This window comes from Manis pentadactyla, chromosome 2, assembly GCF_030020395.1.
Source record: "Manis pentadactyla isolate mManPen7 chromosome 2, mManPen7.hap1, whole genome shotgun sequence".
NCBI classification, from domain to species: Eukaryota; Metazoa; Chordata; class Mammalia; order Pholidota; family Manidae; genus Manis; species Manis pentadactyla.
This window is the reverse complement of record NC_080020.1, coordinates 227,217,241-227,361,419: the sequence shown is the minus strand read 5'-3', so window position 1 is coordinate 227,361,419 and position 144,179 is coordinate 227,217,241.

The following is a 144,179-nucleotide window of genomic DNA, read 5'->3' as shown; positions in this document are numbered from 1 at the left end:
AGGAATAACTAAATTTATTAAAATTTAAAATCAGAATACATTTTAATAACACTCCTTAGAAAATGGACAAATTACTTTAAAACAGATTTATAAAATCAATGTGGAGTGCTAAGAAATTATCAACATTTAAAGTTGTGGTGTTTAGCATCTTCTTTTGAAACATTTTGATTTAGAGGAAAATTAGAAATGTCTTATGGTTTTTAGAAAAATGGAAGTTGGCATAGTCGTCTGAAGATGAATTAGAAGTAAAAATGTCAAAGTATGAAAAATAAGAATAAATTCTATAATAATATAAAAGATACATGGAATTATTATAAAAGTAAAATACATTCTGAGGAATGAATTAAAATACCCAAAGATGTAAAAGAAGTTTGAACAGTAGTCCATTTTATTAAAAATATATCACCATTATGTGAAGATTTTGACTGAGGAAACTCATCATTTTGGTCAGCTTATTTTTGACAAACTTACTCTTTTAATTGTCATCAACTGTTAGAAAAAATGTGTGTCTCACTGCAGAATTCAGTACAGTAATAATAGCAAATAGCACCGTCTCCTTCCAATCAGGTTTAGGCTGGAATCACCTTCCAATGGTGTCCGAAAGAGCTCGGGAGACCACAGGACTAGTTCCCAGAGAAAGTTCCAGAACTTCTCAGAGCTCAGTTCCCTTCCAGTGAAATGAGGACATTACAAAAGATGACATATTTGAGAATTATTTTTAAATGTGAAGCTTTGGACAAATGTACAGGAGTATTACAGCACATTATTATTATTATGCCATTATTATAATGATTAAATCATATTTCAATCTTACTTTAACATGCCATTTTTTTTAAGTGCAAGAAGCACATCATAGCAGCTGCTCATGGAAGCCTAGAGTCTTGCATATAGTACTGAATGTAGCCTCAATAGGATTTCTGAACTCTCTGTAGCTTAAAACCTTGTTCTAGTTATCTGTTCATTGGCACTAGTTCAATAAATGCCTTCTGGGTATCTTTCACTAAAATGCTTGATCACATGGACTCTTCAGCTCTTCGACTCATTTGATTGATTTGTTGACTCATCCATTTATTGGTTGGTTTAACAAACATTTAGTGAATGTCTATGTGGGCCAGGCACCGGGTTAGGTGCTCTGGGTCTAGGCATAAAACAAATGGTCCCTATCCTTAAGGAGCTGACAGTTACTGAAAGGAAAGGAGCGACACACAGCAGCAATTCACGGGAGAATTCCGCTTTATTAGGGAAAGGTGCTGGGTTATATAGGAAGGGGCATGGGGTGATTGTGGTGTTACTTCTACGGGGCTGGTGGCTATTGGCTAGGTGCTGGGATTAGGGGGGTGAGGGGTGATTGGGCTTCAGGTGGCGCTGGCGGGAACCGAGGACCTGGAAGAGAAGTAGGAGGTTCGCCATCTTATGGGTGGGGGCCCTTCATTCCCCCCTTTCTCCTCTATGGGGTTGTGGACGTTGCTTTCTCTCTGACTGCTTCCTGCTGAACGGGGGCGGAGAAGGGAGTGAGGGCTTGAGGACTGGGAGGAAAGGGTTGATAGGCTCCCCACAGTAAGGACGAGTAGATGTGGACTTCTTCAGGTTGGAAATCAGTGAAGGTTCCCTGTAACCATAGGTCGAGGACTTGTTGATTCTAATGGTGCCAGGAGGTTACGGGTGCCAGAAGCCAGGCGTCTGCGGCCATTGTTTCCAGGAACAGTTTCCAGCGGAGAGAGGGGCCCATCTCAGCGTGTGGTGAGGAGGTTACATGAGGATGAGGGATCTTCTGTGGCTAAAAGCTGGTAGTTCCTGAGTAAAAGCTGGTTGAAAGTTTGATTAGAGATTTTAACAATTTGGGATTTGATAAACTTTACAAGGCAAGAAGAGACAGGCGAGGAGAATGATTATTATAGGGCCTGCAATGGGCCAAAGCCAGGTAAGGGAGGGGTTTGTTAGTATTGAAGAGAATGGGTTGTAGGAGTAATACTGTGGGTACCGGGAGTTACCCATGCAGTGAATGGCGCAAGACCAGTAGGGACATCCCCGTAGGTGTCTGGCCGTCGCCTGCAACAGGCTTGTCTTTGGTCATAGAGGAAGCAGAGGTAGGAGAATAAAGGTAGCTGCTAGTGAACACTTCGGGGGAGGGAGGACAGTGGAGGTATGAAGGCTCGGAGCAGCCTTTCAGAGGGCAGTCTGCTGTGGCAATGAGGGCAGTAATTTTTGTTTGATGCTGTGTGTAAGTCTGTCTGACTTTGAATCGCCATACAAAGGAGGCTGGGGTGGCGGGGAAGACAATAGGAATGAGGAAAAAAAGTGAGAGAGAGCGAGGGAGCAGTAAAGGAGGAAAAAGTCATGCTTCGGGTATGGATGGCAAAGGGGGTGAACGGGATTTTGGAGGAAAGAGGACAGTAAGGTCAGGAGTCTGGAGGGAGGGAGAGTCTGTAAACTTTTGTAGGTTAAGAGATCCTTTAGGTGATGTGGGGACAGAATGGTAAGGGGCGCCCCGAATGTCAGTTTATGAGCTTCCTTCTGCAAGAGCTGTCCAGCGGCTAATGCCCGTAGGCAGGGGGCCCATCCCCGAAATGTGGGGTCTAATTGCTTGGAAAGATAAGCTACTGGGGCAAAGGATGGGCCATAATGTTGGCCTAGGACTCCTAGAGCTTGACCGGACCTCTCATGAATGTATAATGAGAAGGGCTTCAACAAATCAGGAAGATGGAGAGCTGGGGCTTCCTCAAGGGCTCCACGGAGCTTAATGAAGGAGTGTCGGGGTGAGGAGGATAATGGTTCTTCAGGGGGGCCCTTGCTGAGGTCGTATAGGGGTCTTGCCAACAGGGAGAAGTTAAGGATCCACGCTCTAAAATACCCAGCCAGGCCTAGAAAGGAAAGGATTTCTGTCTTGGTTTTGGGAAGGAGCAGGTCCGTTTTCTGTCTACGTTAATGGACTTTTTTGTTGAGATAGAAGAAATCCGAGGTAAGTGACAGAAGGGGAAGAGATTTGAGCTTTGACAGGGGATACCCGGTAACCTCTGGAAGCTAGAAGGTTAAGTAGGGAGGCAGTGTCAAGTTGAGACTGTTCCCACGAGGGACTGCAGAGTAGAAGATCGTCCACGTATTGTAATAAGGTGGACTCGGAGTGATGATGATGAAACTGTTTGAGGTCCTGAGCTAGGACCTGTCCAAAAATATGGGGACTATCTCAGAAGCCTTGTGGCAAAACTGTCCAAGTGAGTTGTTCAGAATGTCTTGTGTATGGGTCCATCCAGGTGAAGGCGAAAAAATCTTGGGAGGAGGGGTCCAGAGGGATAGAAAAAAAAATGCGTCATTGAGATCTAGGACTGAGAAGTGGGAGGCCGAGGCAGGGATCTGTGATGAAAGGGTGTATGGATTTGGGACTAAGGGATGGATAGGGACGATGGCCATGTTGATGAGGCGAAGGTCTTGGATGAGGCGGAAAGATCCGTTGGTTTTTTTAACAGCTAATATGGGGGTATTAAACGGGGAGTGAGTGGGTCTGAGGTAATTTTTGTTTAAAAGATCTTGAATGATGGGTTGGAGGCCTATGAGGGCTGAAGTGGTTAGGGGGTATTGGGCCTGACAGATATACTGAGAGGGGTCACGTAATTTGATAGAGGCAGGAGGACATAGAGCCATGGAGGGGCTTGTAATGTCCCAAACTTTGGGATTTACAGGGTGTATGAGGGCGGAACTGGAGCTTTCATTGGGTAGAGGGGGGTCGTCGGCTATGAGGGCCATCAGAAAGGGGGTACTGGGGGCTGTGGGAGTGGATATAGTTATGGAAACATGGAGGAGAGAAAGGCTGTCCCGTCCTAGTAAGGGGATGGGACACTGGGGCATAACCAGGAAGGAGTGGGAGAAAGGTATGGGATTGTCCTGGATTGTGCATAAAAGGGGGGTGGTTAATGGGAAAATCTGTTTACCTCCTACCCCAACTATAGGAGTAATGGCAGGCGTGGTAGGGCCCCGGTATTCTCGCAAGACTGAGAAGGTGGCTCCTGTATCCAGGAGGAAGGAGATGGGGTGACCATCTACTATTAAAGTAACCCTAGGCTCCTGTTTGGTGATGGAAATGGTCGGGCGAGAAGCCCCCGGGCCCCGTCAATCTTATTCTGCCAGCCCCACTATGGTGGGCTTAGGATGGGGGTTGTTCGTCCAGCCTCCCCTTTGGGTGGCTGGGCAATCAGACCCCCAGTGGCCCTTTTTGTGGCATCTGGGGCATGGGGTGGTAGGAGATCTGGAGGAGGGGCATGCCCTTGACCAATGTCCTTCTTGTCCGCACTTGAAACAAGCTCCTGGGGGGGGCTTGTTTGTAGAAGGGCGGCCAGGTTGTGGTTTTATCAGCTGGGCCAACATTTGGAAATTGGCCTGATCAGCCTTTTGTTTACGGCGTTCTTTCTCCTCCCCCTGGTTATGGAAGACTTTAAAGGCCACTGTTAGGATCTCAGTCTGTGGGGTAGCGGGGCCCTGTTCTAACTTTTTGAGTTTAGCTTTAATGTCGGGGTAGCTTTGAGCCAGGAAGTGTGTCATAAGGACATGTCTCCCGTCAGGCGTTTCCGGGTCCAGGCTGGTAACTGTAACAGGGCTTGAGGGAGTCTGTCTAAGAACTCGGAGGGAGCTTCTGAAAATTGACTACTTTACAAGCTGCCTTTTTCAGACCTGCTATTAAGCAGCAGGTGAAGATATCTCGAGAGCAGAGACCCAGGGCGGTGGGGGACTGAAGGGTTCTGGCTCAGTCTGTGGGGGAGAAACAGGTGATGGGGGCAAAGACGGAGGAGGCTCCTGGGACTTAGAGGGGGGCTGAAAGGCTCAGGCTTGATCTGCAGGGGGGTGAGGTGGGGGAGGGGATGGTGGGGGAGGAAGGGGGAGGGGCTGTTGTAGGAGAGGAGGGGGAAGGGAGTGGGCAGGAGGCTTCTGCGGGGGAGACGGCTTGCAGGCTGGGAGAACTTGGGGGGAGGCGGGGGGAGGAGGAGGCGGAAAGCCTCAGTATAGGGAAACTCCTTCCATTTTTTCAGGCGCTGGCAGTAGTTAAAGAGATCGCGAGTGACGTCAGGATCAAGAGCTCCCCCTGCGGGCCGTTGGTTGTGATTGTCTAGGGGGCATGTCGGCCAATCTTGGGAGCAGTATTTGCGGAGAAGTTTTGGTTTTATATCAGGCGTCAGGGAGAGGGTGGCTAGATGCTTGAGCAGGCATCCAAGAGGTGAGCTTCCAGGGAGGGATGAGGGGGCTCCCATGGCTAAAGGGCCGAGAAGGAGACAAACAGGGGAAGACGAACGGAGACCCTCGGACTGGGAGCAGACGGCAGGGAGACAAAGGGCGTCCCCGGTGATCCCTGGGGGTCTGCGGAAACTCGCATACGAGTCGCTTTCTTAGGAAGTGTGGGTCGTCACCCCGACTTCTCTAAGAAGGCAGAGTGCCGGGGTCTTGAGGAACCTAGTACTAGGCATTTTCGGCGGAAGGAATTTTCGGCGGAAGGAATGGAAGGGGTGGGGGGAAGGGAGCGTTCTCATCCGCAAAGGAGTCACCTCGTTCATGGCTGTTGGAGGGGGGCCTGGGGGTCCACGGCAGCCGTGAAGGCCTAAGGCGGGGAGAGCTCCCTCCTCGTCCCCGAGCGTCAGGGCCTTGCCGGACGATCACGGTCAATGGTGCTGCAATAGCTTGGGGAAGAGTGGCCCGCTCCGGGGGAAAACTTACCCAAAGGCCAGAGAGGAGTGGTGAGTGTGAGGAGCCAGCGCCGGAAAAAGAGGACGAGGGCAAGCTGCTGCTGGTGTCGGGGGAAGACGGGGCCCAGTTGGGGTGTCCCGTCTCCCGGGTTTTGGCACCAATGAAAGGAAGGGAGCGACACACAGCAGCAATTCACCGGAGAATTCCGCTTTATTGGGGAAAGGTGCTGGGTTATATAGGAAGGGGCATGGGGTGATCGTGGTGTCACTTCTACGGGGCTGGTGGCTATTGGCTAGGTGCTGGGATTAGGGGGGCGAGGGGTGATTGGGGTTCAGATGGCACCGGCGGGAACCAAGGACCCAGAAGAGAAGCAGGAAGTTCGCCATCTTATGGGTGGGGGCCCTTCAGGTACTGAGGGTACTAATGCAGAAAGCGAGAACTCCGAAGCCATGCAGCAGCGCTGTGATGGGAGCTGGCACAGCCTCCCAGAGGAGAGAGCGGCAGTGCGTAACCCAGCTGCAAAGAGCAGAGAAAGACTCTTGGAGGGGCTGACGACCAGAGAGGAGCTAGTTCTTGAAGAATAGTAAACGTCAGCCTGGGGAAGCCGCACCCAAAGTTTAGTCTCAATGGCAGTTGGACTCAGCTGAGCCACTTTTAATGCAAAAGTATTTTTTTTAAGGGTTTACAATGTGGTATGTGGCATCTGAAGCATAGAAAAGAGTAGTTCAATTAATAAATCCTCTGTCATGCTGCCCAGTTAATAATTGCATTCATTCTCAAAGCAGCTCATAAATATATTACCACTTCAGACCCACTGTTTCCAAATGCATAAATGAGAAATGATCAGTGCTTCCTTCCTTACTGTGAATATTTTAAGTTCTAACATTAATATACTCATTTCTCTCTTATGATCACCAAGATGAGCATGGAAAACAATGGGTTTTGCTTTATTGATGTCAGAGAAACAACAGAAATGTAGAAACATTGAGTTAAAAAAAAATCCCAACCAAATAAAATAAACAAACTCTTGCCTCCTATAAAATGCTGTATTTTAGCCTGAAATCATCTGTGGAATATTGACATTTTATTTGCTTATATTAAAAAGAGAGGTTCACATGACATGTCTAACAGGACTGTAGTCATGTTGGAACTGGACCTTGGAGTGAGTTCCGAGGATGTCCTTGGCGGGAAGCAGGCTGTGGTGGCCTCCGGAAGGACACTGGGGCTGGGGACAGTGGTTCTTAAGACTCTCGGGGTTGTGCAAACGAAGGGAAATGAGAGGGAATGGGAGAAGGGGTCCATGCAGCAGTCCCTGCGCTCCTGAAGCTCCCGGGGGATGCCGTTACCACATTTCATGGATGAGAACCCCAAGGCTGAAAAATGTGGGACCCTCACCCTGGGTCATGGAGTCTGTAACTGTCAGTCTCAGATCCATCAGCCTTCTTATCCTAGGCTGCTTGCATTAAAAGAAGACAGAACAGAATAGAAACAAGTATTTTGAGGAGGAGAGAAGAGGCATTTATACTGAGGAGCCATAATTATTTCCATTGATGGGAGGCAAGTCTTGCCAAGGGTGAGGGGAGGAAGCATCCAGTGTTCCTCTGGGCCTCAGGTGAGCTAAGCTATGACGATCACTCAGATTTATCAAACATATTTATTTTACTAAAGAAAAGCAGCAAAAGGGAAAGTTTTTAGAACATGACTTTCGATTTTGGTTTGAAAATCATACTCTCCAGTAATATTGGATAATGACTGCATGAATTTGTCTCTCAAAGAAAATTGTATTTTACTTGCAAACTTTTAGGAGATGTAACATAGAGCTGTGATTCGTGAGTGGGCTAAGCCAGGAGGAAGAACTGAGCTAATGGGCAGAAAAGGGGCTGCTCGGAAAGCCCCATGTTGTGCCACAGAGGTGGAGGTGAGTGCAAGCAGGAAGAGCAGTGCTGGACCCAGGCTCCCCAGGTGACCCCGATCTCCCCAGTATCTCCAAAGCTCCAGAATTTTCACCACCAGAGATGAAGTCTCTTGGACCTGAGTATTCAGGCGCTGTTCATGACAGTACACCTTGGAGTGAGATTACATTTTAAGCTGCTATCAATCAGAATGTTATCATTCAGACAGCAAAGAGAGAGATGAGAAGGCCAAAGGGCTCATTTTCTCTGATTTTGCCACAGGCCAGCCTTACCCACAGGAGACTGTTGAGATTGAGCCTGATCAATATAATTCTGCCTGATTACGTTAAGCATCCCACTCAGCTTTGATATCCAGTGGGGGCCTCATCATCCTTCAGTGTTGTCTTGTTGGTTTCTTTGTGCTTATTAGAGATGGTTTTTAAAGCCTGTATTATAAAGACAGTGTGGCATGGCGTGCAGAGCTGGGCATTTGAAGACACAGGATCTGGTCAGTGAACGGCTTCCTGGCAGCTAGACCTTCATCCCCTCTGTGCCTACATCCTGGGTTCAAGTCTTTGTCACTCCTTCCCTGAACGTGTGCCTGGTTCCCTGGATTCTTACTCTCTGATTCAGTCAGTCCTTGTTGTTGAACAACTATCCAGCCCCCACATTTTGTCATTTGACTGCTTTGTTTGAATTTTTTTAATGATTCCTCATCAGCTAAAAAAATGAAATTTTGCTGCCCCCTTGCTCTCTGCTATCAGGCTGTACGCAGTTCCCTGATCAGTTAGGGTGCCTTATGCCTCTGTACTGTATCTGCTTAAGGTGTTCGGGATTCAGATTGAAAACTTTCTTAACCTTCCAGTACCCTTGCTTTTGCTCCCTGTTTCAGTTGTGATTCGTTCCTCTTTAGTTTTATACTGCAGCCTGCACAGACTTCCACATAGTCAGTCTCTTCTCTCACTACATTGCAACGATCTGGGCACCTGAGTGGCTTGCTCCTGCAGAGACCATGATCTCGTGGGTGGACAGACTATAACGTGTACCCTGTAGATGAAAGAACTGGGTGCAGAGGGTTTATTAAATGAATGGCACTCCTTAAGGCTTCTCACCCGAAAAAGCCTAATTTATAAAATAGGAATTCCAGCACCCATCTCACAGAGTGGATGTGAGGATAAAATTTTAAAAATGTGAAAAAGCCAAACTTACCAATCTTCCTGAAAGAGATTTCAAAATAAAAATCATCAACATGCCCACTGAGCTACAGAAAAATATTCAAGACCTCAGAGAGGAAAAAAAAATGTGAAAAAGAACTTTTCAACTATAGAGATCATTACCATCCTAGTTATTCATTATTATGATAATGTGGGTCCTGAGAATAAAGCTTTGTCCTTATCTAAAGGGCATTTAAGACCACAGATTAAAAGTCAGGAATTGGACTTGGTCTAAGGATTCCAGTAATATACAAAGTTTAATGTAATTATTGAAATTTCTACCTGCTGATCAATCCCACACTGCTTTTTAATTATCTCTAGGAAAATAAAGAGATACATTAAGAAATGAAAGCCTCCTAACAGCTTGTTAGAGCATTATTTGTTCACAACTGCTAGCAAATGTATTTTGCCGAATGCTTCAAATCCAGTTTTTAAAGACTAGGCTGCAGCTAGTAATCATTTCATAAATATTAATGGAGAACATGCAAGTGGAAAGTTAAATTAAAATGCTACCAAATGGCTAGCAGGCAGCAGAAAATGAGCAGGAATTTCTAATCAGTAGAATTCATGGTTGTATAACTTTTATCCTCCCATTGGAGTACAAAACAGAAGTTGATTTTTCTCCCACTTAAAATCAGTTCATGTTGAAGAGAAAATGCAAATCAGCTTAATTACTGAAAGATTTAGAAACAGCTACTCTTTATGGTAAGTCTACTTACCCCGGTCTTGGTTGAAGGCAAATGGCTGGGCATAGAGACTTCATGGCTACCCGTGGTCTTTCTCTTTGGGTTGCTTGGCAAGACTTCCCAAGACTTGGGAAAAGAGATAACAAGAAAGATTTTGCTTCATTCACCATCAGTTTATCACTTTTAATTTCTGGAGTCTTTATGAATCTATTTTTTTAGGATGTTAAAAATATGATTGACTTAGAGATTTCAACCTGGGAGAGGGAAAGAGTACAGAGTTCTGATTAGCTGGGCCCAGTGTTGCTGTAGCATCTACTTGTAGATAATTTTTACTATCAGCATTTGACATCTGTATCCCATATTATGTTCATCCATTCAGCCTAACAGATGTCCGCTGAGCACCCACTCTGGACCAGGTCCCATGCTGGCGTTGGGAATGAGTAGTTGAATAAGATGTGGTTGTGCAGTCTCTTCTCCCACAGATTTCATAGTCCCCTATGACATCTTCAGCTTTGTTATGAGACTGAAGGAGCTATTAGATATAAAGCACTTAGAATGGTCCTTGAAACATGGTACTGACATATAGTAAGCACCGTGTGATGGTGGGGGTAGGGCAATGGTAGGGGGTGAGAGCAGACAAACTGGGAGGAATCAGACCATGATGGGTTTTGTGTGCCATGCATATGTTTCTTATGAGAAAAGAGGACTGACTGAACAATAGAAGCAGGAGGGTGAGGCAATGCGCTCCGAGAGACCACTGTCACTGCTGTCCGGAGGGTGGATTTAGGATGACAGAGGCTAGAGGGCTCATGCTAGTTATAAGGCAATTCAGTTAGAGGAAAAAGAAGACAATGGGCTGAACAAAGAGAGTAGCATTCAGGGTGAGGGATGGGGGAAATATCTGAGATTTTTAGGAGGGGGAAACAGTAAATATTGGTAATTCATTGGGAATAAAAGGCAGTGGGGGAAAACATGGAGTCTTAGTTGATGCGTAGTTTTCTAGAATAGGTGACTGGTAAACAGTCAAACCTTAAATGAGAAAAGTGAGAGTAAAGAGGGACATATTTGGATTAAAAGGCTTTGAGTTCACAGCTTTCCTAAGAGCTGCATCGCTAAACAGAGAATGCACTTAGCTGGATACAAACTCTGAGAAACCAGCAGTGTAATTCTTATATAAGACACTTCTCCTTTCTGGACTTCCATTTGCAACCTCTTAAAATGGGGCAAATGCCATCCTAATCCAATGGTTTGAGAACATGTACAAAGAGAATGTATATGGAACCCCTTGGGATGATAGGACATAGTATGTGCTGGTTGATCTGACTCTGAAGAGTGGTGAAGATTTCACACTGAATGGTTTGTTCAGTTTGGGAAACTTGCCCAAAATGAAGAGTTTTTCATGCACTTGTTCATTCATGCACTCTCTTACTCATTTATTTATTAATTCATCGATTTTGCAAGAATTTATCGACGACTTTCTGTGGGTGGGTAATGTGTCAGGTACATTGACAAGGACAGTTCACTTTGGTAAAGAAGGATTCCTCTGGGTGCCAACTGTGTCTCTGTGCTAAAACCACTGTCAGGTTTACTTTGATCGCATCTGAAATCCTGCTCAGTAGCATGAGAATGCAATGGAGATAACCTCTGGATTTTGAAGGACCCCACATTGATCCTTCACATAGGTGTCATGACAACAGAAGATGGTGCTCTGGGTGGTTGACAGAGAGTCAGTATTTCTTTTCATTTTGAATGAAGTTAATTGGTGGGCAAAGTATAATTAATAACAACAACAAAATAATAGCTAAAAATCTGTTGAATATTTTCCAATGAATTATACTTCACATTCAGTACCTCAATTATTTCTGTGAGGTAGATTCATTTTCTTTTTCCTAGTTTACAGATGAGGAAATTGGGGTTCAGAGAAGGTAAATATCTTGGTTAAAATCAGACAGGTAGTAAGTATAGAGCTGGGTTTGGAACTTAGGTCTTTGTGAATACAACTCCTATTATCCTATCTTACAGTATATTGCATTTCAGTAAATACTAAAGGGGAATATTGTTCACATTTCCATGTGTTTAGAAAGTAATGTTATCTTGATCTCCATAGTCTGAGCTAACTTCCTCCTCTGCACATACATTTTGCACATACCTCTTTCTCAGCATATATCATACTGCTCTTGTTCAACTGACTTCTCTGTCTCTCTTCCTAGATATGAGCTTCTTAGAGGCAGGGACCATATTTTGTGGTCTTGTACTTTGCAAATAGTGAACATTTAGGACGTATTTGAGGAATCAATGTGTGTATATATAAAGTACAAATCAAAACTATTTCATAGCACTCATCAAATGTTTCTGCCTTTGGTTCAGCTAAGGACTTATTTAGGTGCTTATATTTTAATTGATATAAAATTGCCTACTCAAGTTTCAAAAGTATTCTCAAAAGCTATCTGGTCTGAAAAGCCTCTGATGTACAATTATTGGCTCTCTCCTTTATGTTTCCACATCACTGCCTATGTTATATATATTATTTTATTTATCTATCTCATTGCGATTATTTATCCATCTCATTCTATGAATTGAGCTGCACTGACATTGACCTCAGCTGGTGGAGCTGCTTGGAAACTATGTTACTGTGCTTTCCCAGGAATCAAAGATGTGACATCCTTTCCAGCCAATGCCTTCACATCCACCTTCAGGTGAAAGTCTTTCCCCACTGAAACCAGTCAGAAAAATGCTATAAAAGGTGACTGTACCCTCAAGTGACTCATTATAAAGTAAGGAAACATGATACCAGCAAAAGTACATGAGAATTTTCCATTAATTGACCACAAAGATTTTGAGATCTGTGAGTTACCTGAAAATAAATTCAAAATGACTATTTTAGGGAAGCTCAGCAAGATTCAAGAGAACACAGATGGACACCTCAGTGAACTCAGGAAAACGGCACATGAAGAAAAGGAGAGGTTCAACAGAGAGAGGTAAATCATAACACAGAACCAAACAAATTCTGGAGCTCTAGAATACAGTGAATGAAATGAAAGGTAAAGTAAGAGAGTTTCAACGTCAGCCTCAATTAGGCAGAAGAAAGAGTCCACAAACTTGGAGACAGATCTCTGGATATCATTCAGTCAGAGGAGAAAAAAGAAATTGGTTGAGAGTGAAGAAGGCCTATGTGTATGATGGAATGCTCAAAATCAAAACAATATCTACACTGTGGAAATCCCAGAGAAGAGAGGAACAGAAGACGATTTAAAGAAATAATGGCTAAAAACTTCCCAAATCTGGGGAGAGATATGGTCATCCACCTACATGAAGTTCAAAGATCAGAGCTCTTCATGGACATACATTATAATCAAACTCTCAAAAATCAAAGGCAAATAGAGAATTTTGAAAGCAGTAAGAGAAAAAGACTCATCACATGCCAGGGAATCCTGATAAGGACACCAGCAATGTCTCCACACACACTGTGTAGGCAAGAGAGAGTGGTGTGATATTTTCAAAGTGCTCAAGGAAAAAAAAAAACTGTCAACCAAGATTACTTTACTCAGAGCCCTTTAACATTTTTTATTTTATTTGTGCTATTTGTTTTCTGGCACAGCACCTTTCACTAAGCATGTTGGACTCTGTTCCAGTTTCCTCATCATTTTTTACAAACAGAGTGATAAGAACTCTATTGGGTCATGATGTTCAATGACCAAAACAATTTCTAACCCTCCTTTGAAGGACAGAGGTGTCGAGAGCACCATCTGTGTGTGTCCTGTAAAGGGGATCAGGAGGGCAAAGCCCTGGACTTCAGCTGCCAAAGTCAGTTGATAGTCCTGTTTCCCCTCCGGATTCTGTGAGGTCTATCTGTGACCCTGATAATAAACCCAGAATTTTGCTTACATTAGTGTGATTAGTTTTCTGTCTCCTGCAATGGAAACAATTTCTGTTGAAAGTGCACTCTTAGTCATTTTTCTTTCACACATAAAAGGTGTTCTCATTTCTATAGAGTGCTTTTGAAGGGTACTGATGAGATAATGTGTATGGATACTCACTACAGGATTTGACACAACTATTGGTTTCCATCCTTCCTGAGAGAGGATAGAACTGGAAGGTATTTAAAATATCCACAAGTCCAAACCTCCACTGTATAAAAGGGAAAAGTAAGGTCCAAGGAGGTCCAAATTCTTGAAGATCTGGAACTCCTGCCTGCAGGTCTATAAACCTTATGTTACATTCTCCACATCTTTTTGGATGTCATTTTTCTTAGATAGTGTAGAAAGTGAATGCTGTGGTGGTAGAAATAAAAATTGTAAAATGATGTAATCGAGATTCATACATCCAGCCCTTATGTAAGTGTCCCTACAATACAACTATTTGTCAAATATTCACCAAGACTTTTTAGTGTTCAAACACATCCAACAGTGTGAAGCATGGATTCTGTTCTCAATCTACCATGGGAACACATAAGTAAATAATAGCAATGTTTGCTAGGCACTTACCTTATTTTCACACACTTTTTAGTGTTTTTGACAGTCGGGGAAGTGTTTCTTTGTATTATCATCATGACAAGACCGTAGGGTAAATTTTGCAAGCCCATTTTAAAGATGAGAAAACTATGGTTTTAATGAATTCAGCAACATACATCCCGTAAGTGTCATATCTGGGGTCGAGGTCGTGGGAGAGTGGGCAGTCATGTCCAATTTTGCCTTCTGTGCTTGTGTCCACTATATGCCTGTTTGGAAAGGAATCAGTAGAACTGCAATAGAAGAACATTGTCTCAGATGACTTGCCACCACGGAGGCAGCCCAAAAAGCCCACCTAAACTTTCTTCTCCTGATCTCCTCAACTGACAACAGCTACAGAATCGGTCCTTCCTGCCTCCCATCTCTGTGAGTCATTGTCATTACCGTCAAAGAATCCCCAAGTGGCTCTGCCCCTGCGCACTGTTTTAACGCTCAGATGAGCAGTGGCGGACGCCACCTTCTGTGCCAGATACAAGCCCTTGGTGTGTGAGGAGTGCCCAAAAGCTACAATTTGATATGGAAATCCAACCCTGGACTGCTTCCGCCACATCGGGAATGGTAGGATCGAAACTGTATTTGGGGCTGATGAATGAAATGCATTATTAAAGATAATTCTACCGAAAGCAGTGGTAATTATCTCAGCATTAACATTTCTAATTTAATTCAGCTCTGATTAAACTTTTTCTTTCAGAAGGAGGAAATTGAAAGTGTGAAACACAGGTTGGGCGGAAAAGGTTCTAGCAAATGTGTTGTCAATTGGAAAGAATCTCTCCAGTGCTTATGCATAGGGCTGAGTTATGCACATGTCATAATGCACACCAGGTATCACCGGCTACCTAGTCAGTTTCAACTCCAGCATTCTTTCAAGAGGGGATTTAAAGGATGTTAATACTGATTTTAAGTGTCACATGGCTTTTCCCTTGGCCCTCCAGGCTGGGCTTATTGTTGCCAGGCACCTTGCTTCTTCCCTCTGTCCTTTGAAATTGAAATCGTCTGGTTATCTGAATCTCTCCCTCACTCATCAGAGCCCCTCAAGGACAGGGATGATGATATAAGTACCTTCGTGTCCTCTGCTCTGGGCATAATGCTTGGCACGGAGTAGAAACCCAATACATGTTTGACAAATGAAATGGCTAAAGGCCCGATCAACCCGGATAGCTTTTGTTTTCATTTACCAGCATCTCTATATCAATCCTTATGTTCCAAAATAATTTATGCATTTCTTGTCCTGAGAGCAAAATGTCTTAGCAAAGCACTTGGGGTGGAATGGATTGGAGGTTAAGAAAAAGAAAGACCAACTGAGAATAATAAAATGCAGACATATATCTCCTGAGTTTCAGAATGAAAGGTGGCATTTCAGATCCCATTTCCCATGTGAAATTCTTGGCTTGCTTTCTCTAACAGTTAAAAAAAAAAAAAAAAGGAACTTTTCACAAAAGAGGCATTTTGCTTCTTGGCCTGGAAAATCGATTTTGATGTTAATCTTGCTCCTTGGAATGTCCTCCTCCACCCTTTTCCACCTAGCAAAATACTCTTCATCTTTCAAAGCTCAGCTCAAATGTCAGCTCTTCAAATAATAATAATCACAGCTCATATCTGCAGAGTATTAACTCTGGAATGAGGCTGTGCTGTTTTCCAGAAATTTTGTCACTTGCTGTTCACAAATCTCCATCAAATGCAGACTCTCATTTATCATGAATTTACAGATGAGGAAGCTAAAGCCTACAGAGGCAGTGTAATGGCCTGAGCTCGAGCGTTAAGGGTTTCATGGATTTGAATGCAGGAGGCTTGACTTCAGCTGAGCCTTAACTGCAACGCATACTTCCTCTGAGGCCTTCTGTGACTCTCTCCAGACAGAGCCCGCCCTTTTCTTTAGTAAGACCTACCCTGGGCAGCTCTTAATCTGCACAGCTTTGGGTGACTACCACGACCTCTTAGCCCTTCCCCACGACTCCGAGCTCAGCACGTGCAGTGACATCCTAAACCCCAATGCCAGGCTGGTCTTGTGCAAATCTCTGCCCCTGTCACTCCTTTGCACTTTGAATTCCCCAGGCTTCGGTCCCCGTTCCTTCTGTCCCAGTCTGCCTTGTCCTTGCCAGTCCAACATATTCATCCTCTCAGCCCTTACTTCGCTGGACCTGGCTCAGCCTCAAGAAGGGAATACCATCTTGCCTTCTCTCTGCCTAACAGAGCATGAAGCAGTGACCATAGACACATTTAACTCCGTGTTAAACACAGTGGTGAGTGTGCTTGATTTTTTGTTAATTCTTTGGAAATCATTGTTCCAATGTAATATATTCATTGATATGATACTGCAACCCTGATCTCATCCAGTTGAGAATTAGGGCTCATAAGAGTATCTAAGGTGTGACCTCCCACCCGACCCTAACTTTCCTGACAAATGATGCTTATCAATCCAGAAAGGAGTTGCAGACTAGTCTTCCTTTTCTTAAGTCACATTTCCTTCTTAGAAGAATCCCTTTATAGATGGTCTTACGAGAGATATATCTGAGGTACTCTAAGATAAATGCATCCGCATGTAAGTCACATCGACCAAAATGCTCCTCAGGACACCTTATCTATGGGACTTGGGAAGCGAAAGCAAGAGAGGAACCGTTTGGGGCTCTGTTGTGCTGTTTCCACTTAAGACAAATGTTAGCATCCCTAAATGAGTATGAATTCTCACCATATTGAGAATTAATAGATAAAATAAGCCTCTTCTTCTCAATAAAGGTGAACTTCCATCTCGCACAATTGCCTACACATATATGTCCCCCATCTCAGATATATCATGTAAAGTGACCCTTTTCTGGATGTACTAATGCCATGGAAAACAAGACAGAGGGACCAGGAAATGGTTATGAAATCTGATAATCACTTGCCGGCTGTGTGACTTTGAGAACGCTTAAATGCCCCATGCTTCAGTGTTTTCACTTGAAAACTGGCGTTAGTAATAGTAATAGCTATTTTATGGGGTTGTAAAGATTAAATGATTTAGTGTCTGTAATGTCTTATCCTAACTACTGATATATCTTAGCCATTATTATTACTTAACGGAGGTAGCACTGAATTGGGAGAAAGAAAACTTAAGTCTCATCCCTGTTAACCAAACAAGGGGTTTTGGGTAAATCATTTAATCTCACTGCACCTAAAAAGCACTGTATAGTCTGGGCCTTGCTGGTAGGCCCAGTTTCATGTCATGTTCCTTTTCACATCATACTGGGTTTGCCAGCCTCCAGCTGCTTATAACCTATCACTGCCACCCTGGGCAACAAGTCCCTCTTGCTCCACCAAGCGCATACCGTGTGGGTGCGTGCACACACGTACAGTGTTCCTGCTTACCTTGGCCCTTGCTTGCGCTGTCCTCTTTGCCTCACCCTTGCTCAGCTGACTTCTCTGCTTCCAAGGCGCTTAGCAGGGCCTGCTGTATTAGAGGCCTTGGCGTTCCCTTCACACACGGCCCAGCGTTATCGTGGCCCATTTTAATGTCAAACCCATCACAAGATGGGCAGTTACACAGGAGAAAGATTGTGCCTTATTAGAGCATCTGAGGTCTGGCACATCCTGAGCACACCCGATGGGCTTCCTAAGTATTTGCCAAAATATTGGCTGAATGGAAGAGCCTTGGTTTTCTTACTTAGCAAAAAAGATTCAAAAAGCCAAGAAATTGTTTTTGAGCTGAGGTCTGGGAGTGGTGACAGCAGCTTATGAAAATAACCTGTTGGGCTTTTAATTCTCCACATGTCTGCCAACAGCCCTTGAGAAACACAGGCCTCGATTCTGAGTTCCATGTCGGTGTCAAGGAAGGTCATACGGGGCAGTGGGGAGGCAGACGGAGATTCGTGGAGAACTTCCGTCGTTTCTGAAAGCCTGACGGATCTGACACTTCTCCAGAAAGAATCTATCTAAACTAAGTCAATTCCTGTTTCTTTTCTTTTAGCTGGACCAGTGCTTTTTCAAGGCAGTCACACTTGCTCTTTGTGTTGGCCAGAGGTTCTGAGGACAATGAGTTTTGTCTTTGGGTATTATAGAATAATAATATAAATTAGTTATTATCTTATACATGCACACTTACACGCACGTAGGCCAAATTATTGGAAACATGGCATTCAGTCAAGAATTCAGTCAAGAATCCATTTGGGAGGTAAAAGCAGGTTCGGGAACAAAACATCACCAACAGAGTGGCTTAAACAGCAGGAGTTTATTGTCTCACGGTTTGGGAGGCTGGAAGTCAGCTGATCACTGCATCAGCAGGTGTGGGGGGGATTCCTTCTGAGGCTGGGCGGGAGCATCTGCTCCAGGTCTCTCCTCGCCTTGAAGAGGGCCATCTTCTCCCTACGTTTCCTCACATCAGCTTCTCTCTGTGAGGCCTATGTGTAAATTTGGCCTCTTTATAAGACCACCAGACACGTAGGATCAGACCCACCTGAATGACCTCACTTTAACTTGAATACCACCATCAAGACCCTATCTCCAAATAAGGTCATATTCTGGGGTGCTGGGGGTTAGGATTTCAGCATATGCATTTTGGGACGGGCGCAATTCAACCTATGACACCTGGGGACTACCCAGATCTGGGGTCTGGTGGTCTTTCATTATTTACATTCCCCACCCTAACTTCATTCTTCATGAATTTAGAGAGAAGCACATAGATAACGTTTCCTGAATTCTGATTTCTTTTTTGCTGCTGCAAAGCTGTTATTCTCTTTGGTTTCTCCTTTCATCAACCTGGCTGCCAACCAATCTCTGAAAAAAACAAAAAATCCCCCCACTGCAAGCTGAGTTCCTGCCTCAGGTCTATGTGGGTTTATTGATATTCCAGCATGGTTTGCTCCACAATTTATGCTCTGCAGTTTGTGAACCACAGACCCGAGGGGGAAAGAGACAATGAAAGGGGGATTTTTCGATCGCTTTATATGCAGTAAGTGATTCTCAATTTCCTGCCATGTTATTTCAGAGTCCTTAAATATCCTTTTCTCTGCCTGGGCATTAGAAATGATGAAAGCTCTATTCTTCAGGTTGGATACGAGTTCTGTAAGATCTGTAATCAGAGCGACCTCTTGATAATGCGAATGTACCTACGGACATGTTCACCCCCTCTGATTTGGGGTGAGGGAAGGATTCCTGTGTTGGGATCTGAAGTGGTGAGAAGAGCCGCAGGTCTATGAGAGACTTATTATTCCTGTATCTCAAGGGCAGGAGCCATGCCATGACATACGTCCCCACTTCCCATACTGTTGGTGCGAACTGGAAAACTGGGGAAGAATTAGGTATGGTTGTTTAGAACATTGATCTCTGCTCAGGACAGGACTTTTCAAACAAGGCAAACCCTGGCAGGGGTAATGAACTCTGTGGACCAAGATTTAGAGTTGGGGAAAATGCACAGTGGCAGAGCCAGGAGAACTTAGAAATTACCTTATATGAGAAAATCCTGGCCCACGCCACTGTTTTTATAAATGAAGCATTGGTTTCATAAGACAAAAACCAGGCCATTATTTGTGATGAATAAAATAACTTCTAGTATTCTATTATTATAAATGTAATTCATCATGGGGGGTTTGCACAGAGAGAAAGATAGCAAAGGGACAGGGTGCGGGAGACACAGAGGGCAGGGGACAGGATGGTGAGGTTTCCCTCCTGGGCACACGGAACACCCACCTTTTTTGCTGTGCAAGCTTCCGAAGGGTTTGCTTTAGCAAAGAGAACCCTGGGGAAGGAAATGTGAAGTCGGTGATGGGTTCTGCCCCAGAAGCTGCAAGCAGTTTATTTCTGAGGCTTGAGGCTTGCACAGCAGTCATTGTGAACCATGCTAACTGTAGATGAGTAGCTCTTTAGGGCAGCATTTTGGCTGACTTGTGCAGCCCTCCAGCACGGGACTGGGGAGACTCATTGGCAGGCTGATTTATTCCTGCTGAAAAGAGCCCAAGGTGGGAATCCGAGGTCCAGGTTCAGTTCGCTTTGTCCATCCTTGGCCGCCGGACCCTAAGCAGGTGACTACAGGGCTGAGGTAGGACTATGGCTCAGGTTTCCTTGGCACTGGCTGAGGGCTGGGTTTGCTTCACACCTTCCATTTCCCCCAGCAGGACCTCAGATTTTCTTAGGACAGCTCTGCCTGTGAATTACATGATATTGGGGAGTCTCTCTTTTTCACCTCTTATTCTGTCCGATGACTTGCTGAAGAGATGGCAGAGAAATAGCACAGCCTGAAGAACACTTTCAAATCATTATTTTTCAATCTTCTACCCTTAGGATGCTCTTATATTTGTAGCCAAAATATAAAGACCACGTACTTCAACTAACCCCTTGTCATCATCAGTTCAGCTGGTTTATTTCCTCCTACTCTTGGCTTTACCCCTTCCACAGCTGCTTATTGAGAACCCACTGGGATGAACACTCTGCACTCCTAACGGCGGTCTGCAGGGTTCCAACCAAACCCACCCAAATCTCATCATGCTATGCATGCCCTTAAATAAAACTCTTCACTGGCCCTTCTACCTAAAAATTAAAGCCCAAGATCCCTGATGGGGCAAGGTCTATAGGCCCTTGACCCTGTGGCTGCTGAGGGGGATATGGGTGGGGACAGAGGTGTAGGATGAGGCTGGAATGGGGCAAAGGCAGGTTGTGGAGGACCATGTGTGTCTGGCTAAGGAACATGAACTTTGGAGCAAATGCAAGTGTGTAGAGAGAGGACCTGGGCTAATCTCTAAATAACCCATTTGCTTTACATTCTGCAATCTGATTGATATCATAAGCCTACTGTCACTATACTCAGCACCACTGCCATGCTTGTCATTATTATTAAATTCCTGCTTTTTGCAAGCTTAATTCAGTTGCTTTATCCCCAGCACTGTAATAGGTGTTGAGAAATACCAGAGGAATATATGACATGGTTCCTCTCTTCTAGAAATGTACAGTCATGGAGATTATGAGATCTGCCATTGGTGCTTAGAGAACGTGCTTATCGAAGGTTATAGCTCTGGGTTATAATCATGTGACCATGGATTCTGAAACCAGGCAGTGTAGATACAAATCCTGACTAGGTCACTTACTGTGTGACCTTAGGCAAGTCATTGAAGCTCCTGTTTCCCCATTTATAAACTGGCAGTAGTAATTATCCCCTAGCTCTGTGGCAAGAATTAAAAGAGGAAATGCTGCTGACGTGGACAGAACAGTGCCTGACCCCAGGGTGAGCACTTAGGAGATGGCATCTCACATTGTTCTGTTACCGTGTTGGAGACACCACAGCAGACCAGATAGGCGTACTTCACACCATCAAGGATGGCAAATAATAAACCAGTGACTGAGCAAATTCATTGCTATTGAAATTAGCCCAAGGGAAATAGGCACAAGGCTATGAGAGAGATCGGGCAGATTCTACTTTGGCAAGAGTGTGCAGGAAAGGCTCTCTGGAAAGATGACATTAAAGTCCCATTTGGCATTGAGAAGAGTGAGCCACTGGAAATGCCAGGGAGAGTGAGTCCCAGCTGAGGGATGGGTGAGCACAGAGCCTTTGCAGCAGGACAGCGCTTGGCACATTCCTGGAACTAACAGAGGGCCAAGACTGCCTGGAGGGTAGTGAGCGGAGGGTGGAGTGGCAGTTGATGAAGCTGGAGAGGGTGTGGGGACAGATCACGCTGGGTCTCACACGCCCGAGGCAGGAGTTTGGACGTTACTCCAAATGGAAGGAGCAAAGCAGCAAAGTGACATGATGTGATTTTCACGGCTTGGCTTAATATGTGCAAATGGTTGAGCTAATGTCTTCCAGGCGAATCAAGCAGTGGGTGTGCAGGCTCAAAAAAGCAGAGGACAAAACTGCAAACCCTGGCAGAAAATTGGGATGCACTTAATGAGAAGTAAAATGTTCTTCATTTGTAGAAATATTGCAGTGAAATAGGAACCCTCCCTCAGAGGCATCTTACAATACCATCCCTCTTCTGAAGGGCAGATGCATCCATGGTGGTTTGCTTTTGGCAGGGCAGGAATTAATTCTGAGTGCGTGCACCGGGAGATTCAGCTTGCTACTTAGTATGCCAGGCCCCGTGCTGGGCTAAGGACATAAAGATAAATCAGATACCCAGAGTTACCCGCGACTAAAGAGCTCACTCCTCTGCTGCTGGGGCAGAAGGACGCAGCTGAAAGCTTCTATGCTGGCACAGAGGAGGGAGAATTCTGCTCTCTGGGGAGCACAGGAAAGGTGTGACAAGGGAGGTAATGATGAAAGGTCACCTCTGGACGTCTCTCACCTCCACCTCTCAGCCAAATGGACTTTGTCTCTATTCCAGTCCCTTAGAGTCTAGTTTTTTTCCCCAGGTGAGAAAGTGCTAATAACCCATGTTCTAAAGGAAAATGGGCCCTGAGAGTACTTTGTGTTCTTCCACTCAAAGGGGACATTTTGGTCTGAATTGGAGTTACTAAGGAAAGGTCTTTATTTAAGACATCAAATTCTTCTTTTTGACCTACAATTAAGAGTCATGAGAAGAGAGGATTTATGAGAACTTATGGCAACTATAAGTATTGTTATTATATTCACCTAGTGTAATTGACCAGGTATACGTTTATGAATCTCATCCTTTCTACATCCATTAATTCAGCCAACCTTTGCTGAACACTTGTCTATCAGGCACTGAGCTAGATTCTGGGAATTCCACATGAATCAGGCACCATTCCCATCCACAAGGACTTCACAGTTCCAGGCAGAGTCAGATAAACACATATATCCTGTTGAACAGGAAGCCGGCATGTTCTGTGTGACCCCAGAGGGAAGAACTAAGACTAACGGACGCAAGTTAGCAGCAGATGGATTTTAGCTTGATATAAAGAACAACTTTCTCATGGTTGGGCTGGTCAAGAACAGAGTTTCCTGTCCCCATGCAGGCATCCTTCCCAAGATGGCAGGCACAAGAAGAATGCTAGTTATGGTGCAGCTGGACTTTGTGGAGGGCACTGTAGGAGGAACCAAGCAGCAGCATATGAGAAGCGCTCGTGGTGCAAGCCTGGGAGTCCGCAGTTCCTGCCGACTGCTACGCTAGAGGGGGCGCATCTTCAAGCCCAGCCATGTTTAGACCAAGCCTTGGTTTGAGTAAGAAAGACACGCCTTCAAGTTCAGAACTGAGGTTGGGTGACACTTAACTGACGGATGGGCAGGGACCTGCAGCTCTGTGGAGGGACTTGCTGGAAACCTCTGCCCCAGGAGACCTTCGCTCATGGTCCGGTGAACCCAGCTAGAAGCCATAGGAGTCATAAATGTCACTCATATGTATGTGAGGATAGAACACAGATATACCCAATTGTTTGCATGAAACCCTTCAGCAGCTCCTTAAGGTGACTTTGTGATAAAGTCTGGGCCCTTGTTTTCCATCAGAAGGTTTCTCATGCGCAGTTCCCACTTTCTGCCTCCTTTCTTCCTGCACCCACACCACCCCCTCACGCCCCTGTAGGGAAGCGCTGCCTGGTCCCCAGCTCCATTTGTCCCAATAGCAGAGAGCTCCGCCAGGCCGGGGAGCAAGTTTATACCTCTTTCCCCAAAAAAGTGCCCAGAGCGGCAACTAGAAATGTTTTCCTCCTGAAGCTTAGGAAGGGGCAGAGATGGATCTCACCCTGCCGGTCACTCCGGGGAGGGCTGCGGCTGGGAATGCATTTCTCTGGAGTGGCCAGCATTGCTTTCCCACTGCGAGGACCCACTGTCTGTTCAATCAGAGATGACCTAGATTTGTCCTTAATGGGCTCAGGGCTGTATAGGAGAGCTTGGCCTGTTCTCTAATGGGGAAAATGACAGCTGCCATTCATGGCAGTCGTGGTACTGAGAGCCCAAGCGTTGTAGGCCATCTGCACAATGGCCGGCTGGCTCACAAGCTCACTGGGCAAAGGGTTTCCAGGACCCAAGACTCAGGAGGGGCAGTAGGACTGGATTTCAGGGGGACTGTACCCTGGGGGGGACAGGACAACAGTTTTCTATTTTTTTTTTTTTTTTGCTGTAAATTGGTGCTGAGGTCACATCCTAATTGATGTACTGACTGTGCATCTGGACATATTAAGATTTTGTTCTCAAAAGAATAAGATAATATTCTCTTCTCTTACCCAGAGAAGCTAATACCGTACAAAATCTTGTACTGAATGGATGTAGAGGATGCTTCCAAAGGGCTTCAGAGACCCCATCACATAATGACAAGCTTCATCCAGAATTTGGGGTAGGCCTCTTAGTAGCTATGCAATTTGGGGCAGCACCTCTGCTTTGATCTGCTGGGCACAGACAGGGGTGCCTGGTGCCCAGGTGGGGCTGAGGCCCCCTGAGCTGCCCATCTGGAGCCACCACCCTCCTCCACCGTGCCACCTCCACTTTGCCAGGCAGGTCTGCAGAAGCACTGATTGTAACTCTGGTTGAGCGGGATGCTCAGGTACTGAGGGTTCAGTGAAGCCTTTTTATAATTCAAGTTCCATTTCAACATCTGAGACGTCATTACCCTATCAATAACTGTTCATTGTTTCAGCTGAGTGTGCACAGTTTAAAAGGTGCTTTCCTAGTTCTCAATTCATTTACCCTTTATGGCAACCCTGAGAAAAGCAGATTGCGGGGTGGGGACTGTGGTGGGAGGCTCACTAGGGTGAGGTGACCTTCTGAAAGTGATGAAAGGAGGTGGCCTCGGCCTTGGGAAGTCCTGGGCCAGAGGCTGGTTTTGAAATCAGGAGTCCCTTGATCGCATTCCCAGCCCTTCTGTGCCTTCCTGGGCATTGCTGGGAACACACAGATTCTCCCCAATCTCTTTTCCTCATCTGTGAAATTGCTGTATTGTGAGAATGGGAAAACGATGTGCCAATTCATTTCTAGCCCCGTTGGGTTCCAGAGAAATGTAGGCCCTTGATTAGCCCATTCATGCATGTGAAGCACTGGTGCACAGCGGCACTCCGTAATGATGGCTGTTTTTACGGGAGCTTTATGAAGCCCCTAGACATTTCAGACACTCTGTTTTACAGGTGAGCTCTGCTCTGTAAACATTTATGTCCCCATTTTACAGAAAATAAAGAGGTTGTGACTTAAGCGTTACACAGCTGGTAAGTAACAGCTGTGATTTGAACCAGGCAGAGGACTTTTCCTTCATATTCAAAAGTTGCTCACTGGTAAACATGTAATTTAGAATTGGGAAAGATTTTTGACAGTATCTAACTCATCTATCTCCCTTTGTGCCAATAGAGAAACTGAGTTCCAGGAAAGGGACTTGAGCAAGGTCACATGGTGCAAGAACACAGGGCAGAGGCTAACTGTAGGTCCTGTGGCTCTTTGCCACTCGTCTCATCAGAGACGTGTGCTTCCGCCTCACTGCAATGCCTGTAGTCTGGTGCTTTTCTGGGTCATTGTTGAAGTTCATCCCCAAAGTCACATTTATTAGATATGTAAGCAACATGTTCCATGGATATACATATCCTATATTAATAGCAATGACTTATTTATTGTATTTAATGAGTGTGTCTCAGAGGTTTTATAGGTTATATCTGAGGCAGGGAAAGCAATAACTCCTGTGCACATAAGATATGTGTTCATCTGGTTGCAGTTTTAAGTAGTATCCTAAGTGAAAGGATCAGAAAAGTTTTATCCTCTTAAACATTTCATGTGTAGGTCGCCAACTGACAGATGCAGGCCAAGGTTCCAGCTGGCCTCCCTCAGGGGAGGTGGTTCGTGTGAGTTTTCTGGGTGGGCACAGGGTTGCAGGTATATAACTGGGGGCCTCTGTTCACATGGGGAGGCCCAAGGGGTTCCGCTGCTGAGATTTGCTTTCTACAAACAACAGCTAATGGGAGTGAATTTAGCTGAAGCTCTTGGGTTGCTGAAGATGAGGAACCTAGTAAAGTCAAGTTCTTTAGGTTTATCCTAACAACCTTTGCAAATCTGATAGAGACAATCTCACAGAAGGAGGGGGACTAGCTGGGGGCCATTTTCCCTGGTGACATACGAAGGTTTGAATCTAAAGTACTACTTGTCAACCCTGGCAACATCTGAGAATCACCTGGGAAGCTTAAAAAACAACCAACATGGGTGCCTAGGCCCTACAGAACATATCTGGATATACTTGGTTTGGGGTGGGACTTAGCCATCATTTTTTTTTTTCTGAACCATGCAAGTGTTTATAATGTGTGTTCAGCATTGAGAGCTCTGCTGTATGACAAGATAAGAATAAGCCAGATGTAAGGTGAAGGGGTGCCCTGCAGGAGAGGCTATTTATAAGAAGAATGTCCTCTCAGCCCTTGGCAACAATTAGGAAATGGAATAATTGTCCAACCAGGGTTGTGACATATTGCTCTCTGTTAGCTGGATAAAACCCAGGCCCTTTATCTGTCATCCAAAGCCCCCCACAGCTGGTTATCAGCTGTACTTTAGCATCAGCTGCCACCAGTCACCCCTACATCTTGGGATTCAATTATATAGAACCATTTGAGGCACCCCATTTTCTCACCTCAATACTATGCCTCTTGCCTCTCCAGCTTTGCGTGTTGAGCAAATTATTCACCCTTTGAGGCCTATGTCAACAATCACCTGCTCCTGGAAACCTTCTGAACAACCTCAGGCCAGTAGCCACCCCTTTCTGAGGGTTTCCAGTAATGGGCTTATGCCCCATTAGAGCACTTCATTGATATCAAGTCTACGAACCCTTGTAGACTGTATACTATGTGACTCAGCATCTCAGGCACATCAGTTCTGTGCTTCTGGCAGAGCAGGTGCTTAATAAACGTATATCAAGCAAATGAATGCAAACAACATAGCTCTAATTTAGTACTGGAAACTGAGATTGAATTAGTTGTTGCTAATATATTTTTCTGCACCCCAATCGCCTATGTTGTGAGCCACCCAGTCCCTAGGGGGGCTGTTTGTCTCCTTTCTCAGAGGAAGAGTCCGAGTTTTTGCCAGGGGATGTTGTTCTTCAAGGACACCTCCATGATGCTAGGAAAAGAAATGGTGGAGCTTTTACTAGTGCTCAGTCTAGTTTTCATTCATGATGTGAAGCGTCCTCATGACCTAACTGTCACCTGTCTACAGAGCTTGGTGGGTGCAGTGTCCGTGGCATGAGGCTGCTGCCGGTGAACCAAGGAGTTAATGAACCCAGTTCACTTTTATCCACCCCAGAATTTAACTTCCACCCACCTACTCACAGGTCCTGCCTCTTGGGGTCTAGCCCAGCCTTTGCTCCCATGGTCAGCTGCCTGTGGACACCTTCCCTTGCAACACCAGGGCCTCAGCTGCCAAATGGAACCCCTGTTCTCCCCAAATCTTCTCATTCCCTATCAGAAAATGAGACAGAAACACAGGGGTCATGCCCTTGTCTTCCCTTTCTCTTACCAGCCCCGTGTAATTCCCACAAGGTCTTGGGGGTGTCACTTCAGAAATATCTTTTCCTAATTATGGACCTGGTTTCTTCCGCGGATCTTTTAGAACCTAGGCCAGTCCCTCCATTTGGGCTGCTTGTTATTTTTCTAAAACAGAGACTCAAAATTTTGAAAAAAAAGGTGCCTCTTTCCTGGATTCACAGGTGATTTAAAAAATGATAATTACCTCTTCCATCCTCAGTGATGATTCTATTTTGGAATCCTCTTCCTCCAATTAAAAGAGAATCACCAACTTTGGGCAATATTTGAGTCTGAGTCATTTGTGCAGTAAAATCAGCAAAACTGTACAAATAAGTGTGGGACGCAGGAATGGGTCTCCCAGGCCTCCACGTTGAATCAGGCACCTCCATGAAATGCACACATCAGCATCCCTGACGTGCTTTTCAGATCGCCCATGGCAGACAAAGACATTACCTTTGGGACTAATTTCCCTCCAAGTTTCTCTATTAAATACTTAGGAGACTCCCTGGCCTGCATATGAATTCAACCAATATTATCTATTATTAGCTTTCCCTCCCTGCACGTATTCTTTAGGGATTTAAAAATGTGCATAACTCCTGCTCATGATCTGATAATCCCCCGAGGTGATGACCGATGACCAATTTGCAGTCGAGTGTCACCTCATCTTCCTTAGTCCCATTAGTCATCAGAGACTCATAAAAGTCAGAGCAAGAAAACCCATAGGGATTGCCAAGCATGACCCCTCATTTTCACATAGGTAACTGAGGTCACACAAGTCATCAACATCAGTTAAAATGGACACTGAGTTTTAGAAATGCACAACACCCTGGAAACTAGACCTCTTGCCGGGAGGAAGTTAGTGAGTCTCACCAGGGATTGTGCATCTGTGAAGCATTGAGGGTTAGGCTGACTTTGAGAGAACTGAAATTGCTTCATATTGTGATCCTAAATTTTATATTCATGATACTCCCTAAAGTGGACCTTAATAAATATTTTGCAGCCAGAAAAATAACCTAACAGCACATGCTGTTGTATGTGGGGTCTGTGAAGTGGACTGAAGCCATGGTGGCCCGCCTCCCCCGCCCCAGCCTTCCCCTCTGGGTTATCGTCTAATTGCTCAGCGAGAATGCTGGGGATCCCCTTGGTTCTTGCTTCCTGGCCTTATATCCACAACATCCCAAGTCCACCCATCACACCTCCCTGGGCTACCCCCATCACATCAACCAGCCACCCTTCTTAAAACATGTTAGAGGCCTCTCGCTGTGTTCCACCATCTGCCTGCAGCCTGTGGGGATGGGCCTGGTCTTCCCCTTGCTCCAGACTCTCTGCGTCCCCTTCCTGGTCCTTGAGGGCGAGGCTGCTGTCCCTCTCACCTGGAACATTCACACCTGCTCTTCTCCCTGCCACTCACGCTCTCCCCACATTCTTTGTCTGGTGGCTCCTCTCACCTCCCAGACCTCAGACAGTGTCGTCCACCCAGAGGGGCCTTCCTGACTCTACCCCATGCTCCCCATCTGTTCTGCAAGGTCCATTCTTTTCCTGATAGCGATGAACACATTGTGCAGGAGCAGGGTTGTTTTTTTTTTCTTTAACAGTTTAGTCCCAATCCCTAGTATAATGCTAACCACGCAGGTGGTGCTCAATAAATATTTGTGGAGTGAGGGACTTGCTCATACACCTTGCTAAGGACCAGATTTTGGCGACACGTGGCTTTGCCCTCAGAATTAGGAATGGTCACTGGGCCAAGCCAAGCTGAGTCACTGGAAGATCATCTGCCAGTGAGATTGGCTCTCGAGGACTGGAACTGAGAGGTGGAGATCCACCCAGCTGGGGGCGAGGGCTGGAATTCTTGTGCCTCCCAGTCTCGAGGTGGGAGCCATTTGGGAATATTGCAGGCAGAGGAAGTTAGTCAAGAGAGAGTAGAGAGGAGGAGGGGGAAAAAGCAGTAATGAGAGTGATGGTCCAGACTCTGAAATCAGAGGAAGTGGCATAGAGTCCTCATCCTTCCCTGCTCCCGTTCCCTAAAGGCCTGTGGCCCTTCTGCTCTTGTGTTCCATTGAATCTTTTAAAAGACTCCTTTTTTTCCTAACTGAGAAGGAAGTAGTCATCCAAACATGGTCAGAGGCTGCTTATGTTTCTTAAAACAGAAGACGTTGACTGACACCCTTAGGAAGATCACTGTGCTAACAGCGTGCAGGGCAGTCTGGGGCAGAGAGCTGCAGACCAGGAATGAGGCCAGTGGCTTTTGCAGTGGACTCAGTGAGAGACGGCAAGGCCTGAGCTTAGAGAGGGAGAGGTGCTCGGAAGCGAGGGATTCCAAAGACATCCCATTGGTAGAACCGACCCGGTGCCATGGGACCTGGGCAGGCGAAGAGAAGGGGGTCTAGGCGATGCCCAGCTTTCCAGCTTGAGCCGCTGTGATGCTCCTTCTATGAGCTGGGTTCTTGACGGTGGGGGCAGGGGACTCTGAAGTGAAGAGACCTGCCCTGCCCTTTCCACGCCCCCCACACGACGACTCCCGTTAGCTGGGCAGCCTGCTGGGCCAGCTCCTGCCCCCCACCCCCGACAAACCCAGCACTGCCCGTCTCTAGAGCCGAAGCTCTGTTCGTCATTTCCTTCAGTCCAGCTCATTCTCACACATTTACTTATTGTCATCCTCCTCATCTTTCCAGGTGTATTTCAAATCCCATCTTTTCTGCCTACGAGAGTTTCCTGGTACCCCAGTCCTCTGACATGGTGTTGCCCAGGGCTCCTGTGGCAGTTAGGATCAGGGGCCATGGAGAGGGGCAGACACCTTCTGTGCACCACACATGGTGTAGAGAATTTCAGGACTATGTCTGTCATCCAGAGATTTGTGCTCCTTAATGGAGACAAACCCTTTCTTGAGAAAACCCCTGCATTGGCCTTTGGATATACCCTGGGCCCAACTTTGCACAAAATGTATGATTCTTTATTCACCCAAAGTCTTCACTCGAATTAGGATCTTTCATAAATGGATGATCTTTCATAAATGGATTCTCCTGGCTTGTTTGGGCTTTCCCTGCAGTCCATGACATGGAGCAATGGCACGTCAGGCCAGCCAATGCAATTCAATCTTCTCTTGCCTTATCAAAAGGTAATGGAAGTGATATTTATGAGGACTTCTTTGAAGGGCATGCTATTTATCCCTTCCTCTAGTGTGCTAATTTTTTATTCCTGTATCAAGCTGTGCACTTGGACCATATGTTCTTAGTCCTGAGCAGAATTTGCAGGCATGTTAATGTTGCTTCCTTGGCTTATATCCAGGGGTATTATACATAATGGCTTTATGAAAACTATTACTGTTGGGGTGTCTTTCAAGTACTATGCATTAGCTCATTCAGTTCCCTCTGTTTGGAGCCTGGAGCAAGAAACTCTTTTGTAAAGATAAGGGTCAGGAAAAGCTCGACTTCCTTTGACAAGTTGGGACAATTATTTCTTTTTTGTTGATAAGATTGACTGGATCTTCTTTTTCGGATTGACCCTCGGGAAGCTCAGATCCAGATATGCAGGTCGTATCGCCTGACACATGAAGGCCTGTGTGGCTGCATGTAGGAGGCAGGGCATGGAATGCGCACAGGTAACAGAGAAGAGGAGTCTGTGGATTTTGCTGAGCCCCAAGGAAGGGGCCCGGGGATGAGAACAGCACAGAGTGGGCAGTCTGGGAGGCCAGTACCCCGACCTGAACTGCCGTCTAGTTTGCATCTCATCTAGGAAGTGGCAGGTCACCAACCCGTTCTGGGACTTGGCTTATTGTGAAGTGAGGGCATCACGGTAGGAGCTGGGCACTTAGGGGCTACTTAGAGGCCTCCTCCGACCATGTCTGGCTGACTGCTCCCTCCTCAGTTCCTCTGCTCTTGCTGGCCTTTCCTCTCCCTTCTACCCTGCTCATTCTGGAACGATCGCCGCCCCCTCTCCTAGATGCTGCTGGCTTTCAGGCTGATGGAGTAGCTGAGGAGTTCTTCAACTCAGCTATATGCCAGAATTATCTGGGGGGGGCTTTTAAAAATGATGATTCCCCAGATGCAAATTTAATTTACCAAATAAATCAGTTTCAGAGGTGAGACCCAGGCACCTTTATTTTTTACCACTAAGATGGTGATTAAAATGTGCAGCCAGATTTGAGAACCAGTGTTCCTTACACTCTACTCCTAGTTTGAATCACTTGGGGGTCTTTAAATGCAGTTTCTGATTCTAGAGGTTTGGGGTGAGGTCTGAGGATCTGCATTTCTGTAAAGCTACCTGGTGATGGGAGGCTGTTGCTTCCTGAATCACACTGTGAGTGGCAAGGGGACGACACACATCTGAAGACTGTAAAGCAGTTCGTGCAGCTGATTCACTTCAACTGGAGCCTGGGGAGGGGGCATCCAGCACGCAGAAAAGAGCAGAGCTGTTCTTTATGCCCTGCTTCCCTGAGCTGTTGGCAAAGTCAGGTCTAGTCTGAGACCCAGAGTTACAGGGCAGCCTGACGCCCATACACGTGCTGGCTTCTCACCATCCCTTGGGTGTTGATCTCTTTCTCCAAAGTCTGTCCGTGGTTAGGTAGCTAAGTTATTGCCCATGAACGAACTTACTTGCAAACCAGGCTGTGAGCAGCTGGCAGGCATAATTCACCTCAGTACCTCAGACACCAATGGGTGTCTGCTGAGCGAGTGAGCACCTGGAAGGCAGCCACACAGCCCTCGGAGGGAAAGACGGCTGAAGACTCACGATGTTGCTGCAGCGGGCCACGGAATGGTTCTGCCTCAGAGGGTGTTTTGCACGCAAAAGTCAGTCTCTGGAATGCCGCAATGGCACCACAGTCTCACATTTTCCGAATGCTGCCTGTGCATCTGCCTCCGTGCTTCTGCTCGTGCCTGGAAGGCCTGCTCAGCCCTCCCCTAGGGTAACAGGTTTTCATCTCTAAAGGCTCAACTCAGAAATCTCTTCTTGTGTTAAGCTTTGCTTACCCTCTCCCTGCCTAGTACACCATCCACCATAGTTGGTTCTACTCGATTACTTATCTGTGTGTCTGCTTATCTGTGTGTTGGCAGAACTCAGCACACTGCCTGGCATGGAATAGGAACTGAGTGAGAAAAAGTTAAATAAAATGAATGACTTGCCACAAACTTCCCATCTTGGTATTTCTCAATTTTCATCCATAAAGTAATTATTCATCAAGAAAGCATGAAACAGATTATTGTTGGATTCCACTGTGATAACCAGAGTGCTAAGTCCTAGATTCTTCTGTAAACCAAGGCTCTTAGCAGAAATAGTGGTGTTTTCTGTCCTTTGTCAGCATCCACCGGAGCCAGCCAGACAGCAGGCTGCCTCCCAGTCTCGGCAAAGCTGCGCATGAATCCCAGCTCGGAGGTTTGGGTTTTAGAAATCTCTTTGCCCCAGAAGCAGAGGCCCAGGGCTGCAGGTGTCCACAGACACTTTAAGGGGCTGTTTGCCAGAGGAGAATGTGATGGACTTGCCAGGTCGGAGGTGATCTGTTGACTCTTGTTGGGCTTGACTGGTTTTTGATGACTCAGAGTTTAGGATTAACACTCCTATCTGCAGGAAAAGGACTTTTGCTGCTATGGGATTCAAAGTCTACTTGTTAATTATCATATTTTTAGTTGATACATAGCATCCATTTTTAGAACATTCAGAAAAAATGTCATGTCTCTGAAGACATGTCTGTGTAAAGGAACTCAGGGTAGTCACCTAGAAGAGTTTTCTTCTCTTTTTTATTCCTTTCTCTTCCCTCCCTCCTTCCTTTGAATGTAAATTATGAGCCAGAATGAAACGACACAGTTCATTTTTAAAATGGTGATGACTTACTCCAGCAGGGGGAGTTGCCTTCTAACACCCGTTTCCGATGTGCGCGCGGGTCATGAAGACTGGGGACACTGTCCCTGCACAGCTGCGTGACCCCATGTCAAAGAAAGAAACTCGTGTATGAAAACAGGTGGATGTAACCAATGGTTTGTTTCAGATAAGAGAACTTGTAAGTTTGATCTAAGAGAAATTGAAGACTTAATCCATGCATTGAGGTTTGATTTACATTTTTGTAAATCATAACTTATTTCCTGCTCTAAATGGGGTCAATAATGGTAATGAATAAATCAAACTTTGCTTGAATTTTCACAGAAAGGATTGGGTGTTTTCTTTTTTTGAGGCTTAGAAGTCAGCACTTCCTGTGCTGTCATCTAGAATTGGAGCAGAGAGCAGAACCCACCCTTGATGAGGTACCAGAGGAGGAGGGAGACCCAGCTGCCAGCAACAGCTTCCCCTGTGCTGCCTGGGTCCCCTCAAATGTTCATCTGCTGCTGCTCTTTTTTTTTTTTTATTTGTTTTTTTGCTTTTTAGAAAACATTTCTCATTTTCCTTTTCTCATTTCCCTCATTCTCTGAGGGCCTGTGAAACACAGATGTCCAGAACTGGCTAGTGCAATGAACAATGTGGCTTCATTTTTTTCTTACAAATGTGCATTTCCTGTTCATATTTTGCAGGTCACAGGAAGGACTATGTGGCTTGAATTTGCCCATGGCTCCTCCCTGGAGGGTCAGCCGCACTTGGCATGAGTGTGGGCCAAAGGTGTGCTGTTGACCTTTGCTCAAAATTCTTTCTGTCATGCTTTTGGGTCCCTTTCCTGCCAACAGCCCCTACTGGATCAACACAGAACCCTCAAGCATGAAGGCGGGCTTTGGGGCACCTCCACCACTGTGCTCTGTTTGCACTGAGGGTCCTGTCCCTCAGACCCTTGATGCACTTCCTTACTCATTTCAAACGTTCATATGCTGGCTAGTGCTTTATACATACCTGGCATACGGGTAATTTCTTGTTGGGGGACGGAGCCCTGTTTAAGAACTTAATCTGGGGCATGCTAAAAAACAAACATAATAATTTTAAAAGGGTGGGTCAGTCCTTTATTTTAGAAGAGTAAGCCACAAAGTTTGGACTAGAATCTAGTCTTGAGTTGGAGTTGAGAGTAGAAATTGATAATAAAGTAGCAGGAATTTGTAGGAATGTGGAGTCTTCCTGGTGCACGGGACGGGTGTGCGTGCAGGGGTGTGTGGGGTGTGCAGGAATTAGTGGAGTAGATGTCAGGCCTCAGTCTTCATCCTACCTGACCTCCCAGGAACCTTCGACACTGTGGCTCGCTTCCCTTCCCTTTGGAATAATTTCTGCCCTGAGATTCATTCATTTCCTGTCTTTATGGCCTCTTCACCTCCTGTTTCCCATTCTAGTTTCTCTCCATCTCCCTGCTCTTTTCAGGATGAGACCCCAGCGCTTGGACCACTTCTCTTTACACACCCATTCCCAAGGTGATCTTTCTGGGTCATGGGATTAAACACCACGCATGCACTGACACTTCCCAAATTCGTCTCCAGCCCAGACGGCTCTCCTGGACTCAGGCTCCCTATCCACTTACCTCCTCATCCTGTGCACCGTACTAGTCATCTCAACCCAAGTGTGCATAGAACTGGGCTCCAATCTCCTCCCCCAAAGGAGCTCTTCTCGCTCCTTCCTGTCTCAGGAAACAGCAGTTCCATCCTTTGAGGTTCTGGGTTAACACACGTGTAGCCAATGTCCCCTCCAGTGTGTAGTCATATCCCTCCTGCCTCCCATCAGCATATCTTGCTGTCCCTGCCTTCAAAAGGTTCCCAGCCTCTGAGCACTTCCCAACATCCCCAGGGCGATGACCAAGCTGAGCTGCCCTTATCTCCCACCTTGATTATTGATTATTGCACTTCTCTGATGGCCCAGCTTCCGCCTTTTCAGCCATTCTCAACACAGTTGCCATGGCAATCAAAAACTCGTCAGATCGTGGCGCTGCCCTCCACCCTCCCTGGGATGGCCTCCTTCGTCAGGCCAGCCGGCAGCCCTGGTGGCCTCCATGCCTGCGGGGGGCACTGGCCGCTCTTCCTCAGTCCTTCTGGCTGCACGGGCCTTCCTGCGAGGCAGCCCCTGAGTGTCGCAGGCACGCCCTGCCTCGGGGCTTCAGCATCGGCCCTCCAGCTTGCTCCCACGCCCCTTTCCCAGGGGGGCCTTGCTCAGGTCACCCTGGTTGGCTGGGACCCCAGGTCCAAGACTTCCCATGCTTCCCTTCGCTATTTTCTCCCACCGCACTTGTCACCTTCTGTTGTAGCAAATATCTTGCCAATGAATTACATTCACTGCCTGTCTCTCCCAAGTAAAATAGAAGCTCAAAGAGGTAGAGATTTTTGCCTGTTCATTCACTGCATGTCCTAGGCACCTAAATGGGTGCCTGGCACAGAGTGGACATCCAACACCTACGTGTACAGTATTGTGTGAAGGATAATCTCATGTGTGTATGTAAACGGCAAGAGACCCCGCAGGGCAAGGTGACCAATCAGGCAGAGAAGGAAAGTCAGGGCTACCTGGTGAGGCCTGGCTCTGGGAGGCTGTCAGGGGCTGCACGGATGCACCTTGTCATGCTGCACTGCTGTCTCCCATGGCCGGACCACATCCTCCCTGCTCTATGGCTTCCTGCTCTCTGCAAATCTCATGGGCTCTGGCATCCTCTGGCTGCTTTGCACCATGCAAACGAGGAAGTAAATTGGTCCCAGTGGGGCTACGGGCTCACAGTGCGGGAGGCTGGCCTCTGTCCCTCTCCATATCCCTCTTCATCCCTCTGCACTGGGCTGGCTTCCCTGATTCCTAAAGAGGGGTGCATTCGCATCCTCAGCATAGTCTGAACGTCATGTCCTGTCCGTTCTCCCCTGCCACCTCCTTTGTATTTCTCATGTCTGGATGTTACAGGCAAAGCTTAGGATATGCAGACTTCTGGGGAGGATGTTCTCAGAGCAGTGACAGCACGCTCATTCTCGTATACAGGCTGACTGCATGCTAAGTGTGGGTGACGTGCAGAATACAGTTTCTGTTCCGGAGAAGACAGAAAAATAAAGTTACTGCTCTTCAGAGAAGAGGTACACACACTTTGAGAAGGGTGTGTGCTCACACATGGAGTGAGGGAACCCCATCTAAGTCTCCTGGACATCTGTCCACCATGGGGCTCCGCTTGGCATGTCTGGCATACTGATGTGACCATAGCCGTCTGGAGACGACACAGCCTGTGGGAAGAGGGAGTTAGGGACGGAAAGCCTGATGGGAGAGACATTCAGAGCACAGTGTGGTGCATCACTCAGACTGTCCCCAGATAGAAAGGGCTGATTTTATTCCTACTTCGAGAGATACTGGGTGCAAAGAGCCGTACTTTAGGTCCCCTATTGCAAAATGTGACGCTAATGGGATGAGGAAGGCCTTCTCCCCACTTTGACTCAGAACACACCTGAACGGTGTGGTTGCCCAGCAGGTACCCCGCTCTTTGGTCCTCTGTGGGATGCAGCATGTGGCCCAGCCCAGCGGTGATGCCTGGGAACGGTGGGGCTGGGAAGCAGGAAGGAAATGAGAGAGAACCTGAGACAGGGATGGAGCACAGGACACTGGCCCTGGAAGTTGGCCCCGCAGGTGCTCATCTGAGAGGTGGGGACCCTGGCCTGAAATGCGGACGTGGCTGTTTAGACCTAGAGAACTGGCCAGTGAGAGGTCCACCAGCTTAGGAGAGGACTGGATGGGTCTCCCTGCTGCCACTGGACACTGTGTCATGATGAGTTTCATACGTCCCTGAGCTTTCATTTTTTCAGTAGTAAAACAGAGGCAATCAGTACTTTCTTTGCTGCATTGTTCTGAGATGAATAAATTTGTTGTTTAGACAGAATGAATTTGAGGAGCCTAGGACAGCATAGTACCTTAATGAACGGGGCTATTTTTATTGTTTTTCATACTGCATTAACCCCAAAGAACTAGAGTGGTATGTAATTTATATCTGAATTCCTGGTACATGGTAAATAAACTCCCCTTTATGTATGCACGTAGGAATGACTACCTGTATATGGGGGCTTGGCAGTAGGAAGCCCCTGGTCCCCTCATGGATGGACTGTCCTTGGAGCCAGCTGGCCATGCAGCGAGCTCCTCCCCTTTCCCTGGGGTGATCTGGGTTTGGACCCCTCCGCTCGCTGCCCAGGGCTCTCCCGGTGCTCTGCTGGGCAAAGCAAAGGCAAAACAGGCAGATGTTCTGGCTTTGGTGTTTTTACCTTTTGCCACTTGTTCCCAGGAGCCTCACCTGTCTTCTGAGGTATTCTCTGAATCCCTGAACTCATGACTTCATTTTATCTTTCTGGATCCAATTAGTTTCATTTGAAAGAAACTTCTGGGAATTGTTTTTGCCCAGCCACATTGGTTGTGCAGATAAAGTCAAATCAGACTGACGTCTGCCAAGCACTCTCATAGCCTATGGACAAAGCTGGGTTTGTGTGCATGCATGCATGTGTGTATGTGTGTGCATGTGGGGGCGTGTGTGCCAGTAGGAGAGGGTGTTGAAAGACCATTACCTACAGGAGAACAACCATGGCCGTTGGCCTTCTCACCTCTGCGGCAAGCCCGCAGGGGCCTGCAGTTCTCCCAGCTCTCAGAATCAAACCAGATGGAGAACGATGATCCAGAATTTGAGATTGCTGCCAGATTTTTGCCCTTTGAAAAGCATCCCCCCATAAAACGCAACCCCCATAAAGATGCTTTCAGGCAATGCTGTGTCCTTAGGCAGCACCCCCCACCACGCATGTGCATCCCCCGTATATCGCTGTAGGTCCTGGAAATGCTGCTTATATCTTTTGAGAAATAAACTAAAATATTAATAATGTGCTCACATTTTATCTGATCAGCAATACTTAATATGCACATTTTAAGCTTAAAATATTATATAATGGAAAAGAAAATTAGGGTTAGATATAGTGATTTCATCTAATCTCTTTTCAGAGTATGGAAAACGTGATGAGGCCGGCGGGACCCTGCCTCTTGACGTAGATTTGGTTTCTAGAGTTGCTGTCTCTCAACTGGCCCCAGTTGTTCTGAGGTCTTTATGTCTGCATCATGGTATAAGAGGTGCTGTTGTTTGAGAGACTGGCTTGTAATCTGATGCTACATGTACTAGCACTTTTATGTACTGGAGAGAAAAACTGTATTAGAAAGTATACATTTTTATGAATGGCAAGAATCGTCTTTGAGGCACTGTGCTCTGTGATTACCGAATGAGATCTGAGGACACAGCCTGTCAGTCAGTGTCTTTACTCAGTAAAGGGCAAACAATAATATTTTTTCTGATGTAAATACGGTAAAAAATGAGGCATTACCAACTGGCTGATGAACCAGTGAATGTAGTATTCCTGGGAGACCCTCTTCCTGCGTAATTCCCAGGGAGGCGGGTATGTGACAGTAGGTGTGTGAGTCCCCAAGGGGCACTTTCTTCAGGATCAAGACTGTGCACAGCATCATTCCCTTACCAACCCCATGTGCCAGGCCCAGGCCTGGGTGCCAGGGACACACAGTTCCTGCCCCAAAAGGGAACTGTCCAGAGAGGGAGCCGAAGTAAGTGCTCACCAGGTCCTTGTAATAAATGCAAAGGAAAGGTTGGAAACCCGCTTAGAGGACATGCGGTCAGCTCAGCGCTGCTCGGGGAAGGGCGCCCAGCAGAGGCTTTCTCTCTGGAAATCCGTGTAGCCATGAAAGAAAATAAACATTCGAATCCAGACAGTTACGGAACCAAGAGGAAATCAAAGTTTCCTAAGGCTCAAGATTTCCTTTCAGCCCTCAGCACTCCAATGCCTCCTAAAAACAAGAATTACAATCTAAGAGTGTAGCCTAGGGTAACAGATTCTCTAACAGGAGATTCGCCATCTTGGAGGGTCTGCGTATCTAAAAGCAAGGTAACTTCAGGGGAGGGACTGGTGGTCAGTGCTGGGAGGGATGTCCGGCTGGAGTCAGGGGACTCGGCGGTGACCTCACCTTGCTGTTCCCTCAGGTTTGACAAGTCAGTGCTCCTTGCAGGGCTCCTGTACCCACCTGTGTGTGCAGGGAGAGACTAAGTGACCTGTAAGGTCCCCGCAGGCCCTGGATCTCCAAAATGTCAGTGTGTCTCATCCCTGGTGAGGGTGTTCACAGCGGGTCCCAGGATGGGCCTCCACCCCTTGGGACAGCTTCCTTCTCAGGCTCTAAGGGACCAGCACTTCTTTCAGCAACGTCCTGTCTGTGAACCAGTGCCAAATATCTAAACCATTCAGTAGGATAAAATATTTTTACATTACTTACCTGGGTTAGTGGCAATTAAACTTTTTTGGGGGGCTTAGAGACCTTTTTGTGAATATCAGTATCAAAAAATATGGCTTCCCCAGGAAAACTGTTCTTATGGCTGCACAGGATGCATTTTACATGTAATTCACGAGGATTTATGGGCTCTTGGGAATGCACTTAGGACCAGAGACCATATTTTAAATATCCATGGTCAGATATGGGTATTGTAAATTATCATGAGGTGTGAGTGACCTAGACAAGTGATATCTAAATTTGGGGGCCTTTACTCCAGGGAGTGCATAGGACCCACCTGCCAGGGTATGAGAAGAGCAAGTCAGGACTCCGAATATGATTTATTCTATGTTTGAAAAGTAAGAGAAATTAAGCTTTACATGTATGTAGGAATTGAGGTGATACTGAGGTTACACTTCCAACTAGCCTATGTCGTCCAGCCCAAGATGGGTTCCTAGGGGCACATGAGGTGTCCGAGGGAAGAGGGGACTGGCACCGTCGCCACTTCATTTACGTGTCAGAGGCTCACAGTGTATTGCACTTCACTTATGACAGAGAATTATAATCAGTGTGGTAGATGTCATGAAGACAATGCCTTTAAATGATATTTACAATGCTTTGCACTGCGATGTGAGTGGTCATTTTCATCTTTTGTGTCATACAGAAGATTTATGGTTTTCTTCTAGAAAATAAAAGTCTTTTAGCATCTAAGCATGCAATTTTTTCTTTAGCAACAACAGAAATAGATGCTCTGATCCTTTCCACTGGCTGTGCAAAGACTGCGCTGACCTCATGAGATGAGAAGGGACAGTAGTGTGACCCAGCTCATGCGCATATTTAATTTGTCTCTTCAAGGTAATAGGATGTTTAAAAAGCAAGTTTAATGGCTGATTTAAAAAAAAGTTCTTGATGCGAAGAAAACACTTTGGACATGAGTGGGTTGAGTATGTTTCGGTTGTTTTGTGGTTTGTTGCAAAAACGAATGAATTGCTCAAAAAAGGCTTGTGCCCATACACTTAAAAATTAAAACTTGGCAACAGGATTTACTGACAAGTGAAAACTTTCCCAGACAAAGGGTTTGGAAGCCGGGTTTGAACTCATACTTTGTTTGACATTATATACATATATGGCATTTATATCAGTTTGTGATAGTTATCAATTGATACCAGTTATTTCGATGAAGTCTTTGCGTAGTTAGTGGAAAAGAATGGAAAACAAGCCACACAATTTATTAGGCACAAATAACAATGCCCTCCTTTGCTTGGTCTATGTTTTTCTTTAGAATGTATCTTTTTCATCTATGGCAACCACTAAAGCCAAAGATTGAAGTGAATCTTAATTACAACCAGTTCTTTAAATTTTAGTATGAAAACCTTACACCAGGGTTTTCAAAAAATAATAAAACAATAGTAACAATATAGTAGTAGGATACCATGTACTTCTCTCTAAAATGTTTATATGTTAAGTCTTTTTGTTCTATCAGTAAATGAAATAAGGAAAATATAAATTCAATATTTATCTCATCTTTCATTTTAAAAATGTTCTAGGTGTTGAGTGTTTCATCACATTCATATGCCACGTATTTGCATAGGCATTGGTTTACAAATATGCAGGCAACATTTATAAGTAAGTACATTTTCATAGATCAAGAAATCTGTGATCAAAATATTTTTTCCTGATGGGGTGGATCAAAGTTTGGAATCTATTGATTTTGGCCATTGTCTGGGGGGCAGTGGGAACATTCCGTTTGTCCAATCTTTACCTGCAAAAGTGGTGGTGCCTGGAGAGTTTCCTTCTCCCTGGGCCAAGAGAAGAGACGACTTTGAGAAGGAAATAGAGAAGATGAAGAAAATGTTCCCTTGTTCTGCTCTGGACACCCAGATCTGGGGAATATCTTTAAAGCACTAAATGCATCATTTCAGGCACATTATTAATCAACAACTATTCAAAAATCAAGTATCTAAAATGTGAACAGACACATTGACAGGTCAGCAAACACAAAAGTGAATTGCCCGTGGTCTTGATCTGGAAGATTATGTGGGAAGAAATGATTATAAAGTATAATCGTTTTGTATGAGGTACCCATGGACTGCAAGGCGAATACAAAGGAAGGAAAATGATTTCTTTCTGGGGAGTCTCAAAAAATTTCATTGCAGAAGAAAGTTGTAATTGACAATATTGTTCTACAGGGATTGACAGAGCAGGGACAGGAGAAGGTCATAGCTAAAGAGGCTGGAACGCAGTGTCTGTTTTCAAGCTTGAGAACCAGGAAACGGTGGGTGGTGAAGAGTTGGCAGGACTTGTGGGGACACAGGGTGGAAGAGTTGGGGGCAGGGGCACAGGTATCAGAAGAGGCTGAAGGACAGGCAGGGGCACTGGTGCAAAGGACACCGAAAACCAAAGCAGAGAGCTGGGGCTTCATCAGGAAGGTTTTGGGGAGCCACCACGGTAACAAAGAGAAAGCAAGAAATTCCTTTCACCACTGTGGGTGATCACTTGGATAGTTTGCGATCTGGAGGGCCCCGCGGGAGCCAGCCCTTGGCCCCCAGGGAGGACGTGCTCTGCTGGTGGCTGCTCAGACCTTCCCAGCTTTGCTTCCTGCACCTCAGGACTCTGGGAGACCCGGCTGATGAATATCTGCACCCCGAGAGCAGCAATAGCAGAGGACAAATGTTCGCTTTGGGAAGAAATGTCAGGGGCTTGTGTAAGTTACCTCACCAAGCATCACACCCCACAGCATGTCAGGCAAGTTTTCTGGACCAGTTTCTCAGTCTTTATTCATTCTATAATTTCAGGGAATGGGGTATATTTTACAACTCATGGATTAAAATGAAGGCTTTTAAAACATAATAAAAATAATGAGGCCATTTCTGGCCTTTCCTAGTGAATTTTGTTCAGCAGAACTCTTCAGTATTGGGTTCAGGATGGCAAAGTGAACCCATTATGAAGTGCCTTATTCAAAATGTACTTCCAATTCTGCCTGTGGCTGTTAGAGGCATATAAGGCTTTCTGTTGAAATATGTGCTACTGAAAATACAAAGGCACATCTGTCTCCATTTGTTCTCACACATCCGATCGTGTGCACGGCCGTGAGCATCACCCCCCCTCACACAGGCTCTTCTGTCGACAAGGCCTGAGGAACCTGCCCATCCGTTGCGCTGAGTTTCAGGACAACTTGGCAAATGAAGAAAAAGAGATTCCGGGTAGTAATGAAGCTACAGAAGGGACCTGGGAGAAACAGTTCTCCCACTTCCTAGCCAGTGGAGTGACCCTGAGCCAGGCAGTTCATCTCTCTGAGCCGCAGCCCCTCCCAGGCAAACTGGGACTGTCACACCAGCCTTGCCCGGTATGGGGGGAACTGTGGAGAGGGAGGATGTCTGGGGTACCAGACTCATAATTCAGTTCATTATGAAATGCTGTTCCCATCGCCCCTGACCCTGCCATCTCGGGCCCTGTCTCTTTCCTAACACTTCTTTCAGCATGGAAACTGGTCGTTTTTTTTTTTTTCTCTAAGTTTGTCAGCAGAGGGGGTACAGGGATGCGTTTGAGCAATACTGTATCAGCTTTCCTTCAGAAGAGGCTCTTATACTGGGCTGATTGGACTCTCAGACTCCACTGGTATCTTGGCTTTAGGAAGTACTCAACCATTACAGCGGGCCTTGACTGTCCTCCCTGAGGCAATGCCTTCTGGATTTGATTGAAGACATTGGCCAGTGAAGCTAAGAGATGCAATATGGATAGCAGCCTGGTAAAGCCAAGTGAGGAAAGGGCACAGGTGAACTGTGGCGTGAGAATTTAACTGGGAGTGAGCCCCACGATGAGAATTTAACAGGAGTGAGTCCCTGCCTACGGTGACTTCAGCTATGCTTTGGCACACAGTGGCTGATCAATCAATGGGGTGCTTCAAAAGGGACTTGTTTCTCATTGGGCCTTCTCACTACACCCTGGAGAGATGAATGCCTCTTATCTGGCCTTCCTACCTCCGGTCTCTTCCTTCTGTCCACCAACTTTCCATCAGGAAAACAGAGCTATTTTATGCTTTCCAAGTAGGAAAGGCCTTTATACAGGAAACCAGAGCCTGCAGGACCACTGGAAGGCTGGGAGAGTGAGCAGGGCGGTCCCACCGAAGCCCACTGTCTGCAGGAAAGAGGAGTGAGCTTCCCGGGAAGCTCATGGCCTTCAGCTTCACCCTGCCTCCTGCACTTACCGGTGGTGTGGCCCCTGCAGAACTTTCTCTCCCAACTTCATCGTTTCTCTCAAGTCCCTTCCCTGGCACCTGGAACTTGGAATCACAAGGAAAAAGGGAATCTGAGAAATGCAGTTCCTGGCTCCTCCTGTGTAATGTAGAGGCCTGAAAGGGGGTCACAGAGATGCCAAGGTCACAACAAACAGTCCAGTTCCCCACTGCGCATGAGCGGGGGACTCCAGTGACATCCTAAAGGACACTAGTCACCAATGCAGCCTTCTGTTCAGTCTCCCATTGCTTGTCTTGGAAAGCCCAACCACAGAGCTTCTGCAGTGAAGATACAGGCTCACACCTGGACGTGTTTCCCGCCACCTGCCTCCTGCCTTCTGCCGGAGCGTGCGCACGCCTGCTGGCCTGGCTCACCCACCGCATTGTAGCTCTGCCTGTGTGGCTCCTCTGGACCCAAGTCTCTCCCGTTCCCCAAATTGTTTTTTAAAATGTTGTCTAGTTTTCAAGGAGAACTCAAATGGCCTCTCAACCTTCAATCATTATGTTGTGAAATAATAAGCAACTCTTTGGCTATCCCAGTGTTCTTAAGAAGCTGAACAGTACTTAGTGTACAAATATGTATGTGAACCTCGACCTTCTCTAACCTTAGTGACTTACGATTTTCTCAGTGTAAACTTTTTATACTGTCTTTCTAAACTTTGAGACCATGGGTTAAATGGTTCACAATAAAATCACTCAGTGTTTGAGTTTGGGAAATGTTCTTAGAAAATCTGGTGAGATAAAAACCTCTATTTATTCCAAAAAGCACTAAATGTTCAAATCAAACTCCGGACACCAAAAGAAAATCAAACAAATTAGTTAAATGGCATATACAAATATGAATATAGATGTAGATATAAATATAGTTATATTGAATTAACTTTTACTTAACTAAGAAGTATAGATGCTATTCATATTATCTTTTATGTCTACACTGTTTCATTTCAATGATCACACAGTATTTCTGAAGGCTTTTGTAGATTCACTTCTAACTACTATTCCCTATTTTACTCATAGATCTTCAGGTTCTTAATTTGAAGACTTCTTTATTATAGATTCTCAAGATTAGGATTCCTCTGATTTTGTAAGGGAGTATATACATCCCCAAACTTGGAAGGGAACATGCACATATATGTCACAAATGCCCCATGACACTGCATTGGAGGCACGCTTGCTCCCCAAGTTCCCAGAATCTTCTGGAACATGATTTGATGCCTCTGCTCATGGACCCAGAGCCAGCTGGGTAAGCCTGCATATTACAGGCACCGAGCATCGCTGAAACATACCATCAAATGGGCATTTCTATGGGTTTGATTCACAACAATAACTTGGCTGTGGAACCTAAATGGAACTTTCTAGTCAGTCCCCCAGCCACCTTTTGTATAAATCAAGCTAGAGTAAAATAACATTTTTAAAACATACATAAATAAAAAGAAGGAAAGTGTTGAGCAAAATGTCTTCAGGAACTGTTTGAAGAGCTAGTTTACTCAAGCTATGTATCCATTTCACAGGCCGGCCAAGAGGATTTAATCCAGTTGTTGTGAACATTCTCTGAAATAACAGATGAGACTTCAAGATTTATACAATTATATATGCACACATTCTATAATGTTTTTCAACACAGAATCAATTAATTTTAGATAAAATCATCCATCTGAGTCTGCTTATTCTCCTATACTAAGATCCAAGAGGGAAATATCAAATTAGTAGGATATCTGTAATAAGACCCCAGTGTCTTGCCTCCCAAGTGAAGACCGCCCATATGAGTTCAAATTTTTTTTTTCTTCTTGGATATGGAAGAGGACAGCCTGGTAGTTTAGTGTATCCATGTGATGTGCATCACCTGGTAGAATCTCGTACTAGGTGAAGAATACAGGCCACTTTCACGTGGGTCCTCTGAGGCCACCTTGGATCTCTGAGACTCAGTTTCCCCATTGGAGCAAGTCCAGGCCCCTCGAGTCATAGTGAGAATGGATGGGATAAGCTCAACGAAGGTGAGGGGCAGCACTGTGCGAAATGCCCCTGACTGGGAAGCCGGTGAATATCAAAAAGTAACAACTAAGATAATTGAAATAACAGTAAATCTGCATTTCTGGCGCACCAGAGCTTTGTGTGCGTTCCTGATTCAGGAGACCACCTTTACTAGGACGGCTCTGTATTCTGAGTTCTCAGCTTCTCTCTCGTCGCTGGGATGATTCAAGTTCTGTAATTGAAGTTCCATGAAAATTGAAGTCATTCATTTCTTTTTAGCTTTAATGTAAAAAACATAGAAATACGGTAACTTTTGCAGCAGAAGCCCCACAACTGCACAGAATTATAATAATTGACTCTGTCTTCATTTAACCAGCTGGGAGGATAGTCTGGTGGAACACAGCAATTTTCTAAATTCGGAGATAGTTAATGCATGAGAACAGCTATTGCCAGTCAAGTCGTAGCACTTGTTCATCTTACAGGAGAAACGGAACTAAGAACCGGTTGCCACAACAGCCTAGAAGTACAGCACGGCTCTGCTCTTCTGAACAATAGCCCAGTTTTTCCCAAGGTGACCCACCTTCTCGGTGCTCCCTGAGAAGTTACAGGGGGAAAGGAAGTCGGGTTCCCGGGGAAAGGAGGTACGAGAGAGCTGTGGACGCCGGGGCTGCCGCTTTTGGGGTAACATCAAGAGCTTATCTATGAAGAAACTCTCAAGCGGAGTCACCTTGTTCTACCATGTTTCAAAAACGTTTTCATTTTCCTTAAAACAATGTTCTTAAACTTTAGTGCCTGTGTGTGGAGGATCCTGGAAAAGCTGTTTAAAACGTGGAGTCTGGGGCCCTTGCCTCTTAAGATTCTGAATCAACTGGTCTGGAGTGGAACCGGGGCGTCTGCATTTTCACAAAAGGGCGCTGCGATTCTGATGCGGGCGTGTGAGGAGCGAGGGGCAGGCGCATCCCTCGTGCCCTGAGCTTCAGGGGCAGGGCTGCGGTGTCTGGGCGTGGATGCCCGGCTGCGTCCTGCCCCAGGGGAAGTCTGCGCGCTCCGCTCTTCGCCTGGGCTGCTCGCTCCCTCCATACCCCCCCGCCCCCCTCCTCCACATGCAGTTTAGGGGCAAATGACACCTCCTCATAGAGGCTTTCCCACATCTTTTTGTAAACAACCCTCCTCCTCCCTCAGCTCACTCTCTCCTCAGCCTCTTCATTCCTTCTCAGGGGTGGGACCTGTGTGTCTTCGCATTCCACCAGACAGACGCTCCTTGACAACAGGAATCTCGTCAGTCTCACTGACCGTAGCAGCTTCAAAGCACATGAACAGATCAGTGCTTGGCAGATCTCAGGAGCCAGGTAAGCACCTGGTCCTGGCAACATGGAAAACATTGTCTCAAAGGCAGGAGAAAACAGGTGCCTGCAGGTCAAAGAGCCAGGCATCCAGTGCTTTGGAAATTTTTCTTTGAAATTATTCCTTTCATCTTTAAAAACACTGCAATGAATTTTGCCTACCACAACCCTATTTGTTCTAGTATAAGAATAAATCTTAAAATTTACTTAACGTGAAATAAAATCGACACTCCAGGAATATGGGCCACATTAATTTTATAAGTCCCAGGATGTTGGCATACCTCCAAATGTGTTAGGGAATATGAATAACTCAGTGTTCCAACCACTGTGTAAAAATTGGGATACTCTTATTGAAGCAAAACATAAGATCTCCAGAAACATAAAACAAAATTCTAGAGGAACACTGGTTGCAGATGGGCTAGTGGTCCCACAGCCTGACTGCCCTCCTCGTCTCCATCTAGAGTCTTCTGGGTCTCTCCATGTGACCGTTGCTGTCACTGCCGTGCAGGGACCCTGTGCCTTCTGCTTTGCAAGCCCTCTATATTCTGTTCCCTGTCAAAACTGCTGAGACACATCAAATTTTAAAAACATAAGGTTCAGAGGGAAAGAAAACTGAAATAGAGAAAGACAAAATTTTGGCAAGTGTCATCTGGTGTGCTGGTTAGAGGTTTCTGACAACTGCATGGCATATATGCCTTCTACCTGCTGCCTCTGAATGGAAGTGCATCATCATGCATAAGGGCTCACACTTCCACTTAAACAGCCAGATTAAGAACCACTGTCCAGGGTCCTCAGCTAAGACTGACAAATGATGAAGTTCACTTTCCAAAATGCTGTGCACACAAGGCCTTCCCAGTCAGTGACACCGAGGGATCTTCTGGGTGGCCAGAATGAGGCCACTGGACCCAACAGCACCCTGCCCTTTTGGTTAGGCCTGGCCTTGGGAATGGTCTTATCTCTTATGGATGGAATGTGCCACCAACTCCAACCTGGAGAGCAGCCATAAAATAAAAATGGCACCCCTACCGTACAAGGAGTTCACCTTCTCTATGTGCCAATTTATAACCCGATGCTTTAGCTGAGAAAATATATGGGTTTCAGGTATCTTTTCTGACACACATTACCAGTGCCATCTTAGAACAATTATTTATCCCTTCTTCCCTCATCTGTAAGAGGGGTTAATAATTATCTAATAGAATTGTTTTAAGTATTTAATAAGATGGTGCATGGAAATCACCCACATCAGTGCCTGGCAAACAGAAATTGTTCAAAAGTTGTCACTACTCTTTCTAGCAATAGAAACTGTCTTTTTTTAGGATCTGAATATCGATTGATCTGTTTTTGGGGGATGTGACAACAGTATCTTTGTTTGGCAGCAATCAGCCAATACTGATCAATGAGTAAGGTGCTTGCCTGGAAATAACTAGTCTAGATGGTATGCCTGTCTCTACCTGAGGGGTTTCTAGAGTCATCTCAGAATTAAGATTTCTGTGATTTTAAGAAAAAACTCAGTCTTTGAAACAGGGCCAGCTGGCCTTGTGAAAAGCTGAAGAAAAAACTGGATTCCCCTTAACGGCGGCATTTTGAATAAAGACATTTACCTTGACTCTCCCCCGTTAAAATGGCATTAATCACAAGGAACAGAATGGAAAAGGAGCATATAGCAAAAGGCTTTTGGAATCTAGAAAGCTGATAGACAAGTGATAATTGGATTTAACAGATTGGATAAACCTTAATCCTGTGGCATAAGTGGAGAAAGCGAAAATGGAAAAATAGTTTGCATTTCAGAAGCGTGGGAAGGCTCATGAATTGAGTATCTCTGAGTATTGGGAGTATGCAGTATTTCTGAGCCTGGGGGTGTAATGGAACTGTAAATGGGCAGATAGGATGAAAGGCTGTTGGAAAAGCAGACTTGCAGATGGCTGAACATCACAGGTGACAGGACCCTGCAGGAGTGTGAATCAGAGGAGAACTTTCTCCTCTATCACTTTCAGAAGTACCACTCCGAATTATCCTTCTTGGTTCTTCCTTGAATTCTTCTACTCTTTAATATCTCTGTCTACTCTTTAAATCTTTGATCACTCAGGGTTTTTAAGTTCTCTATAAAGCCTGCTCTCCCCAGGCTTTCAAACTATGAGCTTATCAACATCCACGGCGTCAGATTCCTCCAAAAGCCTTCACCTTCAAACCTGGCTTTTCTCTCCCACTTCAGACTCAAATACACAACTGTGCACTTGACAACTTCACCTGGCTGCTGCCCAGGCCCTCTGGGCACCCTCTGGGCACCACGTGTCACAAATAAATGTGTTCCTTCCTTCCCCAGAGCCTTCTCTGCATCTCGCTCTTCATCTCAGTTTCTCGTCTCACCCCTTACTGTTTCCTCCAGGCTATGAGGCTGAGAGTAATCATAACTCTTCCTACTCCCTCATCCTTCATGACTTCTTATTAATTCCTTCCTTTTCTTCCTGTTCTGTTAATTAAATGGCACCAAATAAACATGAGATAATGCCAGGTCTGGAGAAGTGTGTGGTCTTTCTGCGGTACCGAAGGGTGAACAATCATATTGCATTGGAACAGAAATGTGTTGGCTGATGTACCTGTGAAGTTCCACAGGGCAAAGTGGAGGAAAGGACAACTTTCTGGTTGAGGAGCAATTTGGACAGTTTTCAGGGAGGAGATTACATTGCAGCTGAGGCTTGAAAAAAGAGCAAACAGTTTTAGAAGCAGCAGCAGACGTAGGATGCCACTGGGTGCCTGGCACTGCCCCATGGGCAGGAGAGGCTTGTTTGGGAGTAGATTAGCCATTTTACCCATGAGCATCAGCTGCATGAAGAGCCCTGGACCTAATAGGCTTTGGTCAAAATATGGAGATAGGGTGTGTGCCAAGTCCCAGAGGCAGGGAGTGATCACACTGAGTAATGGTCAGAGAAGAGGTTATATTTTTGAATGATCATTCTGGCAGTAATGAGTAGGATGGACTGGATGAGAACGACTAGATGTGGATTCACTAGAAATAATGGAAAGTGCACTGAGGCCAGGTGGGTTCTTCTGAAGATTTACATCTTTGATGGAATAATGAGGATGGGAAAAGATGGGACACACTGATTATCACTTAAATGGAGTCAATTTTATTTTAGGCTCTATATTCTTTGATGGATTGGAGTGCAGGATCTGTTCTTGGCCACCATACAGGCTGCGAACATGCATTTGAAGAAAGACAATGCCCTTTTCATGTTTGAAAGGCTTTCAAATTGGCATGGAGATCTCTAAAAAGCTACACTGTGGCACCTTCCTGCAGCTTTTTGCCATTGGTTTCATCAGAATCTCAGAGTATATGGCAGTTTCAGGCTTTGTAGTTAAAACCCCCATGTGTCTTAAGGACAGAATCCATCCCCAGAGGAGCTCATGCTCCAGAAAGTAGAGCTGTTGAAGCAGAATGGGGACTGGACGGAGGGCTGTGTTCCTCCACAAAGCTGAGGAATCTTATAGAATCTGTGTTTAAGGAGCCATGGTCACCCCCAAATCAAACCTGATTCTACATTAGCTCTTTTGCTAACATGTTCCCTGGCCTAGAGGGATTTGGGAAATGGAGAAAGAGGCTCTGCTATTGCCATGAAAAAGAAAAGCCATATCTGAAAATACCAGAGCATTTTTTTTTGTCTTTTACATTGTGCCAAAGGTACTCAATTTAATTGGTTAATTTTATAACAGAAAATGGTAACTCTTATGCAAGCAGGGCTTCCTGCTTAAAAAATGTAGCTAAAAGTATTATTGAACTATAAGAGTTACTGTGGAGGTCAATCTGAAGATGGTACCTGGGAGCAGAAAAGAGGTGCCTGGGGAAGAGATGAAATGTGGACCTAAAGAGGTGAGTGTTGCTTAGCAAATGGAACCAAAAATTCATGGACGGTTAAGCATGGGATTTTCTGATAACTGGAAAGTCTCAAACCTCAGGCAAAGGGCTGGGATGCAGAGTCTCGGCCACATGAGACATTAAAGACTCAAATCAAGGAAAGCTTGGGGGAATTCAAGGGCTTTTGTTTTTGTTTTTTTCTTTACAGCTTCCTATATGCTTTTTAAAAAGCTTTATTTAAATGAACTCTTCATAAAATTCACCTTCTGTAAGTGTACAATTCAATGTTTTAGAAAATGTAGAGTGTTACAACCATCACCAACAACCAGTTTTAGGTCATTTCTACCACCCACTAAAACTCTCTCCACTTGTTTGCAGTCAATCCCGTATGGACTTAGGTCAGTGTCTTGTCTGTTTCTTTTGATCCAGCGACTACAATATTGATAGAGATTGCATTAAATCTGTAGATCAGTTTAGAGAGAAGTGTCACCTTTCTAATATTACTCTCATAATCCATGAACATGGGATGCCTTTCTGTTTATTTAGACCTTCTTTACTTTCTTGTAGCAATATTTTGTAGTTGTTAGAGTACAAATCACACACTTCTTTTATTAGAATGTTTCCTAAATATTTTATTCCCCTTGATGCCATTGTGAATTATATTATTTTCTTTTCATTTTCAGATTGTTCATTACTAGTATATACTGAAGTCTTGCTAAATTCTTTTATTAGTTCCAATGGTTTTGTTGTGGATTCCTTAGGATTTTTTACGTATTGAATTGTGCCGTATGTGAACAAACAGTTTTGTTCTTTTCTGATCTCTTTCTCTCTTCCCAGGTTTTCTTTCATTCCTTCCTTCCTCCATTTTCCTTTTTAGTTTTCTGTGTCAGTCTAGCTAAGACGTTGTCAATCTTGTTCATCTGGTCAAAAATACAATTTTTGTTTTTGTTAGATTTCTGTTTCTACTTCACTGATTTCACCTTTGATCTTCCTTCGATTTATTTTGAGTTTAATTTGATCTCCTTCATCTTTCTTAAAATGGAGGCTCATGCTATTGATATATGTAAGTGTTTTTCTGACATGAGTTTAAAATATATAAATTTACCTCTAAGGATATGATATAAATTCACCTCTAGGTAATGCTTTAGCTAAATCCTGTACACTCGGATATGTTGCTTAAAAATTTTTAGGCATTTAAAAAGTATTTTTCAATTGCCCGTATTTCTTTTTGACCCGTGGACTTTATAATACTATCTTCATTTCCAAATTTCAGAGATTTTCCCACCTACCTCTCTTTGATCAGTGTCTAATGAGCTGAGACCTGCTTTCTGGCTCTGCACATGTGGAGGGTTTTGTGGGCGCCGTAGGTCAGGTGGAGCGGGCATTTTCAAGTCTGCTCTGGCTTTTCATTCTGCCAGCCTCCCTCACCCCTCTTCTCTGCTCTGCACAAGCAAGGCCGCAGGTTCTGAAGGGCAGGAATGTGTGGTGCCTTGGGTCTGCTCCAGTCTCTGCTGCACATGTGCATGACCTGTGGGCAGCCCAGAATATGGGGGAGCTTGTCAAGGACTATCATGGTCCGTTCACCTCCTATGACTTCCTGTAAAACTCCTTGTTCTTGGCTAGTTTATTTCTGGCTGATTCCTTTGGTCTAGCGCTTGCCCCAAAAGCACCTGGGCCACACGCCCTTCTGTTTCCTTGCCTCTTGAACTGGCAATGCCCCACATCAAGTGAGGCCCTTCAGGAGTGGTAGCAAAGCTTATTATTTTCACAGCCTGCACTGACCTGGTTGAATTTGACAAAGTTGAGGGTGGAGATGACGGCAGCTTTGGCAAAGAACACCGTCAATTCCTGCTGATGTTACAAGAAATTCAGTCATGTTCTGAAGAAATGCTCTTCTGTTTGTTGTCTGACTTCGGTTGATTTCCAGAGGACTGAGATGGTATTTTGGGCAGGTTTGTCCAGCCTCATTGACACCTTTGGGAAAAGTGATTCTGTCATGATGGAAGTTGTCACGTTCATTTGTTTTGTTAGCTCTGGATGGCATCTTTCCTTACCTTTAACTCTCCTCTTAGAGGCGAGAGCCCAGCACACGAGGTGGATGGACCTAGAGTCCCTTATGCTGAAGACAGGAGTGGTCCCAGGGCTGCCCTCCCTGCCTCCTCCCTTCCAGCACACATCTGCCCTCTGGGGTGCTCCTGCAGCATGGTTTGAGAACCACTCCCTCCAACCCAGAGGCCCCCTTTAATTTGGGAACCTGAGACCCAGAAAGGGAAGGGATGCCCTGGCACCCTTGATCACTGCATATCCACATAGAGCCATTCAACCATAGTCTTATCCAACTCTTGATAGAAAGCCCTGAGGTCCTCCCTGGAACATGGCAAGACAGGCCATCTTGGGAGCTGTCACAAGGCTATTTCTTATTTGCCTCCCTGTCTTGCAAAAGTCCCCAGAAAGGGAAGGGATGACTTCAAGTTCAATTGCAGAGTGGCTGACAGGAGGATGCCAGGACATGGGCACCTCCTCTCGCCATGAGGGGCCATGTCTTCAATCATTTTTGGGAGAGGCTGGGACTGCCAGCTTCACTGTCCTGTCCTGTTAGGGCAGGAGTCCTCAACAGAAACTACCATGGGCATCCTTAACCTTGAGAGACAGTAAACACAATGTAAGAATCCCTGGCCTTTTTCCTTCCTTCTGCTTTCAGCCCAGCCACCCTCCCCTCACTGCCACAGTCACCAGCAGAGGGTGACATGGTGTGCATGTTGTTGCCTCCATGCGTGGTTGTATAAGGAAAGGAGCTCATGGTGTGTGCAGATGACAAGACAGTCTCCAGCCTAGTCTGTGAAGTACCTAGTAGGGGTCAGATATTGAAATTTGTGTTTTATGCACAGTTTCTCATCTAACCCTTGCAACACTCTTCTAAGAGTCATCCCCCTAGTCTGTAGATGTGATACATGAGGGTCAGAGAGGTGAATAAAATGTCTGATCTCACAAAGCTAAGCATGAAGCTGGAATTGACTTCAAGTCTGCATGTTTCAAAGCCTGTGGTTTATTCCACCAGACCACATGCATCTTCAAAAATGTGAACACCTCATCAGGACAGCGGGGCCTCTGACCTGAGCCAAAATTTAGTAGCATTACTAGATCCATCATTACACTGTGACCTATGCAAAGGAAAGGTACTCCTCACACGCCCCACACATATACACACACTCACCCCCCCCACCCTACACACCACACACACACATCTCATCTCCCACTTTCTGTACAACTGCAGTTATTGCAGCAATTTGGGGTCAGCATTTGCACTCAGGTAAAATTGTACAAAGTCCCCAAAGACATAGTTTTCTACCAAGGTGCATTTCAAATGTGCCCCAGGGAGTAGTACAATTTTTTTTAAGACAGAACAACCATCCTTCACAGCTTCTCCACTGTGGGAAGAGCGAGCAGGTTGGTGGAGGAGTTTAGCAGATTTATTGACATGAACATAGTTTTGAGACAGAAGGCAAGCTGTCATAGCCTGACACGCAGGAAACACGGGATAAATATTTCTACCGACACCCCATGCATCCGCTATCCTCACATGCCCTTGTAAGGGCCTCTGATGTCAGAATGAACTTATAAAAGGGTTTGTTCTTGTCCCAAAAGAAAGTAACAGGGGTGGTGGGATGAGGGCTGGAAAAAGTAGAGGGCATTCATGAAAATTATTGAAAGGTAAATCAGAGGTGGAATAAAACCAATACATCATGTCTTCATATTTACCTGTTCTTCCTAAAACATACCAAGCATACTTTCTAAGAGCAGAATAATAGGTTACATTTGAAAAAATAGCTAGTAATAGCTTACATTTAAACACTGGGGACACTGCTAAGCATTACATACATTATTTCAGCAAATTTTATTGAACACGTACTATGTGCTGGGGGGATTTGTCAGTGAATAAAATTTTTACGGAACTTACATTCCTGGGAAGAAATACAACAATAGACATGATGAGAAAGTCAAGTGCATGCTGTGTTAGGACAAGCGCTGGATGTTCACGTGACAAAGCCCCATCTCTGCCGAGTGCTCGAGAGCCATGTCACCAGGCTTGGGGCCTTTTTAGCCTGGAGTCTGCCTCTCCCATCACAGCTCCCCTCGTCCGAGGCTTGCTCATCCCACCTGCCACGCCTGCGTTTCCTTACCCTGACGTGACAACAAGCCTCCATCGAAGGCTCTCCTTCCCTTCCTCGGGGGGCAAACCTACCTGCATTCCTCCCGCCGCATCCCAGAGTCCACTGCTCTGCCCCTGGCTGATTCCCGCTGGGGCGTCATGAGCCCTGCTTGCTGTCCCCTGGCACACTGCGTACTCCTCTTATCATCTCCCCCATTTTATCCTGCTGCTGGCTCCCAGCTTCGGTGAACCGCTCAGTTCCAAAACCACCTCACCCTGTGGGATCTCACAGATGCAATAAGTTCTTAGGTTTTTCCATTTACGCCTCTTTGCTCCACACCAGCCTGTCGCTGTCACGTCGTCATGGCCCTGCTGGCCAGGACAGGGACCTGGCGGCAGAAGACATGTTTGTGTGTTTCTACTCCCCTTTCTCTGAGTGCCCCCAGTCCTTGCCACATGGAAGCGTAAATGCTTGCTCCCCCCAGCCCAGCCCAGCCCCTCCCGGGCACCTGATGATGGGCCTTCTCTTGCTGCAGGATCTCGGCTTAATTCCTGACGTGGCTGTGTTGACATATCTGACCGTGCGCCTGTAACATCGCCGTCTTCCCCCGGAGGCCAGGTTTGCTCCCTCTTTTCCAGGTCTCCTTTCAGTCCCAGCGTGAGACTCATATGCTGGAATGTTCAGTCATGCTCCTGTTCTTGTGTAGATTGATGGCAGCTTTAGAAAATAAATGAAATGTGTCCTATAAGGATGACTGAAGGCTTTGGGTCAACTTGGGTTCTCCTGTTAGTCAGGAAGCTAGAGTACTTGGAGGGGCTGAGGCTCTGTAATAAATACAATTATTGGTTTATTTGTCTGGCCCTTCCACTAGACCAGAAATCTCTTTCAAGGGTGCAGGAGGAATTTTAGTTCCAGAACTTGAACACATTGTTAGCCTGGGGGAAGGTGCTCAGTGCAGGTGAGCGCCACAAAATCGGAGCCCGTTTTCTCACTCATCTCTGAATCCCTAGTCTATTTGCTAATCATTCACCGAGTGCCTAAAATGTGCCAGGCCCTGTGGTGGCACTGAGGGTACTGAGGTCTATGACAACACACCCTGCCAAGGAGGGAGACCTTGAATGGGGCAGAAAGGCCCACAGGCAGGTGTCGGAAGAGAACCTGATACCAACACAGGTGTGCGCCCATGGAGGAGGAAGAAGAGGCTGTTTCCATGGGGGGTGGTCAGGAAAGGATTCCCACTAGAGAAGACCCGTGAGCTTGCTTTCAAGAGGGGCAGGAGGAAGGGCCCCAGCTCAAACCGGGGTGCTGATCCTGGGGTCCCAGCATTATCCTCATGGAATTCACTGGGTCCTTGCGGAGTGCCAGCTACCCAGCTAAGCTTTCTCTAAGGCTCTCTTGTTTTCTACTCATGCTGCCCTATAAGGCAGCCTCTTATTATCCGCATTTTGATGGTGAAAAGCAAGGTTAAGTTTTTTAGTGCATATCAAAGGCAGCGAGTGGCAGAAACTGGTGACTTTCATTACGCCATTTCCATGCCCCTGAATCCCATGGCCTCTACACAGCTTTCCCTAACTCTTGTTGAGGTTTCTCATTTGTATCTTTGGGGTCTCTCATTTTCCTGATTTATTACTGTACCCCTGAACCGTGTGACATGTCAGCCCTTCAATAATTACACATTTGTCATGTGTCTCTAATTGCTTACTAGTGACTAGTCCTGCTACTCAATCTGTTAATTTTTTTTGGTATGGGAGAAGCAAATGCACCCACAGATAACACTGTCACGGGACCCAGTAGGGTTCTAGACCCTTGTCACTGCCCCTCTTGCCGTGTCCAGCAGAGTAGCTGTGATAAATGGCATCGCAGTCAGACATCCTGATGAATGTGTGTTCCCCCACTGTGATCCTGGATAAGTCAGACCATTTCTCTAAGACTTGATTTACTTGTCTATTTAAGAGGGCACTGTACCCCTTTGGAACGATTTTGGAATAACTGGATATGGTGCACAAGAAAGCACAGTGTTTTGGTTCCCCGACTTCCTTCCCTTGGGGGGATTCGTCAGTGTGAGGGCTGCGTCTAATAATAGAGAGACGTGGTCCTGCAGTCGGTTTATAAAGCAAAAGGTGGCCTGGGTATGGAATTAGGCTTGTATCAAGAAACCAGGGCTCCGTTCCTAGCTTTTGCATCCATTCGCTGTGTCATCCAGGACAAGTACTTTTTCTCTCTGGATCTTTCATTCCTTTCATCATAAAATATTTATTGACTGACTCCTATTTTCAGGAGGCATTCTGGGGTCTGGACAGAGAGCAGTGGAGATGGAGGACCTGCCCCTGGGGCATCCACCCTCCCCTGGAGCTTACTCATGGGGACAGGAAGGATGCTATTGCCCAAGGTTGTTTGGAGAGCTAGGAAAAACACTCTGTAAACAAAGAAGCATTTTGAAATAGAGTAGACGGAAAGCACGTGGTATTTGCAAAGAACTGGGTTCGAATCCTGTTCTGCTCTTCTGGAGGGAGTGGCTTTGGAGGGACTGACTGAGCGACCACATGATCCCGCCCTTCAGTTTGATCTGTTAGGCAGAAGTGACATTCCCCTCCGTGCAGGAGGTCACAACAGTTCATTGCAGTGATGTCCACGAAGGCATTCTGCACATAGGAAAACACTATATGAATATTAGTTATTTAAAATGAAACAGAGAAATCTTGTGTCTGGGGAAGGAAAATGCCTCCGAAATAAACAGCACTCAGAGGACGCCAGTGCTGGTGGGTGATGAGACGTGCTAGAAAGTAGCCCCTTTGGCCACAGGCTCCGGACACCCGTCCACCAGGGCAGGTGCCTGTGGGGCTGACAGAAGCCGTCTTTCCTCTTAGCGATGTTCTGTCTCTGGATGACACTGAGCCATGGGGTCCCCCAGAGCCCTTTGCTGCTACTCTGGGCTCACCGGATGCCCCTGGTGCATGGTGTGCTTCCCCAGGATGCTCCTGTCAGGAGACCAGGCTGCCAGTCTGCACAGAGATCCCAGCGAGGAGCTCTGTCCTCAGCAGAAAGTGAGAAATGTGCACTGGGTGCCACTAGTGCCTTGTCTCACATGCCCACAGGTTTTAATAGTGTGCCCCAGTCCCCTAGCACGTCTTGTTCAGGAGAAAGCCCAAAGTGAGGGCTGCCCACTCCCACCTGGAGACGCTGCTGCCTAGGCCCCTCACCCGGCTGCTCGGGGGCCACAGAGACCACCTGGCCAGGTGCAGGCAGGGCTCTTGTCTGAGGAGACGAGGCCTCCTGGCGTGTCCTGGAGGGAGGGCTGTGATTCCACGGCCTACAGTACTCCAGCCTCCAGGACTGCTCACAAGCAAGTGGCCATCGTACTATGTTCATGCATGCAAGTGACAGAAGGGCCTTCAGCTCCTGGGGTTCAGGGAGGGACCCGCAAAGGCTGAGCAACTGAGGCAGCGTGGGTCCTTCTGGATACACAGCCCTTGTTTTCACGTCAGCTCAGGCAGGATCTGCCAGGAACTGTGTGGGACACGGGAAAGCAAGAGATGGGGGAGCTTGCAGCTCCCAGGGACCCACTAAGGACTCAGGCTGTGTGGTGAGTGCTGTGGAGGAGCAGGGGTCAAAGGTCAAAGGAGCAGAGGTCACAACCTGCTGAGGGTACAGGTGGGACTTCAGGGAGGAAGGAGCATTGAGCTGAGCCTTCAGGAGCGGGTCTGTTTGGAGGAGGAAAGACAGACAGGAGTACACGGTGGGAAACAGCCCCACAGTGAGATTTTATACAGAATATGTGATGCTTTTTGTCTCTTCCCTTTGAGGAACATATTCCAAAAACACGAGGTGGGTGGGAAAATACAGCCAGCGGAATATTAACACATTAATCATAGCATATTTCATCTAAGAAAAACGAAAGCGTGGTTATTTTCTGAAGAACTGGATGAGGCCAAGTAGACTTGTGGATGCCCAAGGCATTTCCGATTCTGAAAATCCCTCGTGCTGGTTAGGATGTGCCAGCCTGGCTCCCGAGGGCTGTGCCACCCGGTACGGCTGTGGGCACACGGCCCGGGCCCTGCTCCCGGCTCTGGCCAAGCACCCATGCGCATCCCAGGGCAAGTCAGGTCCACGGGAGGAAGCCCACGCAGGAGGCCCCGAGGGGAGCAGGTGGGGTTTCAGCCTGAGCTGCAGACTCTTGCCGACTGGTACCCAAGACTGGTGACAGGCTGTGGGGTTGGGTTGAACAGACCCAATATTAGAACCGGGCTTGGGCTCTGCCACTTGCATAGATTTAGTCAAGTCATCTTAAGCTCTTGGAACCGCAGCCTCCTCGTCACTAAGGGGATAATGACTCTGTACTCCAGCCTTGATGTCAGGGTCATAGGAAGTAATCTAAGAAAAGCAGCCAGCGTGGTACCTAGCCAATGGGAAGGGCTGGACAAACATTAGTTTCCTTTGCCATCTCCTGAATAGTTAGAATGCAACAATCACGTAAAAAATGATTAGAATTTTCCCTACTCTCAAAATACTCATGTTCTCTTAAAATGGAATGGGATTAATTTTAATCAGCAGATTAGGATCCAGGGTGACTTCACAGTATCGTGGACCTAACTGAAACACATCCATCCCTCGTTGCTGTGAACTGGGGAACTGCAGGCTGAGCTGCCTTCTCCGTGACCCTGGCACAAGTCACCGTTCCCTCAACGCTGCCTGGGGAGGAGAACCAGGAGCATGAAAGGCAGCCTTGGCCAAGGACGTCCAAGGAGCTTGTTTCCTTCTGGGGTTGGCGATTTAGTAAGGAGCTCCTAGAACCCCAGAGGTGAAGTGGGCCTCTCACTCCCTATAGAGATATTTCTCTGTCATGTGCATGATCTCTTTATTTTACAGTCTGACCTTCTCAAGTTTATCTTTGTATGATTTCCAACTCCTAACATTCCCTGGGATGACCTGTCCACTCTCCCTGGACTTTCACAACATAGGTTACTGCACTTTCCAGTTCTCAGGTGCCCATGTGTGGCATCCATTTCCTGGGTGCAAGAGACACCCTTCCATATTGATCCCCTCAGTAGCAGAGTCCCATCCAGAGTTGGAGCCAGGAGCCAGTCTGGGATTTGAAATCCTTTTGCGGTGTCACTCCTCTCCTGCCTGAGATGAAAATCTGGGGTTCCTATTTTCTACAAAACAAGGTTGAAATGGTGTCAAGAGTGTGGGGAGCTTCCCAGGTAGCAGAGCTGTTGAGGGTCTTACGGATACAGTGAGGCGCAGAGAAGCTTGGATGACACATCTAATGGATAGAAAACGGCTGTGGAAGCAAGACTCAGGTCGGCATGACCCCACGTCCAGTGCCCCTTTGCCCATCCTACACCTGCTGGCAGGACCTACCCCGGGCAGGGCCAGCAGGAAGGGAAAGGAGATCGCAGTTTAGAGGGTATTTGAGGTTCCGAAATTCACTGTGGCATGAGAAACATGAAGTGATACAAAACATGTTCCGCAAAGCCAGATGACTAAGCACGCCTATAACACCATGTTTTAAACCCAGAAAATGGCAGGCAACCTGATGACTTGGATTCTCTACAGAGAGAAAACCTGGGCTCTGAGACAAAGGCGTTAAATACCCCTGTATTTAACATGGGCCCCAGATCTGCATTTTTAGCTCTGTTTCTTTAGTTCTTTTGTGATTTAACATTGGAATGAAAATACCACTTCCTCAGGGGATTTTTCTAATCTGGTTGCAAATAGCAGATGACCAACTCCGCTAGCTTCTGTGTGTTCAGAGCTGGTAATCCCAGCCTATAAATCCCTCCAAGCCCCATGGTAGGGACTCAGGCAAGAATAGCAAGCGAGGTCAGTGCCCAAAGGGAAGAAAGGAGCCCTGGTCATCTAAATAAAGGAATCAAATCATCTTTTAAATGTAAGGTTAAGAGATGTCTTATTCTTGCTCATATCTGTGTTTGTGGCCGTGCCACTTAAGCTTTCATTCATTCACTAAGAGGCTCCTGGATGTCCACTGTGAGCCAGATACCAGGGAGGAATTAGATGCCAGCAGTGGATTTGCTGTGAAGCTAAGAAGGCTCAAGTTTCAGGGCCCCTCCTGAACTCCTGGATTCTTTCAGGGCCCATGTAGGGGCCCCAGCAATGTGGTCATGGGGTCATGTGTTTTGTAAAGAGGCCCCTCTTTGTATTGTACAGGCTTCAGTCTGCTGGGAACCCGAATCTGCCCCCTTGGTCCCTCTCCAAAGTTGCTTTAGAATTGTGTGGGCTTTACCTTCAGGTAAACAAATGGGCCCAAGTATGTTAGAGAAACTAGGGCAGAAGTCATGCAGGGTACATGGGACAGAGGAGGAACCCCGTACCTGCAGAGAAGCCTTCGCTGGAGCTGGAGCTGGGGATGGGCTTCCATTCTGTTTCCCCACCTGGGTGTGCTGCAATTTAGTTTTTAAGCTAACCATGGAATTAGCATCAGACTCCGTGAAGTAAAGGCTTAGACCCCCACAGATCTGCCCCTGTTTCAGAAGACGGCTGTGTTTTGGGGGACCTTAGGTCACCTGCATTTCTGACTGACTGGCTCTAAATTTCAGGGTTTCCATGAACCTCTCATGTTTGACAATTCACTGTAACAGCTCACAGATCTCAGGAAGGCACCATATTCATGATGACAGTTTGGTGTAGAGGATGCATTGGAGTGAGGTCTAAGAGGGAGGGCAGAGTTTCTGCGCCTTCCTCTCTGGAAGCAGAAGACCCTTTCTCTTACCCCTTCCCAGCTCCTCCTTACCGAGGGGTGTCTGTGTCGGCAGAAGGGAAGAGCTGGGGGTCTTGAGTTGGGGTCTGGGTGACATCTTTACCTTCTTGGTAGCTACTTGCCTGCTGGCATTGTTTGCTCAAGTCTGCAGTTGATGTAACTCAATAAGGAGAGGAGGCTCAGAAAAAGATGTGTGGTTCCTGAGCACATTTGCTCAGGTTGCTGAAACCTTCTAGAACTCTCCAAGGAGAGTGAGGGCAAGGGGCCCCTCCTGTTGTGATGCTCATTGTCCCTCTCCAACAAGAAGTATGGAGAGGGGGAGGTGCAGACCGTTTCAGCCGGGCATGCCCTCTCTCTCCTTGGCTCCCTCCACCATACCCTGGGGCTGCAGAAGGTTCAGCTTGAGTTCTCAGCCCCACCCTCCTTCCCCAAGGATCAGCAAGCCCAGTGCCCTTAACCCCTCCTCAGAAGGGTAGCTCCTTCATTTTGCAGCAGATCCTAAGAGGTGGGGCTCCCTGGGCAGACCTCTCCTTACTCACCAAATGTCCCCAGTTTGATGTTCCATCCTAGCTTGTGTATCAGAGACACCCCTTCTTTGTTCTTAGCTTTTTAATTAATTTTTAAATTTTTGAGATGATTGTAGATTCACATGCAATTGTCAGAAATCATACAGAGAGAGACTGTGGTTCTGTACCCATTTCCCCCACAGTGGTATTATCTTGGAAGGCTATAGTGCAATATCACAACCAGAATCTTGACATTGATAGATGCTCAAAATATAGAGCATTCTCATCTCAACCAAGGTCCCTCACGCTGCCCATCTGTAGCCACACCCAGTTCCCTTCCACTCCTGTTCCTCTTCAACCTCCAGCAACCATGAATCTGTTCTCCATTTCTATTAAGGAAGTTGCTATAAACATTGCGTATCAACGTCTTCATTCCTGTGAGACAAACATAGGCATTCCTTCTGTAAGAGGCTCTGCTCTCCCCTTTGGAAGCTGGGCATCTTGAGCAGACATCCTGGAGGTTAGCTGCTCAGAAAAGCCATAATGTCTGAATAATTACAGTTTGCCCTGTAAGAAGCAGATGGAGGCTGATCACCGCACACCTTTACTTGCCCATGTTAGGAAAGGGGACTTTTGCCTTTGCTCTCTTACGGAGCATTGCACTTCTTTACTCCCCAGCAAACCCTGAGAGGGGTCCTTGAAACCATAGGAAATACTTTGTATGCATAACTACAAAATCATTTCCTGTTCAGTGCTACTTACCAAGTTCATGTAGGCCAAGGTCCCTGGGGAGAGCAAGGTTGGTAAGAAAGGTTAATGCTTCACATAACACAAGAGGTACTCAGTGCTGTGCCCAGACCGGCACCATCACACCGAAGTTTCAGGGACAGGAGAGGAGACAAAAGACTTTGGAGTTTTTCTCCTTTCTGATCCCTGATCACTGGTACATATACTCCCCCCCACCTAGTTCCAGGGACTGCAGGTGCAGAGAGGGATGGCACTGGTGGCCGAGTGCCTAGTAATTGCTGGGGTGAGGAATACACATCACAAGAAGACAGGCCCAAATTTCAGGGGAATCTCGTCTCCATGGAAACTCCTTCTATGGGGAACCAGGTGTCTTTCCATGTTCCTAATAACCTTCTCTTATTACACTCCCCTTCCTTTCCCGGAGACCTAATCTCACCAGCATTTCTAGATAGTGGGGTATGTCAGACCCAACAGAACCAGCCCCTTCTCAGTTCATTTAGACATTCTCCTCTCCTTACACTTTCCAGAGATCATGAGCGGGTTGAAAGAGTACTGGGAGACTTACCTCTGTGTCTTCTCCTCCAACGCTCCCTTCCTGGATCGCAGGTAGTGCAAAATTCACATCTCAAAATGGTACAAAATCAACTTCTCAAGAAACACTGATAGATCAGCATTTCCACAGAGTGACAGTCACCAAATGTAGTATATTTTGATGATATTTATTCTTTCGTCTTTGTCTGGGGAACAACTTACACACAGTAAAGTGCTCACATCTCCCAGGCGTACAGCTGGCTGGATTGTTGACATGAGCACGTGCCTGTAGCCACCTCCCGGTGAGGACGGTGCAGAGCAGCCATCATCCTGGGTGCTGGTCCGCGCCCCCACCTTGCCCATTGTCCCCCATCAATGTGAGCACTCTTCTGATCTCTATATACTGACAGGGTTTTAAACTTAGGTTTAAATTAAAGGTAAGACATCACAGCAAAGTAAATGTACAGTAACAAAAAGAAGGAACACTTAAAATACTATATGAAAATGTTTTGCATGTAGTGTTTGGTTTGGTGAGTTGAAAGAAAAAAAAATCTCCAAATGATGAGAAATGCCCACTAAAACCTCATGAGGCACACAATGTCCCATTTGTTCCACCTTTGTCATCACATGTTTATCGAGAAGCTGCTATGTGCCAGTCACTCTGGCAAATCTGTTCTAAGGGTTTTGAAGACATCAACTCCTTTAGTCCTGAGCACAGCCCTTTGGGGTAGGGACTGCTCTGCCCATTTTTATAGATGAGGAGAGTGAGGCAGAGAAGTGAGTAGTCAGGATCACGCGGCCAGAGTACAGTAGAGTCACAGACATGTAAACATGTGCAACGTGATTTGAGAGAATCTGTGCTGGGAGACAGAACTCTGAAGGGATGGAAAAGAGAGGCATTCTCCCAGAAGAGGAGCAGGGATCTGAGGCTTTGCAAGGGAGCAAGTGAGAAAGGCTGAAGCGCGGTTGGGGGTGTTCCAGCTCCAAAAAAAGCAAAGAGGGTGAACCACCACGGCAACTGGGGGAATTTTAAGTAGTTCAACATGGACCTTAAGGGGAAGGTGCCTTGGGGAGTGACACGGGGACCAGGTTGCTAAGGCCTTGTGTGATGGACGGCACTGTTTGGAAACGATTTCCCAGTCCCCTGGAAGGCCCTGAGGAGTGGTAGGACCTAATGTGATCAGACTTGCATTTTACAGAAGTGATACAGGAAGTGGGGGGAGAGAGGTGAGAGGCAGAGAGCCCTTAATCAGCATCACAGTACTTGAAGCCGGTGAAGGGGAGAGTAGGTCTAGAATCGTTCCCAGTGTTTCAGATTCCTTGACTTAGTGGGTGGTGGGAATGCAAGGTCACAGCAGGATGAGAGGTGCAGGGAGGGGAGGTGGAGGGCTGTCCAGAAGAGGGGCACACAGGCTGCTGGCCCTCTGGGCCTCGAGCTTGGAGAAGGATGGGCCCGGAGAGTTCTCAGGGTACACCTGGAGCCTGAAGCCACGGGAATGAATAAGATCCCCCAAACTGCAGAGAGTCTGTGCAGAAATCCAGGTGGTCACCAGCTTATCAGGGGTGCAAAAAGAGAGGAGCCTGCAAGAAAAGTCTAGAAGGATTGGTCACAGATGCAGGGGGAAAACAGAGCCTGCATGGTGCCACCCAAGCCAAGGGAGAAGGAGCTGGTCAGGAAGGGGACTCCTGTGTCACCTGCCGTGAGCAGGCCCCACAGGGGCGCAGTGCGCGGGCTGAGCAGGAGAGCAGCCGCGGAAGAGGGGCCGCACGTGCCACTTTCATCCTCAGAGGAGAGTTTTGCCTTTTTTTATTAACATGATTCTTTCACTTATGCTCCTAATCCAAAGACTATATTTTTCTTTACAAATTCACATAGGGCATTCTGTGTTACCAAGGTGGACGGTGACACACACAGTTAGAGTGTGTGGCCTCGTGTGTTGCTGCTCCGGTCCCCTCCAACGCCCATGAGCGTTATAGAGGAGTGTGGGACACAAGAGCCAGCACTTCGGAACAGAAAAAATGAATGAAATGAAACAACTCTGTCAACTTAATACCCAGAATTTTTAATTCCCTAAATCATATAGGAAATCAATACAACTGTTCCCAGTTAGCTGCAATAAAGCTTTTCTTTTGAGCGTATAAATGCCGGTCTTGTAGAATCAGTTTCTACTTGTTTAAAGAGAGTTATTGAAATGCAAGAAGGGTGTTAGACATCTGTGCCTCTCTTCTGGAAGGAGCCTCCCAGTCCCTGCGTGACCCTGAGCTAATGAGTCTCGGGCTGGTGAGTCATCTCCCAGCCTGGCCTCAGAGATGCTATCAGATTCATTAGGTCCCGGCAGCCACCTCCAGCGCCTGCAGCAGCCACAGAAAGGCCATTAGCTCTGCCACGTGTGCTCCCTCGTCTCCCTGTCCCCACCTGTTCCACCTCTAATTTAATATTTGCAGACATGCCGGGCATTTGTTACTAACATGTACTATTTTACATGCAAACAAGCTTTGATCAGCTTGACAGGAAACCAAATGCATCACGTACTTGTTTGGTTTAGCAAAGCTGTAACTGGAACAGATGTCTGTGCAAAGACAATTTTAGACTGACCCTGAATGTGTCTTTTTTTTCTGCACAGGAATTATGGCCACATTTGTAATAATTCTTTCCAACTTGGATCTCTGCTGAGAGGCATCCCCTTCATTCTGAGATTTGTGGTTCCTGGGCTGGGGCGCCTGTGCAGGCTCTAGGGTGCTTGTTTGGGGCATTTGCCCTGACTGGTACTGCTTCTCTTTTGTTGCGCAGATGGCAGGAAAAGTGGCTGTGGACACATGGGGTGGGGGGCGGGGAGGTGAATTGCACCCTTTCCCCCCATCACTTAGATGAGTGGCGGGCAAGTGTTTCTCTTTCTTTGGCCAGCCAAAGAAACCTTCTGCTAGACCACACAGGCCTTCGTCGTACCGCTGCTGGGGCCCCAAGAGAATTTTTCAGCTGTTGAACGGAAGAGCATTTTCCTTACTTTGGCTCTGGGGGGTCTGGAGCCATATGGGAGTCTGAGCAGTTGTCCAAACTGGACTACTGTCCACTATTTCCTGGCTTCAACACTGCAGTTGGCTCCGAGGGGTCGCAGACTGGACTGTGACTGAGAAAAGTCGGGCTGCAGTTGAGTTATCTGGGAAGTTGGACTGAACTGGTTTAAAGGTCTGTCCTGTATCTTGCTATTCTATCCAGTCCACATTTCTGGCCTTGACGTGCCTTAGATTTAATGATACGATGGCAATAACAGACCACGTGCTTTTCGGTCGTTGTTTATATGCTGTGGCCGGCCCGTCTGTGGTCAACCTCCTCTCTTGTCCTGTTCCCCTCCTCCTGAGTAAAGAAATGATCCCATATGTCCTCAAACTCTCTTGGCGTGGATTTCCCAGGTTATGTGAAGTTGGTGGAAAGAATCTGCAATTGGAAATTATGTTGACATGGCCTCCCGATGTGGCCCCCCACTTGACCACCTGTGTGGACTCAGGCAGGTCTGAGACTCACTGGGCATCACTTCCTCCTCTGTGAAATGGGGGTAAGTGATATCTACCTTATGAGATAAAATATGTCAAGGGCCTGGCACAGGGTCTGACGCTCGGTAGATAATTCTGCCCTATGAGGACCCCCTCAGAGCCCTGGAGCGGCATGCAAGGATGGGCACCCTCTCACCTCCCTGAAGGTGTCCCTCCGGGTCTGGAAGAGCTGCTGTCCTGTCCTCCAGGGGAAGGCAGCACAATGGGACTGCCTCTCCATTCAATTCCATCTACAGCAGGAGCTAGATTTAATCAAATGGTAGCAATGAACATGGTACCTACCATTTGCTCTTCTCAGACCTTATGTCTAGTAACTCATTTCATATTTACAGCAGCCTTATGAAGTAGGTCCTATTATCCTTCTTTTATGTGTAAGGAAACTGAATTTCAGATTGCTGAAAAAATTAGCTGAAGTTCACATAATTAGCAAGTGGTGGATGGAGTTAAGCACTGAACTCAGGCAGGCTGGATACCACACTAAACTCTCTCTCCTCATATAATCTTCAAGTAATCTCAGAGTTGTATTTCCCTGCAGAACACATTACATTCCAGGTGAGAACCTGCTGCTCATATCAGATCATGACCCTTCAGCCAACTATCCAGGATGTACAAAAGGCCTCCCTCTTACTTTTCTTTGTAGACTGTGCCCTGGGCCTGCAGGCCTTGGTCCTAAAGCCACAGGATGGAGGTTGTCCCATATCCTGTCTATACTTTGATTTGACTATGATTTTGAAGCCTGTGTCCTAAAATATGAGAGAATGGCATAGCCTGGGACTGACAAATGACTTTACTTTTTTTTTTTAATGCTATGCAGAGTTCTCATCTCCAAATCTTACACAGAGCTGCAATGACAGGATCATCTTAAAAAACAAAAACAAAAACAAGAAACAAAGGTAAAAGAAAATGCTATACCTGCAAACATCTAATTGTGCATGTCAATGAGGAGGCGGGGAATGACTATTCTTCTGCCCAGCGCTCATGTTCCTAAGGGCAGTAAACATTTTCATCGGATTTTATGAGCTGAAGGGGGAACTGAGTGTGTTTTTCTGAGAAGTTATCTGGCTTCTTGCCCTTGTCTTCCACCAGACGACAACTTCTGAAGTTAGCCCCAGGTCCTGGTGACTTTAGAAGGAGTGGGAGTGGGAGCACTTGTTGTTGTGTGTGTTGGGGTGTGTGTGAGTGAGTGTGTTGTGTGTGGCTTAAAAGGTGCTGGCAGGATTCAGTATGGAGGTATTCTATGAGCTGGTGTGGCTTTGACCTTGAATCCTACGCCCTTATTGATGGGCTTCCCCCTTGACGTAGTATCTCAGACCCCAGGTCTGGTGCTGCTCTAGGTCTGCTCCCGGTCTCGGAGGCTACAATGCGTAGGGAAGGCGTGTGCTGTGCTCTTTCAACAGAACGATTAATGCACTCTCAGGCCAAGCTGAGGCCCACAGTCCTTCATCCATAGATTGTAAATCAACGAGCTCTGGAAACTGAAAGCAAGCCTGACCTGAACACATGGGGCCGCAAAACCTGATGGGGACTTCAGCTATTTATAGTCCTTGCTCCTCCTGTGTGGTATGACATTCACACAGTAACATATTCGATTATGGCCTGCTGCCCCAGACGATAATATGTAATATACTGTCACACAGTATATTTCATAGGTACCATATTAATATACTTTTTTTCAGTCTAAACACATTTGGAATTTTGTAATACTCTGGTCCTAGTATTTTTCATTCTTTTACTTTTTTTAATTGAAGTATAGCTGACACATAATATATCAGTTTCAGGTGTACAACATAGTGATTAGACAATTATATACGCTATGAAATGTTCACCATGATATAAGTGTAGTTACCAAGTGTCACCGTACAAAGCAATGACAATATTATTGACTATATTCTCTGTGCTGTACTTTTTGTCCTCATGACCTATTTATTCTATAACTAGAAGTCTGTACCTTCACCTGGTTTCCCCATTGCCCCACCCCCCTCCAATTCTGGTAACCTCCAGTGTATCTTCTGTATTTATGAGTCTGTTTCTGTTATTGTATTTTGGATAAGAGATTGAGGACCCATGACCTTCTTTAATCCTTCCCAACCCTCTTTTGAAATAATGATTATATCCATCGTAAGATGAGAAAACTAGTATCAGAAAACCGTTATGAGGAAGATCCAGGATTAAGTATGTGCTTCTCAGATTTCAAAACACATCTATTTTCCACTACTCTACTTGGTCTTCTCTGCTTCTGTAGGGAGGTAAGCCATGTGTCTAAGTAACACAGGCAGCATTGCAAAAGGGCCATGAGGAGGAGGGTGAGCCGTGGCCTAGGAACTCACTGCTCAAAGTGTGGTCCTTGGACCGGCAGCAGTGATATCATTCAAGGGCTTGTTGGAAACGCTGAGTCTTGAGACACATCCAGGATCTATCGAATCATAATCTGCATTTAGTATTAAGACTCCTTCCCTGTCCAACTGGGCTTCATCTGCACATTAAAGTTGAAGAGACCTGGGCTAGATGTTTGGAAGAGGAAGAGAACACCTGTCACTCTTCAAAGGTCTCAGAATGTCAGGATATGACCTTTGCCAGAATCTGTGGGGAGGCAGATGAGGAGAGGAATGCAATGGCTTCCAGTCCAACAATGATTGCCAAAGAGAGGTGTACCCACAAAGGTAAAATGATTGCACATTTTGTCTAGAAATCCATTGCCTCAACCATTTATTTCCCAATGCGGTGCACACTTACCTCTGGAAAAACTCAGGAAGCTGGACTACTAAATAAAAGTATCAAACCAATCTGAATCAAAATGAATTCCTTGCTCATCCGTGGTATGGCCCCCAGGGCCAGTCTCTCAAATCTGATGCCATTGACCTTATGTACCAGATAATACTTTGTGTTGGGGGAGAACTTGCACCCCAAGTTGTCTCGTGGCCTTTGTGGCCTGTAGCCTCTACCTTTCAGCTGCCAGCAGCGCCATCCTGCCTCTTGTCATGAAAATAAAAATGTCTTTAGACATTGCTAAATATCCCTGGGGGGAGGGGGATGGTGGTGGGGTGGGGGAAATGCCACTTAGTTGAGAACGACTACCCTAAAACTTCTCTGGATTCAGCTTTTTCTATCCAAGCTCAAGACGTGACTTCCTGGTCATTCATCAGATAATCAGCACTTGGCTGCTATTAAACAGAGCTCTTCAGATGAATAGACGATAGCGAATGCATGCACCAGAATGATGGTTCCACTGAGGACAATCCCTTGTAGAAGATTCCCTGTCACTTGGGTGTCAGTTGTCTTAACCAATTGTATTCAGGAGTCAGTTATGGGCCATGAAACTTCATCTATCTGCTCACCTTGAAATTCTTGCCTATGCAAAGTGTGCAGGAATTCTTTTATAATGGCTCCTTAAGTTGTTGAAACACATGACCAAGAAGATTTGGGGCTGAAAGGCAAGATCCTGGACTAAAACTCCTAACAGAAGGCAGGAGGCAAGGCTGCCCACTCTTCCTGGGATGCAGAGAGGAGGCAGCTAACATATCCAAGGATGGGAGAGATCTGAAAAGCGTGGGATCTGTCTTGGGGCTGATTCTGGCTGATAAAGATTATGCATAGTTGATAGCTCTCAAAATGTCTACTGGAAAAATCCCTGGGAAAAAATGTTCTTCATTCTCCTGTAGAGACCACTAAGAGATGAAGAGAGCAAGATTCTAAAGAGCACCCAGAGCTGTTTTTTCTGGGAAAAATAACATTTTCTTGCCACTTTAAGAGTTCCTGCAAAAATAATAGTAATGGAGGGGGCATGAGGAGGAGCAAAGGCATTAGCAGCTGAACCCCGAACATCAACTTGAACATTGAGAACGTCAGTGACTATGGTAGAAAAGATCCCCAAAACAAATTCACTAGGAGCCATCCCATCTGCAGAGACCCCATCATAAACCTGGATGGAATTGTCAGGTCAATTATAATTCTGACTGTCCTCTCCCAAATGGATGTGTCGCTCTCCTCGACTCCTACTCAAGCTATGGCCAGTGCTGCTTACTATGATATTTTGTTTGCCAGGCAGAGTATTATGGGGAAGAAAAGGGATCTGAATGTGCTTCAGTGAGGTTGAACTAGGACTACATATTCAAACACATGTAACTGGTACCCTGACCTTCTGCCGAGGATATGGAGGAAAAGAAGACATTGGTTCCATTCTCACGGAACCCACAGTCTAATGAGATCATAGCAACTGTGCTCCAATTGGATGCTACACAAATAGCTCGTCTATAACAAATTAGCTGATCTGATGTTCAAGTAGTGATCAGATGTTGGGGGCATACTGCCATGTTCCTTTCAGCTCATCCCTCTTTCTTCTCTTCACTGTCTGCTCATTTGCATGTTGCTTTGCCCTGCTTGGGGCTGCTTTCCTCTTGCTGCAGTCGCTGTCACTGTCACTGTCACCTTGTTTATGCCCCTTTCATGCTTGGTTCTGCATTTGTTCTTTAGGTTGAACTTGCTATTCACAGACCTTCTCTGCACGGCCATCTAGGCCAGGTCTCACCCTACTCGGTCTGATCTAAGGCACTGCCACACAAAGTGTGGTCTTTGGGTCTACTTGTCACTTGTCCTCAATGAGACAAAGTATGGAAGATGAGAGGGAGCTGTTAGAAAATTTAAATAGCAAATAAACAGAACAATTTTATAAACTAACAGTAATAATCTAATGGATTAATCAGATATAATCTAATACTATTACAAGTTGGGCTTTTCCTTCGTTTATTTCTGTATTTATTTAGTTAATTCATTTGGAATATGTTTCAGCAATTTTGATCTTTTCAGGACTGTGGAAAAATACCTGTGCCCTTTACACCTTGGGGGTCTGGGGTCCCCACCTGGTGTGTAGACCCCAAATGACCTCATCCTTTGTACATCTTATTTCTAGTCATTCCGAGCTAGCTTTGCCAGGGCCTATGACGAGGCTGGGCACTGACTAGCCCCTGTGGTTAAAGGTGAGGTGACCATCTTCACAGCTGAGGAAGGAAACAGAAGCCTTTTTGATCTGCTTTCCTGCTATTCCTCCCCCCACCAGCAGGAGAGCTGTGGAGCCAGTCCTGCCCTTGGTGAAGCTGAAGGATTGTAGGTGGAGGCAGCTATGCTCGGTGTGTTCCCCACAGACCAACAGATCTCACTGAATAGAGAGGCAAACAGAGAGTATGAGCAGGTAAATAGGGATCCTCTGAACGATCAGGTGACATAGCAAAATGAGAGTGTAAATGTCAAAGTGAAACACAAAGAAAAGCTGACAGGGTGAAAAATAAAAATGGTGGCAAACTTTTTGTAGAATTTTCAGTACGAAGATCCATTGTGAAGAGACTTCTAAGGAAGACCTGGCAGAATGGCCAGAGGCTGTGTGGTGGGAGGAGCGGCAGCGTCTGGGAGGGCCAGCTCCATGGTTCCTGCCCCTGGGAGCCTGCGGAAGTTGCTTGACTGTTTCGTGTCTCTGTCCTCACCTAGGAAATGGGCTTCTAGTGTCATCTACTTCGTGGTTGATGTAGGATTAAATATGTAAATCACTTAAAACTGTGCCTCAGACTTAACTGTGGGCAGGTGGATCACACTTTCTGAGCTTCGTTATCCAATCTGTGCAATGGAGAAAATGATACTCCCGAACTCAGAGGGCTAGCCTCACGGAACACCCACTGCAGTGTAGCTCCATGAGTGTTAGTTTCCTTTGTTTCCAGATGATCAGTTCTGAGAAGTCCAGAGGCTGCTGTGGGTTTGTCCGGTGCTTCTGTATTCCGGATGACCAACTCCTCAGGCTCGGCCAGCAGGCGCTGTCAATGGCTTTTGTTTTTCCAAAAGTAAATGAAAATGAATGGAAGTTCTTAATAAGCTCATCCATTCAATCATTCATTCATTAGATGCTGGCCAAGGGCCTACTTCGTGCCAGCCAGTGATCTGGATATGTCGGTGATCATAACAAAGATTCCCACCCCCAGGGAGTGTGCATATTGAAGATGGGGTGGGCCACACCAGAAACTTTGACCCAGATGGGATGGCATAAAAGAAAGTGGTAAGTTCGGTGTCTAAAAAGAGTAGACTTGGGGCAGGAAAGGCAGGAATGGGACTGGTTAGGGAAGGAGGTAGATCGTGGTATTTACCAGTACGGCCCAGTGGGCCTTGTGTGGAAGGTGTGATTTAAACAAAGTCTGGACTATGGTAAAGGAATTAGCAGGTGGAGTCTGCAGAAAAGCATTCCCCCCAGGAAGAAAGAGCAAAGGCAGGAACCTGTGTGTTGTGTTTGAATGACAGCAAGGACGGCGAGGGGGCTGCCGCAGGGTGGCCAAGGAGGGTTATCAAAATCCAAAACCATGCTCTCGGGCTCTCTTCCTTACCCAGATTTTTCATAAGCTCTGGAGCTCACCCAGTCTGGGAAGGACTTCCCTGTGGGCAGAGCCCTGTTGTCTGACACTTCTCTGCAGCTTTCCTGCCCTCTGCCATGTGACAGCCATGTCCCAACCAAGCAGGTGGAGTTGCTGGTCCAACTACAGCAACATCTCTCTCACCCCGTTTCCTATGTCAGTCAGGCAACCCCTGTGCCTCCGCACGGAGCTTGGCCTCTGCAGGGGCTCCCAAGTCCTAGTCAGAGAGAATGCGGGTTCCTGTCCTGTGGAACCCACAGTCACATTGTTCTTTCCAGCCTTCAGGGAACCACACCAGAGTGTCCCTTCTCCAACCTGGAAAGATGGATTCCTCTACCTCCTTATCTCAGACAAGCTCTGTTACAATCCCAGTGAGCCTGAGGCAGGAGTGAAAACTCTATGGCCAGTGCTGCCTAGCAAGAGAGTTTGTTTTCCAGGCAGAATGTTCCAGGGGAAAGAAGCATCTGGGGGTGCTTCGGAGAGGTGAGCGCTCTTCCTACTGTGGCAGGTTTCACCATGCTCTGTTCTCTGCATATATTCACTGAAATATTCAAATTTGGCATTACACGAGGCTGCCCACTTTTCTCTGGGAGGACAAGGGGTTTTGCATCTCTCTGCTGGTTCACCTTGTTTCAGGAGGCTCACATTCATCTCTTCTCTTAAAATAAACTAAATACTCAATGAAATAAAACAGAAGACAGGTTACTGGGGGATGGCCCTGTCTTACTTTAAATAATGGCCTTTTTTTCTCTGGAGTAGGGTTGTGGACCATGAGAGGCCTGCCCAGGCTGTCTCCTCTAACACTATCATTGTAAGGATGAGGATTGTGACACAGAGAGGTCTGCTTGCATGGCCAACGTCACACAAACTTGGTGGCTAAGCAGGACCAGCACCCAAGCCACCTGCCTCCAGCCTAGAAATTGTTTCATGATATTGCAACTCCAAGACTCACCTTTTTTCTCAAGGATTTTACTTTCAATTTGCATTTCCTCCTGTCCTGATACTAGATGTAGTTTTTCTCCTCCAATTATCCTGTTAAGGCCAACTAGTTCAGTCTACATCCAAACTTCATCTTACATTTGCTACTATGTATGAGGTGCTGTCCAAGACCTTGGAAATAAATAAGGGCTAATATAAGAAGTTTCAATCCTCAAGACACATAAATTCTAGGAAGAGAGACAATCATTCAGAAATACATGTGAATGTGATACGGTGGGCTAAGGAGAATGCTAGTCACTGTTTAGGTTGTTAAGTGCAAAGATAGGAAAGTTTTGTTAGAAAAGAAAGAATAGAGAAAAGTGAGCTGGGTGGCAGGCCAAGACAAGTTTTCATCTAATGGTTCGATTTATGAAGCAAAGGCTCTGTTTGGAAACTCACCTTGTCGTTAAGAATTACACCCCTGGGTTTCCATGCTGGTGGGAAAGGCTCTGGCTGTCACAGGAGTGGGGTGTAGATATTTTAAAGCAACAGCTTCAAGAAAACCTTTCTGTTCTCCAGGCAATCACCATTTTGGGGTCCGAACAAGAGCCCCATATTGCCTGTAAGTTGATCTTTCTCCTTGAAGTCACTCTTCATAAATTGTCCCAGAGTCAGGGCCTCCTCTTTTAAATATATGAGGTGTCAATCAAGGCAGCACAGACAGCCCTATTGGAATGTACAGTGCGGGACAGAACGGAAATTTCCATGTGAGATTAACAAGAAAATGTATCCCACGGAATAGTCACGCCTCATATAATGTTATAACACATATGGCCCGGGATTGGAAAATAAATACAATGTTCCCAGGTTGAATTAAATGCTATTTCCTCTGTGTTCCCATAGTATTTGTGCATGGTTCTGTCTTTCAGGAATAATTCACCCAGTGCATATTCTGCACATCCTGTGGTGCCAGGTAATGTGGCAGGTGTTGAGGGTATAGAGATTTAATGAGAAATTGACATGTCTTCTCATTAGTATTGAACCCAACATGGTAATATTGTAATATTTTAATGTGCCTTGGGAAATGCAATAAACCCTCCGCTCTGAGTGGCTCAACAACAGAAATTCATTTCTTGCACACATAAAGTCTAAGTGTGATTTTTCTAATCATCAGACAGAAGACTCTCCTCTAATCAGTAACTCAGAGATGCTGGTTCTTTCCTTACTGTGGCTCCACCATCTTCAACCCCTGACTTCCAGATGTGGAGAGGGTACATCTGCCTCTGAATTACCTTGGTCTGAATGTACCTTCTTCCTCTCTGTTCATAGTTTATTGGTCACTTTTTGGTACAAGAGAAGCTAGGCAATCAAGTCTCTGGCTGAGCAGCCATTTTCCAGCAACGACTCAGCACTGTGAATGGGGAATCAGAATCTTTTGTAGGCAGCTGACATCCATGCTGCCATCCCAGCCACCTGAGTTTGGTTTCGGGAGGGACTGTGATGCCCGCCTTCTCATCTCGCTGGGTAGAGCCATGGACTAAGTTCCAGCCAACAGATGTATGTGTAAATGCTATACGGCCACTTGTAAGAAGCTTCTTAAGATCCACTGTGTACTCCCTTTTTGTTTTCTTCTTAATCCATTCCTCTGCCCTATTGGGAGGGACAGCAGGAGTCCCAGCCACCATTGTGGACCCTGAGATTGGGGCCCAAATCCACAAGTGGCAGATTGAAAAGTTCTAAGATGCTTGGAGCCCCGAAAGACTTTTTGGAACAGGGTAAATGACCCAGACTTACCTCAGATTTTATGTGAGGAAGAAATAAAATTCCATCTTTTCACAGCTTATGTTACTGTGGGATTTGTTAATTACCAGAGAATCTAATCTTAAGTGATATGTAAGCAGAGAGAAATACCTGTAAAAGGCTTGGAATTACATGGGGGTTCTGAAAAAGCTGAGAATCTGATGTTGCTGAAATAGAAGGCTCTTAGCCTTGGACAGGGATAGGCAAGTGTTTTCCAAAAGGGCCAGATAGTAAATATTTTAGGCTTTTCAGGCCACATGATTTCTGTTGCAACCACTTAGTTCTCCTATTGTGCAGTGAAAGCAGCTATAGAAAATGGTGTAAAAAAATGCCAATAGCTATGTACCAATAAAACTTTATTTCCAAAAATAGTGGTGAACCAAACTTACTCTGCTCGGAAGATAATCACACTATTTTCACTGATCATTTATTTATGAGCCCTTTATTATTTGGGTTGTATTTTTTTTCACCTACATATCCTGCTACATAACATATGGTGTCAGGGATGGACAATAGGTTGTTAACCTCTGGGCAACGATCAGGTGAATGGGCGAACCGCTGCACTTACTTAGATCTGCTCTGGCTGCTGAGGGGATAATCACCTAATTCTCTTCTCCCCACAGATTTAAATTTGTGACCTCTAATGGAACTTTTAATATCTTAACAGAAAGAAGAGAATATTTCTAGGGGCTTGGCAGCTGGTAAAAATGGAAAGTTTTAATTATTTGGTGGCTGAGCCTTTTGGCATTTCTCTCTATTAATGGTCCTGAATCTGATTTGAGAGATGCGTCCCTCTTCTCTAATAGGACATTTTCCTCAAGAAAGAGAGTGTTACAGCTTTGGGGAGTATCTATTCATGAGGGAATGTGCTCTTAAATAGGGGACCAGATGCTCACATTCAGTTTTTTACTTTGATGGGACAGGAAGTATGGGAAACCAATTAATTTTTCTAAGTCTTAACTTACTCACCTTTAAAATGGTCACAGTACTACTTCCTTCAGAACTTTGCTGTGAGAATTAAAGTAATTTTTATCAAGATTGCAAGTGCCTTGTGGTTCAATGGAGAAATTACATGGGTTTATTCCTCAAAACTAAAATCAGAAATAATAAGCAATTTGACCCATCTTCTTTGTCCAAACTAGTGAGAGGCATTTGCTTAAGAGAAATACTATTAATTTTTTCTCATGTGTCAGACAATACAAGTTTGAGTTGATTCCTGAAGTGGGGAGTCTAATATTAATGGTAGCCTTCTCATGGAGTGGATTGTATGAGCTGTAGGAAAATGTTTGTGTGAGCTGGTGTATCTTCAGGTCATATATGACTGTTCTGTATTCAATGTGTAGGAAAACACAGAAGAAAGGCACATTCTTAAAGGTGGAGAGGGTAAATTGGCATTTGAAAATACATTAGGCCTTGTGCATAAGGGAATTCAAATCTTCCATCCACAGTTGGGAACCACAGAGACAGGAAACAATAATGTCAGGAGTTCAAATGCTTAAACAAAATTGGGTCTAAATGGCTCAAGAGTGAATGCTTCTCAAATGGAGCTAGAATGCTTCATACTGGGACTTAGCACAAACATTTGAGGAACTGGCAACAGCAGAGAATCTGCAGATGTTTTCCATATACGTGGTACATGTTAAACAGCTGAGTGAACTCTAGAATTCAGGAAATGTTCAGACATATAGGGAAATTGTTAAGTGAAGAAAAATCTGTTTGCTTTCCTAACACCCTCTCTCTTGTCTAAATCAATTATGAACATTCATCTAACCCATTCATATAGGTCATAGAAACTGACACTGATCAGAACTCTGAGAAGGTCTGGAAACTAAGAACTATTAACTAAGCTTTTATCATTAATTGCTATGCTTCCTTTTTTTCCCTTCTAAACTTTTATTGGAAAAATTTCCCCAAAGCTATAATTAAACCGAATAATGATGGAACTTATTTAATGAAGCAGAGAGCAGAAACTTTTTGAGACAGCAAAATTTGCAACAGATTAAATGTTAATGAAAAATAGTCTGTCTCAGGATCCATTGCTTTCACATTCATTTTGTCTCATACTTGCTCTTAATCTACTAAAAGTTCAGTCATTATTTATTTTAGAATTAGTGAAATAAAAAAAGTGAATAATTTCATGATTTTCCCAGGAGCAGTTTTTCTGTACCAATTAAGAGTATGAATGAAAAGAGGTTAAAATAACTGTAAAAAAACTATACATTTCCAAATTATTAAAATCAGTGCTGTCAAATAGACATCACAATGAAGATAATAACCTTTATTCCTATGTGTCTCCAGCTGTCGATTCAGATTTTAAAAGTTTTTATCTGGCAGTTGGAGAATAAAGTATTGATATATATATAGGTAGCATCTCAATCCAAGTGATATTTCATGAGTTTCTCAAATAGTTTATTTCATGGGGTATGTCTATGCTAGGGGGGAAAATTCCCGTTTATTTTAGCTCTGCAAATAACATACATAAAATCCAAACTTTGTTATCATAGAGTAATATGAAGACTTTTAAACAGCAGAAAGTACACTATAAACCATATCAGGTGGGTAGACTACATACAGTAACTAAGAATTGATGAGGAAATAAATGTATGGGGGACCTTCAGGTCTAGAAATTTCATGGACTCCAAGCTGTTTGCTAAGACTTGTCTTTGTTTAGGGATCTCTTTGACAGCTCGGTTGAACAGTCCTGCTTCTTGGGTACTAGGTCCCCTCCTAGTCATTGATGGAATTTTTGCACTTCTTACCTTCTCATGAGCCAAAGGCCATGCAGTACCTTTTGGCTACACAATCTCTTCTACATTTGGGGCACAACATTCTTTCTCCATTATTGCCATGAAGTAGGAAAACTTAATACTTTTTATAGGTGGTAGCCATATTGATTGTCTTCCAACATTTTGCTAGAATGTTAGTTCCTCGGCGGGAATTCTATTTGTCTTATTCATTGTAGGTTTTCTTGTTCATGGAAGAATGTGTGCCATCAGACAAACAAAGTAAGTATTCCTGATGACTTACCCAGGCTGATTTCCTATAACTTACAGGTTTTAAAGACCTTTTTGCCAACTCAGTCATCCAACCTTACTCATTTCTGTATTAAATCTGTATGTATCAATTAATATTTATATAGAAATTTATAGATTTATTTATTTACAAATATAGTTATTTATGTTATACTTGGATTTGTCCAACTGGAACTGTTCATCCTTTAACTGTAAAGAGTCATCAAAGGCAATCAATATTCCTTTCTAAGCATTGATAACACACTAAAAGAGTGGCTAGAACCACATGCATCCAGTTGCTGCCAACTTGAGATAAATAGAACAAAACAATAGTAACTGAATAACAAAGACAATGGAATCATGTTTTTCTAGTTTGGGGGCTGAAGGATAGAAAGAGATGTAGAGTTTTGACATTCTTTCTAAGATGCTTTCAAAAACGGAAGACAAGATTTGGTCATTTAAAAAAATCTCATTTGATGTAAGTAGATATAACTATTCCATTATAATCACAATGCACTGATAGTGTATTTTGTTTTAAAAAAACACAAAATATTATGATCTTGTACTGTGTGCCTTGTTGTTAACATCTTATTTTTTCCCTTGCTCATATATTGAAATTATCTTGACATTTCTAATAGTATCTAAGCCTAGAATCTTATTTGGGCCCAATCAGGTGGTTTTCCTGACTAAAACTTGCATTATTTTTGCTCATTTTGCCTTTTACCTTTTCTAAGACCATTTATGCTCCACTTCCTTAAATATCCTTCAGGTTCATGTTGCTAAACAATTCTTTAATTATCTATGTCAAAACTCACTCCCTGAGGTACTTTTCAGTTCCATTTAATTTAATGACTTTGTTTAGTATATATCTGCTGTGTGCCAGGCATTTTTCTGGGCACTAAGGATACAGTGTAAAACAAAGCAGATATGATCTCTGCTTTCATGGAATGAAAAAGGAACTTCTTGTAAAACTGGGATCAAGTCCAATATAATTACTTGTCTATGTATTAAGATTATTATCAGGGTAAATGAGTTTTAAAACAAAACAACAAACCCTATTCATAAAAGAAAGTAAGACTGAAAAATAAAAAGTTATTTCCACAACACACACACACACACACACAAACCTCAGGGTGTCCACAGCTCCCCTCTTACTCCCATCTCTGACCATCACCACCTCCTCCATTCACACAGATGATAGACTCCCCTGAGAGAGGTTTAAGTCTGGTGCTTAAAATATGAAGGAGTCGAGAGTCAGTGGGGTTGGGAGGAGGGCAGTGATCTCTGGGAGTCTTGGGAATTCATGACAATTTCCCTTGACCAAGAGCTTCCAATGTCAGTTTAGAAATTCAAGTTTGGGACATACCGCATGCCCTTTCTTGGATCCTGGCTCACTTAGGCAATCTTCTCATCAGCCACAAAATATTCCAGAAGAGAAATAAATATTATCTTTAAAAAGGTGAGGGGGTGGGAGGAATACTATCAGCTCAGAATTTTATACCCTGCAAAAGTATCACTCAATATTGAGAACAAAATAATTATATTTTCATACATAAGCGAACTAAAATGTTTTGCCTGATAGTCCTCATTAAAAGTATTTCTAAAGGACATACTTCAGTTTGATGAAAAATGAACCAAAGCAAGGGTAAAAGTAATGTTCATAAGTGGCTATAGAAATTAATAAGTCACACTAGAAACCATTGGTTATAAAAGTAATAACTATTTTATATAAAAAGGTGTAAAATTCAAATTTTAGATAAAAGTGATACATTTGTGATGCTCAGTGGCCATTAAAACATGTTAAGGTATCCATCCTCTGGAAAAAGACAAAAACCTCACATATTTTAGATTTTGTTTTGAAAGTATGATTAAGAGTACACATTTAAAAATTAAGCATAATGATTATAAAATTAGAATAATGATTATAAATTCCCAACACTAGAGAAAAACAAATTTTTTAATCAAAATAAATCAGGGAATACAAGGAATTATTATCAACACAAAGTAAGTCCAGAAAAGAGAAAAAATATAAATGTTGGTTCACAGAAAACACTGTGGTAGAAGACACTTAGGTCCCCAGTGTGGGTCATTCTGGACCCCCAGGTCTCTAATGATACCAGGAGAAAGACTTGGGCTTTTCTAATCGATCAATATTAAGGCAGCTAGACAGCAGTAGAGGCCAAGGTTCTGCCATATCATGGTGCTGTTTGGTGCCAGCCCCTACTGCTGCCTGGGAAGGGGCTGTGCTTCCTCGATCATGCAGCTTAAAATCCTTCCAGGCCCAGAGGTGGAGGGCCTCTCCTTCTGCACTGACACCAGCATAATGGATCCCTGTGCACTCTCCAGGCTGCATTTGGAAATGGGCATCTGTGAACGTTGATTTTCTGTCAGCTTGGCTGCACTACGATGCCCAGATATTTGATCAAACATCATTCTGGTTGTTCCTGTGAACATGTTTTGGATGCAATTAACATTTAAATCAGATGACTTTGGGTGAACCAGCCTGTTCTCCATGACATGGGCGGGCCTCACCTAATCAGTAGAAGGCCTGAATAGGACACAGACTGACTCATCATGAGTGAGAAAGAAGTCTTCCTGCAGTGCAGCATTGGCTCTTCCCTCGGTCTCCAACCTGCCAGCCCGCCTTGCAAAGTTTGGACTTGACAACCTCTATTATAATGTGAGCCAATTTCCTAACATAAATATCTCTCCATATACACTGTTATTTCAGATTCTTTGAAGAACTCTGACTAGTACAACACCCAGACACTTAACCCTTTTGCCTGTTTCCATGAGTTTCCCCTGGTAAATACTTTTCCATGAAGTACGGTGTATTCACCTTTCTTCGCTTAAAAATAGAGAAAATACAGTTTATCAACACAACTAGAGAGTGGTTCTTTGCACAAACGAATAAAATAAGCATACGTTTAGTAACATCAAGAAAGAAATGGGAAATGTCATTGACAGACAATATTAAAAACAAGGCCAGGGGCAGAAAAACAAACAGTAAATATTTAAAATTCCTAAGAAAATGGTCTGAACAACTTAATGTCAGTGAATTTCAAAAATTTAGATAAAGCTGATATTCTTCTAGAAAGAAATCATACATATATTTTAAAAAGTCTGAATAAGCCCATAATTTTTACCAAATTAAACAGGTAATCAAAGCTTACATAGTTTTCAGGTGAGCTTTATTGAACTTCTGAAAATATGCTCAACAAATGCTGCCATAGGGAGTCACCATGCTAAACAAAATGATGCAGAGACTCTAAATAGAAAGGGTTATCTTATTTTATCAACCAATACAGTTTCAGCACAAAAACAAGAGAAGTTTGGTCACTTACAAGCATAGATTAAAAATCCTCAGTTTTGTATTAACAAATCAGATCTGTTTGTGTACATGGCAGTCTTAGTATTATTATCTTTTAGTTGTTGTTAACATATTTGTGTTTCCTTGAACTGTGATAATTTCTATGGCGGGAAAGACAGACACCCACATAATGAGGCTGTGTCACCAGGAAAATGTTGGGACATGGGAAAAGAGAATCTAACCTGGTGTTTAGTGGTCAAGAGTAGAGGGCTGGCCCAAGTTATTAAGGGTGAAAAGGTTACTCAGGAAGATCAGTTATAAGGACCTTCTCGACTAGGGGAGCAGAAACAGTACCTTTTGAGAGTGCACGGTAGGTTTGAGTCACAGCTGGCTGTTGGCTGTGTTGAGGGCACGGTAAAAGATTAGCTTGACCGTTAGATCAGAGCTGTTTCCCGGAGGATCTCGTGTCCTGTGCCGGTTCTCACCCAGGGTTCTGAAAGAGTTTCTTCATGTCATGCTCCCCTTTACTCTTGTTCTTCCACCAACCCTCAGTACCCCCCTTAGCTGGCACAGAGGTGATGCTGTTCATTCTGTCTGTGAGTAAGGAGTGTTTCTCAGGCATCAAGAGCAATCGCTTGAATTTGAGTCTCCCTTTGCCTGCTCTGCGCCTTGCATGTGCTGGGCCCTCAGCACCTCTTCACCAAAAAAGGATGGTGTATGGCCAAAAGCAAGGTCAGTAATTAAGTCAGACACATGGTTCAGCTGCCATAGAGAGATAACCAGAAACAGACTGAATGTGAAATGACGGAAGAATTTGGAATCAAGAAGAAGGGATGGAAACAAGCTAACACCCATCTTTAAAGAAGTGGTGGGTGAACGAATGGGAGGTGGGGACCGATTATCCTTCTAATTAGCTGCATTTCTGCACAGAGCCACGCTTCTGGATTTGGGCAGACCTCAGCTTGGGCCAACGTGTTGTCAGACAAATGAGTGACCTTGAACAAGTTGCAGAAGCTTTCTGAATGAGTTTCCCCATCTGAAAATGGAGAAGACATAGTTCCCATGCTTGTTATAAAGACAACACAAAATGCTGTCTGTGAAAGTGCCTTAAAATCTGCAAGTTGTTAAGGCCACTGAATCACCAAGCTTGTGTGGTTTAGGCAAGGAAGAAGAAGCCCCCTGACAAAGAAAATCCAAACAACGCGAAACAAAAACTAATAGAACACAGGAAAGCTGTCAGGCATAAAACCTTGGCTTACTTCCCACATTGAGAAGCACTTCCCCGAAAGGATCACTGAATGCCTGGAAAACCTCACGAAAGTTCCATTTCCTCTGCTTCCTTGCTTAGCTCCGCTGGGTCAGGAGCAGTTGCTCTGAAGCCCCCGGAAGGAGAACTTGCCCCCAGGTCCATGGTTATTATCCCTGAAGCTAAAGATACGAGGAGAGACGTTGACTGCATTTCCTTAGAGCAGGGTTCTGCGTTGCAGCACCTCTCTCAACGCGCAGGCCCCTGGGAGCCCACGTGGAGCTCCGTCAGCAGGAGCGCAGAGCAGCCTGCTCCGTGTGAGGCCACGGGGCCGTGTGGGGTGGTGAGCACTTTTATGGCTGTCTGACCGACACCCCTCCTCCTCCCCCCAAAAATCATTAATACATGTAAAAATTTTTCTTTTACAGCCAGCAGAGGAGGATTTCAGGGTTTTAGTACAAACCGATCACTCTCCTGTCGGCAGCCTTTTAGCTAGTGCTAACAATGCCTTGCTCCGATCTCTCCTTCCAGATCTGGGGCCTTGCGGTTCTGATCTCAAGGGCAGCGGCCTCCGTTTCTGTATCTGACTGTGCCTTTAACTGTGTAGGGCGTTGGAAATTGTCCTCTCTCTGTGCCGTAGTTTCTTCACTGAGGAAGAAGTAGAGCATGGTGGTGGCCAGATGATTATTGTTTCTTCCCATAGAAATGTCCTCTTCAACCTTGTCTTAGCTCCCAGAATGCACTCTCAGGCTGGAGCCGTCACGGACACCTGCAGCAGAGTTGCTACCGTGGCCCAGCTCTGTGACCTTCCCAGGAACCTGTAGGACCTTCTCTCCCACAGCAATGGAGCTATTTCCACGGCCACGCACTGCCTTAGTGTCCCTGTGTGCGGTTAGAGCAACTCTTATTCAGAACAATTTTTGGTTTTGTTGGCTTTAATAAAGGGGAATTCCCACATTGAGCAGGACTGAATCATTTGGTGGACACACTGCCTCTGTACCACAAGCTGACCTCCTGCACAAGAAAATAAGAATGCATCATTGTTCTTTTGCCTTCGAAAGCATCGATAATGGGCACTCCTATCTGTCCCAGTGACATCGACTGACCTACCCTCTGCACCGGGTGTGACTCTCAGGAGCCCAGGACAGAGATGCAGTGGTCGTGAGATTTCGTGACATCAGCCAGCCCGCTCATTGAGGTCTCCATCAGCTTGCAAATTGCACCCTGTTGCTTTCATCAAATGAGTCAGTGGAATGGTGATGTACATGCTTTTTGTTATTATGCTACAGATTGAAAGTGGCAGGAGGAATCTTATAACACAAGAACTTGATGGAGACTTTGCACAGTTCTATAAAACACAGATGTACAGTTTTATTAAAATTCAGTGAACTATTTAGTATAGATGTTTATAGTCATTAAACATTTTTATTATTGATTCTTATCCTTCAAGAGTTCAAACTGATCTAAATTTCTGGAAGAACGGCTAAGAATGAACGAAAGAGCAGGAGATCTAGGCATGATGTCATTGTCAAGACATGACCTTAGGTGCTTTGTGTATTTCAAGAGGAATTGTTCATAATAATTTGGGAGATGGTTATCATCTCCATTTGTGTGTCCTGCATATGAATCTAGAAAGATTTACCGAAACCAATGTTCACTGTAAGTTTGAAATATTTTGAAGTAAAAACACAGGTTTTAATTTAGAGACTAATTTTGTGCGTGATGAGAAAAATGGTGCATTGTTATTGCAAGAAAGAGTAATGAAAATAATTCTGGGACTTACTGAGGATGTAGGTTGCATGGGATTCAATGTGCTTTTCGGGGTCCAAGTCAGCCCTTTTTCTGCAGAGCAATGGTTTGAGATTTGAAGCCCACTGGTAAATGAGCCACAGCTGGTAAGTAAGGAGGATATTGAGGGTCCAAATAGCCTCTTTGTCTGTCAAGTGAGATTCTTACAGAGCTCATCTTACAGGGTTCAAGGAGAAACAAATGCAGTATGGCGAGCTAAACACGCAGCACATGCATGGCACTCTGTGAGATCCTTAACTCTTAACTATGATGAACTTTATCATTCCCGGTATGGGCACTATAGTCTTTATTTGAAAATTTGACTCTTATTCTGATCCCCCATAGATGTAATGAACTATAGCTAATGAAATTGTTGTGTTTTATAAAATTAATAGAATCTACAACCTGGAGAATATCACCTCATCTTGAATATATAAAGCACAGGAATAAACTGTATCTAGTGAGCATCTCATAGTTCCTTTCTCTGTGGAGGGGAGATGGTGCCAGATAAAGAGAACATTTCTCTCTAACTCTTGCAGTTCAAGAGATATTTGAAAGTGAGATATAAGGGGGGGAAAAGTGAGGCACGTATACCACCACAGAAAGAAAGAAGGAATGTAAAGAGTTGCGGAAACTCATTTAGACAGAACCCTGACCTTCTTCCCACCAGGCGTATGAGGAGGGTGGGGATGTCCCTCCATCACAGAGTCCAAGCAGAGGGCATTGGAGAGGAATGCACAAGGAAGTCCAATCATTGAACAATTACGGTGCAAATAGGGTAGCTATAGGAACTGAAGTAGTTTGTATACAAGCCCTGAGAAAAGAAGTGGGCAATCAGGGAGGCTGAGCCCTTTTGCAGAAGTTAAAATGCTAATGACAAAAGCAGTTGCAGGCAGGGGGACCCTAGGCACAGAGAGTGACACACCTGAACTGCTGTAGTCATGATCCAGGGGGAGATACCGGTGCTTGTAACTGGTTATAACTCAAGGGAAGACCTGTGGCTACAGTGCACAGTTCATGGTATAAATAACACCAAGTGTTTTTGCATCCTTCCCCTAAACACATACTTTTTAGATTCTTCTTAAACTCAAAGATCTTCAGTAGATATGCTTAAAGACAGTGATAGAAATGAACAGTCTCAATATCAACGTTCACATTCACCGTCCCAGTGCAGTGACAGGATAGTCCAAGGTGAGGGAAATGGAGGTTGTGGACAGATTACTTATTTTATTTACTGATGCATAGCAATATTACCACAACTTTAGAAGCTTAAAGTCACACACATTTATTATCTCGCAGCTTCTGGGGTTCAGGAATTAGGCCTGTGGGTCAGCAGGGTCTCTGCAAAGCTGCAAATGAGCCATGAACCAGGCTGAGTGTTCATCAGGGGCTTGACTGAGGAAGGCTCCACTCCCAAGCCCATAGGCTGGTGGTGCTTTCAAGTCTTTCCAGGCTGCTGGACTGGGGCCTTGCTTTCCTGCCGGCTGCCTGCCAGAGCTTCCCTCAGTTTCCCAACAGCTGTTCTCCTCAGGGCAGCTCACAACACGGCAGCTTGTTGCTTCAAAGCCAACCTGGAACAGAGTCTCTCAGCATGACAATGCTTACAGTTTTAGTAACAGTATCAAGGAAGTGAAGTCATGTTGCCTTTGTTGTATTCTATGGGTCAGAAGCACCTCCCACAGGTCTCACCCACAGTCATGAGAAGTGACCTCCACAAGGACTTGGGTACCAGGAGGAGCAGAGCAGAAAGGCCACCTCAGAGCCTGGCCACCAAAACCACTAGTGTTGAGAACCTCAAAGACATTGAGTAATCCGTCTTTTCAGCCTCTGAGATACAAACTACGATTGCTTTGTAGATGGGTTCCAACTGTCTCCTTTTTTCTAAAGCACCACCGACTTCCCAGACTTCACCCAGGGGCACGGCCTTTGATGACCTGCCTGCGATGGCTGGAAGCCCTGAGCCTGCGTGGCTCCAGCACCCCACACACCTGGCTCATCTGCAGTGAGATGCTCATCTACTTCCAGATGTGGATGAAGCAGCCCATGCAGGGCTGGGATCTGATAGCCTGCTGCTGAAGGGGCCCAGTGCAAACTGGAGCTCTGGAGCTCATGATGCTCCTGGGGGTGAACGGATCAATGGAAATAGGGATGGGAAGGAAATGGGTTGATAAATCCCTTCCTTCCTTTCTCCTGTGTTCTGCTCCAAAGTGCAGATTTTTGTTGCAGTCTTTCTGGACAAGTCCTGTGTGTCTGGTGAACTCAAGTGCATCGTCAAGGTCATGGTGCACCAGAAGCATGCTGGCATTACCTGGCTTCTCCTCACTTCCCTTCACTCTCTCTATCCTGAGAAGCCCCTCCCAAATGAAGCCTTAGGTTTTGTTTTCTAGATAACTCAGCTTAAGACAGAAGCCCCATGAAATGGACTCATGTTCATTCCCTACGGCATCGTGGAGCTGAATTACAAAATTGAGATTCAACACAATGAACATTTCAAGGAATGCCGCACTTGCAGCGACACTGAGTGATGAACAAGGCACTTGAGATTTCAAGGCAAATGCTTTTTGTGTCATAATCAAGATGATTAGCTTCACACATTACCCAAAAAAAGAGTGACTCATAAAACATGTATTGGTGTTGCATTTGAGAACAGCTGCAGCCAGCCTGGGTACAGCAATCCACACAAAAAATTTTCTGCCTTAAATCAATCTTTGCAGTTCTGGAAGACGAGAAAGGACAGAAATAACTCTTTGTGGAGATGACTGACATGTTCTGGCCAGGAATCCTCTGTTAATATAACACACAAGAATTAGACAAATTGGAGCCAGAAAGCACTCCTGTCATACGTGGCTGGTGGGTTTGTGGAAAGGCAGCAACCACGCCTGTAGGATGTGTTCACTGCTTTCCTGAGCTCTTCTTAAATAATCCAAGCTGTGAAGCTTTTGCTGGGAAGCTGATCTCCAAATTAGGCAAAATGTTCATATTACACAGTCTAATCCACGTTAGAAGTCAGGCAAAAAGGTGGGGAGGGTCTTGCTTGGAAGCCTCCTAATGGATCATCATTCATTCATTCATTCATTCATTGAATCCAGGACTGTCCAACAGAGGTTTTGCCACTTTAGAAGTAGTCTGTAACTGTACTTTTTTATACTGTCTGGTCACTTGTGACTACTTGGACTACTGCAGTTAGGAGCTCAATTTTTAATTTAGTTTAATTTAATTTAAATAGTCCCATGTGGCTATGACTAAACCATTGAATAGCAAGTTATGCATGCATTCACTTAAAAATATTTACCGAATATTTACTAAGTGACCTCTTAGAAAATGCTTGATAAGTATTTGGGTTGGGTAGTGGGTGCTGGGTATAAGTTGTTTTGTTTTTTTTTAATGATGTGAGGGAGATAAGCTGGGTTCACAAATATTTATAGTAAAACAGGAACTAAATTTAGTAAAGCACACATACAATTTTGTGAGAATAGATATACATAAATCTGGCGATAGAATTGTTTATTTTATTCATTTATTTATAAAGTATTGATTCAAAGATAATTTAAAATGACCAGGGCAAAAATTAGGTGTTTCTTCATGGCAAAGATGAATTTATGTTGATCCTGGAATGGAATTCTGGGCAGAGAGAACAGAAGGGCTAAGTTAAGTGTCCCAGAAGCAGCTTTATTTTGGTGCATGATGTATTAGACAAAAAGGGCCTGGAATCTACACAAAGAGATACAGGGAATTATATATTATCTCCAACCAGGAAATAAAAAGGCAAATTTTTTGTGTACTGGAATTAGAAAAAAATAATTGGAAGAAAAAATTTAAAACTATACACAATTTCTGATCAGAACATGTAATTCATAATCACAAATTGTTACTTACTCATTTATCAACTTCCAAACAAAAACTAGTGGCTTTTCCAATAGCGGAGACTTAGCTACTGAATTATGGCAAGACCATCACTGGAGAAATCATAAGAAGCCCTGTCCTATGGAGCCTGTTTCAAGCACCACTTATTTAAAACACAGCGTCAAGTTCACCATAAATAGCAGACTGGTATGTGGCCTGTGTGCTCAAATTTGAAGAGTTGCTATTTTATACTAGGAGCTGTAATGTGATTTGCCTATAAGTACTGATGATCACCTTCTGGTTGAGTACAAATTTTAGTTTTTGGAAATAGAAATTATAATATGGGGACAGAATGTCTTTATCTCCCAAGTAGAGAAATCCTCAGAAAAATTCAAGTCCTATACTTATCATTGGGTAGCAGTAAAATGGAAGCAATTTTCTCCTGACCTTCCCCTTGCCGGCCAGAGCCAGCAAGAGTAGGAAGAGAACCACACTGTGCCTGGGAGACCCTGGCACGTTATAGCCATGGCTGCATTTAACCTCCACAAGCTTGTGAGGTAGGAAATAATAGTCAGAATTTATGAATAAGGAAGTTTAGCTCTGTGCAGGCTCATACTCTTTGGAAGGTCAATAAGGCAAGTCTGTTTCAAATGAAGCTAAGTTGGTCTTCGTCCAGAGCCGTTGTCTTTTTCATTACATCATGCCTCATTTAAGCTATGCTTGCCTGAGGTCTCAAGTGTCACAGAACCACCTTATAAACGAATGGGATAAAGAGAAAAAGTAACACGGCTACCCAGCTGATGATTATGTGGGGTAGAATGCGATGGCAACCTTCAAGAAAATGACACAGGATTCCAGTGCAAAGCAGGGTGGGAGTCCATGTGGCTGAATAGAACCAGAGGACTTCGTGGAGGAGGTGACACTGGAGATGGATTTGAGATGCAGATAAGATCTGACACTGAAGTCAAAGAAGTCCAGGAGAGGAAGAGGCAGCCTCAATGACAGAAAGGATCTGTGTCACTTCTGGCTGGAGATTGAGAGGCAGAATAAATTTCTGCATTAAGTGTAACAGAATGTCTGGGGATGGCAGAGGACAGGCCTCAGAAAGGGCAGGTTGCCTGAAAGGGCTTGAGGAATAGGAGTTTGCAAGGTTCAGGGATGAGTGGTGGGGTGGGGAGAAATAGTGTCCCAGGCAGAGACATGAGTATGTGCCAAGGCCCCGTTGTAAGGAATCTCTTAACTGCTCAGCCTTCTTTAGGGGCTGAAGGAAGACTCGTGAAGCTGGAGTCCATGGATAGCAAAGCAGAGAAGCAGCAGGGGTGGGGTTCTAGAGAACATTTTAAGGCCAGAGTGCTCATGGCCTTGCGGGGCACTGGGATTTTATTCTGAGCTCCACGAATCTGTGTCTTCCACAAATGTAGAGCAAATACACCTATTGTTCTTGGGAAAAGGAAAGTTACAATGAACCTGAATGCATGAAAAAGTAACACTCTTCCAGGAGGTGCAACAAAGTCTGCAGAGATACAGTTTCCCCTAGAAACACAAAGAACTTGTAAACTGATACCCTAGCTTCTCACTGTGCACACTGGAGTTCAGGTCAGCTGGGGTTTGCTCCTGGAGAGAGCAGCCTCTGCTCCTGAGAGCACTGGTCAGGCGCTGGCTCATGAGAGGCTGGGAGCACAGAGCACAGGGCTCGGGGCTGCATGCAAGCTTGCTCTGCACTTCTGGCTGGAGAGCACGGGGAAGGACAGGCTCTTGGCAGCCCCACTACTGACATCCTACTGACATTTAAGACTGAATAATACAAAAGGTACTGGAGTTCAGCCATCATGTTCTGATGTAATTTTGTTTTCTTTTAGGGGCTATAATTTAGGACCACACCTTTGTGGGTGAAAATGGGGTTCCCCAAAAAGGGAAGTGATATTCCTATTATCTATCATCCTAGGTGAGGTGAAATGGGGGGATAAGAAATTAGGATGCGGGAGGCTGACCTTAGACTCGAGAAAGGTGACCCGCTTCTTTCCTGAGACCATATGAGGTTCAGGCGCCGAGAACCTTCACGGTGGGCAAGCAGCCTGCTCTGGTATTGGGGGGGCAGGCCAGCATCACCGGAGGGCCCAATTCGGGACAGACAGATGGCGGATTTGAGTCTGAGGCACTGAAAATCGTCATATCTTTGAAGGTTTGTAAGTCATTCTCTGTGTTGTTCTTTTGTTCCGCTGTTCTATTAGGGTGCTTCTGCAGCAAAGGGACGACATGGAAGCTGGAAATGCAGCTGCATGAGGAACATGCTCCTGAGGCCCCTGAAATGGGGGAGCAACCGGGAGCCTGGGGGTAGGTTGGGGTCTGAAGGGGGAGCACTTGCCTTGCAGTGTGAGACCTGAATGGAAGTGTGACCTCAGACTGTCATCCCAGATAGGAGGGAGGCGGCCAAACCCAGAGAGGGGTGGTGAGAAGAGGGCCTGGAGCGAGTCCTGGGGAGGGGCTGAAAGGCCCGGATGTGTGAGGCCCTCGAGTGGGTCGGAGGACATACATAGACGGGCATCTCGGGGGGTTAAGTCGCAGCAGGGTGTTGGGGTAAATAAAGGCACCATACCTGGTAGAATTTCATCTGCCGTGCTGAGAAGCTTGCATATGCAACAGTGGATAATTTTGCCTGGGAAGTCAGATTTGGATTTGAGAAAGAGTTCTCTAGTTTCAGGATGAAGAAGGAAGCAAAAGAGGCATGTTTGGTAGCAACGGTGCAGATGCAGAGCAGGAAGATGTTGTCTTAGGTTAATGAAGGAGGAGCGAGAGAGGAGATTCCTGATACGTAAGGAAGTAGAATTACAGAAACGGGATAGAGTGAGTGTGGGTGGATGGAGGGGTGGGACTCCCGGTGTCTGCAGCCACTTCAAACAACTAACATCATCTATTCAGCAGGGATGAGCAAGTCCTTCTCTTGGTCAAATTGTCTAATTTCTTGATTAGTGTGAGTCTACACCTCGGTTCAAATATTCGTCAAGCCTTTATTAGAATAAAGGGACCAAATGTCACTTCCTACTTTGAAACAGAGTGCTTAGGAATTGCAGCAGATTCGTAGACAAGCAACATGAGAGCTACATTAGATAGAGAACTGGGGATTCTCAGGAAGATTTAAGGGGCAGGGTCACACTGAGGAAAACGGTCCAGGGGCCAAGAGGACTGAGATCCAGCTAATCGGAATGTTTAGGCTTCACTTCAGTCCATTTCATTTAGGTGTTTGCTGTCATAAAGCCACCAAAACAACTGGTTTCAAATATGTAAAGTGTTCCTAGGTGAAGGTAATGTCTAATTTTATTCTCTAGGGAAGGTGGAAGAGAAATGAATGCTCTTACATCAGAGCCAGCCTTTTTGATTAGTAGCCAGGGTGTGGGAGCCCTTCATCAAGTCTGGACACTTGCAGAAGCTCCCAGGGGAGCATAACACTGAGACTGAAGTCCTGGAATATCTCCAACTATCTCCAGCTCCCATGGATGCTTTAAGCATTGTCTCATCTGGAAGCTGGAGATGGGAGCTTATGACTTTGGGGATCCATTCAGCTGTGAAAATTTAGATTAGTTCCCCAGACAGGACCCCTTTATGCTGGCTAAAGAGCACAGCCAAAGCAGGCGTTCCAAATCCACAAACTGTGTGAAGTCATCATCTGACATGAATGAGCATTAATGGCCTGAGAAAGATACCAAATTTAGGTCCTGTTGATGTATGACTTGTGATTGATCACCTGAATCCAAGCAGACCTAGAAATTACATTTGCACTCTTTCATGGGACAACAGACACTTGTAGTTGGGGAAACTATATAACCCTTTCTGAAGACAAATTTAAAATTGACAGCAAGAAATCTATGAATGTAATGTCAGTACATTAACATCTGTCTCTTTTGTTGCCCTGGAGGGCGTGTGCACCTTCTGCAGGTTCCCTTTACTTTTTTCCCTCCTGTGCCAGGAGGACTGGACTCCCGGCTGCTCCTGTCACTCTCTGCACATCTAACAGAGTCGTTGTCCCATGACTTCAGTGTGCTGTTTCTGAGTCCGTTTCCCCACCAGACCCAGAGCTTCAGGGCCTCATGGGCCAGGACTTACCACTCTCTCTCCTCCTGGCTTCTGGCTCCGCACTTGGCATAGAGTAGAGGCTCACTCAATGCACGTTGGGTAGAAAAGTTCTTCCAAAAGATAACAAAGGACCACTGATGGATGGCAGTATTATTTCTATTTGAAGGCAAACGAGCTTTGTTTTATAAAAGAGTGTCACATGCTCAAAAGCTTTAAAAAATTCATACATCCAGGAATCTTTTGGTCTGTGGCCAGGGTAAAACACAAGAAGGGAGTGTGTGGTCCATGGCCCAGCAGAATGGGGCATGCCTTCCGTGAGGGCCATCAGTTTTTCAAAAGAGATAGAATGAAAGAAAAGTTCCAAGGAGTACACGGCTGACCTCATGCGTTCAAATGGCAGACAATGCAAGCTCCGTGAGGGGAGGCATTTTGTGTATTTTCTTCACTACTGTATCTCCAACACTCAGAACTGTGCCTGACACAGTGAACAGTGTCTCTTACATGAATCACAGACAGAATCAAATGACCGAGCCATAAAAAACACTTCTACAGGCTTGATCCAGCACCTGGCAGAGTCAATTTGTGACCCCTTGTTTTTCTTTTCTTTTTTTTATTTTGATATCATTAATATACAATTACTTGAACAACATTATGGTTAATAGACTCCCCCTATTATCAAGTTCCCCCACATACCCAATTACAGTCACTGTCCATCAGTGTAGTAAGATGCTATAGAATCATTACTTGTCTTCTCTGTATATACTGCCTTCCCCATGTCCCCAACCCCCTACATTATCAACATTATGTGTGCTAATTGTAATGCCCCGTTTTCCCCCTTATCTCTCCTTTCTTACCCATCCTCCCCAGTCCCTTTCCCTTTGGTAACTGTTAGTCCATTCTTGGGTTCTCTGAGTCTGCTGCTGTTTTGTTCCTTCAGTTTTTGCTTTGTTTTTATGCTCCACAGATGAGTGAAATCATTTGATACTTGTCTTTTTCCTCCTGGCTTATTTCACTGAGCATAATACCCTCTAGCTCCATCCATGTTGTTGCAAATGGTAGGATTTGTTTTCTTCTTATGGCTGAATAATATTCCATTGTGTATATGTACCACATCTTCTTTATCCATTCATCTACTGATGGACACTTTGGTTGCTTCCATTTCTTGGCTATTGTAAATAGTGCTGTGGTAAACATAGGGGTGCATATGTCTTTTTCAAACTGTGACCCCTTGTTTTTTGAAGCATTCTCTAATTCATTCTTTTCCCTAATTTGTGCAGTCTTCTTTCCTCTATGAGCCCAACCCTATGAAAATCATAGAATCTTAGCACCAAGAGGGCCTCTTGAAATGATCTCATTCCAGTTAGGATCACTTGCTTTTATTGGTGTTGGCTCTAAACTTCTAACACTATTTTCTTTCTTAAAAAGTAAGCAACAAATCAAAGCATACCTCCTCCAAAAGAGAACCAAAAACACATTTTTAATGGATTAACTATGGACCCATACTCTTCTTCCTAAAACTCTGGGGTCTCTGCTTATCAGCAGTGGGACTTTGAGGGCCCACAGACTTGAAGATTTTCTTATTTCCTCTCCAAGTCAGTGGGCTAAGTGAGTTTTCTGGTGTAGCACAGATCTGGTTCAATGCAGCTCCCCCATGATTGTGACAGCAGATTTCCATTCAATGTGTCATTAAAAATACATCACAAGGAGAGCTGAGCAAGACTAGAGCAAAGATAAAACCAAATTTATCCTCATATAGATGAATTTAATAATTCTGTTCAACATCATACCCCTCAGATATATGCACACACTACTGAACTTGTATTTATTTAAAAAAATAGATGCTACTTATCAACACCACAAAACTAAACATTGCACATACATATGCTAGCTGAAAAACAGCTGTGTTTTGCTGCTTTGGACTAGAACACAGCAGGCATTTTTCTGCACTATTTCAGTTCTAAGGAGGGAAAAAAAAACAGACAAAGCAGGAAAATGGACAGTAAGCTACATGCCTGCATTTACTTTGAAAAAGCCTAGTTTTTAAAGAACTGGGTAAATGAAGTTGGAAGCTTGACTCTATCTTCCCACCCGCATCACCTCTGACTTCTTGCAAGGCTTAGAAATAAGCACATCCAACATAATATTCTAAAAGATTTCCCTCACATTTAATCATACCTTCAAAATGGACTGGTCTGTATTTTGTAATATGATTTAGTAAAAGGAGCATTGGCTGTGGGGTAAGTGAGACTGGAGATTACTTTCTAAGTTAGGTGACTGGCAGTAAGTTACTCAGAGCTTTAATTTCCTGTTTGTATATGAAAAGATATTTCTCACAGTACAGTATTGCAAGCACTGAAAATGATCATGTGTCAGTGTGCCCAATCACTGGCAAAAATTAAAACTCTAGAGGGTCAAGTTGTTTCACTTTGAAACATGAAGATATGGAGATACATAGGTTCCATTTAAGATAATACATAGCTGAACCCTGTGCAGAGTCAATGCCTACCACAGGATGGATGCTCATTGACTATCTAAAAGAAGTGTCTTGGTCAAAAAATACAATTATTTGTGCAGTTATTTGTATCAAGAACTAGGGAACCTCTTCTATTAGATGGCAGTGATCCAAATATTCAGAACAGACTGGCAAGTCTATCTTTTCTTTGAGAAACAGGGAAGATTGATGTGTTTCCCATGCTCTCCTCAAACAGGAGTAACCTCTTCTCTCATTTATGTTCCAATGCTACAAACAAAATGGGTGGTTGTAAGTCATTAGCTCCAGGAAAGCCAGCCCGTCAGGGCTATCTTGTGGAGAGTAGCATGAGCAGGAAGATTTTGTTCAAAAACATAATAAAGGCTACAGGTTGTGAATATTATGTGTGGTGGGCAGAAAGACTCTCCAGGCATGATGTGGATCCTTGGAGCTGTGAATATGTTACACTACATGGAAAAAGGAAGTTGACAAATGAGCCAAGGGAGGCGCCCAGCTGACAGCCAGCAGGAAATGTGGACCTCAGTCCTACAACCACAGGAACTGAACGCTGCCAGCAGCCGGAATGAGTATGGAAGTGAACTATTCCCCAGAGCCTCCAGAGAAGCACCCAGCCAGCTGACTTGAGTTCAGCCCTGTGAGGTACAGAACAGAGGAACAGTCTAGCTTACCTGGATTTCTGATTTATAGGACTGGGAGAAATTACATTTCTATTGTCTTAAGCCTGTAAACATGAGTTTATTTGTTATAGCAACAATAGAAAATTAAAGTTAGCATGGAATCCTAAAAAAGTAGGCTTGAAGGTTGGATTTTCTTTAGCCATAGAAGTGGACACCTTTATAGACATGGAAATAATTTATAAAGAAGATATTAGAGACCCCAAACATGGTCCAAAAGTTTTATATATATTTCTGTGAATGATATGTGAAAATGTGAAGCTTTTGTTGCCTTCAAAACTGGGATGAAAGTGTAGAATATTTGAAATCAGCATCTCTAGTTTTGAGTAGATATTATAAATTTAAAGTCACATTTCATTTCTAAGTTTTCATAATAGGTGTATATTTTAATGTGTACTTTAGATAAACTCCAATTATACACATACAAATAGAATTCAGGTTAAAATAACTTTTAAATTAAAACAAAGTGACAATGTTCTGAACTTTTAGTAATCCAGCATTTCAAGATTTAGCAAACATTCCTTGAGTGTGTATATCTGTGTGTGTGTGTGTGTGTGTGTGTGTGTGTGTGTGTGTAGGGAAACTAGGAATATGTCTAAATCGTATGAGTAATGGTGTGAAGGCATTTAGTAAGGCTGCTTAGAGTAGTCAAAAAAATACTCCCTGTTGAAATGCTATTTAATTGTACTTTAAATATAAAATAATATTAAAGGTGGAAGGTGAGGAATAGACTTTGGAAAGACTGGAGTTAGTATTATTTTATGAAAGGTCTTACATACTATTCAAAGTTTTTATTTTATTCTGTAGTCAATAAGGGATACTCAAAAATGTTTCAAATTGCGAGTCACATTTTCCTGCCTCTTAACATGTCTTATAATTTTTGACTGTGTGTTGGACACAGGGATGGTCCACTGCCAGAAGCCTAGCTCATGTCAGCTCCCTTTAAGGTGTGTTGAGGTTTGTTAGTTCACAGGCGACGCTCCTTAATCCTCTCAGAGCTTGGCCTTAGACTTTGTTAGTTTGGATTTGGAGGACCCTTAATTTATAGTCTTTACTCTAAAGTCATGAACTTTCTGGTGTATCATTTGAATGCAGGGTGTTAAAAAGATCTCTCCACTGTGGCTGGACCAGAATTCCAACATCTCCCAGTACTGTGTACCTTTAGTATCTTTTACCCACTCTCACTGACATAGCAGCTACTCTGCTGGTCTTCATCTAGTCCCAGTCTGAGCAAATTCATCCCAGCCTCCAGCCATGGACCTGAAGCAAACCCTCCAACAGACTGTGGCTTCTGGAGCCTCCTTTCTAATAACTGCCCCTTGTCTGGTACCCTACCCAGAAATTTATTCCAGGGATTTCAGCAGATTTGAGCTCTCATCTCTGATTCACCAGACCACAATGCTCACTTGGTATCTAACTTCCTGTGCAGTAGTCCAAAAGCTGTCCCTGACCAGAGAGCTGTGTGAAGGTGGGACCCACCTCGGGTGTTTTATTCTCTAAGGGATCCCAGTCTTGCACTACCTATTATCCAATGCTGAAAACACTCACCTCAAAAGTGTGTTGTGTATTTTATGGTGGAAAGTCTAGTCTAGTATCGGTAAATCTGTTAAAACCAAAAGCAAAGGCCAAAGGTTTTTGAGTAGGATGATGGCATTTTGAGATCTGTGTTTTAAAAAGTAGCAATTATACCAAAGAGAAGGAGAGTGCGTATTGGAAGCATCTGTGTGTGGCAACAAAGGGAGTTGATAATAAAGGAATGGGAGAAATTCCAAAGAAACAGTGACGCTTTAGCCAGAAAACTTTGTATATGAAGAGGGGAACTCAGAAAGAAGAGCAAGATTGTTTAGTGTGTGTGTGGGGGGTGGGTGGGGGGGCGTAATGATGAATTAAAGGAAATCTTGGAAATGGGTTCAGAATGTTTCTATACCATTTTCTGACTTTGCCATTTTGAACATTAGTGATGGTTAGAATTTATGCTTTGCCTAAGATGTTTTGAAACATGTTAACCAAAACTATCCAACATTGTTTGTAACATGTACTAAATTATTTGTAACATCACTGAATTTTGATTAAGATGGTATATTCTAGAACAAATTCCATTAGGTCATTTTAATTCTTGGTCAGTGTTCTATACGGATCACTCAGTTTTCTACATTTTCCACTTTCATTTTCCTAAAATTATTTCACTCAATCCATTATTTTTCATGTAAAATTAACCCTAAACATTATTTACTGATAGTGTTGATCTCTAGAAAATATTATAGATTACAACTTTTTCTCTGTGTATTTTCTATGTGGTGTCTACTATTTACTATCAAGTTCAACTTTCCTAGGTAACATTATACAAGTTCAAATTCTTTTAAGAATATTTTATTCTTCTATTAGTTTAAGTAACTAGTGAAGTTTATCATATACAGTTTTTGTCCCTTTTATATTTAATATATTTTTCATACTATTGTTACTCTATACTGGATAAAAGACTGATATTTATATTTGTATCATTGCTAACCCATGAAAATCTGAGAGCATTTCTAAGATTGCTGCCATGTCAAAACTCTTTACCTGCATCAAAGTGAATATTTCAGTTTATGGCATTATATTTATCCTGGGGTTACTTTCCCCTGACGTGGTGCTGCAAATGCTCTTATTCCCTTCTGGGACAGTCTCAGGATTCTACCAATTAATCTCCGGATTGTAGGATGTCTGCTTTTGCATCCTGTTTGCATGGATAATACATAACTTGGACAAATTTTTCACTGAGTTATTCCTCTTGGTTGATCTTTTATATACTGACGGAATCTAGGGAGGGAAACAAGCAAACCCAAGACTCCCTGGGAGTCAGAAACAGGTACATTTGGAACAATGTAAGATTAGCCAAAACCATGTGGCATATTGACTGCTGACTCTTGAAAGCACAGCAGGTCAAAATGTACTCAGATTTGAAATGGTAGGGCAAGACATCCTGATTCACTCAGAAACTCTTGCTGGATTTTAAGAAGCAGTTAAAAAAGAAAGTAAAGATAAATTCCCATCCTTTAAAATTGTAAAGACAAGATAGTGTTCTAGACTGGGGATTCCTGCAAAAATGAGTTTTATAGCAACAAAAGGTTTTTTTCCCCCTTGAGAATTACTTAAAGAAAAAAAGTAAAAGACAAACCCTTGACCTGAGATTTACAGCTTTTGCCAATATAAATTTTGTTAAAGGAATCACAGTTTCTGATAATTTGCTATCAGTGATTGCAGACACATTATTTGAAGTCTCCATCTTCTGACAAAGATTTACCTGGAATGGAATTATCTTTCTGGCTGGGTAGTTTATTTCTTGATTTCAAAAACAGGCCAACTTCTTCCATGGGATATAGAAATCAGAGAAGAAAGAGGAAAAATGGTGTTTTTGGGGGAAGCATTTGCAGGGCTTGGCCACTATGGATGAGGGTAGTGGGGGAGGGGATGTGTCAGGAACCCGGCTGCAGTTCTGAAATAGATTTCATAGGGTTCCATACTTCCAAAATTAAATCACAGAGTGCTGCTAACTGTGCAGGCCTGGAAAATGCTAGTGTGTTTCAGTCTTTTAATATTCAAATTATATATTTAGAAAGAGAGAGACAGAGAGAGAGAGAACCTTACAGTTTAAGTCTTGTTTTCGAGGTTATCACTTCAACTAACTCTACCGGACAAGCTGTTTGTTTGATATTAATATTCTTGCTTGAGCAATGAAATGATTAAGTGACTCGTACAAATTTGCACAGCCAGCATGAAAACCCATCTTTTCTCAACAATTCTTCTTTTAACAATTTTACAGCTTCAGCTGGCTCGCCATCTCTATCCCTTCAGCCAAGTGGAAGTTTTCCTTGATCTAAAATTACATTGATCATTTTCAATAAATTTTTCCCACCGGTTTTTATTGCTCGTATTAAATAATGAATAATTATAAATACATGGTTTTGTGCCTGGGTGAAGCGTAAAGGTCAGCAGTAAGGAGGAAGAAGTGTGACATGGCAGCCTGGGTCTCAGGCCCCACCTACTAAAGGCATTTCCCCCAAGGGGTTCTCGGAAGGGTCTTCTGTGAATGTCCCATGGCAGCTTGGTCGAGGACTCTGTAGGAAACTAGAAAAGCTGCTCAAATAATTACACCACAGTCTGTACCTCTCCTTGTCCCCATCCCACCACAGATACTGACCAGACAGGTAACAGGGCAGCTCAACTCCTGATCAGGTGGGACATTAGTGACAAGTACGGGGCTTGGAAGCTGCCCACTGTTTTCCTGGGAAAGCATAGCTTTTCATCTTGGGAAAGAATTTCTTTTATAATAATTCTCAAAAATCAGGTGAGGGAGAGCAGCAGGGTGTGATGGTGGGGGTCATGGCGGAGTGCAGTGGGCAGCATGGCGTCACTGTCACCACTGCAGCTGACAGGACACTGTGTGGGCAGCTTCAAAGGCCCGAGGCTGTTAGCAGAAGCTACTCATCTCAGATGCCAGGCATCGTGCACTTGGCCGAGACGGACCTTGAGGAAGGGGTTTATATTCTCCCCGTACAGTGGGAATCTGACTTCACAGTAGCAGACACAGAGGCCATGGGCATGCCACAGAACCATCTTATAGAGGGACGCAGCAGCCAACAGAAGTCAGGGCTGCCCCCAAACTGAGGGGGGCTCCATTTCTTCAGCTCTCTCTCAGCATGGCAGTTAGAGGTAAGAGTATCTAACTTCTTTTGGCTAAGTCCATGTTTCTTGGCAAATTTAGGGAAGAAAATTCTCAAGGAAGAAGTACTTGACTGTCTCATTTGGCACATGACACCATGAACAGGCCTTAGAAAAATTGAAGACCTTATTTCTGGTATACAGAAATAACTAGCACTATACAGATTGGAAGGTACTTTATTTATGAGCTCTCACGTATATGATCTGTATCTTCTTTGTTAGCAGGACATTGAAACTCAGAAGAGTTAATGGTATTGGGTGAGATGCCACATGCAGTAGGTGGCTGGGTAAAAACCTTTTCTTCTCACTTTGCAAGCCTTCTTTGGTCCTCTGCATGTTTGCTGCCTCTCCATGAGCCTCTGTGCTGTATTTCAGGCCAGAATATTCTGTCCTCATCAGGGCACTGAGAGCACCATCATTTCATCATAAGATTGTATGTTGTTCTGTGGTGTATCCACATGCTCTGTGGTGTGGTAGTAGAATATGCCCTTGTTCCCTGAACATCCCGGGACCCAGAGCAATGGAGTGTCCATAGCTCACATTAGACAATAATGTAATACTAATAACATAGGCACACATTTAACATGACTATTACAGATGAACGGTTTCTTATGATGGCGTGACTCAATACATTAGATGATCTTCAAAACCATTGTCACACTTCTTAGATGTCTGTCAATGTGATGGAGTAGACATTATGAATGCTTTTCATGCAAAAATAGCTCAAACTGATGAAAACAATGTTTAGGACAAAGTTTTCAAAGGAATTGCAAAGTTGGCCAGAAAATAAAGAATCGACAGAGGCTAAACATATTGTGAAAGAAGAAACCTGTGGAGGTGAACAACTACTAAAATTAGCATTTGCATGATGCTACTTTTTATTCCTGTTTTGAATCTAGAAGACCAGTTTTGACCAACCTTCAAATTCCATATTTTTTTTTCCTTCTCTTTCCATTCTCTTTCAAACCAGACAATTTTTACCCAAACTGAAGTTTTTCTTCTACCATCTTGCTAATAAGCATGGTCAGTAATACCCAGTATACAAAACTGACCTGTTTTCTGTTCCTTCCCCTGGAGCTCTAAGTCCAGGAAGCCTTTGTTCGGTCTTCCAGATTATCAAAGCAAACAATTTAATAAAATGTTCTTTCCCCCAACTAAAAAGGCCCTTCAGCTTTCTGATCTTGGATTTGTTGCTGTCTACTACTTACTGGATTGCTAAGTCAAAGCCACATACTTTAGATTTAGTTGTAATGCCAAGTTCTTTATTACTCAGAGTAGACTAACTTCTGTAACAAATAAACATCACTCTCAATAGCTTTACACAAGAAAAATTTGTCTTTCTTGAGCTGCAGTCTAACTGGATGTCTTGATGAATGACTCTACTCTTAGCATTTAATTCATAGAAATTTTGATTAATAGGAAATAATCGAAGAATTAAATCTTTGATTCATTTTAATCATTTGAGGCTTCCAGTTTTTGTCTCAGTGTGATAAAAATAGGAGTCTAGAAAGCCCCAAATTGCCCCAAATTTGGCAGACCATCAGAAATAGTTGGCTGCTCACAGCACTGCCTAAAAAACTCTCCGCATCAAAGGGCATTTTCTTTTCTGTACTGAGCACTGGGGTAGCCACTAGGAAGATGTGACTAACAAGTACTTTCCATGTGCCTAGTAGGACTGAGGAATTGAATTTTTAGTTTTATTTGACTTAAATTAAAGTTAAGTCAACCACATGTGTTGAGCACAAACCATAAATCCAATATTTTCAAAGACAAAGCATCATAATCCTCTTCTCTCTGAAACTTTTCTTATAAATTTTAATAGAAAGAAGGTTGGGGATCAGGTGAAAAGGGCTGTCTTTTTCCTGCTGCCAATTTTAGATTTTGAAAAAAAAAAATCACTCTTTCTCTAGAATATAGCTAACTAAATGAAATAGGTCCATTAAAGAAAACTAACTAATACAAACTTCTCCTTTAACCATGTGAGTTGGTACATGCTTGTCCAAGTGTGATGGATTTGATGTGTTCTACCTTTCTTCCAAAATAAAGCCATCGGAATGACAGGACAACATGCTTGTTTTAGTTGAGTAGCCTCTTTGTGCCATTCTCTGGATTTATACTTCTCCTCAAACCACTGTGAAATACACAGAGAACATCCTGAAAGATAAAACAGAGCCCACTAAAACATTCATATGGTTTGGTTTCATGAAAGGCCATTTGGCTGCACGCTGGCTGCCTTTTGATTCTAGTGGGGGTTTCTATAGTCTGGCAGTCGACTCAGGGTCTTACATGAGATACATCACTCACAAAACAAATCTTCACTAATGTAGGGATATCTGTTCAGAAGTGAAACATCCACTTATTAACAAATGTGGGGGAAACATGTTTCACTGAGTGTGATCTCTATGCTCAAGTAATTTCCCTCGGCCTTTCAGAAATGTTATCTGTTTGGCATAGTAGAAATAATAAATGATGTACTTGGTAACAGTTCGCCTGGGAGCAAGAAGAGAATGAGAAACCTGAAACCCCTTCTCCCCCGACTTGGTAGACTAGTTATAAGTTCCAAAATACAAAGGGGTATTTTTAGAATTAGATCTGTAAGCACATTGTACCCAAGATGGGATTTGAGTGAACTCCAATACAGAAAAGTCATTTTACAATCTGGAGCCATATCACATGGGGAATGTGTTAAATAATACTTTTCTTTCCAAAATGTATCTTGTATAATGAGTTTCTTACCACAACTTCATTTAAAAACAGAAAAACAAAAAATTTTTATTTTACCTTGCAGCTAACAAATTTTAGCTATTAGGTAAAAATCACGTTTCCATGGCAGATTCCAATTTCCTATGCCTTTTGCTCTACCAGCGTCTTCAATAAGTACTCTTTCTACTCTGCCTGAATGTCTGCCCCACTCTGATGTTTACTGAAGTTCAATTAGGTGTGGAGGCCCAGCATCCGGCAGATGACCCCGTAACAGTGGCTTTGAGTTTCATTGCTCTTAATCCTCACGAGGTCTCTGTGAATGGGCTCATGCAGCCTTGGGTTGTGTGACTGTTCAGTGGGATAATCCACATGAAGCACAGAGCTGGGAACATAAAGGGCAGTAACCGGTCATCACCTCGGCCATGTTCATCAGAGGGCAAGGCCCGTGGGTGGCTGATCAGCGGCAGACACAGGGTGCTGCACCTGCCCGTACCCCGAGACTGTGCTCCCCTTGACTTACATCTCATCCTTTTGTGGAGTCTGCTGGAGCAAACTCCAACCAACAGCTGAACTATTTTACTTTGTGTATTCTCTTCTTTTCCAAAATTACTTATAATTTTGAGAGCCTGGGGGAGGGGAGTTTCTCTTAATACACATATTTCAGACAAGGAGAGGAAGAACACTTTAGGTAAAATAGAAACCCCAAGGGAAATAGTTAATACTTTTATTCTGGGAACTATTTTCAGTCAAAGTTAAAGTCACAGTATCTGTTTACCAGACTTGGTTGGGTCCTTTTATGTCTGTAATCAAACATTCAGAAGAATCTCAGCAAAGAGAGGCTTTACTGTGGAAGTGGAACCTACATGGGAAGACAAGGTCATGCAGAGGGGAGTGTCCCCACCCCCAAACTCTCTCCAGACCCTTCTAGAACTGTGCATTTTTTAAATATTTAGAACTAAAGTAGAATATATTTAAGGATTCCTTTTCTTCATACAATTTTGAAGTAGAATTTTAAGCTTCTGGAAGGCAGCCTGTGGCTGGGTCCTAGTCCAGCTCTACCATTTACTTACGTGGGAGATGTCTTTTCTACCTCTGTGAACCTCAGCTTCTGAATCCGAGAATTGGAGATGGTGAAATTCACTGGTATTTCTGGAAGACTGAGTACATGACTCATCAGGGAAAGCAGTTTTCAAATGAAATACAAAAGTAGGCCATCATTCAGACCATTTCCCTACAGCATATCATAAAGTAATTCAGTACTGTGTTCATAAGGTGACATTTAAAGAGAGGGCAGGTTCATTCTGTCTGTCACATTTGCTGTTGGTGCAGGGAAGATATGCCTTGTGGAATGACTGAGTGACCGTACCTTAGGCCGTGAATTATTCAGTGCTCTTGGATGAGTGCTCTGCAGGCCCAGGGACTGCTTGGAGCTCTGCAGATTCCAGAAATCAGGGGACCAGAGGACTTGGCTGTTTCCCAGCAAGATGATGATGAGACTCCTTATTGCCCTTGTGAACTTGCTCTTTGAGTCGGATCCATGGGTACCTTTGGGACCTTTGGAGATGGTGCTCTTGAATTCTTGTGGAAGTGCCCAAATTTATACTTATTAATAATTAGGAAGAAAAGCCATATATTTTAAAAAGGAACAAAAATTTGCACCAACTTGATGACAAGTTATAAAAAAAGTCATAAGACAAGTGAAGGGGAAAATATTTGCAACACAGATGACAGGAAAAAAATTTGTTTTAATATACACAGAGCTCTCATAAAAGGGACAAATAGAAAATTGGGCAAAATGTTTAAATGATGAATAATTTATAGAAAATGAAAATGTCTGGTAAATATGTAATATAATTTTCATTCTCCCTAGTAGTCAGATAAATTCAAATTAAAGAAATAACTTGGTATTCTCCAACCCTCAGACTTACAAAAATATAGAAGGAATATATAGGGCTGGCCACTCTTGGATTGGTAAGAGTGTAAATTGCTGTATGTGCTTTAAAAATCTAGAATTATATGCTAAAATTAAAAATACAAAAATACTTTTCCCAATTAATCCTAGTTTTGGGAGTTTAACAACAGGTAAACAGGTGAAATAAAAGTGAATAGGGAGTAACTGATGTAAGTTTATATGTTTTTGCATTCTGTTCTTTGATAGAATAAGCAAGTTAGTGCTCATGTGATTTAAATACATGTGTGTGTGTGTGTGTATTCTGATTATATATGTGTGTGTGTGTGTGTGTGTGTGTGTGTGTGTGTGTGATCAGAATGAGATGTCCTAAAAATTTAAGGGCAAACTTAGGCTGCTTCATAAGAAGTTAAGAATAAGGTAAGTTATGGCCTTTCTTATTCTCTGATGGATGGACCAGTTGTAGTTTCATCTGCTCAGTTGTAAATACTGGAGGATGACATGGATAGTCACAAATTGAAGAAATTCCAGAAAGGAAAAAACAGGGCCATGAATACAGGAAGTCGTGTCTCCTATGCAGAGCTGTAATGACCTGAGTGATCTAAGTTAATAGCTCCCCACCCCTTTCTCATCAACCATTTGCAAACAGGCATCAGGCCTTGCTAGTTCATGTCCTATTTATTAACTCCAAAGGCTATTTTTCTTATTTGCACTGTCTGCATTTGATAATACTGATAAATTCTTCCTTCCTTTTTAGTTATAGAACTTTACTTTTTAAATGTAAGTGCTGATATGTTTTAAAGATAATCTCTTGCCTCCTCTTTTGTTACTCTAAGTTCCATGGACTGGTGGCAGTGTTTAAAAGTAACTACTCTTCTTGTTTTTTCTAGTGGTCTCCTCCATGCTTCTTTTTCTTGAGTTACTGGCTTGGTGCAGGCTTCATTGAACCAATTCTAGGGAAGCTGAGAAGATCACTTTCACTATGTCATCTTCAATTTTTTCCCAAATTTTGTTTGTTTATTTTTCTGGTTTTTTTATTGGTGAAATAAATACTGCTGATTGTGCTCAAATATCATCACAGCATAATCTAGGTTAATATGATATTTTTTATCTAGGTGAACAGAATGAGTACTTTTCCCAGCTTCCCTTGCAATTCAGTGACCATGTGACTATGTTTGGCCAATAATATTTAAGAAGCAAAGTTGAATGTCAGCTTCTAGGGATTTTTCTTAAAATCTCTTGATGTACCGCCTCAACCTTCAGTTCCTTCTTTCTCTCTTCTTCCTTTCTGCTGGCTGGAATGTGCCTCCTGTAGATGGCAGACAGTTGCATTAAAAAAAAAATTTATTCTTCTATTTTCTGCCCTCTTCCCCTCTTCTCTTCCACCTCCACTTTCTCCCTTCCTTCTTTATTTTTTTAAACACATATTAACAATCTTGGTAGTCTGCTCCAAAGACTGCAAGAAAATGATGGAGAACAAGTAATTTCTTTAAGAAGTGAATCTGGAACAGTATTAGGAAAGAGAGCAGGAGGGGACGGCCACCAATGCAGTAGTGATCTGGTTGCCACTGTGAGGCCAGGAGGGGACGGCCACCAATGCAGTAGTGATCTGGTTGCCACTGTGAGGCATTAGACGCTGATTCCCCTGGGGAACTGCGGGAGGCAGTGTCGACAAAGAATCTCAGATTTATCCATTTATCCACTTGAGTGCTGAGGGATCTGGGATGCTATACACCGAGTCCCATCAGTTGTTGGTTGAGAAGGCATTATTTCTACTCTTTCCTGGATTGCCATTGGCAAGGAGAAGTAAGTTTCCATTGATTGAAAAAGTCCTTACACAGTTGGGGGTCAGAGGGTTTTGCCCTGTAACCATTATGCCTGGTGGGGTGTGGGTGACACTCTATCTAGGCAATTGTTTCAATGTCATCGATGGACTTCAACTTTTCTCACTGATTTTCTATACCAATTCTGTGTCAGTTGTCCATTATACATGTGGGGTGTGTTTCTGAGCTTTCTACTCATTCATTTGTTGTCTCCAAACAAGCCTATTCTGTGTCCTCCCACATTCTTGATAATCAGAAATGCATATCTTCTCTCTCTCTTTGTCCCATCTGTCCACCAACCACTATGAACTTTGTAGATGTCTTCAGAGAATCAGTGTTGTTACATTGATTTTCTGCATTGATTCTTGTTTTCTATCTCATTTTTTCCTGCTCTTGAATTTATATTTTACATTAAAAAAATTTCTTTGGACTTAATTTACTCCTTTTCCTCCCACTCTTTTTAGGTGGAAACTTAGGCAATTAACTTGTTACTTCCTTCCTAACACAAGCATGTACATAGCCATCTAGGTACTACTTTAACTGCATCCCACAATTTTTGATATGTTGGGTTTTCATCATTCAGTTTAAATTACTTTCTAATTTTCCTTGTGATTTCTTCTTTGACCTACTGTTTATTTTGAAGTTGTTTAATTTCTAAATATTTTCGTTATTGATTTGTAGTTTAGTAATGCTGTGACTGTAGACCACAGTTTGATATTTTCATCTTCTCTGTTTTCTTAATTCTCTGTGGAAGTTCTTATATTTGGATGTTGGACTTTCTAAATGGATCCTCTAATTGTCTCCCTCAACTCCGATTATTTTCTTGCTTTTTACCTTTCTGTTCTATTTTCTGAGAGACTTCCTTTTTCTTATTTCCCATGTGGCATTGACATTCTTATAACTATGGTATCCACTGTTTGATACCATTTGGTTTACTTTTTATTTGATTTTTAACAATCCAATTCTGTTACGTCTGTCTTGCAAGTACAAATTCAGTTAATTTGTATCTTGCAATGACTCATATAATTGAACTTCATAGGCTGTCCTATATTTTGTTTTCTGTTCTTTCTGTCCTCTCTTCTAATTACTTTTTCTTAATTGGTGGAAGATTTTCTTTATAAATTCCTATTTGTACTTGTCTACTAGTTTGAAGTTATAACCACTATATGTATTTTTCTAGTGGTTACTATTAAGATAGTAGTATGAGTATTTACCTTACAAAATATGTAGTTAGCCACTCTTCCTACCATCCTTCCGAATACAAAGACTTTAGAATATTTTGCCTCTGTTCACTACCTCTGCTTCACCCACTGTGATATTTTTTATGGTTATGAATTCTTAGAAGAGACTGTTCCTCCTTTGAAGACAAAAATCAAAGAGAGAAAAGTTCCCTAGCTGTCTGGTCTTTTGTAGTAGATGGATATTTTCTAGTTCATTTCTGCCCAGTTGCATGCAGTGAGTCGTGACTATGAGAGCAGGTCTTAGATTCAGTTCTCCATCTTTACCCACCCAAGGAATTTCTCTTTTCCCTGAGGAAGTGTTACACCAGCTTGGTCTAGCTTAATCAGGTCAGCCCATGCTGCTGCAGTAGCTTTGAACTCAGCAAATAGTTAGCCCTCGAACTTCTCTCTCTCTCTCTCTTTATTTTTGGTCCTTTGGAATTTTTCTTATTTGTTTCCACAAACTCAGCTGTATATTAAAAGATGCTTACAACTTTTATCCTTCTCTCTTAATGTTTGAATTGAGAGGGTTGTTTTTTTTTCAGGCATTTTTTTTGACTTATTGTTAAAAATAGAAATCTTACGTTAACATTTTACCATTTTGATTTCTCTTTTAGTATCTTTTAACTTTCTTCATGATTTCACTCTAATATTTTAACTGTAGTTTTCCGATGTTATCTGGCTTAATAATAGCCCAGAGGTTCTGCAAACAAGTGATGAGCAGGAGAAATAGTATATAAACTACTGTATAATTTGAAGTTGCATATACAGTTTTTATCACAACAATTTACCAAGAGTTTCCTACATGTCAGACGTTTTGCCAGGGTTTTTGCATACTCTTCACAAGAGTGTGCACAGCCAAGTATTACAACGGAGGAGGAAAGAGTAAATGTTTCCAATATCACCTAGACACAGAAAGCCACCACCTTGCTGGTATTTAAAGTCAGGTCTACTTGACTTTAATCACTTTAAAAGTGATTATCCAGATGCTATTAGTTTTTCCATCTCTTGTACGTATTATTTAATACTCAGGGCAACCTGGCAGGTACTCTTTGCCACAAGCTATAGATAAGAAAAATGAGGCTCAGAGATATTCCAAGGACACATTTCTCATCAGGTTAAAATCTTGTTAAGGCCTTCACTTGAGATTTTTTGAGTCCTAATCTTACCGTCTCTTCCCACTATACCTTAGAGTCTCCAAAAAGGTCTGAAAAGTGCTTTGAAACCTTTGAAAAGGATTATTCCAGTCATCCAAAATGAGGTTGCTAACAACTGAAACATTTAAAGAACACTCCTATCTGAGTGCTTGGCAAAAGAATTAATCCAAGTGGCCATATTCTTCCAGATAGAAATAACAAGATAAGAATTTCTTAGTATTGCTCTGAATTCTTTCATTTAACACACAAAGTTAGCCACCTGCTGATAAGATATGGGAAGCATTTTGGATAATTCAGAGTCACAGGCCTTAATTTTTATATAGTGGTCATCCAGACCACATATGAGTAAGTAATCGGGAAAGGGAGACAACTTTAAAATATAGGTGCTGGGGGTTAACAGTTGTACCTATTTTAAACAGCTTCCCAATGAGGGAGAGGTTACGTGGTCATGCCTAAGGGAGTCTGAGATACTTTTAAACTGTTCCTAAAAGAAGCAATTATCCATTTGTCAAAAATAAATTTCTTTCCATAAAATCCACTTGCACAAGCTCGTTTGATAAAGCAATGAAGATCCAAACCGGCGAAGGAGGCAGAGGGGAGAACTGTAGCTTTCGTTCATTTTTTTTCTAAGAATGATTGACACCAAGTTCCACAAACTCTTGATTGACACCATCTGATTAGGCTGATGAAGCTAATCACGCTGCGCTGCCCCAGCTCTTCTCTGAATAGGCGGCTTGCAAACCAAAAACACAGCTTCCTCTTTTTCCAAGACTAACCGTCAGACCTTCAGTTCCTGAAATACACGTTTTCTGATCAAAGGGTCCCTCCTCAGCGACGAAAGACGATTCTGGCATGTTCTCTGGTCCTTTCCACACTCCCACCTCTAAAAGCCCCTTGACATACACCTTCTCTCCATTTGTTTCTGAACTGTTGCTAAAATAAAAGGATGAGTCATTCTAGTGCTTGAATGGAAAACTCATGTGGATTTTCCAAGTATTGAAAAACATATCAAGTAAATTATTAGAGGACATTAGAGCTTAATGGAATAGTTCGTGATGACTGAGAATTCATTGCTTAATCAGCTCTAATGGAAAGATGAAGGCCTGTTTTATGCCGCTGCCAAAGATTTCATCTGCTGGGGATTTGACAGTATATTACTTGTCATTCTAACTCATTTGAATTCAAAAACAAAAACAAAGAAGCAAAAAAAAAAAAAAATCCTTGCCAGCCACCTTTTACTTACAGATGAGTATGACACTCAGTCGATACTGATTTAGGGACCCTTAGGAGGAAGAGCCAGGTTGGGTCTCCCGGCAGAGTTGGCTGCGCAGTCACTGAACCTAAAGCCTTCTCCAGATGGCGCTTAGGGCCATCCTCTTCCTTATCCAATGACCTCGTTCCCAGATCAGGTAATATCCAGTTACTGCTTTTGTTGATGTGTGTCTAGGGTTGATGGAACACGGAAAGGGCAGGGAGAAGGGTAGACAGTCATTTGATTACCTCGATGAAGAGATGGGAAGATTAAGACTCAAGAAATCTCAATTTAAGGCCTTAACAAGATTTTAACCTGATGAGAAATGTGTCCTTGGAACGTCTCTGAGCCTCATTTTTTTCATCTATAGCTTGTGGCAAATAGCACCTGCCAGACTTCCCTGAGTATTAAATAATACGTACAAGAGATGGGAAAGCTTATAGCATCTGGATAAGAAATATAAGAGATAATCTAGGGAAAGGCTATGAGCAGAAAGACCTCATTTAAGTCTGCTCAGTTATTTTACGTTTTAGAGAATGTAACTATTTAATGTGTATTCTTGATAGACATTACAAATGAATTATTTTTATTGCTAGGTATCTTACAATAGTTGTCCATTTGTACTTTACCAATGCTGTACTTAGTGTCCATAGCAACTTCCAGATGATCTAATCTTACATGTGAGGTCATTATGTCCAAACATCTTCCAGAAATAAAACATGGATCATGGAGGTCCTCAGACAGTTCCTCAAAGACAATTCATTTCACACTTTAGGTATAAGGAGCTCGTGTGAATGGCAGCTCTAATTCACTGGTAATAACTTCTTGGATTGAGTCAGAGATAGTGTTCTTGTAGTTTTCATGCATATTTTCCTGGGTATTACACTGACTATTTTTTTTTTTTTTTTAATAATTATTTTTTATTGAAGGGTAGTTCACATACAGTATTACATTACATGAGTTTCAAGTGTACAACACAGTGGTAGAACATTTATATACATAATTCTAGGTTCCAGCTATCACCCTACCAGGCTGTTACAATATCTTGACTATATTCCTTATGCTATACATTACATCCCGGTTACTAATTTATTTTACCATTGGAAGTCTGTCCCTTTTTTTTTTGTTTTTTTTTTGTGAGGGCATCTCTCATATTTATTGATCAAATGGTTGTTAACGACAATAAAATTCTGTATAGGGGAGTCAATGCTCAATGCACAATCATTATTCCACCCCAAGCCTAATTTTTGTCAGTCTCCAATCTTCTGAGGCATAACAAACAAGTTTTTACATGTAGAACAAATTCTTACATAATGAATAAGTTACATAGTGAACAGTACAAGGGCAGTCATCTCAGAAACTTTCGGTTTTGCTCATGCATTATGAACTATAAACAGTCAGTTCAAATATGAATACTCATTTGGTTTTTATACTTGATTTATATGTGGATACCACATTTCTCTCTTTATTATTATTATTTTTAATAAAATGCTGAAGTGGTAGGTAGATACAAGATAAAGGTAGAAAACATAGTTTAGTGTTGTAAGAGAGCACATGTAGATGATCAGGTGTGTGCCTGTAGACTATGTGTTAATCCAAGCTAGACCAGGGCAATAAAACATCCACGTATGCAGAAGATTTCTCTCAGAACGGGGGGGTGAGGTTCTAAGCCTCACCTCTGTTGATCCCCAATTTCTCACCTGATGACCCCCCTGTGACTGTGCCTGTCTTAGGTTGTTCCTCCCTTGAGGAATCTTACCCGTCTCTGGCTAACCAGTCATCTTCTGGGGCCATACAGGGAAATGTGAAGTTGGTAAGTGAGAGAGAAGCCTTATTGTTTGAAAAAGTTAGCTTTTTACTTCTTTGCATATTTATGCCCTGTGGCTTCTATGCCCAGCATTTGTCTTGAGGTATCTTTACCACTTGGAAGAATTATGATACTCGGTAGATTTGATATGAGGCACGAATTCTATTTAAGGGTTGTAATTAGGAAGGAAGAAGAAAACCTATAGAAGTAGCAGGTGGAAGAAAACATGGGAAGATTGATTATTTCTTTGACATATCTTCTTGTAGAGTAACTTCAGCATGTATAGGTTTTAAGCTACTACTTAAATTGCACACACACATTAACATAATAGGAGTATAGTTACATAACCAAAGCATATCTGTAATTACCAGCCATCTGCAGTGAAACCAAGAAAACCAGTTAGGCACCTTAGGCATTTGTGAAAACTTATCTATGATATGGTGGATATTGTCCAACTGAACTTGAACAGTCTGAGAGAAATCAGACAAATTAGAACAACCCATTCCTGGGGAATGTTCACATGCCATATGTTCTTTTAACAATAAATAGTTTGTAGTTGTAAGACTTTGGAGCGCTACAATTTGCACTTCTCCAAATTCTTGGTTGAGTTCCAACAGTATAGATCCAGTCCAATTTTGTTGTTTTACTGTATGCACAGGCCAGCTTAGATATCTCCTTCCTCATTCCCATGGCAAGTCCAGGAACTGGTGGGATGAGTGCATCTACAGCTGTAGCAGTGCGTGGATCTTTGTTGGGGTTTTTTGATGATCATCTTCTGGCATGATGAGAGTGCAGATGTTGGAAGTTCTTTTTCATATCGTATCTTAGTTCATTTTCGGGGTAGCCCAATTAGGCTTTGATCCTCTGTATAAACACAAACAGACCCTTTGCCTACACTTTTATATGCCCTTTATACCCTTGTGTAGAACTCGTTGGAGGTTACCACACAGGAACTGCCCTTTTTTTTTTTTTTTTTTTTTTGCTATCACTAATCTACACTTACATGACGAATATTATGTTTACTAGGCTCTCCCCTGTACCAGGTCTCCCCTATAAACCCCTTTACAGTCACTGTCCATCAGCATAGCAAAATGTTGTAGAATCACTACTTGCCTTCTCTGTGTTGTACAGCCCTCCGTTTTCTCCTACCCCCCCATGCATGTTAATCTTAATACCCCCCTACTTCTCCCCCCCTTATCCCTCCCTACCCACCCATCCTCCCCAGTCCCTTTCCCTTTGGTACCTGTTAGTCCATTCTTGAGTTCTGTGATTCTGCTGCTGTTTTGTTCCTTCAGTTTTTCCTTTGTTCTTATATTCCACAGATAAGTGAAATCATTTGGTATTTCTCTTTCTCCGCTTGGCTTGTTTCACTGAGCATAATACCCTCCAGCTCCATCCATGTTGCTGCAAATGATTGGATTTGCCCTTTTCTTATAGCTGAGTAGTATTCCATTGTGTATATGTACCACATCTTCTTTATCCATTCATCTATTGACGGACATTTAGGTTGCTTCCAATTCTTGGCTATTGTAAATAGTGCTGCAATAAACATAGGGGTGCATCTGTCTTTCTCAAACTTGATTGCTGCATTCTTAGGGTAAATTCCTAGGAGTGGAATTCCTGGGTCAAATGGTAAGTCTGTTTTGAGCATTTTGATGTACCTCCATACTGCTTTCCACAATGGTTGAACTAACTTACATTCCCACCAGCAGTGTAGGAGGGTTCCCCTTTCTCCACAGCCTCGCCAACATTTGTTGTTGTTTGTCTTTTGGATGGCAGCCATCCTTACTGGTGTGAGGTGATACCTCATTGTAGTTTTAATTTGCATTTCTCTGATAATTAGCGATGTGGAGCATCTTTTCATGTGTCTGTTGGCCATCTGTATTTCTTTTTTGGAGAACTGTCTGTTCAGTTCCTCTGCCCATTTTTTAATTGGGTTATTTGTTTTTTGTTTGTTGAGGCGTGAGAGCTCCTTATATATTCTGGACGTCAAGCCTTTATCGGATGTGTCATTTTCAAATATATTCTCCCATACTGTAGGGATCCTTCTTGTTCTATTGATGGTGTCTTTTGCTGTACAGAAGCTTTTCAGCTTAATATAGTCCCACTTACTCATTTTTGCTGTTGTTTTCCTTGCCCGGGGAGATATGTTCAAGAAGAGGTCACTCATGTTTATGTCTAAGAGGTTATCGCCTATGTTTTCTTCCAAGAGTTTAATGGTTTCATGGCTTACATTCAGGTCTTTGATCCATTTTGAGTTTACTTTTGTATATGGGGTTAGACAATGGTCCAGTTTCATTCTCCTACATGTAGCTGTCCAGTTTTGCCAGCACCACCTGTTGAAGAGACTGTCATTTCGCCATTGTATGTCCATGGCTCCTTTATCAAATATTAATTGACCATATATGTCTGGGTTAATGTCTGGATTCTCTAGTCTGTTCTATTGGTCTGTGGCTCTGCTCTTGTGCCAGTACCAAATTGTCTTGATTACTATGGCTTTATAGTAGAGCTTGAAGTTGGGGAGTGACATCCCCCCTACTTTATTCTTCTTTCTCAGGATTGCTTTGGCTATTCGGGGTCTTTGGTGTTTCCATATGAATTTTTGAATTATTTGTTCCAGTTCATTGAAGAATGTTGCTGGTAGTTTCATAGGGATTGTATCAAATCTGTATATTGCTTTGGGCAGGATGGCCATTTTAACGATATTAATTCTTCCTAGCCACGAGCATGGGATGAGTTTCCATCTGTTAGTGTCCCCTTTAATTTCTCTTAAGAGTGACTTGTAGTTTTCAGAGTATAAGTCTTTCACTTCTTTGGTTAGGTTTATTCCTAGGTATTTTATTTTTTTTGATGCAATTGTGAATGGAGTTGTTTTCCTGATTTCTCTTTCTGTTGGTTCATTGTTAGTATATAGGAAAGCCACAGATTTCTGTGTGTTGATTTTGTATCCTGCAACTTTGCTGTATTTCGATATCAGTTCTAGTAGTTTTGGGGTGGAGTCTTTAGGGTTTTTTATGTACAGTATCATGTCATCTGCAAATAGTGACATTTTAACTTCTTCTTTACCAATCTGGATTCCTTGTATTTCTTTATTTTGTCTGATTGCCGTGGCTAGGACCTCCAGTACTATGTTAAATAACAGTGGAGAGAGTGGGCATCCCTGTCTAGTTCCCGATCTCAGAGGAAATGCTTTCAGCTTCTCGCTGTTCAATATAATGTTGGCTGTGGGTTTATCATAGATGGCCTTTATTATGTTGAGGTACTTGCCCTCTATTCCCATTTTGCTGAGAGTTTTTAACATGAATGGATGTTGAACTTTGTCAAATGCTTTTTCAGCATCTATGGAGATGATCATGTGTTTTTTGTCTTTCTTTTTGTTGATGTGGTGGATGATGTTGATGGACTTTCGAATGTTGTACCATCCTTGCATCCCTGGAATGAATCCCACTTGGTCATGGTGTATGATCCTTTTGATGTATTTTTGAATTCGGTTTGCTAATATTTTGTTGAGTATTTTTGCATCTACGTTCATCAGGGATATTGGTCTGTAGTTTTCTTTTTTGTTGGGGTCTTTGCCTGGTTTTGGTATTAGGGTGATGTTAGCTTCATAGAATGAGTTTGGGAGTATCCCCTCCTCCTCTATTTTTTGGAAAACTTTAAGGAGAATGGGTATTATGTCTTCCCTGTATGTCTGATAAAATTCCGAGGTAAATCCATCTGGCCCGGGGGTTTTGTTCTTTGGTAGTTTTTTGATTACCTCTTCAATTTCGTTGCTGGTAATTGTTCTGTTTAGATTTTCTGTTTCTTCCTGGGTCAATCTTGGAAGGTTATATTTTTCTAGGAAGTTGTCCATTTCTCCTAGGTTTCCCAGCTTGTTAGCATATAGGTTTTCATAGTATTCTCCAATAATTCTTTGCATTTCCGTGGGGTCCGTCGTGATTTTTCCTTTCTCGTTTCTGATACTGTTGATTTGTGTTGATTCTCTTTTCTTCTTAATAAGTCTGGCTAGAGGCTTATCTATTTTGTTTATTTTCTCAAAGAACCAGCTCTTGGTTTCATTGATTTTTGCTATTGTTTTATTCTTCTCAATTTTATTTATTTCTTCTCTGATCTTTATTATGTCCCTCCTTCTGCTGACCTTAGGCCTCATCTGTTCTTCTTTTTCCAATTTCGATAATTGTGACATTAGACCATTCATTTGGGATTGCTCTTCCTTTTTTAAATATGCTTGGATTGCTATATACTTTCCTCTTAAGACTGCTTTTGCTGTGTCCCACAGAAGTTGGGGCTTAGTGTTGTTGTTGTCATTTGTTTCCATATATTGCTGGATCTCCATTTTGATTTGGTCATTGATCCATTGATTATTTAGGAGCGTGTTGTTAAGCCTCCATGTGTTTGTGAGCCTCTTTGCTTTCTTTGTACAGTTTATTTCTAGTTTTATGCCTTTGTGGTCTGAAAAGTTGGTTGGTAGGATTTCAATCTTTTGGAATTTTCTGAGGCTCTTTTTGTGGCCTAGTATGTGGTCTATTCTGGAGAATGTTCCATGTGCACTTGAGAAGAATGTATATCCCGCTGCTTTTGGATGTAGAGTTCTATAGATGTCTATTAGGTCCATCTGCTCTACTGTGTTGTTCAGTGCTTCCGTGTCCTTACTTATTTTCTGCTCAGTGGATCTATCCTTTGGGGTGAGTGGTGTGTTGAAGTCTCCTAGAATGAATGCATTGCAGTCTATATTCCCCTTTAGTTCTGATAGTATTTGTTTCACATATGCTGGTGCTCCTGTGTTGGGTGCATATATATTTAGAATGGTTATATCCTCTTGTTGGACTGAGCCCTTTATCATTATGTAGTGTCCTTCTTTATCTCTTGTTACTTTCTTTGTTTTGAAGTCTATTTTGTCTGATATTAGTACTGCAACCCCTGCTTTCTTCTCACTGTTGTTTGCTTGAAATATGTTTTTCCATCCCTTGACTTTTAGTCTGTACATGTCTTTGGGTTTGAGGTGAGTTTCTTGTAAGCAGCATATAGATGGGTCTTGCTTTTTTATCCATTCTGTTACTCTGTGTCTTTTGATTGGTGCATTCAACCCATTAACATTTAGGGTGACTATTGAAAGATATGTACTTATTGCCATTGCAGGCTTTAAATTCGTGGTTACCAAAGGTTCAAGGTTAGCCTCTTTAGTATCTTACTGCCTAACTTAGCTCGCTTATTGAGCTGTTATATACACTGTCTGGAGATTCTTTTCTTCTCTCCCTTCTTGTTCCTCCTCCTCTATTCTTCATATGTTGTGTATTTTGTGCTGTGCTCTTTCTAGGAGTGCTCCCATCTAGAGCAGTCCCTGTAAGATGTTCTGTAGAGGTGGTTTGTGGAAAGCAAATTCCCTCAGCTTTTGTTTGTCTGGGAATTGTTTAATCCCAACATCATATTTGAATGATAGTCGTGCTGGATACAGTATCCTTGGTTCAAGGCCCTTCTGTTTCATTGTATTAAATATATCATGCCATTCTCTTCTGGCCTGTAGGGTTTCTGTTGAGAAATCTGACGTTAGCCTGATGGGTTTCCCTTTGTAGGTGACCTTTTTCTCTCTAGCTGCCTTTAACACTCTTTCCTTGTCCTTGATCTTTGCCATTTTAATTATTATGTGTCTTGGTGTTGCCCTTCTTGGATCCTTTCTGTTGGGGGTTCTGTGTATTTCCGTGGTCTGTTTGATTACTTCCTCCCCCAGTGTGGGGAAGTTTTCAGCAATTATTTCTTCTAAGATACTTTCCATCTCTTTGCCTCTCTTTTCTTCTTCTGGGACCCCTATAATACGGATATTGTTCCTTTTGGATTGGTCACACAGTTCTCTTAATATTGTTTCATTCCTGGAGATCCTTTTGTCTCTCTCTATGTCAGCTTCTATGCGTTCCTGTTCTCTGATTTCAATTCCATCAATGGCCTCTTGCATTCTATCCATTCTGCTTATAAACCCTTCCAGAGTTTGTTTCATTTCTGCGATCTCCTTTCTGGCATCTGTGATCTCTTTCCGGACTTCATCCCATTTTTCTTGCGTATTTCTCTGCATCTCTGTCAGCATGTTTATGATTCTTATTTTGAATTCTTTGTCAGGAAGACTGGTTAGGTCTGTCTCCTTCTCTGGTGTTGTCTCTGTGATCTTTGTCTGCCTGTAGCTTTGCCTTTTCATGGTGATAGGAATAGTCTGCAGAACTGGGACGAGTGACGGCTGGAAGGACTTCCTTTCTTGTTGGTTTGTGGCCCTCCTCTCCTGGGAGAACAGCGGCCTCTAGTGGCTTGTGCTGCGCAGCTGCGCGCAGACAGGGTTTCTGCTTCCTGCCCGGCTGCTATGGAGTTAATCTCCGCTGCTGCTGTGGGCGTGGCCTGGCTCGGGCAGCTGCTCCAAAATGGTGGAGTCGCGTTGGAGCAGGAGCTGCTGGGAGGCTATTTAAGGGGCCTCCCTGCTCCCTGCAGCCCAGGGGTTAGGGTGCCCAGAGATCCCGGATTCCCTACCTCTGGATTAAGTGACCCACCCTGCCCCTTTAAGACTTCCAAAAAGCACCCGCCAAAACAAAACAACGACCACAAAAAAAAACAAGAAAAAAAAATTTTTTTAATTAAAAAAAAAAAAATTTTTTAATTAAAAAAAAAAAGGTGGTCGTTCGTTTTTCTTTATTCTCCGGTGCCAGCCTCAGGCCTCTGCTCACCGGTCTTTCTGCCCTGTTTCCCTAATATTGGGGTCCCTGTCCCTTTAAGACTTCCAAAAAGCGCTCACCAAAACAAAGCAGCAAAAAAGCAAAAAAAAAAAAAATGGTCGCGCGCTTTTCTTATGCCCTCTGTCGCCCAGCCTCCAGTGCCTGCTCACTGTTCTTGCTGCCCTGTTTTCCTAGTATCGAGCGCCCTGCACTCTGGCCCGGATGGCTGGGGCTGGGTGCTCGGCAGTCCTGGGCTCCGTCTCCCTCCCGCTCTGCCTATTCTTCTCCCGCCGGGAGCTGGGGGGAGGGGCGCTCGACTCCCGCCGGGCCGGGGCTTGTATCTTACCCCCTTCGCGAGGCGCTGGGTTCTCTCAGGTGCGGATGTGGTCTGGATATTGTCCTGTGTCCTCTGGTCTTTATTCTAGGAAGGGTTGTCTTTGTTATATTTTCATAGATATATGTTGTTTTGGGAGGAGATTTCCGCTGCTCTACTCACGCCGCCATCTTCCGCCCCCTCTACACTGACTATTTTAAAACATGTTTTGCACATCCATCTCCATGTCTTTGCACTTGTAATTCTTACAACGTTGCTTTGATGCAGGGTTTCCAGGTGAAATATTTCATGGGACATACACTAAAATATGTTTGTTTTATCTGAAATTCAGATTTAACTAATTGCCTTGTATTTCTGTTTGCTAAATGTGGCAAGCTTGGGATGATCAAAGTGTAAAGTTTAGGAATGCTATAGAAGTCAAGTTGTTACCAGTTTAAAAGAGGGTGCTATAATTTTAAGACATTTTATATAAGCCTCATGGGATAGCTTCCTGAATATTAACCATCCTACTAGCCTCCTCTGGTTCATCTTTTAGGAGTCAGCCATACATGGATTCCAGTCTAGTTCTATTATTTATAAGCTATGTGATTTTGGACAAGTTATATTATCTCTCTGAGTCTCCATTTCATCCTCTATAAAATGGGCATAATACCTCCAGTGGCAGAGAACACATCTGCTCACCAAAACCCATGTGTCGTCTTCTTCCTGGGCACACAGCTAGACTGAGTTTCTTGACCTCTCCTAGACTTAGGAATGGCCATGTGGCTGACGCTCAGACAGCAGGATGGGAACAGAAGCAACATGTGCCCTCTGTGTCAAGGCTTTAGAGAAGGAGCCATACCTCTTTTCTTTTGCCAGCTGGTTGCAGAGGCCATGAGGCCTCAGGAATTAGTGGAGTATGTGTATCAGAGGAGGCTGGGACTCTGAGTCACCACATGGAAAAATATAAACACAAACAAAAACCTTACACATTAGGAACACTTGGATTCACTCTTCATGTGAGGAGAAAATAAACTTCTCTTGCATTATATCACTTTGGGGGGCACTGACTTGGCAGTCAGGAAGAAGCAATGAAAAGAAAGGTATTTCTTCCTAAAATACTATTAAGCTGTTGTGTGGAAACACAACATTCCTACTGACCTGAATCTCTAAGGAAAGCAGTTAGAAAAAACTACAGGGTTAGTGTGTTTGGCCTTTTCTTTGTGGTAAGGTGTTAGAAGAAAGAGATGAACTAGGAAGGGACTGACTGGTTTGAGAGCAGGAGCGTAAGGGCATAGATTTCAGAAATGTGGACTTCTGCTAGGCTGAAGAAAGATGACATCTGGACCCCGCATGGTAAGAGAGCATTCTAGCAAAGGCTGTCGGCACAAAAACGCCCCATTAGTCTACCAAGCTAAAGAAAGGGAGTCAGCCCTTTGGCAAAGATCAGATTAGGGGTAAATAAAGCCTTCCTACTCAGCCCATTGTTTCAGCTGACTCCATAGTATCAAATATTAAGTTGAGAGAAATGGGCATGGGGGTTGGGAAGCAGAGAAATACAGCAATCTTGATTATTATGTCTGGGAAAAGGGATGCTTGAGTAACAGAGAAATTTACTGTCTCACAATTCTGGAGGCTGCGAGTCCAAAATAAAGGCGTCGGCTCCTTCTGAGAGCTGTGGGGAAGGATCTGCTTGCAGATGGCCATCTTCATCCTCCCATGGGGTCCTCCAGCCATCGGTCTGTCTCGGATTTCCCTTCACATAAGGAAATCAGCCAACTGCATAAGGCCCACCCTAATGACTCTGATTTAGTTAGGAAGACACAATCTCCAAAGAAGGTCACCTTCTGATACACCGGTGGTTAGAGCTTCAAAATTTGAGGGATACAATTCAACCCTTAAAGCAAATTTGCAAAATTTGCAAAACCAATTTTGCAAAGAAAATTTGCAATTGCAAAGCCAATTTGCAAAAACAGGAAGTTGAGCTACAAAAGCTCTTCAAACCCCAATACCCAAGTGATGGAGGGTGATTGACAGTGAGCCACTTCCCGTAAGCTTGGGCCAGGGTCATGGGACACCAAAAAGGGAAATCCTTCCTGCCTTCCCAGGGTCTGACCCAGGGTGTAATCTCAGAGAACTTCCTCCTGGGCCAGGGCAAGGACGCGTCACCTGCCCAGCAGGATTCCCCCTCGACTGGACCAGTGAGCGCCTCGTGCGTCCTGTTTACCCCTTCTCTGAACGAGGGTTTCATCGTGCGCCTGCTCACCAGTATCAGCACCTCCCTCTACAGACCTCAGCCTCTTCGTCAGCTAGACGGTCCTGGGAGAGTTTTAGCCACTGAAATGTAAATGGAAGCTGTATGTGTCATTCCTGGGCTGCAGCTTTAAGAACTGGGACTCAGGTTCATGCTCCCACTCTCCCTTCTATGGCAACATGCTGAAAAGGACTCGGTCCTTGGGGAGGTTTAAATGGAAGGATCCTGGATCCTCAGAGCAGCATGTGGAGGGAAGTTGCCCTCAACCCAAAACATTAGACTGTAATCTGAAAGGGAAATTAAGTTCTATTTTGTTAAGTTCCTGAAATTCAGGTATTTATTTTGTGATAATAGGTAGTATTTCTCTAACATTGCATCTAACACTAAGGCTCCCCCCGCTCCCCAATATAAAATTGTGTGATTCTACAGTAAGATTCAAGAGCTGTAACGTATCTGAAAAAAAAGATAATAATAACAGGTCTGCCATTTGTTGTAGCAGAAATTTTCTAGCTGTTCCCTACCTGGTTTACTCTCAGAAACAAAAGATAACAGTGATATCTGACCGACAGCTGATTGCTGCTGCTATTGATTATTCCTGGTATTCAAAATTCAACACGGCCCAAGGAAACCCAGAATTATAGAATTTTCAGACAAAAAAAGGACCTAAAGCTAGAGGACATGATCTTTGTTTTACAGATGAGGAAAGTAGTTTCAGAGAGGTTAAATAAATTTGCCCAAATTCAAACTGTTAGTGATAAAGATTGAATTTTAACCCAGCTTTACTTCAAAGATCCTGTGCTTGCACCTATACAGCTCTTTGTATATGACTTTTCAGATTGTACTGTCTGCATTCTAATCTTTATCAGTCTGGTCTTGATTAGGCAAAATCATATTCAAATCCTACTCAGTCACCTGTCTGCTCTGTGGCTTTGAGGTAATCATTCACCATCTCTGAGCCTCAGACCCCAAAACTGTTATATGAATATAATAATAATAGCTAATATATTAAGTTATTCTGGGGATTAAAGGTGGTAATATACTTAAAACAGAAAAACATACTGCTTTCTAGGCAGAAAATACTCAGTGATAGTATTGTAATCATAATGAAGATGGTTTCTAAAAAGAGATTTTTGTGTGTGTGTCATCTGTTCTATGAGGAGAGAGAAAAGACTCAAGATTATCACACACCTTTACAATTTACAGTAAAAAGCCTCATACTGTTATCATACAGGGTTAGTCTCTATAGCCCTTTAATTGCAACAAACAGATTAACCAGAGAAACTTTCCATAAATAAGAACCCTACCCTAAAATGGAAGTAGAAGAATTTATCTGGTATCTTTGAAAATAGGAAGGCATGGACACCATGGTCCAGACCAGAATGTTGTATAATTTTAAAAATTAAAAAGGGGTAAAGCTCAAAAGAATTTATGTAACAAAGACATAGACACAAATGGAATGCAAATTCTCTTTTCAAGCTACAGTGAAAGACAAGGTTACAAAATTAAAGGAAATACATAGGATATTTCATAGTTTGCAAAGCACTTTTCACATTCATGATCTTGTTTAGACCACCTGCAACTCTGTAAAATTGGGATTGATTCTTGCCCTTAATTTACACATGAAGACTTTGAGACTCGCAGGTTTCAAACGACTAGTCCAAAATTCCCTACCTATCTACAACTAGGAAGTCCTAGAGCCAGTACAGAGCTCAGAATTGATTCTAAGAATCCTGTTTTCCATTAATAAATTATCATCTCTCTAGATAGAAGATCCATTTCAATAGATGAGAAAGCTTTGATGAAATACAGCTTTGAACCACAGCTGAAGCACTTGATGAAAGATGAATACTTATTTAAGAAATTGATCCATGAATAAAAATGAAGCAAATCCCGCAGACAGAGGGGAGCCACCAAGAGAAAGTTTTGCTCGTTAGGAAGAGAATTCCATTCGAAAGTGTGTGGTTGTTTGCTTATGCGATAATTATGAGCGAAAGCGTCATATAAAACTGTGCTCATAGTAAAAAGCTGTGCTCTTTTAGGCATGAACTGTTGCTAGAAACCACCTATCCTCCATATTCCTCTTTAGTAATATGGCAAATGATTGTCAGAAGTAACTGTTCTGAAGTTCATGTCTCGTACTCGTCTCTCCTGCCAGATGTGCTCTCCTCTCCACTCAACGGTCTGCATGCTGGACCTCAAGACATGGGGTTTCACTCACTACCCTTAAGGCCCTGCTCTCAGCACTCACACACACACAAGCATACTTTTCTGCTCCTGTTTACTCTGCCTCCAATATTTGTGCCTGTTTAACGTGGTTCATCAAGGCTTGGTAGAGATGAATCCAATCTACTTCCCCAGATTCCACTAAATTACCTATTCCCTCTCTCAGCCAGCTCCTGTGACAGCTCCCCTATCTTTTCACTTACAATAGATCTACACAATTGTCTGTTCATTTGTCTGTTACTTTTGTTGACTTCAAGACCAGGTGATTGCCCTTTTTTTTTTAAAGTTAAAAGCAAAGGTTTATATAGAATGAAAAAAAAGGAATCACAAGTTAAATAGCTAAAATGCTGAGAGGTACACCACAAATAACAGACATTCCAGAAAATTATGCCATATTTTAATTTATTTATGTTTATTGTTCTTTCAGGGTCCGTTCATACCATTTTCTCCTTCTCTGATTGCCTTAAACAAAGGAGACAGCACCCTGCCCCTCAGTTTTTTGCCCTTTTCTTTCTTTCTTCCACTCAGTTATGCTGCTTCCTTGATTCCATATTTGTTCTTTGGGCGGCCATATCTATTCTTACTGATTTCCCTACTGCCTTCCTTTTCCATTTGGCTGTAGATCGTATGAGGACAAAGACATTTCCTGCCTAGTTCGTCATTTTGCCTGACACCCAGACCATGGTAGCTGCTCAATGAATTTTTGTTGAATAAATGTTGAAAATTTTCACACAGAATTCCATATTTTATGAAATGTACATAGACTGTGACTCAGTTTTTGTTTAAAACAGTAATAATATATATAGGAAATAAGACCAGAGATAGATCAAAATATTAATAGTGATTACCTCTGGATGATAAAATTATTGGGGATTTTCATTTGTTTTTCTCCTGCTTTTGTAGCTATCCCAATTTCTCTTCTGTTTTCTCTTTTTTCTGTCACTGCACTTTTCATCTCTACAGTTCAGTGCCTTGTTTAGCATCTTGCAGGGACCTTCAAGGCACTATGGCTTGGCTTCATCTCCCTGTTCTCTGAATTATTTGCCTGTGAGATCCGTCCGTACCTTCAGACATCGCCTACGTGCCACTGATTCCAAAGGCTTGGTTTTTGCTCCCTAACTTTGCATGAGCCCCAGACCTCACTTGTCCTCTATCAGGCCATCCAAAGGCACTCCAGATGCAGTTTGTCTAAACTCTTACTCATTTTTGTCAACAGCGGAGAGCCTGGCACTGTGGTAGGTGATTTGTATAACCTACTGGTAACTGAGATAAAACAAATGAGAAAATGAAGGCTAAGGAAGGTTAAGGGACTGACAATGGTACTAAAGGATCTACTTTGGGGCAGCTGGAGAACCTCAGTTAGCTCAGAATCTCAACGGACAGCAGAGCCCAAGGAGCCAGGTCAGAGGCTGTGCTGGCCCAGCCCTGGGCAAACAGCCTTCTATAAAATGGTCCGCCTGGCACAGAATCCTTCCCTAGCAATATAAGCAGAGGGATAGATATGTTAATTGGTCTGTCTCACTTTTCTTTCTGTCCGTGCTTTGCAGGCTCACAGGTGTTGGTTCTACTTGAAATGTCCTTCCTGGACCCCATCAATTACAACCCTCTTTATCATTAAATTAAATGGTGTCACTCACATGAGTCCTGTTCCAGTTCTTAACAGAATGCACAAATTCTCCCTCTGCATTTTCACACAGCATTTTTCCTCCACTTCCATTAGAACTCCACTCCAATTTGCCCTTCACTGAAGCTGGCTGTTGAACTGCTGATGGAGGAATAGCCTCGTAACCTCCATGCATGCGGAATTTCTGTCCCATTCATTTCAGGATCTTCCATACGCCCAGCATAGATAGTTGTTTGGGTCAATCCTCTAAAGCCTATATAATTAAATAGTAGCTCAATAAATGCCATGGCAATTAGTTTGGGGGGAGGTTATTATAATAGTTCTTTAACTATTAAGTAAGAAGAACTTACATATATACTGAAATAAATGAAATGATTCAACAAGACAGTCAATAACAACAGAGATAAAATTTATTGAGTTCCTAGCCTATGCTAGTTTATTTGATATTAATTTTACCCTCAAAATAATTCTGAGAACAGTAGATGGGCAGGGGAACTATTACAAAGGGAACAAAAGAGATAGTTGAATCCATTAAACTGTACAACTAAGACTCTTATAAACTTGAGAATTATGATCACAGAACACAAAGCATCTCCCATAAATAGTGTAGGGATAACTGGGTAACCATCTGGTCAAAGTAATCTGATAAGTCTTTCACAACTTATAGTAAAATAAATTTTTGATGGATCGAAGGTGAGACATAAAAAGTGAAACTCTATACTTGAAGAAAACACTGGAGAATTGAAAATACATCTTGGAGTGGGAAGACCTTTATAAATAAAATAAAAATGTACATGTCATAAATTTTACTATATGAACAAAAACCCAAGGAAAGTATTTAAATAGACATCATAGACAATAGGCCGTTAATATATAAACACTTTCTATATGTGGGTAAGATCAATGATGCAGTAATTTCATGGTAAAATAGGATAACTTGGAAAAATACACATGTGATGGCTGTTAAGCACATAGAAATTCAACTTTACCTGTGCTCAGAGAAATATAAAAATAAATTATAACGCTGTAACATTTCCTACCTATCAGATTGGCAGAGATCAAAATATTTGATATCACATTATGTTGGTGAGTGTGTATAACCTTATGAATTGTTGGCAGGAGTTTAAATTCTAGGAAGGATAATCCAGCAGCATATATGAACAATGCATACACCTTTTGATTCAGCAGTTTTACTTCTAGAATTTTACCTTACTGATAGATTTGCTACAGGCCTCACGTACATTCAAGGCTATCAGTTGCAGCAACTTTATTTTGGAATTACAGAAGAATGAAAACAGCTTTAACTCCCACTGGTAGGAAACCAAATAATAATTATGATAATCCATAATATCAGAAATATGCAACCATCAAAAAGAATGAGGGTGCTTTATACTACAGATAGAGAAAGATCTTTCAGTTAAATCATAGTAAATCATTAAGTGAAAGGAACAGAGAGCCAACTAATATGCACAGCATGCTTTCATTTGTGCAAAAGTGAAAGAACGTGTATGTACATGCTTTTAAAAACAAAAGCAACTCCCAAATAAAAGTTATGCTGGGAAATTTCCACCTAATCTTACATTTAAAGTATGGAAATGGAGAATCAGCAACATTATGAATCACCTTCAAAAGCAACCAGTTAGCCTAACTAAGAAATTCAAACCTAAGTCCCCTGACATGGATCGGTTGCTTTTCTCCCTGGTTTGGAAGCCAGGTTTTCTGGTAAAAGTCATGGGAATTCAGAGATAAGACATGTGGTTCCTACCCAGAAAAAACTCACGTTGGAGGAGAAGAAACAGAGAAGTTACCTAGAAGCGTGGTGACAGTGCTAAGACAAGGATTCTTTGGGATCGCAGAGGAGTCAGTGCATTAGGAAGTGATATAAAGATTAATGCTTGAATTGTGTTTTGGAAGGAGGCTTATGGGTTTATGACTTATGAGTCACATTACAACGAGAAGAGGATGAGGTATGAAGAAGAATCAGCATGGCTGATCTGGAAGCTGTTTATTGAATATTAAGGCCTGGGCATGAAGTGACGGCCGAGTCACACAAGGTCTATAACTGGATGGTCATATCCCAGAGAGGGAAGGCGGGCTGAAGATGTGAACAGGTGATATCTAACTTAAATTAAATTTAAGTCAATTGTAATTTAAATTATAAAATTCAACTTTATAAAGGAGGAGGAAGTTAAACTGGGAAGTTTGTCAGCATAACTCCTACTCCTCCATCAACTATCATCTGTCAGTCTTCTCTCTGTGATTGATGTAAAGCACATTTGTAAATTAAAAATCATTTAGTTCCCACATTAAAAAAGTGAAATGCAGCAGAGTGATGACCAGTTTCATGTGTTACCTTGACTGGCCTTAGGACACCCAGATTAAATACGTCTGGGTGTGTCTGTGAGGGTGTTTCTGGGTGAGGTTCCCTTTGAATCTGCGGTTTTAGTAAAGCAGAAGGCCCTCCGCCATGGGGAGGCACCTTCTAATCCACTGAGGTTCTGCATAGAAAAAAAGGCAGAGGAGGGAGGAATTCATCTTCTTTTTTCCTGCCTCCCTCTTGAGCTGGGACATCTCATCACCTCCGCCTGCTTTCCTACTGAGATTTGTACCGTTGGCTCCCCTAGTTCTCGGGCCTTGGACTGGGACTGAAATACACCACCGGCTTTCCTGGGAGGTGGCAGACTGGGGGGCTTCTCAGCCTCCATAACTGAACGAGCCAATTCCTATAATAAATCCCTCTTCCTATAGATACAGAGGATATAGATATAGATATAGTAGATGACGCAGCTATACCTCCTATTGGTTCTGTTTCTCTGAAAAGCCCTGATAAAAGCAGTAACTACATTAAAAAGGTAAAAAGAAGCAGGTGAAGTTAATTTAAATAGCATTTTATTTAGCCAAATATATCCAAAATATTTTCATTTCAACATGTATTCAATATAAAAAATATGAAGGTGATATTTTACATTATTTTTCATATTATACCCTCAAAATCTGATATATACTAAACACTTATGTCATATCCTTTACACCAGCCACATTTCAAGCATTCAGCAGCCACAGGTAGCTTGTAGGTGCTGTACTGGGCAGTTCAGGCCTATACGGTATTCAGCAGAACCTTCTAGAGGAAAATGCCATGATTATTGTCCATAAAAATATTATAGCTGATTATGGAACTCTAATGGATAGAGCAAAGATTAAAAAAAAATGGTTGGGCCAAGATGAAGAGAGATGAAACATTTCTGGATTTCTTAATTCTAGACTGTTTCAAGAGAGGTAAAAATCTCTTTAGACTCTGCCATTTCTTGCTCCAAATATGCCACCTCCCCCTTCCCAGCTCTTCATTTCCTTGTGTTCTGGAGACCGGAGAGAAATGGCAGAATGTGGATGAGCCAAATATTGATAACAGTGTTCACCTTTGCTTCCCAGAGCTTACGAATATTGGGTTTCCCTCTATACAGGCTGCATACATAACACGCTACCAGCTGACAGTAGGAATATTGGTGTCATCATGTATAAGGCCATCACTATAAAAGGTACAAGCTATTATAATCTTTGCAATTTTAGGAGCACTTTTCAAACTTTCTAAAATCCCCATGGAGCAAGTCTATAGCCTTTATTTCTAAATATCTCCCCGAATAAAATAGAAGATTGCTTCCTTTCCAACACGAATAATATTTATCCTTACATGTAGGTCGGAGTCAGCCAAACAGCTCTGGTGTCTGAAAGTCTATTTTAGACTTGGCTGTCATGACAACCATGGACCGGGCCCAGGTGTCCTCTACCGCCTGACACGCAGGCAGCAAGTCTGCAGGCTGCGCTGTGATTTCCGGGCAGCGGCCATTAGGTGCTACCATAGGATGAATCAGCCCGCTCGGTCTTGGCCAGGGTGCTGCCCTAACAGACTGAAAAGAGATTTAGTTCCACGTGGATCTTCAATTTATCAATTTAGAGTTAGAAGAGGACACAGCAGGCGTGGGGTGGAGCGGGGATTACTGATGGGCGAGGTTCCCGAAGCGCTGCCAGTACAGGGAGGGCAGAGGAAGGGCATGCGTGGAGTCCAAAGGATGCTTTTGCTCCCAGAGTACAGATTAGAGGTTTCAGTCTGTTGAGGTGATCTCCTGGGCCAAAATCACCAATTCTGAAGGAATTCCCTAGGAGGGAGTCCCTATTAGAACAGCTCACACCCCACCGTCTGACCCGTGTGGCCCCCCTGGAGGTGAGCCCCAGGAACCCAGGGGGTAGATGACCTCTTCCCTCTCTTCCCCACTAAGGAGTTTGTTCCAAGGATCTGAGCACACATCCTGCACCCGTGGTTCTCGAACTTTGCCGCCTAACAGAATCATCTGGGGTTCTTTGAAAACTCCCAATCCCTTGGCAAACCCCATATCCATTAAATCAGAAAGTCTGGGTGAGGGGGTGTGGAATTCAGGGCATCAGTAGTTTTTAAAGCTCCCCAGTGATTATAAGATACAGTCATGGCTGAGACACACTAACCTTGAATGAACTGGGGAAGAAAGTGTGTGGAGATTCTAGATTACAGAGGCTTTTTACTATCCTAAAATGCACAGATGCGTGAACTTCACTGGATGAGCTAGAACAGGGATTATCGAACCTTTTGCTTCTGGAACCCTTTCTACTCTTAAACATTATCTAAGATTCCAAAGAGCCTTTGTTTATGTGGACTGTAGCTATAGATGTTTACTGTGCCAGAAATTAAAGCTGAGAAGTTTTTCTTAAAACACAGGAATACATAAGCACACATTTTACCCACCATTAGAGCAATGGTGGCTTCACAAGTCAGCAAACCTTTAGAAAAACCCATTGTCACCCAACAGGAGAATGAGAGTGAAAAAAGCAAATGGTGTCTTAGTGTTGTCATGGCAACAGCTGTGCCTGGTGGACCCCCTGAAATGGTCCCTGGGATCCCAGGCTATTTCTGAAACATATTTTAAGAACTGTTGGGCTAAATTTTCTCATGATTTGGGGGAAAAAAACCAAGACTTTGTTTTTTCTGTGAATAAGTCCTATTTTTACTCATGGCTTGTGTTTTGGGAATAGCAAACACACCAACTAGACATATTCCTTAGCAGAGAAAGTGGATTAGTTAATTCTTGGTATCTTAAGCAAAACATAGACTAAGAGGATATTTTCTAGCTAACTATTCTCTTCCTCTGCACACTGTCACCACTCACCTCTGTATCCCCATTACGGGTGCTGGGATGTTGGGCAATCCTAACTTATAAAGTTCACATAATAGTAACTAAAAGTTATTGATTGGCATTAGATAGCATTTCTGGTCTAATGCATTGGATTCTCAGCTTATTCTAAGTTTAGGAATTGTTGTTATTGTAATTTCATAAATGTGTAGTTAAATGTAGGAGAGGTCAAGACCTGGCGTGACCATGCTAGCTGGCGGTCCATGTTGGTGCAGAGGCGGATGCTGCTTGTCTAACCACAGTCCTTGTCTTTACACTCCACATGTGCTGCCTCTGTGAGCACTGAGCTCGCAGCGTGTGCCAGAACGCAGGAGCTCTGGGGTCTTTTTCTTTTTCCTGTGGAATGTACATAAAACCAAAGAAAACACACACACACACACCACACATACACAGAGCAGGATCCAAATGTAACTTTCAGCCATCAATATTTTATAAAAATATGTACTATTGATTAAATTATCTGCCACATATCTATCTCATATCTATTTCATTTTAGTATTTTTTAAGGTATGGATTACAGAAATTCAGAGGTGGGAAAGGCCTTAATGATTATCAAGGTCAACTTTCCAATTTTATAGCATAGGACATTCCAGGTGGAAGGAAGACCCTCAAATGGGCCAGATGGCTGAGTAGGTATCAGGTCCTCCTCTGCTGGCTAACACAGAAGCTGTATTTATTTGCCTTCTTCCTAGTATTATTGCTTGCAAAGTCCTATTTATAAAGCTGATCTACTCCATTCTGCTTGAGATCAAGGAGCCTGGTCTCAAACTTCTCTTTCTCTAGTAGTTAGCATAGAGCCTCTGACATAATAAATGCCCCTTAATCCTGACCTCTTTTATATAATCCTACTACTTACATAAAAGACATAATATTTAAAATGAGAATGATGTCCAGAAAACACTCAAACCATTGTTTTCGGCTGCTTCTATGTTAAAACAAAATTGATGAACTAAAATGCTCAGCGCACCTATTCACACAGATCTGATTCACTGCGGAAGGAAGCGCCTGCTTCTGGAACCGCTGCTCGCTGCCCACAGGGACCTCCGGGCATGGCGCCGCTTCTTTCCCTGGCGTTCCCGTGATGGGAGCTGCGTTTGTCGATCAGGCTGAGCTGAATCCGCTCACAGCCTTCTTGCCTTTGCAGCAGATTTCCTTTAGAGTTGGCCCCGTCACAGGGGCGCAGGGCCTTCTCGTGACATCTGAGTGGCTCTGAATCCATCCTCGGAGATCTTTGTCCAAGAGCCTGGAAATGCAGAAAGGCTTCAGGAACAGCTAGTGTTTCACAGCTACCAAAAATGGGACTTGGGAGGCCCAGCCTGGGCGCACAGAGCCCCTCTCCAAGCAGGCTGCCACAGCTCTGTTCTACCAGTCGTGCATGACACCAAACAAGCCAGGCTCAGCTTCAGATTCTTCACGTGAAAAAGTGAGGATAATATCACCTCCTAGGATTAATGTCATGGTTTTTAAAAAATTTCTCTCTCTCCTTTTTGAGAATTTCATATTAAGTCCAAGGAACATGCAAACCGCAAATATATTTCAGTGTTGTGGGCTTTTCTGCTCATAGTTTATGAAACCGTTCCCTCAGCCTGTTTTCTGTTAGTCTTCCTAGAAAAATGAGAAATGAACACTTAAAGAGAGTGGGGAAATGTGTTAATTCAGAAGATACTCCCAAATATGACAGCTGCAGAGCAGTGATAGGTTTATGGAGCCTTTAACACAATAAAGAAATAGGGCTGATCTAGAGGAAGGGAAAGTAGTTTCAAGACTTACTCAGTCATACTGTATCTTTCAAAAACAAGAATTATATGATATTTAATTTTTAGACATGGCTTCTGTGATCTGCTGCCTCACTGGGCGAATGAGGCCCAGAGAGGTGAAGCAACTTTTCTAATATCACACAGTGCACCAGAGATGTACTTCATCAGCTTAATTTTTCTACTGTGATGCTTATTTAATTTTAATTCAGTTTATTTTAAAAGTAATTGATAACCATTTATAATAAGGACCAGGGGAAGGGTGTGGGGGGAAGGCTGCAATCTGCTTTGTAAAGATCCTGCTTGCCCTGGACACGATCCTGTAGTGAGTGGAAAAGCCTACTGAAAAGCTAAGAAGAACAAGTTACGCAAACCGCAAGAAGTCTAGTGTCTCAGCCAGTCCAGCTGGTACGTGTGAAAATGTTAGATAGAAATGGGCAAGAATGGAGGGAAGGAGAGCAAAGCAGAGCAACAGGTAAGGGGCAGTCACAGTGGGTGCTAGGATGGCAGGGTTCCGGGCCCTCCTCTGCCCTTCTCCCCACCACTTGGGTTTTGATTATTTCCCTTGCAAGTGAATCATAACACTTTCCTTTCTCATATCCAAGCCTCTTCTTTCCTTACTCCTCCTGGGACTTCTCTTCTGTTGCTTAATTCTTTCCAAAACATTATCAATTGCAAAAGGACCTCTGAGAGTTTCTTTAAATGGTCCCTAGAGATCTATAGTGAAAGTCCCTCTGCCCCAGTTGCTTAAATGCCATAAGCAAGTGATACAAGATTAGTTAAGCAGCCTGTGTATGAGGCTAAGAATAAACAAAAAATTGCATAGAAGTAAGCATTTCCTCCCAAACACAATTATATTGATGCTTATAGGCAGGTTTTGTGGGGCCTGCTAGTCAGCTCTAGGTCCACAAACAACATTAAGATGGGTAGAATTACACTGGATTGTATGGTATTTTAAATTAAGGTCCTGCCACCAGAATATTGTCTCAAAAAAATCTGTCCCATTACAGTCCTGACTATACGTTATAAGGAAAAGAGAATGAGATTTGGGATCAGCTTGGTCTGAGAATTTCTTCCTGTCTTTACTCTCCCTTTAAGCACTTCCTTTAATCTGTCATGCCTGTGAAGGAACTTGGCAGAGCATGGAAGCTCAGTGAGGGGTCAGGTCACCCCCACATTTCCCTCACAGTCGTCTCTACAGGGACAATGCACGTGGCCAGTTACCTTCCGTGTGAGGCACTGATGAGAGCAATCGTCCTTGAAAAGCCAGTGGAGAATATGCCAGAATAGACTTCCCTGGCTAAGGAGAAGGAAAATGCAAACCAAGAGAAATAGGTAGAAAAGAGACTGGTTGACGTTTCTTTGAAATGAACTCACTTGGGCACCGGCAGCAATGAATGGCTTCTCCGACGCCCACTGGTTCCGAGTTTCCTTGCACCGGCAGCTTTGATCCGGAAATCCCAGGTGCCTGAGAGAGCTATGAAAATTCAGGCGGAGTGACATTTTCCAAGGAGAGCTGGATTAGCGGAAGGGGAGATGCTGCCAAGCTGAAAACCTTTCAGGATGGAGGAATGATGAACTGCATAAGCAGCATCATACCTTAAACATGATTTTATTCGCGCTGAAGCGATGGTGACCTTTGTGTTAAGGGAAACTTGGGCCCCATCGTCGACATTTTCCGGAGTCTAACGCGAATTTCCACTACCCAGCTGCAAAACCCATCTGCACCCTTCTAATGCTTTTTCTCTCCTTCCCGCTCTGGGTATTTTTCCGGGAATGCTTCTTAAAATGTCAGAACTTAGTATTATTTCATAACTCAGAGCCAAACCTTGCTAGCCTGAAAAATAGCTGAGCGGCAGATACAAGTGTGAACTGACCCCTTTTAACTCACACGTGCTTGTAAGACAGGGAGAAAAAAATCCAGGACTCTGCGATTGTTGTGGGAAATGGTTTATCTTTATCGGGACTCACTTTGTGTCCCTGGGGTCTTCTGAAGAAGCTCCCTTTGCGGAGTCAAGCTCTCAAGGACATCCTGGGTGATTAACTCTGAGCCCCTCGGACAGGGGGCCGCAAAAGGAAAGAAAATGTTTACATGGAGCCCGTGAAGGCCAGGGGCTTTCTCTATGTTCTCTAGTCTTTACAACCATCTTACAGGATTAGTATGACTAATCCCATTGTACAGATGAGTAAACAGGGACTCAGAAAAAGTTTTATTTATCCAGTGTCACAGGGCTAGTAGTTATGAAGTCAGAATTTATATCTAGATTTAATTGCCTTCAATACCATCATGATAGTAACTGCCATGGGTTGAGTATTGAACGTGTCCCAAACCCTCGGAGAACTTAATATGCCGTTAGTTATTCCTCATAATGCTATCATTATATCTGTTTTAAGATGAAAAAAAAAAACACTGGACTTAGGTTTTGTTACTTGCTCATGCCTATCAGGAGCAGAATTTTGTGATGGAGAAGCGTAAGGCAAGTGAGGGCTAGATGGTCACGTTACCTGTGCATCCGGAGCTATGATAGTACCGCCTTCTATTATTGTGTTCAAGTTTGAAGAATTTATAGTAATGACCTAATAATACAGATCCAAGGAAGGAGCAAATTCAAGCACTTTCGGATCGCCAGGCAATCCTTCTGCCAACAAAAGATTGTAGCATGGAGTTAATAGACCCTTTACAGTTATTAAATGATTCTGACTCAAGTCAGATGAGTTTTCTAATTACAGTTGTCACTCTTTGTTACACCTTACTTGCTGAGCTTCAAGGAGTGAATGTGTGAAAGGTGCTGAGCAGAGGAATCATTCATTATTCCAGGGGAGTGTGTATCCAGTGTCAGTACCTTTGAATTCAGCTCATATTTATTGGGACTGAGTATTTACACAATTACCACATAGTAGGTACTATGCTTGACTGTTTCAAAGGTAATTATCTTAATATTCACAATGATTTGTGGGAGGTATAATTCTCCACCTTTTTTTTCAGATGAAGAAACTGAAGCCCAGTGAGGTAGAGGCCATCAGAGGACTAAGTGGCAGAACAAGAATTTGAATGTGGGACTCTGGTTCTACACAGTAGGCTTGTATTCCCGCAGCACGATACAAACTCATGACTTCCCAGTTCTGAGATTTCAGCCATAAAATAATAGTTCCTTGAGTGTCTGGGTGTGCCCAGGCATGTGTCCAATCAACCCGAGTCTACCCATGTAGAATCTCTGCTCCCAAATCCTTCCAGGGCCCTTAAATACAGATAATAATCTGGCTTGCTTCACCTCCTACTTAGACTGGAAGAAAAACAGCCTTTTTAAACCAGTAAGTCAGTTTTCATAGCACTCTGGTGGGGAATGAAGGGCATAAAAAAGAGGGCACACAAACCTGTTTCTCTGGCTTCCAGCTGTGTCCGTGAGGTAGGAGGCTGGAGGAAATTCAGAGAGCTATTTTGGTCTACTTTTAACAAGAAAAACACCTTTTAAAATTCATTTCTGCTGGCTTTATCCAGAAACCAGCCCTGAGGTTCCCGGAGACCCACTTGCATTAGAAGCCCCTGGGGAGCACTTTGCCACAGCATTCTCCTTCCCTCCAGTGTTCTTTGATCATCTTTTGGCAATGGCTGTAGACCTTGGACTGCAGAGTCATGAAGCAGAGGCAGGTCTGCTCTTAGTCAACGTAAGACATCTGTCACATTGTTAGTACTCATTATGACGTCAGTAAAATATGGCACGTTAGAGTATTTTAGTTCTGAAACATACCCCCATTCTATTTTTCAGCAGGCAAGGCTGGGCAGGTGTTTTCTGCACTGGTTTTTAGATATTGTTATTTTCCACTGTCAGCCCTGGAAAAAGCTAGCTTTTCAATAATCACCATTTTCAAACTGGTGAATTTGAGGCAAAGACTCGACTGATTCAAGGGTTGTTGGCATTTTACTTGGTATAAATTTAAAAATATTCATTTTAGGAGTACTTAGCACATATCAGAACTTTTTAAATATATACCCTAATTTCCCACGAGGCTGTGACCAGAGAGGCACTTCTCTCCTACAGTGAACCATATCAAAGTGGTTTAAAAATTATCTAATGTCAACAATATCATATGATGTAATCTAATAATACACATGGAACTTAACAGGTAACAACTGTTTGTTAGATGGATGAATGGATGGAAGATAGACATCTAGGTGTGAATTTAGCAACTAAAATTTCAAAGGGGAAGAGACTAGCAAACTAGCAGAATATCACTCCTTCTATTCATTTCTGTGTCCAGTGAGCATAAAGACATTCACTATGTGTTTGTTGCTTTGATTCATCCACTACTTCATTCCTTGACCCTTTCAGAAATTAGCATTTGTTGTGTGACAGCACCGTGCCAGCTGGGCAATGCAGGGAGCTCACTGAGCAGTTAGCCAGCGCTGACAGTACAGGCAGGAGGTACCTACCGTGCTAGAGTTAAGGACAGACACCGTGAACACACCGAGGATGAGCTCCTAAAACTGCCTTGGGTACAGGTGACGCCGGAGCTGAGTTCTGAGAGACCAGTCGGGAGGTCTCAGGCAGTGGGGTTAGATACGATGAGGAGGCTGCGGAAAGAAGACACGATGCCTACCAAAGCCTAGAGGTGCCACTTCCTTCAGCAGGAAGGTGAGCAGAGGCTGAAGCAGATGGCAAAGCCAGGTCAGGAGAGCCATTCTAAGGAGCTTGTACTGGACTTTGAGAGAAATGGGAGGCCCTAAAGATGGTGAGCGGCACAGTGGCTTAGTCAGCATTAGGTATTAGAACAGATCATCTGGAAATTATTTGAGAATCAGTTTCCCAATTAAAAAAAAAAAAAGAAGATTGTTGTTTTTGCCGGAATTGAATCAAATTTGTAGATAATTTTGTAAGTGTGGTGACATCCATACATCTTTACTATATTGAGTGTTTCATTTTTCTACATTGTAATCTCATCATGTTGGGGTATTTTTATGTTTTCAAGGATATTTTCTAATTTTCAAGTTGTCCTTGGGAAGAGAGTTGGTTCACATAATGCATTCTCCTTTGCTGATGATAGAAGTCTCCTTTCACTGGGACTTCAACAACAGAAATATGTAATTTTTGTAAAAATTATTTGTTATACCTTGTTCTCCTTGAAGGTGAAATATTAGCAAAGGGAGCTGGGAAGTGATCACCCTGAGTTGCTTATATATTTATACTTGAAATTTAAAAATCTTCCTTCAGTGAGAATGATTGCCTGCACAGTGCTTTCTCAGCACACGTGTGACCCAAATATATGCCTTTTTATTTTGCATCTTAGCTAGTACACAATATATCTAAGGCTGCTAGCTTGGGGTAACCTTCCCTACCACTCAAAAGTTAAGACTTCTACTGAAAAGCTTTTTAAATAAAAGGAAGAAAAATACTTCTTTGCACTCTTCTAAGCACTTATTGTTTCTTATTTTCTTGGCATACTGATTTACTTTTTAAGGGTTTTTGTTTGCTATGGAAATATTTGAATCATGTCTCATTAAGAAAATTTTCCTGCATTAAATTAGCCTATATATAGCAAACCCCTACTAGAAAGAGGGGAGGGATACTGCAGACCTGTTGACAGGAAGGCAGGAGGAGAAAGGAAGTTGGAAGGGAAGTTATGGGGGCTCTGTGATCGCAGCTAATGATGAAATAGATTTCTAAGTGTGTAAACATTTCCTTTGCCTACAATTGGTGGCTGGTTAGTCAGTTGTTACTTACAGGTCAGTAACGACACAATCATGCATTTATTCCATTTGTTCAACAAATAATTACTGATATTTGCCATATGTAAGCTATTGTGCCATGTGCTACAGGGATTAAAAAAGAATCAGAAATGAAAATTGGCTTTTTCAATTTTATGGTCTTATAGTAGAGATAAATTCTTAACATAAATGTCTCTAGAAATGGTCTCTAAAAACTTTTGATCATTCAACTTTACTAGGAAAGAATATTTACACCTATACTCCAATATACTATTGTATTTATTTTCATTGGTTTTATAATATGGATTTAAAAAGTAAGATACATAATTTTAATATAATTTAGTTTTTCAACTTAGTAAAATATTTTAACTAAAATGATTTACTAATACCTGCTTTAGTGAGAATGATGTGATTGACTATGCTTATTTTTTTAAGTATTGGTTTAATTCTTTGCAATATAATGATTGGGAATCTTTTCTACTTTGTTTTATTGAACTGTTAATTTTAAAAGTTGTCATAGCTAAAAGGTACCCTTTATGAGGACACAAAGATCAAAAAGGAGAAACAAATCCTTATTTAAGTTTTAGTATACATATTTTAGTCCTAATTGCCTATTATAAAGTGTCTTTTTATTTCCATTTTTCTTTCTGAAATTTGCCTCATGAACATTAGCCTTCCCTGATGTCAATCATTACTGCAAATTTATCTGAAGGTGCAGCTTATATATTTTAATAAATGAGTTCAAAATTCACTAAAATCCTTCATTAGGAAGATTTCATTAGGAAATGTTAGATGAGAGTCAGAGAGTAAATGGGAATGTAGGAAAGAAGTCACATTAAGTAATATCAGTGTCATGCTGCAATGCAATGGAGCTTCCATAGTGCCCAGCACAGCTATTCATTATGATACTGGAAGTCTAGCCAGAGCAGTTAGGTAAGAGAAGCAAATAAAAGTAATCCACATTAGAAAGGAAGAAGTAAAACTGTCCCTGTTTGCATATGCATGTTCACTATAGAGAAAATTCCAAAGAATCCACCCAAAAAATCCTTACTAAAGCTAATTAAAACATTCAGTAAATTTGTAGGATACAAGATCAATACAAGAATGTAATTTGTGTTTCTATACCTAAGCAATGGATAATTTATAAAGGAAATTAATTAAAAAATTCAATGTACAATAGTGTCCGAAACAGCAAAATTCCTGGGAAAAAGTTTAACAAAGTGAGAGATTTATACACTACAAGACTACAAAACATTTCTGAAAGAATTTAAAGACCTAAGTAAATGGAAAGACATGCTGTGTTCAGAGCAGAAGACAATATTGTTAAGAAGAGAACACTTTCCAAAGATACTTACAGAATCAATGCAATTCCTATAAAAATTCCAATGAGTTTTTGTTGTTGAGAAATGGGAAAGCTGATCATATGAATTTCAAGGGGTCTCAAATAGTCAAAACAATATTAAAACAACAACCACCATCAAGCTGGAGGCCTCACCCTTTTATAACTTTGAAAACTTATTACAAAGCTTCAGTTAAAACAACATGGTACTGGAATAAAGACAGACACAGAGACCACTGGAATAGAATTAAGAGTCCAGAAAAGATCCAACAATCAGTATCTATGGCAAATTGATTTTATCTAGGGTAGCAAGATCTTTCAATGGGGAAAGAATAGTCTCTTAAATAAATTCTGCTGGATAACTGGAAAACCTCATTCATTAAGAAGGACATTGGACCCCTGCTTCTCTCCATATACAAAAATTAACTTAAAATGGATCAATGGCTTAACTTTAAGAACTAAAACAGTAAAAACTAATAGAAGAAAACACACAGGTAAATCTTCATGACCTCTGATTTGGCAACGGATTCTTAAATTTGACATCAAAATTATGAGCAACAAAGGAAATACACATAAATTGGACTTCATAACAATTAAAAACATTTATACATCAAAATACATTATCAAGAAAGTAAAAAGGCAACCTATAGAATGAGCAAAAATAATTACAAATTGTAAATCTAATGTAGAAGTTTAGTAATCAGAATGTATAAAGAACTCCTGCGACTCAACAACAAAAAGTCCCCTTAAAATGGCCAAGGCTTGAATAGACTTCTCCAAAGAACATACACAAATGTCCAACAAGAACATGAAAAGATGTTGAACAGCATTGGCATTAAGGAAATGCAAATTGAAACCACAATGAAGACCACTTCATACTCACCAGGATGGCAAAAAAAAAAAAAGGGAATATACCAAGTGTTAGCAAGGGTATGGAGATATAGGAACTCTCATATTATATTACTGGAGGAATGCAAAATGGTGCAACTACTCTGGAAAAGAGTTTAGTGATTCCTCAAAAAGATAAATCTAGAATTACTATATGATCCAGCAATACCACCCCTAGGTTTGTACCAAAAAGAATTGAAAACTGGTACTCAAACAAGTACTTTTTCAAGATTGTTCATTCAGTACTATTCACAATACTGAAAAGGTGGAAACAACCCAAATGCTCATCAGTGGATGAACTGATAAACAAATTGTGGTATACACATATAATTATTCAGCCCTAAACAGAAACGAAGTACTCATATACATGACAACTTGGATGAACCTTGAAAACGTTATATGCAAAGTGAACAAAGCCATACACAAAAGGTTATGAATTATATGAATCCTTTGGTATAGAATATCCAGAGTAGTTCACAGAGAAAGGAAACAGATTGATAGTTTCCAGGATGTAGGGGTGGGAAATAGAGGGTGAATGCTTAATGGGTGTGGTGTGTTCTTCTGGGGTGATCAAAAAGTTCTAAAGCTAGAGGAGGTGGTTTTACAACACTATGAAAGCACCAAATGCCACCAAACTGTACAATTTCAAAGAATTGTATGTTTTGTGAATTTCACTTCAATTTTAAAGAGTGTATACATGAACTTTGCAATAAAACATGTAAGACAGTTATTAGAGTTCTTTAAAGAGTTTAGAATCTCTGTCGAAAACTGTGGCAACGTAACAAAGCAAATATTCATAGGCCTAGAAATAGAAATTAAATTTGATGAAAATTTTATTTGATGGAAAAGAACACTATTATTATAGGAAGCTTCAGATGAACCAGTTATTGATATGCAAGACAATTTTAAAATTAATTTTCATTATAATTAGAGTAATAGAATGCAGGAACAGATGTTTTAAATCATGTATAATAATAAAGCCACTTTCAGTTTCTTGTATGACCTCTACAAGTTATAGAATATGTCAGAGGGAACATCCAAATGCCTTCATATAACCTTATATTCTAAATTGAATTCATTTAAAAAATCTAACAGGATTATGCTTTATAATAGGATTCCTCTAGAAAAATCTCTTTAAGATACACCAAAACAGCTGTCAAGGTAGAGCCATTACATTGTTTACTAAGATAACTAAACAATACAGTTGCCAGAAGTTAGAGATTTCCCAGGGTGCACGACTAGAACCTGGATGGTCTTGGGCTGACAGGGACACGTCGTTGATGATCCCTTGTTTACTGTCCCATGTCATAGTCATTGAAATGACCAACAGTGACTTCTTATAAACAATCTCCCCATATAGAAGTAATATTCCTATATTGTTTAAAATTAAATATCCTACTTTTTGATAGTAACTTTATTGAAATATCTTTGACATATAAAAATTGTATGTAAGGTATACAGCCTGATGCTTTGAAATACGGACACATTGTGAAAAGATTACCACAATCAAACTAAAAAAATTATCCATAACTTCTACGTAGTTACCATTATGTGTGTGTGTGTGTGTAGATTTAATTTAAGATGTATCCTCTTAGCAAATTTCAAATGTGCAGTACAGTGTCATTACTATCAGCCACATAGTGTACGTTAGACCTCCGGAACACATTCATCTTGCTGAACTGGAGAGCCATACTCTTTGACCAACGCCTTATTTCTCCCTCCACCACTACCCTGGCCACTACAATATGCTCTCTGCTCCTGTGAATCTGGCTACTTTAGATTCCATATACAGGTGAAATCATGGAATATTTGTCTGTATGTGCCTGATTGTTTCACTTTGCATCATGTCCTCTAGGCTAATCCATGTTGTCGTAAAAGGCAAGATTTCCTTCCTATTTAAGGCTTAATAATTAAATTTTGTGTGTATGTGTGTGTGTGTGTGTGCGCCCATGCACACACACACACACATATATATATATATTTTTTTCTTTATCCCTCATCTACCAATAAATTGAGAGATCTATTGGGCAAGATATTTTGTTGCAAACCAATCCTTTATATAACAATTCTTTTTATAACAAACATTCTTTACAGTCTCTTTCCCAATTATGTTGTCTCATTTCCTCCTCACAACAACCATATGAAGGCATTATCCTAATTTTAGGTTAGAAAACTGATGCTCTGAGAAGTCAAATTGGACCTTTGACTCAGTTGAATGTTTTTTTTCATACCCATAGGTACGTATGTGCACCCCAATCCAGAAGGGACTGGATTTTCCCTTTAGAACCCTTGCCAAAAGCACCAAGAACACTTTAATATATTTGCTCTTTGCCCTTTAAGAAAACAGTTTTCTTGGAACCAAAGCTACTTATTTTAGTTTTCAGAACCCAGAATGAAAGGAAGCAAGCTCTCTATGATAAAGATCTTTCCTGAGATGCTCCCTTTTTAGCATTTAACCTTCCAGCATTTCCTGTTACTCATTTGTGCTGTGTTTCTGTCACTTAAGGAAGGTATTTTTTTCTGTACTCCCCTTTCTTCACTTTTGCTATGTATTCTCAGTTTGTAACCTATCTAAAAGTGTTTACCTGCAGCCAGGATTAGGCTTTCTGTAACATTTGACATGATTCAGGTATCAAGCCAATTTCTGTGTTATTCCTCATAGAAAAATAAACAAACTGCTATGGCAATAAAATCTGAAGTCACCCTGCTGAGGCTGGGGATCTGGGAGGTGTCCAGCTTGCAGAGGGAAGTCTCTTGAAGTCCTTCCAGGCTGGCAATGCAAGTACTGACTCCTCTCTGCCCTCATAGCACTGATCGGGGAGGCTTTTCAGAACCCAGAAAACTGCTACCTACCTAGATAAGGATTTGTCTCTGTAGCCACCAGCTAACAACTTGACATTTATAGTACACAGGTCAAGGGCAAAGGTGATCCTGGATTAGGCAACCCTGAATTCTAGTCTTGACCTTGGGCAAGTTGCATAACTTCTCTGGGTCATTGTTT